The sequence below is a fragment of the Salmo salar genome, chromosome ssa01 (assembly GCF_905237065.1).
Source record: "Salmo salar chromosome ssa01, Ssal_v3.1, whole genome shotgun sequence".
NCBI classification, from domain to species: domain Eukaryota; kingdom Metazoa; phylum Chordata; class Actinopteri; order Salmoniformes; family Salmonidae; genus Salmo; species Salmo salar.
In genome coordinates, this window is record NC_059442.1 from 157,394,778 (window position 1) to 157,506,497 (window position 111,720).

The following is a 111,720-nucleotide window of genomic DNA, read 5'->3' on the forward strand; positions in this document are numbered from 1 at the left end:
ATTGCCTGCATTTATTTTTCATGAATGTGAAATATAAATGCAATATTTGTTGATTTTTGAAGAATATTAATGATAATTAACTTAGTTCTTTGAACTCAGTATACACGTGAAAAACTTGTTCATGTTTTGTCATTAAGCTTCTAAATCCTGTCTTTTAAAAGTAATCTTGGACGAAATGATTCATTTGTGCTTTCACACAACTATATTTTCTTGTCCTTTGTTTGAGAATACTGTACATTTGACCTTTTGGAATGACCAATGAGGAGTTTATAAACATCATACAAGAACATGGAATATACAATAACGGGGGGGCTTTCATTTACAGTATTTGGAAACTCCAAAAGTAGGGAACTAATTCTGCACAAGACAGGATTCAAAACACCATCAGTGTTAAGTAGCTTTAGAGAGAGGAAACAACACACATTCTGCACTACATTGGACTCAAAACACCATAAGTGTTATCAATCTTTTCCAGGTTAGTGCTCCCAGTCTCTGGCAAGGTGCTGCACAACTCCTGACTCTGTGGTGTTGCAACACACCATGTCGTGTTTCAGAACACCTCGGGATGAATTTTTTTAGTACATCTTAACTCTGTCTCAATACCCTCACAACCATGTTTCAATACTCTAGCAACATTAAGGTTTCCTCTGCTTTAGGCAGCTCAGTTGCCACTAGTTTTGTTACAAAGCACTTTATTTTAAGTATTATATGAACTGTTCTAAGATCAGTATTCACAATTTTAATATTTTCCACAACCTGACTGAAAACACTGATTTGGTGTCAGTTCCTGTGGTTCTTGCTGGCCAAGTCAAACCACTGGTATGGTTAAGTGACTTACAGTTCAGTTAGGGAGTGCATGCATTTTTTGTAAGTGTTTTTGATCCCTGCAGGAATTGAACCCATAACCTTGGCCTTGCTATCACCAAGCTCTTACCAACTGAGCCACACAGGACCATACAGACAGTGGTCAAGAAACAACTACTGGATTATGTTCATGGTGTTACTGTTGGCTTCATCATTCTTTATGAGAACAAAATGTTCCTATCCATGAAAGGAGAGTTGGTTTTCTTTTTTCTCTGGCTCTGAATCTCTAGCCTTGTTATTAGTAGTTTAACCAGGCTACAGGACAGAGTTATGTGCGTAGCTGCACAGCGTCTGTACACATCTTTGCCAAAATAGGGGCTGGTGTTGTATAATATACAACAGCTTTTCCCCTCACCCACATTAAGAGACCAACGTCAAGGCATTCCTAAGCAGTGTGTTCAGACTGACACACTGGAAGAGCCTTAAAAGAAAATCTTAGACAAGACTGTATAAACAAGCTATGGTAGTAAGTAAGCTGTAATAAGACACTGGCAGCATTTCAATGTTAGATTTATTGTAGACTGATTAGGGCCCAGAGTGTTTCACTTGAACTGACCTGGAAAAACTCCAGGTGCTAGTTATAGGCAGGGTTGGGAAGGTAACTTTGTAAATGTAATCCACCAGTTACCTGTCCAAATGTTCTGCTGGTAACGTAACTGATTACAGTTACAGTTCTTTAATCAGATTAGATGTAACTGATTACATGTTTCTCAACAACCCTGGTTATAGGCTATATTTTCCTGGTCAGGTCCATAGTCAGAAAAAACTCCTGGCTGTATTGACACGGTGAGTGTGAGTCTTGACAATAAGGCCACATCATTGTGGGATGTTTTGAGAGTTCTGAGAGGCTTTCTAATTCCCCCTATAGAAAAAATAATAATAATACAGATGAGAAATCATTAATACTGTAGAATGAATACAATGTTGATTAATAATGGACATTTGAAATCACTCACATACAGTACGGAGAAAAATGTATGAAATGTATGCATTCACTACTGTAAGTCGCTCTGGATAAGAGCGTCTGCTAAATGACTAAAATGTAAATGTACACAGAGGATTAGCCAACGTATTTATGTATTGTCCATTTTCTTTGCAGATTACACGTCTTTTGCTTTTAACCCAACCCCCCACATACATGCCTGAGGGGTTGGAAGCCAGGGTCAGTCACGGTGCAGTAACCATGGAGCAGATTTGGGGGTTAAGTGCCAACCGTCCGGTTTCTGGCCCGCCTCTCTAGGCTACCTGCTGCCCAAGTGTCAGTCATCCGTCTCTTGCCAGTCCATGGTGAAGGAGCTGCCGGTGGTGCTGTTGTGGCTGTTGTCATCGCTGTTGTGACTGTTGTCAGCGCCTTGGGTAGGGCAGTCTGTTCCATGGCCCTGCGGCTGGTTCTCCTTACCGACACGCTCCACATGTCAATCAACTGGGAACACATGGCACAGCCCATGGTGGCTTTATGGAGAGAGACAAACACACACGGTGGACTTGACACACAGTGGAGGTTAGATGCTGATATATACACACACACGTTATGTCAAGTGATGTCACTCATTCACAGACACACACAGGTAACCATTAGATACGTGATGTCACTCTCACTTAATCAGACAGACATGACAGAGTCACTGACACGCACACTTCTTGCACACTGGCATAGTCTGACTCAGGCCTCGAGAGAGCGAGCGTGGACTCAGGCCTCCAGTGAGAGAGCGAGCGTGGACTCAGGCCTCCAGTGAGAGAGCGAGCGTGGACTCAGGCCTCCAGTGAGAGAGCGAGAGAGCGAGCGAGCGTGGACTCAGGCCTCCAGTGAGTGAGCGAGAGAGCGAGCGAGCGTGGACTCAGGCCTCCAGTGAGTGAGCGAGAGAGCGAGCGAGCGTGGACTCAGGCCTCCAGTGAGAGAGCGAGAGAGCGAGCGAGCGTGGACTCAGGCCTCCAGTGAGAGAGAGAGCGAGAGCGAGCGTGGACTCAGGCCTCCAGTGAGAGAGCGAGCGAGCGTGGACTCAGGCCTCCAGTGAGAGAGCGAGCGAGCGTGGACTCAGGCCTCCAGTGAGAGAGCGAGCGAGCGTGGACTCAGGCCTCCAGTGAGAGAGCGAGCGAGCGTGGACTCAGGCCTCCAGTGAGAGAGCGAGCGAGCGTGGACTCAGGCCTCCAGTGAGTGAGCAGAGAGCGAGCGAGCGTGGACTCAGGCCTCCAGTGAGTGAGCGAGCGAGCGAGCGTGGACTCAGGCCTCCAGTGAGTGAGCGGAGAGAGCCGAGCGAGCGAGCGTGGACTCAGGCCTCCAGTGAGTGAGAGCGAGCGAGCGTGGACTCAGGCCTCCAGTGAGTGAGAGAGCGAGCGAGCGTGGACTCAGGCCTCCAGTGAGTGAGCGAGAGAGCGAGCGAGCGTGGACTCAGGCCTCCAGTGAGTGAGCGAGCGAGCGTGGACTCAAGCCTCAGTGAGAGAGCGAGCGAGCGTGGACTCAGGCCTCCAGTGAGTGAGCGAGGAGCGAGCGAAGCGTGGACTCAGGCCTCCAGTGAGTGAGCGAGAGAGCGGAGAGCGAGCGTGGACTCAGGCCTCCAGTGAGGAGCGAGAGCGAGCGAGCGTGGACTCAGGCCTCCAGTGAGTGAGCGAGAGAGCGAGCGAGCGAGCGTGGACTCAGGCCTCCGAGTGAGTGAGAGAGCGAGCGAGCGAGCGTGGACTCAGGCCTCCAGTGAGTGAGCGAGAGAGCGAGCGAGCGAGCGTGGACTCAGGCCTCCAGTGAGTGAGCGAGAGAAGCGAGCGTGGACTCAGGCCTCCAGTGAGTGAGCGAGAGAGCGAGCGTGGACTCAGGCCTCCAGTGAGTGAGCGAGAGAGCGAGCGAGCGAGCGTGGACTCAGGCCTCCAGTGAGTGAGCGAGAGAGCGAGCGTGGACTCAGGCCTCCAGTGAGTGAGCGAGAGAGCGAGCGTGGACTCAGGCCTCCAGTGAGTGAGTGAGCGAGAGCGAGCGTGGACTCAGGCCTCAGTCAGTGGAGTGAGCGAGCGTGGACTCAGGCCTCCAGTGAGTGAGCGAGAAGCGAGCGTGGACTCAGGCCTCCAGTCAGTGAGTGAGTGAGCGAGAGCGAGCGTGGACTCAGGCCTCCAGTGAGTGAGCGAGTGAGCGAGCGAGCGTGGACTCAGGCCTCCAGTGAGTGAGTGAGTGAGTGAGAGAGCGAGCGTGGACTCAGGCCTCCAGTAGTGAGTGAGGAGCGAGCGAGCGAGCGTGGACTCAGGCCTCCAGTCAGTGAGTGAGTGAGCGAGAGAGCGAGCGTGGACTCAGGCCTCCAGCAGTGAGTGAGTGAGCGAGAGAGCGAGCGTGGACTCAGGCCTCCAGTGAGTGAGTGAGTGAGCGAGAGAGCGAGCGTGGACTCAGGCCTCCAGTGAGTGAGTGAGCGAGAGAGCGAGCGTGGACTCAGGCCTCCAGTGAGTGAGCGAGTGAGCGAGAGCGAGCGTGGACTCAGGCCTCCAGTGAGTGAGTGAGTGAGCGAGAGAGCGAGCGTGGACTCAGGCCTCCAGTGAGTGAGTGAGCGAGAGCGAGCGAGCGTGGACTCAGGCCTCCAGAGTGAGTGAGGAGCGAGAGAGCGAGCGTGGACTCAGGCCTCCAGTGAGTGAGCGAGTGAGCGAGAGAGCGAGCGTGGACTCAGGCCTCCAGTGAGTGAGTGAGCGAGAGAGCGAGCGAGCGTGGACTCAGGCCTCCAGTGAGTGAGCGAGTGAGAGAGCGAGCGTGGACTCAGGCCTCCAGTGAGTGAGCGAGGAGCGAGCGAGCGAGCGTGGACTCAGGCCTCCAGTGAGTGAGCGAGCGAGAGAGCGAGCGTGGACTCAGGCCTCCAGTGAGTGAGTGAGTGAGAGAGCGAGCGTGGACTCAGGCCTCCAGTGAGTGAGTGAGTGAGCGAGAGCGAGCGTGGACTCAGGCCTCCAGTGAGTGAGTGAGCGAGCGAGCGAGCGTGGACTCAGGCCTCCAGTGAGTGAGCGAGAGAGCGAGCGAGCGAGCGTGGACTCAGGCCTCCAGTGAGTGAGTGAGCGAGCGAGCGAGCGAGCGTGGACTCAGGCCTCCAGTGAGTGAGCGAGAGAGCGAGCGAGCGAGCGTGGACTCAGGCCTCCAGTGAGTGAGCGAGAGAGCGAGCGAGCGAGCGTGGACTCAGGCCTCCAGTGAGTGAGTGAGTGAGCGAGCGAGCGAGCGTGGACTCAGGCCTCCAGTGAGTGGCGAAGAGGAGCGAGGAGCGAGCGAGCGTGGACTCAGGCCTCCAGTAGTGAGTGAGAGGAGCGAGCGAGAGCGAGCGAGCGTGGACTCAGGCCTCCAGTCAGTGAGTGAGTGAGCGAGCGAGCGTGGACTCAGGCCTCCAGTGAGTGAGCGAGAGAGCGAGAGCGAGCGAGCGTGGACTCAGGCCTCCAGTGAGTGAGTGAGCGAGAGAGCGAGCGAGCGAGCGTGGACTCAGGCCTCCAGTGAGTGGAGAGCGAGCGAGCGAGCGTGGACTCAGGCCTCCAGTGAGTGAGCGAGGAGCGAGCGAGCGAGCGTGGACTCAGGCCTCCAGTGAGTGAGTGAGCGAGCGAGCGAGCGTGGACTCAGGCCTCCAGTGAGTGAGCGAGAGAGCGAGCGAGCGTGGACTCAGGCCTCCAGTGAGTGAGTGAGCGAGCGAGCGAGCGTGGACTCAGGCCTCCAGTGAGTGAGTGAGCGAGAGAGCGAGCGTGGACTCAGGCCTCCAGTGAGTGAGTGAGCGAGAGAGCGAGCGTGGACTCAGGCCTCCAGTCAGTGAGTGAGCGAGCGAGCGAGCGTGGACTCAGGCCTCCAGTCAGTGAGTGAGCGAGCGAGCGAGCGTGGACTCAGGCCTCCAGTGAGTGAGCGAGAGAGCGAGCGAGCGTGGACTCAGGCCTCCAGTCAGTGAGTGAGCGAGAGAGCGAGCGTGGACTCAGGCCTCCAGTGAGTGAGTGAGAGAGCGAGCGTGGACTCAGGCCTCCAGTCAGTGAGCGAGCGAGCGAGCGTGGACTCAGGCCTCCAGTCAGTGAGTGAGAGAGCGAGCGAGCGTGGACTCAGGCCTCCAGTCAGTGAGTGAGTGAGCGAGCGAGCGTGGACTCAGGCCTCCAGTCAGTGAGTGAGCGAGCGAGCGAGCGTGGACTCAGGCCTCCAGTCAGTGAGTGAGGAGCGAGCGAGCGAGCGTGGACTCAGGCCTCCAGTCAGTGAGTGAGCGAGAGAGCGAGCGTGGACTCAGGCCTCCAGTCAGTGAGTGAGCGAGAGAGCGAGCGTGGACTCAGGCCTCCAGTCAGTGAGTGAGCGAGAGAGCGAGCGTGGACTCAGGCCTCCAGTCAGTGAGTGAGCGAGCGAGCGAGCGTGGACTCAGGCCTCCAGTCAGTGAGTGAGTGAGCGAGGAGCGAGCGTGGACTCAGGCCTCCAGTCAGTGAGTGAGCGAGCGAGGAGCGAGCGTGGACTCAGGCCTCCAGTCAGTGAGTGAGCGAGCGAGCGAGCGTGGACTCAGGCCTCCAGTGAGTGAGTGAGTGAGCGAGCGAGCGAGCGTGGACTCAGGCCTCCAGTCAGTGAGTGAGTGAGCGAGAGCGAGCGTGGGCTCAGGCCTCCAGTCAGTGAGTGAGTGAGCGAGAGAGCGAGCGTGGGCTCAGGCCTCCAGTCAGTGAGTGAGTGAGTGAGCGAGAGAGCGAGCGTGGGCTCAGGCCTCCAGTCAGTGAGTGAGTGAGCGAGAGAGCGAGCGTGGGCTCAGGCCTCCAGTCAGTGAGTGAGTGAGCGAGAGAGCGAGCGTGGACTCAGGCCTCCAGTCAGTGAGTGAGTGAGCGAGAGCGAGCGTGGACTCAGGCCTCCAGTCAGTGAGTGAGTGAGCGAGCGAGCGTGGACTCAGGCCTCCAGTCAGTGAGTGAGTGAGCGAGCGAGCGAGCGTGGACTCAGGCCTCCAGTCAGTGAGTGAGAGAGCGAGAGCGAGCGTGGACTCAGGCCTCCAGTCAGTGAGTGAGCGAGAGAGCGAGCGTGGACTCAGGCCTCCAGTGAGTGAGTGAGTGAGAGAGCGAGCGTGGACTCAGGCCTCCAGTGAGTGAGTGAGTGAGCGAGCGAGCGTGGACTCAGGCCTCCAGTCAAGTGAGTGAGCGAGAGAGCGAGCGTGGACTCAGGCCTCCAGTCAGTGAGTGAGAGAGTGAGAGAGCGAGCGTGGACTCAGGCCTCCAGTGAGTGAGCGAGAGAGCGAGCGTGGACTCAGGCCTCCAGTGAGTGAGCGAGAGCGAGCGTGGACTCAGGCCTCCAGTCAGTGAGTGAGCGAGAGAGCGAGCGTGGACTCAGGCCTCCAGTCAGTGAGTGAGTGAGAGAGCGAGCGTGGACTCAGGCCTCCAGTAGTGAGTGAGTGAGAGAGCGAGCGTGGACTCAGGCCTCCAGTGAGTGAGTGAGTGAGAGAGCGAGCGTGGACTCAGGCCTCCAGTGAGTGAGCGAGAGAGCGAGCGAGCGTGGACTCAGGCCTCCAGTGAGTGAGCGAGAGAGCGAGCGAGCGTGGACTCAGGCCTCCAGTGAGTGAGCGAGTGAGCGAGCGAGCGTGGACTCAGGCCTCCAGTGAGTGAGTGAGCGAGCGAGCGAGCGTGGACTCAGGCCTCCAGTGAGTGAGTGAGCGAGCGAGCGAGCGTGGACTCAGGCCTCCAGTCAGTGAGTGAGCGAGCGAGCGAGCGTGGACTCAGGCCTCCAGTCAGTGAGTGAGCGAGAGAGCGAGCGTGGACTCAGGCCTCCAGTGAGTGAGCGAGTGAGCGAGCGAGCGAGCGTGGACTCAGGCCTCCAGTCAGTAGAGTGAGCGAGCGAGCGAGCGTGGACTCAGGCCTCCAGTGAGTGAGTGAGAGAGCGAGCGAGCGTGGACTCAGGCCTCAGTAGTGAGTGAGCGAGAGAGCGAGCGTGGACTCAGGCCTCCAGTCAGTGAGTGAGTGAGCGAGCGAGCGTGGACTCAGGCCTCCAGTGAGTGAGTGAGCGAGCGAGCGTGGACTCAGGCCTCCAGTGAGTGAGTGAGCGAGAGAGCGAGCGTGGACTCAGGCCTCCAGTGAGTGAGTGAGCGAGCGAGCGAGCGTGGACTCAGGCCTCCAGTGAGTGAGTGAGCGAGAGAGCGAGCGTGGACTCAGGCCTCCAGTGAGTGAGTGAGCGAGCGAGCGAGCGTGGACTCAGGCCTCCAGTGAGTGAGTGAGCGAGAGAGCGAGCGTGGACTCAGGCCTCCAGTCAGTGAGTGAGCGAGAGAGCGAGCGTGGACTCAGGCCTCCAGTCAGTGAGTGAGCGAGAGAGCGAGCGTGGACTCAGGCCTCCAGTCAGTGAGTGAGCGAGAGAGCGAGCGTGGACTCAGGCCTCCAGTCAGTGAGTGAGCGAGAGAGCGAGCGTGGACTCAGGCCTCCAGTCAGTGAGTGAGTGAGAGAGCGAGCGTGGACTCAGGCCTCCAGTCAGTGAGTGAGAGAGCGAGCGTGGACTCAGGCCTCCAGTCAGTGAGTGAGTGAGCGAGCGAGCGTGGACTCAGGCCTCCAGTGAGTGAGTGAGAGCGAGCGTGGACTCAGGCCTCCAGTGAGTGAGTGAGCGAGAGTGGACTCAGGCCTCCAGTCAGTGAGTAGAGCGAGCGACGTGGACTCAGGCCTCCAGTCAGTGAGTGAGCGAGAGCGAGCGTGGACTCAGGCCTCCAGTCAGTGAGTGAGCGAGAGTGAAGTGAGTGAGCGAGCGTGGACTCAGGCCTCCAGTCAGTGAGTGAGCGAGAGTGGACTCAGGCCTCCAGTCAGTGAGTGAGCGAGAGTGGACTCAGGCCTCCAGTCAGTGAGTGAGCGAGAGTGGACTCAGGCCTCCAGTCAGTGAGTGAGCGAGAGTGGACTCAGGCCTCCAGTGAGTGAGTGAGCGAGCGAGTGGACTCAGGCCTCCAGTCAGTGAGAGTGAGCGAGAGTGACTCAGGCCTCCAGTCAGTGAGTGAGCGAGCGTGGACTCAGGCCTCCAGTCAGTGAGTGAGCGAGCGAGCGAGCGAGCGTGGACTCAGGCCTCCAGTCAGTGAGTGAGCGAGAGAGCGAGCGAGCGTGGACTCAGGCCTCCAGTCAGTGAGTGAGCGAGCGAGAGAGCGAGCGTGGACTCAGGCCTCCAGTCAGTGAGTGAGCGAGAGAGCGAGCGTGGACTCAGGCCTCCAGTCAGTGAGTGAGTGAGCGAGAGAGCGAGCGTGGACTCAGGCCTCCAGTCAGTGAGTGAGTGAGCGAGAGAGCGAGCGTGGACTCAGGCCTCCAGTCAGTGAGTGAGTGAGCGAGAGAGCGAGCGTGGACTCAGGCCTCCAGTGAGTGAGTGAGTGAGAGAGCGAGCGTGGACTCAGGCCTCCAGTCAGTGAGTGAGTGAGTGAGCGAGCGAGCGTGGACTCAGGCCTCCAGTCAGTGAGTGAGTGAGCGAGCGAGCGTGGACTCAGGCCTCCAGTGAGTGAGTGAGTGAGCGAGCGAGCGTGGACTCAGGCCTCCAGTCAGTGAGTGAGTGAGCGAGAGCGAGCGTGGACTCAGGCCTCCAGTCAGTGAGTGAGTGAGCGAGGAGCGAGCGTGGACTCAGGCCTCCAGTGAGTGAGTGAGTGAGCGAGCGAGCGTGGACTCAGGCCTCCAGTCAGTGAGTGAGTGAGAGAGCGAGCGTGGACTCAGGCCTCCAGTGAGTGAGTGAGAGAGCGAGCGTGGACTCAGGCCTCCAGTGAGTGAGTGAGAGAGCGAGCGTGGACTCAGGCCTCCAGTGAGTGAGTGAGAGAGCGAGCGTGGACTCAGGCCTCAGTCAGTGAGTGAGCGAGCGAGCGTGGACTCAGGCCTCCAGTGAGTGAGTGAGCGAGAGAGCGAGCGTGGACTCAGGCCTCCAGTCAGTGAGTGAGCGAGAGAGCGAGCGTGGACTCAGGCCTCCAGTCAGTGAGTGAGCGACAGAGCGAGCGTGGACTCAGGCCTCCAGTCAGTGAGTGAGCGAGAGAGCGAGCGTGGACTCAGGCCTCCAGTGAGTGAGCGAGCGAAGCGTGGACTCAGGCCTCCAGTCAGTGAGTGAGTGAGAGAGCGAGCGTGGACTCAGGCCTCCAGTGAGTGAGTGAGTGAGAGAGCGAGCGAGCGTGGACTCAGGCCTCCAGTGAGTGAGTGAGTGAGAGAGCGAGCGAGCGTGGACTCAGGCCTCCAGTGAGTGAGTGAGAGAGCGAGCGAGCGTGGACTCAGGCCTCCAGTGAGTGAGTGAGTGAGAGAGCGAGCGTGGACTCAGGCCTCCAGTGAGTGAGTGAGTGAGAGAGCGAGCGTGGACTCAGGCCTCCAGTGAGTGAGTGAGAGAGAGAGCGAGCGTGGACTCAGGCCTCCAGTGAGTGAGTGAGTGAGAGAGCGAGCGTGGACTCAGGCCTCCAGTGAGTGAGTGAGTGAGAGAGCGAGCGTGGACTCAGGCCTCCAGTGAGTGAGTGAGAGAGCGAGCGTGGACTCAGGCCTCCAGTGAGTGAGTGAGAGAGCGAGCGTGGACTCAGGCCTCCAGTGAGTGAGTGAGTGAGAGAGCGAGCGTGGACTCAGGCCTCCAGTGAGTGAGTGAGTGAGAGAGCGAGCGTGGACTCAGGCCTCCAGTGAGTGAGTGAGTGAGAGAGCGAGCGTGGACTCAGGCCTCCAGTGAGTGAGTGAGCGAGAGAGCGAGCGTGGACTCAGGCCTCCAGTGAGTGAGTGAGTGAGAGAGCGAGCGTGGACTCAGGCCTCCAGTGAGTGAGTGAGAGAGCGAGCGTGGACTCAGGCCTCCAGTGACTGAGTGAGAGAGCGAGCGTGGACTCAGGCCTCCAGTGAGTGAGTGAGAGAGCGAGCGTGGACTCAGGCCTCCAGTGAGTGAGTGAGAGAGCGAGCGTGGACTCAGGCCTCCAGTCAGTGAGTGAGTGAGAGAGCGAGCGTGGACTCAGGCCTCCAGTGAGTGAGTGAGTGAGCGTGGACTCAGGCCTCCAGTGAGTGAGTGAGTGAGAGAGCGAAGCGTGGACTCAGGCCTCCAGTGAGTGAGTGAGTGAGAGAGCGAGCGTGGACTCAGGCCTCCAGTGAGTGAGTGAGTGAGAGAGCGAGCGTGGACTCAGGCCTCCAGTGAGTGAGTGAGTGAGAGAGCGAGCGTGGACTCAGGCCTCCAGTGAGTGAGTGAGTGAGAGAGCGAGCGTGGACTCAGGCCTCCAGTCAGTGAGTGAGTGAGAGAGCGAGCGTGGACTCAGGCCTCCAGTCAGTGAGTGAGTGAGAGAGCGAGCGTGGACTCAGGCCTCCAGTCAGTGAGTGAGTGAGAGAGCGAGCGTGGACTCAGGCCTCCAGTCAGTGAGTGAGTGAGAGAGCGAGCGTGACTCAGGCCTCCAGTGAGTGAGTGAGTGAGAGAGCGAGCGTGGACTCAGGCCTCCAGTGAGTGAGTGAGTGAGAGAGCGAGCGTGGACTCAGGCCTCCAGTGAGTGAGTGAGTGAGAGAGCGAGCGTGGACTCAGGCCTCCAGTGAGTGAGTGAGTGAGAGAGCGAGCGTGGACTCAGGCCTCCAGTGAGTGAGTGAGTGAGAGAGCGAGCGTGGACTCAGGCCTCCAGTGAGTGAGTGAGTGAGAGAGCGAGCGTGGACTCAGGCCTCCAGTGAGTGAGTGAGTGAGAGAGCGAGCGTGGACTCAGGCCTCCAGTGAGTGAGTGAGAGAGCGAGCGTGGACTCAGGCCTCCAGTGAGTGAGTGAGTGAGAGAGCGAGCGAGGACTCAGGCCTCCAGTCAGTGAGTGAGTGAGAGAGCGAGCGTGGACTCAGGCCTCCAGTGAGTGAGTGAGTGAGAGAGCGAGCGTGGACTCAGGCCTCCAGTCAGTGAGTGAGTGAGAGAGCGAGCGAGGTCTCAGGCCTCCAGTCAGTGAGTGAGTGAGAGAGCGAGCGTGGACTCAGGCCTCCAGTGAGTGAGTGAGTGAGAGAGCGAGCGTGGACTCAGGCCTCCAGTGAGTGAGTGAGTGAGAGAGCGAGCGTGGACTCAGGCCTCCAGTGAGTGAGTGAGTGAGAGAGAGCGAGCGTGGACTCAGGCCTCCAGTGAGTGAGTGAGTGAGAGAGCGAGCGTGGACTCAGGCCTCCAGTCAGTGAGTGAGTGAGAGAGCGAGCGTGGACTCAGGCCTCCAGTGAGTGAGTGAGTGAGAGAGCGAGCGTGGACTCAGGCCTCCAGTCAGTGAGTGAGTGAGAGAGCGAGCGTGACTCAGGCCTCCAGTGAGTGAGTGAGTGAGAGAGCGAGCGTGGACTCAGGCCTCCAGTGAGTGAGTGAGTGAGAGAGCGAGCGTGGACTCAGGCCTCCAGTGAGTGAGTGAGTGAGAGAGCGAGCGTGGACTCAGGCCTCCAGTGAGTGAGTGAGTGAGAGAGCGAGCGTGGACTCAGGCCTCCAGTGAGTGAGTGAGTGAGAGAGCGAGCGTGGACTCAGGCCTCCAGTGAGTGAGTGAGTGAGAGAGCGAGCGTGGACTCAGGCCTCCAGTGAGTGAGTGAGTGAGAGAGCGAGCGTGGACTCAGGCCTCCAGTGAGTGAGTGAGTGAGAGAGCGAGCGTGGACTCAGGCCTCCAGTGAGTGAGTGAGTGAGTGAGAGAGCGAGCGTGGACTCAGGCCTCCAGTCAGTGGAGTGAGTGAGAGAGCGAGCGTGGACTCAGGCCTCCAGTCAGTGAGTGAGTGAGAGAGCGAGCGTGGACTCAGGCCTCCAGTGAGTGAGTGAGTGAGAGAGCGAGCGTGGACTCAGGCCTCCAGTCAGTGAGTGAGTGAGTGAGAGAGCGAGCGTGGACTCAGGCCTCCAGTCAGTGAGTGAGTGAGTGAGAGAGCGAGCGTGGACTCAGGCCTCCAGTCAGTGAGTGAGTGAGTGAGAGAGCGAGCGTGGACTCAGGCCTCCAGTGAGTGAGTGAGTGAGTGAGAGAGCGAGCGTGGACTCAGGCCTCCAGTCAGTGAGTGAGTGAGTGAGAGAGCGAGCGTGGACTCAGGCCTCCAGTCAGTGAGTGAGTGAGTGAGAGAGCGAGCGTGGACTCAGGCCTCCAGTGAGTGAGTGAGTGAGAGAGCGAGCGTGGACTCAGGCCTCCAGTGAGTGAGTGAGTGAGAGAGCGAGCGTGGACTCAGGCCTCCAGTGAGTGAGTGAGTGGAGAGAGCGAGCGTGGACTCAGGCCTCCAGTGAGTGAGTGAGTGAGAGAGCGAGCGTGGACTCAGGCCTCCAGTGAGTGAGTGAGAGAGCGAGCGTGGACTCAGGCCTCCAGTGAGTGAGTGAGTGAGAGAGCGAGCGTGGACTCAGGCCTCCAGTCAGTGAGTGAGTGAGAGAGCGAGCGTGGACTCAGGCCTCCAGTCAGTGAGTGAGTGAGAGAGCGAGCGTGGACTCAGGCCTCCAGTCAGTGAGTGGAGTGAGAGAGCGAGCGTGGACTCAGGCCTCCAGTCAGTGAGTGAGTGAGAGAGCGAGCGTGGACTCAGGCCTCCAGTCAGTGAGTGAGTGAGTGAGAGAGCGAGCGTGGACTCAGGCCTCCAGTCAGTGAGTGAGTGAGTGAGAGAGCGAGCGTGGACTCAGGCCTCCAGTCAGTGAGTGAGTGAGAGAGCGAGCGTGGACTCAGGCCTCCAGTCAGTGAGTGAGTGAGTGAGAGAGCGAGCGTGGACTCAGGCCTCCAGTCAGTGAGTGAGTGAGTGAGAGAGCGAGCGTGGACTCAGGCCTCCAGTGAGTGAGTGAGTGAGAGAGCGAGCGTGGACTCAGGCCTCCAGTCAGTGAGTGAGTGAGTGAGAGAGCGAGCGTGGACTCAGGCCTCCAGTCAGTGAGTGAGTGAGAGAGCGAGCGTGGACTCAGGCCTCCAGTGAGTGAGTGAGTGAGAGAGCGAGCGTGGACTCAGGCCTCCAGTGAGTGAGTGAGTGAGAGAGCGAGCGTGGACTCAGGCCTCCAGTGAGTGAGTGAGTGAGAGAGCGAGCGTGGACTCAGGCCTCCAGTGAGTGAGTGAGTGAGAGAGCGAGCGTGGACTCAGGCCTCCAGTGAGTGAGTGAGTGAGAGAGCGAGCGTGGACTCAGGCCTCCAGTGAGTGAGTGAGGAGTGAGAGAGCGAGCGTGGACTCAGGCCTCCAGTGAGTGAGTGAGTGAGAGAGCGAGCGTGGACTCAGGCCTCCAGTGAGTGAGTGAGTGAGAGAGCGAGCGTGGACTCAGGCCTCCAGTGAGTGAGTGAGTGAGAGAGCGAGCGTGGACTCAGGCCTCCAGTGAGTGAGTGAGTGAGAGAGCGAGCGTGGACTCAGGCCTCCAGTGAGTGAGTGAGTGAGAGAGCGAGCGTGGACTCAGGCCTCCAGTGAGTGAGTGAGTGAGAGAGCGAGCGTGGACTCAGGCCTCCAGTGAGTGAGTGAGTGAGAGAGCGAGCGTGGACTCAGGCCTCCAGTGAGTGAGTGAGTGAGAGAGCGAGCGTGGACTCAGGCCTCCAGTGAGTGAGTGAGTGAGAGAGCGAGCGTGACTCAGGCCTCCAGTGAGTGAGTGAGTGAGAGAGAGCGAGCGTGGACTCAGGCCTCCAGTGAGTGAGTGAGTGAGAGAGCGAGCGTGGACTCAGGCCTCCAGTGAGTGAGTGAGTGAGAGAGCGAGCGTGGACTCAGGCCTCCAGTCAGTGAGTGAGGAGTGAGAGAGCGAGCGTGGACTCAGGCCTCCAGTGAGTGAGTGAGTGAGAGAGCGAGCGTGGACTCAGGCCTCCAGTGAGTGAGTGAGTGAGAGAGCGAGCGTGGACTCAGGCCTCCAGTGAGTGAGTGAGTGAGAGAGCGAGCGTGGACTCAGGCCTCCAGTGAGTGAGTGAGTGAGAGAGCGAGCGTGGACTCAGGCCTCAGTGAGTGAGTGAGTGAGAGAGCGAGCGTGGACTCAGGCCTCCAGTCAGTGAGTGAGTGAGAGAGCGAGCGTGGACTCAGGCCTCCGTAGTGAGTGAGTGAGAGAGCGAGCGGGGACTCAGGCCTCCAGTGACTGAGTGAGAGAGCGAGCGTGGACTCAGGCCTCCAGTGAGTGAGTGAGAGAGCGAGCGTGGACTCAGGCCTCCAGTGAGTGAGTGAGTGAGAGAGCGAGCGTGGACTCAGGCCTCCAGTCAGTGAGTGAGTGAGTGAGAGAGCGAGCGTGGACTCAGGCCTCCAGTCAGTGAGTGAGTGAGTGAGAGAGCGAGCGTGGACTCAGGCCTCCAGTCAGTGAGTGAGTGAGTGAGAGAGCGAGCGTGGACTCAGGCCTCCAGTCAGTGAGTGAGTGAGTGAGAGAGCGAGCGTGGACTCAGGCCTCCAGTCAGTGAGTGAGTGAGTGAGAGAGCGAGCGTGACTCAGGCCTCCAGTCAGTGAGTGAGTGAGTGAGAGAGCGAGCGTGGACTCAGGCCTCCAGTCAGTGAGTGAGTGAGAGAGCGAGCGTGGACTCAGGCCTCCAGTGAGTGAGTGAGTGAGAGAGCGAGCGTGGACTCAGGCCTCCAGTCAGTGAGTGGAGTGAGAGAGCGAGCGTGGACTCAGGCCTCCAGTCAGTGAGTGAGTGAGAGCGAGCGAGCGTGGACTCAGGCCTCCAGTCAGTGAGTGAGTGAGTGAGAGAGCGAGCGTGGACTCAGGCCTCCAGTCAGTGAGTGAGTGAGTGAGAGAGCGAGCGTGGACTCAGGCCTCCAGTGAGTGAGTGAGTGAGAGAGCGAGCGTGGACTCAGGCCTCCAGTGAGTGAGTGAGTGAGAGAGCGAGCGTGGACTCAGGCCTCCAGTGAGTGAGTGAGTGAGAGAGCGAGCGTGGACTCAGGCCTCCAGTGAGTGAGTGAGTGAGAGAGCGAGCGTGGACTCAGGCCTCCAGTGAGTGAGTGAGTGAGAGAGCGAGCGTGGACTCAGGCCTCCAGTGAGTGAGTGAGTGAGTGAGAGAGCGAGCGTGGACTCAGGCCTCCAGCAGTGAGTGAGTGAGTGAGAGAGCGAGCGTGGACTCAGGCCTCCAGTGAGTGAGTGAGTGAGAGAGCGAGCGTGGACTCAGGCCTCCAGTGAGTGAGTGAGTGAGAGAGCGAGCGTGGACTCAGGCCTCCAGTGAGTGAGTGAGAGAGCGAGCGTGGACTCAGGCCTCCAGTGAGTGAGTGAGAGAGCGAGCGTGGACTCAGGCCTCCAGTCAGTGAGTGAGTGAGAGAGCGAGCGTGGACTCAGGCCTCCAGTCAGTGAGTGAGTGAGTGAGAGAGCGAGCGTGGACTCAGGCCTCCAGTCAGTGAGTGAGTGAGAGAGCGAGCGTGGACTCAGGCCTCCAGTCAGTGAGTGAGTGAGAGAGCGAGCGTGGACTCAGGCCTCCAGTCAGTGAGTGAGTGAGTGAGAGAGCGAGCGTGGACTCAGGCCTCCAGTCAGTGAGTGAGTGAGAGAGCGAGCGTGGACTCAGGCCTCCAGTCAGTGAGTGAGTGAGAGAGCGAGCGTGGACTCAGGCCTCCAGTCAGTGAGTGAGTGAGTGAGAGAGCGAGCGTGGACTCAGGCCTCCAGTCAGTGAGTGAGTGAGAGAGCGAGCGTGGACTCAGGCCTCCAGTCAGTGAGTGAGTGAGAGAGCGAGCGTGGACTCAGGCCTCCAGTCAGTGAGTGAGTGAGAGAGCGAGCGTGGACTCAGGCCTCCAGTCAGTGAGTGAGTGAGAGAGCGAGCGTGGACTCAGGCCTCCAGTCAGTGAGTGAGTGAGAGAGCGAGCGTGGACTCAGGCCTCCAGTGAGTGAGTGAGTGAGAGAGCGAGCGTGGACTCAGGCCTCCAGTCAGTGAGTGAGTGAGAGAGCGAGCGTGGACTCAGGCCTCCAGTCAGTGAGTGAGTGAGTGAGAGAGCGAGCGTGGACTCAGGCCTCCAGTCAGTGAGTGAGTGAGAGAGCGAGCGTGGACTCAGGCCTCCAGTCAGTGAGTGAGAGAGCGAGCGTGGACTCAGGCCTCCAGTGAGTGAGTGAGAGAGCGAGCGTGGACTCAGGCCTCCAGTCAGTGAGTGAGTGAGAGAGCGAGCGTGACTCAGGCCTCCAGTCAGTGAGTGAGTGAGAGAGCGAGCGTGGACTCAGGCCTCCAGTCAGTGAGTGAGTGAGAGAGCGAGCGTGGACTCAGGCCTCCAGTCAGTGAGGAGTGAGTGAGAGAGCGAGCGTGGACTCAGGCCTCCAGTCAGTGAGTGAGTGAGAGAGCGAGCGTGGACTCAGGCCTCCAGTCAGTGAGTGAGTGAGGAGAGCGAGCGTGGACTCAGGCCTCCAGTCGAGTGAGTGAGTGAGAGAGCGAGCGTGGACTCAGGCCTCCAGTCAGTGAGTGAGTGAGTGAGAGAGCGAGCGTGGACTCAGGCCTCCAGTCAGTGAGTGAGTGAGAGAGCGAGCGTGGACTCAGGCCTCCAGTCAGTGAGTGAGTGAGTGAGAGAGCGAGCGTGGACTCAGGCCTCCAGTCAGTGAGTGAGTGAGTGAGAGAGCGAGCGTGGACTCAGGCCTCCAGTCAGTGAGTGAGAGAGCGAGCGTGGACTCAGGCCTCCAGTCAGTGAGTGAGTGAGAGAGCGAGCGTGGACTCAGGCCTCCAGTCAGTGAGTGAGTGAGAGAGCGAGCGTGGACTCAGGCCTCCAGTCAGTGAGTGAGTGAGAGAGCGAGCGTGGACTCAGGCCTCCAGTCAGTGAGTGAGTGAGTGAGAGAGCGAGCGTGGACTCAGGCCTCCAGTCAGTGAGTGAGTGAGAGAGCGAGCGTGGACTCAGGCCTCCAGTGAGTGAGTGAGTGAGAGAGCGAGCGTGGACTCAGGCCTCCAGTCAGTGAGTGAGGAGTGAGAGAGCGAGCGTGGACTCAGGCCTCCAGTCAGTGGAGTGAGTGAGAGAGCGAGCGTGGACTCAGGCCTCCAGTCAGTGAGTGAGTGAGTGAGAGAGCGAGCGTGGACTCAGGCCTCCAGTCAGTGAGTGAGTGAGAGAGCGAGCGTGGACTCAGGCCTCCAGTCAGTGAGTGAGTGAGAGAGCGAGCGTGGACTCAGGCCTCCAGTCAGTGAGTGAGTGAGAGAGCGAGCGTGGACTCAGGCCTCCAGTCAGTGAGTGGAGTGAGAGAGCGAGCGTGGACTCAGGCCTCCAGTCAGTGAGTGAGTGAGAGAGCGAGCGTGGACTCAGGCCTCCAGTCAGTGAGTGAGTGAGTGAGAGAGCGAGCGTGGACTCAGGCCTCCAGTCAGTGAGTGAGTGAGAGAGAGAGAGTGGACTCAGGCCTCCAGTCAGTGAGTGAGTGAGGAGAGCGAGCGTGGACTCAGGCCTCCAGTCAGTGAGTGAGTGAGAGAGCGAGCGTGGACTCAGGCCTCCAGTCAGTGAGTGAGGGAGTGAGGAGCGAGCGAGCGTGGACTCAGGCCTCCAGTCAGTGAGTGGAGTGAGAGAGCGAGCGTGGACTCAGGCCTCCAGTCAGTGAGTGAGTGAGAGAGCGAGCGTGGACTCAGGCCTCCAGTCAGTGAGTGAGTGAGTGAGTGAGAGAGCGAGCGTGGACTCAGGCCTCCAGTCAGTGAGTGAGTGAGTGAGTGAGCGAGCGTGGACTCAGGCCTCCAGTCAGTGAGTGAGTGAGTGAGTGAGCGAGCGAGCGTGGACTCAGGCCTCCAGTCAGTGAGTGAGGGAGCGAGCGAGCGAGCGTGGACTCAGGCCTCCAGTCAGTGAGTGAGTGAGAGAGCGAGCGTGGACTCAGGCCTCCAGTCAGTGAGTGAGTGAGAGAGCGAGCGTGGACTCAGGCCTCCAGTCAGTGAGTGAGTGAGCGAGAGAGCGAGCGTGGACTCAGGCCTCCAGTCAGTGAGCGAGTGAGAGCGCAGCGAGCGTGGACTCAGGCCTCCAGTCAGTGAGGGAGTGAGCGAGCGAGCGAGCGTGGACTCAGGCCTCCAGTCAGTGAGTGAGCGAGTGAGAGAGCGAGCGTGGACTCAGGCCTCCAGTCAGTGAGTGAGCGAGCGAGCGAGCGTGGACTCAGGCCTCCAGTCAGTGAGTGAGTGAGCGAGAGAGCGAGCGTGGACTCAGGCCTCCAGTCAGTGAGTGAGAGTGAGCGAGCGAGCGTGGACTCAGGCCTCCAGTCAGTGAGGGAGTGAGCGAGAGAGCGAGCGTGGACTCAGGCCTCCAGTCAGTGAGTGAGTGAGCGAGCGAGAGCGAGCGTGGACTCAGGCCTCCAGTCAGTGAGTGAGTGAGCGGAGCGAGCGTGGACTCAGGCCTCCAGTCAGTGAGTGAGCGAGAGCGAGCGTGGACTCAGGCCTCCAGTCAGTGAGTGAGCGAGCGAGCGAGCGTGGACTCAGGCCTCCAGTCAGTGAGTGAGCGAGCGAGCGTGGACTCAGGCCTCCAGTCAGTGAGTGAGCGAGCGAGCGAGCGAGCGTGGACTCAGGCCTCCAGTCAGTGAGTGAGCGAGCGAGCGAGCGTGGACTCAGGCCTCCAGTCAGTGAGTGAGCGAGCGAGCGAGCGTGGACTCAGGCCTCCAGTCAGTGAGCGAGCGAGCGAGCGAGCGTGGACTCAGGCCTCCAGTCAGTGAGCGAGCGAGCGAGCGAGCGTGGACTCAGGCCTCCAGTCAGTGAGTGAGCGAGCGAGCGTGGACTCAGGCCTCCAGTCAGTGAGTAGCGAGCGAGCGTGGACTCAGGCCTCCAGTCAGTGAGCGAGCGAGCGTGGACTCAGGCCTCCAGTCAGTGAGCGAGCGAGCGTGGACTCAGGCCTCCAGTCAGTGAGCGAGCGAGCGTGGACTCAGGCCTCCAGTCAGTGAGCGAGCGAGCGTGGACTCAGGCCTCCAGTCAGTGAGTGAGTGAGCGAGCGAGCGTGGACTCAGGCCTCCAGTCAGTGAGTGAGCGAGAGAGCGAGCGTGGACTCAGGCCTCCAGTCAGTGAGTGAGCGAGCGAGCGAGCGTGGACTCAGGCCTCCAGTCAGTGAGTGAGCGAGCGAGCGAGCGTGGACTCAGGCCTCCAGTCAGTGAGTGAGCGAGCGAGCGAGCGTGGACTCAGGCCTCCAGTCAGTGAGTGAGTGAGGAGCGAGCGAGCGTGGACTCAGGCCTCCAGTCAGTGAGTGAGCGAGCGAGCGAGCGTGGACTCAGGCCTCCAGTCAGTGAGTGAGCGAGCGAGCGAGCGTGGACTCAGGCCTCCAGTCAGTGAGTGAGCGAGCGAGCGTGGACTCAGGCCTCCAGTCAGTGAGTGAGCGAGCGAGCGTGGACTCAGGCCTCCAGTCAGTGAGTGAGTGAGCGAGCGAGCGTGGACTCAGGCCTCCAGTCAGTGAGTGAGCGAGAGAGCGAGCGTGGACTCAGGCCTCCAGTCAGTGAGTGAGTGAGAGAGCGAGCGTGGACTCAGGCCTCCAGTCAGTGAGTGAGCGAGCGAGCGAGCGTGGACTCAGGCCTCCAGTCAGTGAGTGAGTGAGTGAGCGAGAGCGAGCGTGGGCTCAGGCCTCCAGTCAGTGAGTGAGTGAGTGAGCGAGCGAGCGTGGACTCAGGCCTCCAGTCAGTGAGTGAGTGAGCGAGCGTGGACTCAGGCCTCCAGTCAGTGAGTGAGTGAGCGAGCGTGGACTCAGGCCTCCAGTCAGTGAGTGAGTGAGCGAGAGCGAGCGTGGACTCAGGCCTCCAGTCAGTGAGTGAGTGAGTGAGCGAGCGAGCGTGGACTCAGGCCTCCAGTCAGTGAGTGAGCGGAGAGCGAGCGTGGACTCAGGCCTCCAGTCAGTGAGTGAGTGAGAGAGCGAGCGTGGACTCAGGCCTCCAGTCAGTGAGTGAGCGAGCGAGCGAGCGTGGACTCAGGCCTCCAGTCAGTGAGTGAGCGAGAGAGCGAGCGTGGACTCAGGCCTCCAGTCAGTGAGTGAGTGAGTGAGAGAGCGAGCGTGGACTCAGGCCTCCAGTCAGTGAGTGAGCGAGAGAGCGAGCGTGGACTCAGGCCTCCAGTCAGTGAGTGAGTGAGAGAGAGCGAGCGTGGACTCAGGCCTCCAGTCAGTGAGTGAGTGAGAGAGCGAGCGTGACTCAGGCCTCCAGTCAGTGAGTGAGCGAGAGAGCGAGCGTGGACTCAGGCCTCCAGTCAGTGAGTGAGCGAAGAGCGAGCGTGGACTCAGGCCTCCAGTCAGTGAGTGAGCGAGAGAGCGAGCGTGGACTCAGGCCTCCAGTGAGTGAGTGAGCGAGAGAGCGAGCGTGGACTCAGGCCTCCAGTCAGTGAGTGAGCGAGAGAGCGAGCGTGGACTCAGGCCTCCAGTCAGTGAGTGAGCGAGAGTGGACTCAGGCCTCCAGTCAGTGAGTGAGCGAGAGAGCGAGCGTGGACTCAGGCCTCCAGTCAGTGAGTGAGTGAGAGAGCGAGCGTGGACTCAGGCCTCCAGTCAGTGAGTGAGCGAGCGAGCGAGCGTGGACTCAGGCCTCCAGTCAGTGAGTGAGTGAGCGAGAGAGCGAGCGTGGACTCAGGCCTCCAGTCAGTGAGTGAGTGAGCGAGAGAGCGAGCGTGGACTCAGGCCTCCAGTCAGTGAGTGAGCGAGCGAGCGAGCGTGGACTCAGGCCTCCGAGTCAGTGAGTGAGCGAGCGTGGACTCAGGCCTCCAGTCAGTGAGTGAGCGAGAGAGCGAGCGTGGACTCAGGCCTCCAGTCAGTGAGTGAGCGAGAGCGAGCGTGGACTCAGGCCTCCAGTCAGTGAGTGAGCGAGCGAGCGTGGACTCAGGCCTCCAGTGAGTGAGTGAGCGAGAGAGCGAGCGTGGACTCAGGCCTCCAGTCAGTGAGTGAGCGAGAGAGCGAGCGTGGACTCAGGCCTCCAGTCAGTGAGTGAGCGAAGAGCGAGCGTGGACTCAGGCCTCCAGTCAGTGAGTGAGCGAGAGAGCGAGCGTGGACTCAGGCCTCCAGTGAGTGAGTGAGCGAGAGAGCGAGCGTGGACTCAGGCCTCCAGTCAGTGAGTGAGCGAGAGAGCGAGCGTGGACTCAGGCCTCCAGTCAGTGAGTGAGCGAGAGAGCGAGCGTGGACTCAGGCCTCCAGTCAGTGAGTGAGCGAGAGAGCGAGCGTGGACTCAGGCCTCCAGTCAGTGAGTGAGCGAGAGAGCGAGCGTGGACTCAGGCCTCCAGTGAGTGAGTGAGCGAGAGAGCGAGCGTGGACTCAGGCCTCCAGTCAGTGAGTGAGAGAGCGAGCGTGGACTCAGGCCTCCAGTCAGTGAGTGAGCGAGCGTGGACTCAGGCCTCCAGTCAGTGAGTGAGCGAGCGTGGACTCAGGCCTCCAGTCAGTGAGTAGGGAGCGAGCGTGGACTCAGGCCTCCAGTCAGTGAGTGAGCGAGCGAGAGCGTGGACTCAGGCCTCCAGTCAGTGAGTGAGCGAGCGAGCGTGGACTCAGGCCTCCAGTCAGTGAGTGAGCGAGGGAGAGCGAGCGTGGACTCAGGCCTCCAGTCAGTGAGTGAGTGAGCGAGAGCGAGCGTGGACTCAGGCCTCCAGTCAGTGAGTGAGCGAGAGAGCGAGCGTGGACTCAGGCCTCCAGTCAGTGAGTGAGGAGGAGAGAGCGAGCGTGGACTCAGGCCTCCAGTCAGTGAGTGAGTGAGAGAGAGCGAGCGTGGACTCAGGCCTCCAGTCAGTGAGTGAGCGAGCGAGCGAGCGTGGACTCAGGCCTCCAGTCAGTGAGTGAGCGAGAGCGAGCGTGGACTCAGGCCTCCAGTCAGTGAGTGAGTGAGCGAGAAGCGAGCGTGGACTCAGGCCTCCAGTCAGTGAGTGAGCGAGAGAGCGAGCGTGGACTCAGGCCTCCAGTCAGTGAGTGAGCGAGCGTGGACTCAGGCCTCCAGTCAGTGAGTGAGCGAGCGTGGACTCAGGCCTCCAGTCAGTGAGTGAGCGAGAGAGCGAGCGTGGACTCAGGCCTCCAGTGAGTGAGTGAGTGAGCGAGCGAGCGTGGACTCAGGCCTCCAGTCAGTGAGTGAGTGAGCGAGAGAGCGAGCGTGGACTCAGGCCTCCAGTCAGTGAGTGAGTGAGCGAAGAGAGCGAGCGTGGACTCAGGCCTCCAGTCAGTGAGTGAGCGAGAGAGCGAGCGTGGACTCAGGCCTCCAGTCAGTGAGTGAGTGAGCGAGAGAGCGAGCGTGGACTCAGGCCTCCAGTCAGTGAGTGAGTGAGTGAGCGAGAGAGCGAGCGTGGGCTCAGGCCTCCAGTCAGTGAGTGAGTGAGCGAGAGAGCGAGCGTGGACTCAGGCCTCCAGTCAGTGAGTGAGTGAGGGAGAGAGCGAGCGTGGACTCAGGCCTCCAGTCGGAGTGAGTGAGCGAGAGAGCGAGCGTGGACTCAGGCCTCCAGTCAGTGAGTGAGTGAGCGAGAGAGCGAGCGTGGACTCAGGCCTCCAGTCAGTGAGTGAGTGAGAGAGAGCGAGCGTGGACTCAGGCCTCCAGTCAGTGAGTGAGTGAGCGAGAGAGCGAGCGTGGACTCAGGCCTCCAGTCAGTGAGTGAGTGGAGAGAGCGAGCGTGGACTCAGGCCTCCAGTCAGTGAGTGAGTGGAGAGAGCGAGCGTGGACTCAGGCCTCCAGTCAGTGAGTGAGTGAGTGAGAGAGCGAGCGTGGACTCAGGCCTCCAGTCAGTGAGTGAGCGAGAGAGCGAGCGTGGACTCAGGCCTCCAGTGAGTGAGTGAGCGAGAGAGCGAGCGTGGACTCAGGCCTCCAGTCAGTGAGTGAGTGAGAGAGCGAGCGTGGACTCAGGCCTCACAGTGAGTGAGTGAGAGAGCGAGCGTGGACTCAGGCCTCCAGTCAGTGAGTGAGCGAGAGAGCGAGCGTGGACTCAGGCCTCCAGTCAGTGAGTGAGCGAGAGAGCGAGCGTGGACTCAGGCCTCCAGTCAGTGAGTGAGCGAGAGAGCGAGCGTGGACTCAGGCCTCCAGTCAGTGAGTGAGTGAGAGAGCGAGCGTGGACTCAGGCCTCCAGTCAGTGAGTGAGCGAGAGAGCGAGCGTGGACTCAGGCCTCCAGTCAGTGAGTGAGCGAGAGAGCGAGCGTGGACTCAGGCCTCCAGTCAGTGAGTGGAGTGAGAGAGCGAGCGTGGACTCAGGCCTCCAGTCAGTGAGTGAGCGAGAGAGCGAGCGTGGACTCAGGCCTCCAGTGAGTGAGTGAGCGAGAGAGCGAGCGTGGACTCAGGCCTCCAGTCAGTGAGTGAGCGAGAGAGCGAGCGTGGACTCAGGCCTCCAGTGAGTGAGTGAGCGAGAGAGCGAGCGTGGACTCAGGCCTCCAGTGAGTGAGTGAGCGAGAGAGCGAGCGTGGACTCAGGCCTCCAGTCAGTGAGTGAGCGAGCGAGTGGACTCAGGCCTCCAGTGAGTGAGTGAGCGAGAGTGGACTCAGGCCTCCAGTCGAGTGAGTGAGAGAGCGAGAGTGGACTCAGGCCTCCAGTGAGTGAGTGAGAGAGCGAGAGTGGACTCAGGCCTCCAGTCAGTGAGTGGAGAGCGAGCGTGGACTCAGGCCTCCAGTCAGTGAGTGAGTGAGAGAGCGAGAGTGGACTCAGGCCTCCAGTGAGTGAGTGAGCGAGAGTGGACTCAGGCCTCCAGTCAGTGAGTGAGAGAGCGAGCGTGGACTCAGGCCTCCAGTCAGTGAGTGAGCGAGAGGTGGACTCAGGCCTCCAGTCAGTGAGTGAGCGAGAGTGGACTCAGGCCTCCAGTCAGTGAGTGGAGCGAGCGTGGACTCAGGCCTCCAGTCAGTGAGTGGAGAGCGAGCGTGGACTCAGGCCTCCAGTCAGTGAGTGAGAGAGCGAGAGTGGACTCAGGCCTCCAGTCAGTGAGTGAGTGAGGAGAGAGCGAGCGTGGACTCAGGCCTCCAGTCAGTGAGTGAGTGGGAGCGAGCGTGGACTCAGGCCTCCAGTCAGTGAGTGAGCGAGAGAGCGAGCGTGGACTCAGGCCTCCAGTCAGTGAGTGAGCGAGAGTGGACTCAGGCCTCCAGTCAGTGAGTGAGGAGAGCGAGCGTGGACTCAGGCCTCCAGTCAGTGAGTGAGTGAGCGAGAGAGCGAGCGTGGACTCAGGCCTCCAGTCAGTGAGTGAGTGAGTGAGAGAGCGAGCGTGGACTCAGGCCTCCAGTCAGTGAGTGAGTGAGTGAGAGAGCGAGCGTGGACTCAGGCCTCCAGTCAGTGAGTGAGTGAGAGAGCGAGCGTGGACTCAGGCCTCCAGTCAGTGAGTGAGTGAGCGAGAGAGCGAGCGTGGACTCAGGCCTCCAGTCAGTGAGTGAGTGAGCGAGAGAGCGAGCGTGGACTCAGGCCTCCAGTCAGTGAGTGAGTGAGCGAGAGAGCGAGCGTGGACTCAGGCCTCCAGTCAGTGAGTGAGCGAGAGAGCGAGCGTGGACTCAGGCCTCCAGTCAGTGAGTGAGTGAGCGAGAGAGCGAGCGTGGACTCAGGCCTCCAGTCAGTGAGTGAGTGAGCGAGAGAGCGAGCGTGGGCTCAGGCCTCCAGTCAGTGAGTGAGTAGAGAGAGCGAGCGTGGACTCAGGCCTCCAGTCAGTGAGTGAGCGAGCGAGCGAGGAGCGTGGACTCAGGCCTCCAGTCAGTGAGTGAGCGAGAGAGCGAGCGTGGACTCAGGCCTCCAGTCAGTGAGTGAGTGAGCGAGAGAGCGAGCGTGGGCTCAGGCCTCCAGTCAGTGAGTGAGCGAGAGAGCGAGCGTGGGCTCAGGCCTCCAGTCAGTGAGTGAGTGAGCGAGCGTGGGCTCAGGCCTCCAGTCAGTGAGTGAGTGAGCGAGAGAGCGAGCGTGGGCTCAGGCCTCCAGTCAGTGAGTGAGTGAGTGAGCGAGCGTGGGCTCAGGCCTCCAGTCAGTGAGTGAGTGAGCGAGAGAGCGAGCGTGGACTCAGGCCTCCAGTCAGTGAGTGAGCGAGAGAGCGAGCGTGGACTCAGGCCTCCAGTCAGTGAGTGAGCGAGAGAGCGAGCGTGGACTCAGGCCTCCAGTCAGTGAGTGAGCGAGAGAGCGAGCGTGGACTCAGGCCTCCAGTCAGTGAGTGAGCGAGAGAGCGAGCGTGGACTCAGGCCTCCAGTCAGTGAGTGAGCGAGAGAGCGAGCGTGGACTCAGGCCTCCAGTCAGTGAGTGAGTGAGAGAGCGAGCGTGGACTCAGGCCTCCAGTCAGTGAGTGAGCGAGAGAGCGAGCGTGGACTCAGGCCTCCAGTCAGTGAGTGAGCGAGAGAGCGAGCGTGGACTCAGGCCTCCAGTCAGTGAGTGAGCGAGAGAGCGAGCGTGGACTCAGGCCTCCAGTCAGTGAGTGAGCGAGAGAGCGAGCGTGGACTCAGGCCTCCAGTCAGTGAGTGAGCGAGAGAGCGAGCGTGGACTCAGGCCTCCAGTCAGTGAGTGAGCGAGAGAGCGAGCGTGGACTCAGGCCTCCAGTCAGTGAGTGAGCGAGAGAGCGAGCGTGGACTCAGGCCTCCAGTCAGTGAGTGAGCGAGAGAGCGAGCGTGGACTCAGGCCTCCAGTCAGTGAGTGAGCGAGCGAGAGAGCGAGCGTGGACTCAGGCCTCCAGTCAGTGAGTGAGCGAGAGAGCGAGCGTGGACTCAGGCCTCCAGTCAGTGAGTGAGCGAGAGAGCGAGCGTGGACTCAGGCCTCCAGTCAGTGAGTGAGCGAGAGAGCGAGCGTGGACTCAGGCCTCCAGTCAGTGAGTGAGCGAGAGAGCGAGCGTGGACTCAGGCCTCCAGTCAGTGAGTGAGCGAGAGAGCGAGCGTGGACTCAGGCCTCCAGTCAGTGAGTGAGCGAGAGAGCGAGCGTGGACTCAGGCCTCCAGTCAGTGAGTGAGCGAGAGAGCGAGCGTGGACTCAGGCCTCCAGTCAGTGAGTGAGCGAGAGAGCGAGCGTGGACTCAGGCCTCCAGTCAGTGAGTGAGCGAGAGAGCGAGCGTGGACTCAGGCCTCCAGTCAGTGAGTGAGCGAGAGAGCGAGCGTGGACTCAGGCCTCCAGTCAGTGAGTGAGCGAGAGAGCGAGCGTGGACTCAGGCCTCCAGTCAGTGAGTGAGCGAGAGAGCGAGCGTGGACTCAGGCCTCCAGTCAGTGAGTGAGCGAGAGAGCGAGCGTGGACTCAGGCCTCCAGTCAGTGAGTGAGCGAGAGAGCGAGCGTGGACTCAGGCCTCCAGTCAGTGAGTGAGCGAGAGAGCGAGCGTGGACTCAGGCCTCCAGTCAGTGAGTGAGCGAGAGAGCGAGCGTGGACTCAGGCCTCCAGTCAGTGAGTGAGCGAGAGAGCGAGCGTGGACTCAGGCCTCCAGTCAGTGAGTGAGCGAGAGAGCGAGCGTGGACTCAGGCCTCCAGTCAGTGAGTGAGCGAGAGAGCGAGCGTGGACTCAGGCCTCCAGTCAGTGAGTGAGCGAGAGAGCGAGCGTGGACTCAGGCCTCCAGTCAGTGAGTGAGCGAGAGAGCGAGCGTGGACTCAGGCCTCCAGTCAGTGAGTGAGCGAGAGAGCGAGCGTGGACTCAGGCCTCCAGTCAGTGAGTGAGCGAGAGAGCGAGCGTGGACTCAGGCCTCCAGTCAGTGAGTGAGCGAGAGAGCGAGCGTGGACTCAGGCCTCCAGTCAGTGAGTGAGCGAGAGAGCGAGCGTGGACTCAGGCCTCCAGTCAGTGAGTGAGCGAGAGAGCGAGCGTGGACTCAGGCCTCCAGTCAGTGAGTGAGCGAGAGAGCGAGCGTGGACTCAGGCCTCCAGTCAGTGAGTGAGCGAGAGAGCGAGCGTGGACTCAGGCCTCCAGTCAGTGAGTGAGCGAGAGAGCGAGCGTGGACTCAGGCCTCCAGTCAGTGAGTGAGCGAGAGAGCGAGCGTGGACTCAGGCCTCCAGTCAGTGAGTGAGCGAGAGAGCGAGCGTGGACTCAGGCCTCCAGTCAGTAGTGAGCGAGCGAGAGAGCGAGCGTGGACTCAGGCCTCCAGTCAGTGAGTGAGCGAGAGAGCGAGCGTGGACTCAGGCCTCCAGTCAGTGAGTGAGCGAGCGAGAGAGCGAGCGTGGACTCAGGCCTCCAGTCAGTGAGTGAGCGAGAGAGCGAGCGTGGACTCAGGCCTCCAGTCAGTGAGTGAGCGAGAGAGCGAGGTGGACTCAGGCCTCCAGTCAGTGAGTGAGCGAGAGAGCGAGCGTGGACTCAGGCCTCCAGTCAGTGAGTGAGCGAGCGAGAGAGCGAGCGTGGACTCAGGCCTCCAGTCAGTGAGTGAGCGAGCGAGAGAGCGAGCGTGGACTCAGGCCTCCAGTCAGTGAGTGAGCGAGAGAGCGAGCGTGGACTCAGGCCTCCAGTCAGTGAGTGAGCGAGAGAGCGAGCGTGGACTCAGGCCTCCAGTCAGTGAGTGAGCGAGCGAGAGAGCGAGCGTGGACTCAGGCCTCCAGTCAGTGAGTGAGCGAGAGAGCGAGCGTGGACTCAGGCCTCCAGTCAGTGAGTGAGCGAGAGAGCGAGCGTGGACTCAGGCCTCCAGTCAGTGAGTGGCGAGCGAGAGAGCGAGCGTGGACTCAGGCCTCCAGTCAGTGAGTGAGCGAGAGAGCGAGCGTGGACTCAGGCCTCCAGTCAGTGAGTGAGCGAGAGAGCGAGCGTGGACTCAGGCCTCCAGTCAGTGAGTGAGCGAGCGAGAGAGCGAGCGTGGACTCAGGCCTCCAGTCAGTGAGTGAGCGAGAGAGCGAGCGTGGACTCAGGCCTCCAGTCAGTGAGTGAGCGAGAGAGCGAGCGTGGACTCAGGCCTCCAGTCAGTGAGTGAGCGAGAGAGCGAGCGTGGACTCAGGCCTCCAGTCAGTGAGTGAGCGAGAGAGCGAGCGTGGACTCAGGCCTCCAGTCAGTGAGTGAGCGAGAGAGCGAGCGTGGACTCAGGCCTCCAGTCAGTGAGTGAGCGAGAGAGCGAGCGTGGACTCAGGCCTCCAGTCAGTGAGTGAGCGAGAGAGCGAGCGTGGACTCAGGCCTCCAGTCAGTGAGTGAGCGAGAGAGCGAGCGTGGACTCAGGCCTCCAGTCAGTGAGTGAGCGAGAGAGCGAGCGTGGACTCAGGCCTCCAGTCAGTGAGTGAGCGAGAGAGCGAGCGTGGACTCAGGCCTCCAGTCAGTGAGTGAGCGAGAGAGCGAGCGTGGACTCAGGCCTCCAGTCAGTGAGTGAGCGAGAGAGCGAGCGTGGACTCAGGCCTCCAGTCAGTGAGTGAGCGAGAGAGCGAGCGTGGACTCAGGCCTCCAGTCAGTGAGTGAGCGAGAGAGCGAGCGTGGACTCAGGCCTCCAGTCAGTGAGTGAGCGAGAGAGCGAGCGTGGACTCAGGCCTCCAGTCAGTGAGTGAGCGAGAGAGCGAGCGTGGACTCAGGCCTCCAGTCAGTGAGTGAGCGAGAGAGCGAGCGTGGACTCAGGCCTCCAGTCAGTGAGTGAGCGAGAGAGCGAGCGTGGACTCAGGCCTCCAGTCAGTGAGTGAGCGAGAGAGCGAGCGTGGACTCAGGCCTCCAGTCAGTGAGTGAGCGAGAGAGCGAGCGTGGACTCAGGCCTCCAGTCAGTGAGTGAGCGAGAGAGCGAGCGTGGACTCAGGCCTCCAGTCAGTGAGTGAGAGAGCGAGCGTGGACTCAGGCCTCCAGTCAGTGAGTGAGTGAGAGAGCGAGCGTGGACTCAGGCCTCCAGTCAGTGAGTGAGTGAGAGAGCGAGCGTGGACTCAGGCCTCCAGTCAGTGAGTGAGAGAGCGAGCGTGGACTCAGGCCTCCAGTCAGTGAGTGAGAGAGCGAGCGTGTCTTCCCTCGGAATGTGTTTATGCCAGCACTCCTCCTATCTGAACCCTTTGACGAGAGAGAAAGACGTGTAGCTACAACAAGAGAACAGAGGGCATCAAAGAAGAGAAAGTTGGTTATATGTCGACTGCAGCGGACAGCTGCCTTACATCCAACTCTGCCCCTAGGGCAGCTCTGAGGTCACCGCCAGTTGAGTCAAAGGGTTATGGATGAGCTCCCAGAACTTTCTCTTCTCTCTATTTTAGTACAGATCAGATGAGGACAGGCAGCCACACATTGTCAATATTTCCATCAGCTCCACGATGGACAGTGATGAGAAGCCTAGCTCAGCCCCTAGACAGAGGACAATATATAGGGTAGCTTATGCTTCAGTGATCCTTAATTATGCACTAGAGATATCAGATATTAGTCTGTTCTAGAAAGTCCTTCTCTAGTGCCAGTAAGGAGGGGAAGTGTTGGACACTGCTGCTACTCGTTGTTTATTATCTATGCAGTCACTTCACCCCTACCTACATGTACAAATTACTTCAACTAACCTGTACCCCTGCACACTGACTCAGTGCCGGTACCCCCTGTATATAGACTTGTTATTGTTATTTTGTGTTACTTTTTACTTTAGCTTACTCGGTAAATATTTTCTTAACTCTTCTCGTACTGCACTGTTGATTAAGGGCGTGTAAGTAAGCATTTCACGGTAAGGTCTACACTTGTTGTATTCGGCGCATGTGACAAATAAAGTTTGATTTGATATTTGTCCCTCTCTCCTTCAAGTCAGTACATGGATTATCGGCAGTATGGTTTACTATGGCTCTGACAAGTGTTTTAATTACAAATGTGGTGCTGGTCAGTCTGGTCATGGAAGAGTTGCTGTCGATGTGGGATCCTCAGGTCAGTGAAAGCTGAAGCTCGGGATGTATTTGAGCCTGAGAAGAAAGAAAGAGAACGAGGGGTTAATGAGTCATCTCAGTCTCTCTCCCAATCTTTCCTTAAGTTACTCACTGATGCTACAAGGCTATCTAATACAGACTGTGCTGCGGTAGACACACAGGAGACGCAAACCAATAGTCTTTTTTTTATTCTCTGTTATCCGTCTAATAAATCTTCCCTATTTCCTCATTTATACAGTCTCAGACAGACATACCCACCCCTGAGGTCAAACTGATCCATGCCAGACATAATCAGAGAAGCCTACCCTTATTTTCACCATACATTATGAACATTACCCTGAAGCCATGAGTTGCAGGACATCCTATACATTTTCTTACATAAGAATTTGAAAATACATGATTTATATTTCCATGTCATCTACTAGAACTAATAATTTGACCAGATAAGAGCATTGTGCTGTACTGGCAGTAGACATGAACTTGTCTAGATGACATCATGAGCAGCTTTTGTGCATCGTGTAAAGACCAAAGATATCCAAATTAGCCAATGATGTCAGTCGCTGGGGCGAGGACGGGACAGCCCCACCCTGTCCCAGCACAACATCCCTGTCATTAGCTCCATGTTATTATTCAGTTATAGCACTGGCAAAGGCTTAAAGTTATGCACGTAATATAGCTATTTACCCATCATCAATCAGTTATTTAACGAGGCTTGGTTTCTCCGGAAAGATGAAGTCAATATCTGGAAAGCTGAGACTGCCTTTTACTGAGTGTAAGAAAATGAAGTAACATCTATTATAAACACACTGTACGAAATCTGCCTGTCTACAGTCAGATACACAGCACACCCAGATTGTGGTGGAAAAACACTGTCTGTACAGGAACATAGTCTTTAATTCTCAAATCAGACAGCTGCTGCTGAACAGTCACACATGCAGTAGTCAGAGGCACACATGACAATGTTTTGAAACAGTGGAGCGATCCAGCAGCAGCAGTCTTGTTTGGGTGGGTCAAAGAGAGGGGGGGATTGATAACACAGCTCCTTTAAAAACAGAGAGAGAAGGAGGGGGAGACAGAGAGGTACACATTACTTGTCTCACTCACCTTGTATGTTGTTTAACTGCTCCTGTCTGCAAAGGATGATCAGTGTGCTCCATCCTCTGTTCCTTTCTCTCTCCCCTTAGTCCTCACTCTGTCTGGGTTCGCTTGATACAGTCAGAGCAGAGCCAGGCGTAGGGGACAAAGACTATGACATCACAGTCTCTCACAGTGAGACGACACTGTTCTCTCTCCACTCACACACACAATACATGGGGTCACCAAAGCAAGAAGAGGGTGTGTCCAATTACATTAATTTACCCAGCATGCAGTAGGGGCTCAGTGGCCCCTAAACATCCCTAAAAGCTTAATCAATGGGAAGCGTCTGGTCTTCTAGATTACCTATTGATCTGGCCAACATTCAAAATGATATTTTAATACTGAGATTAAAAATCACAACTCTTCCCTTATAAGTGTTTGGAAAGATGGCACAGTCTGTGAGCAGAATCGTTATAACCAGATACTAAACCACTAATCAGTGTATCCTATGGGGTGTGGCAGTGGGATAGGTAAGTAGTCATCAATACATCAAAGTGAGACATATTGATCATATTGTTGTGTCATGGTTCAGAATGAGAATATTTGTTAAAAGGATGTCAGCAAGCAATAAACCAAACTTCTGGTTCTAATTCAACACTGTGTGCTGTGCCTTTGAGTGAAAACCAGTGTTCAAATATGATTACACACCAAGCACAAGATAGAGCAGGCTTTTAATCATATAACCATTTATAATTACATCTGTTTTCCAGACAATCCCAGACAATCATCTGAGTGTGGATCAACCACAGAAGTCAAATAGCATCAAAAGATCATCATCACTATGACTCTCTCTCTCGTCATTGAAAAACAGCAGTTGATTAACTCCTATTATTGTTTTGGGGAAAAGATATGAGGCGAGTTATTATCTATGCAATCAATCCCACCACAGCAACCTATGTTCAACCATTTACCAGTGAAAATGAAACTCTTACACGCAAGTGTGTGTACACAACCCAACGTAGACACACAAACCAGGAATTCAGAGGTGAATTAAGAAAATAATCACAGACCGCTGGAATGTACCACAGGGACCCTCACTGTATAGTCAACTGTCATAACTAAGTTACAACACTTCAGCAACCCATTGGCAGCCTATAATAATAATAAGAAACTCTAAGGTGTCTGAGCACAGAGAAAGGTTTTCATTGCACTTCTCCACAAAAACAAACCCCCTTCGGAGGTTTCACTTCTTTACAGAATTGCCAAAAACAAAGGAATACGGAATACCAAAACATATATATTTAAAAAAATGGGGGAAACATTTACTTCTCTTCGGACACCAACATACCAATTACCATCACAGAATCACTCAAACTTTCACATTTAGGTTCCAACACTGTCATTCAGCATCCATTACATAGCATTGCTACAGTAGACAGACACGCTTGAACGTATGTCAGTTAACCATTAAATGGCTAGTTGGCATACTGAAGGAATCAGAACTCAGGTGAAGCTCATAATGACATGCCCGCTTGGATTACATCATCTCCCTCTTATACATTGTTAGAAAAAAAGGTGCTATCTAGAACCCAAAAGGGTTCCTCAGCTGTCCCCATAGGATAACCCTTTTTGGTACCAGGAAGAACCCTTTTGGGTTCCATCTGGTTTCTACATGGAACCCAAAAGAGTTCTACCTGGAACCAAAAAGGGTTCTCCTATGGGGACAGCCTCAGAACCCTTTTGGAACCGTTTTTACTAAGAGGGTACACAACAACATCCTCCTGCCAACCAATACCAAAGGAAAGGAAAACAAGTTTGAACATCTGTGTTAGCGTGCAGTACTAACATGCACACTGCAGGTTAATGAACCTTTATGGTAAGAGGGATAAGGGTGAATATGATATTTCCCCAAGCAGAGAGACAAGTGCAGGCAGGTGCCGGCTAGTGACCTGGGGGAGTGTTGAATTCTGGGATATGGAGCTGGGGAGAAGTACGAGACGTGATAGAGATTTGACAAATATAGCCCTTCTCACTATTCCACACTGGTCACCTCTATCTCTATCCCTGCAGGGGGACTGGGGGTTGGACCCCCCTCTCTTTCCTCCCTACTAGCCTGATATCCTGACCTGGGGCTACTCTCCTGAGGGCCCCCTCCTCCCCTGTAGATCTTCTGCAGTTTCCCAATAGCCTGGTCCCAGAACAGTTTGTGCCATCTTGCCAACTAAACCATAGAGCGTTAGTAAGACGGCACAAACAGATCTGAGACAAGGCTCATCTCCTACACCTCAAAACCTTGTGAAATCACTCACTAAGGAACGGAGAGAGAGAATCCCCTCATCTGCTTGTTCATACTGTCTGTAAACATACACTATTAGGGGGTCTTGTTGGGATGAGCTTTAATCTGCAAGACTTAAATAAATAAATTATAACGTCAATTGACTATGCGATGAGACGGCACGAGTCACGCCAATCAGAAAACACTGTAGTCCTCCTCGGAAAGAAGCAGAACATACAACTCTGAACATCCTTTTAATGCTTTACATTTTGTTTTTTTTACATCAGTCCTTCTGTTGTCTCGTGAAAAGTAAAGAAAAATGAGTGGCCGACGTGTCGTCACTGAATGTCTTGTGTGGAGAAGAATGTACATGTTGACCCGAGTCGTCAAGCAGCAATTAACACTGACGATGTCACACTCCTCGGCATCATGGTCCCAAACACCATTACCTCCCTCCACTTCTCGTCTGAACACCTTTAACGATGACACACCTACTACACTAGTGCAGCAGCTCTTTTGATTTAGACTTAACCTGCCAACCAACCATAGCTGCTAACAGCTTCAGAGACATGGTGTCACGCAATGTTATTTTTCACTTAAAAATCTTATTAAGATTTCTTCAATAAATAAGACCTTTTCACTACGATAGGATGATAATTGACAACTATGTCTTTCTGCACAGGTAATAGAATGAGGCGCGTTGCTATGTTTTACAAAGTGCTCCTGACAAGGCTTCTCTTCACCCAGGTGTAGGAGTCAGACAGACGACCTAGGAGGGAAGGGAAAAAAATTGCTGATAAAAAAGGAAAATACACCAAGGGCATATGGAAATGGACTTGCAGGAATTCTGTGTATTCTGGTATGTAAAGTATTTTTTGTAGAATTTAGGGATGTGACAAATTAAAAAATGTCAACGTTTAAAATGCCCTTTTTGGGGTGGGGAGTTTCCTTTAAAACTATAAGAAAATGTCATAAAATTCCATGAGAAATCCTATTGCGTGGTATGACTGTTAGGGGGCAATGAAGTTCTACCGCAGTCATACAGTAGTGTTAGGGTTGAACTGGCTATTTGTTTGCATAACCTATATAATATACCAGGGAAGCTATGCTACAATATTAAGTGTATAAACTACGGATAAGTCAACTGCTGAAGACAAGAACTACAACCGGCGACAGGAAGTGCGTCACGAGGCTGGGACCAGCCTGCACGCCGACGATAGGAGGAGCGAGTTTAAACCACGCTCCTCCTCCCTCTGACAGGCCAGCATTGAGCGGGAACTATCTCTGTCAGAGTATATAAGAGAGAACAATAGGATGTGACGTTCTCTTCTCTGTCTGCCCTGCGTGGTGTCACAGCGAGACCGTATGACTTATTTACCATACACGTGTTTGCAATAATTAAAGAACAAAGAAAACTTTAGTTACATTTTGCCAAATAATTTGTTCTAATACCAGATTTGAATTGACGCGACTTTACAGTAGGCTTAAGGCTTCCGCGTGCTTCTGTTTGGCTGGCGCCTAGCTGAGCTCGGCTAGGCTAACCGAACGAGTGTGCTCGCATGCTTGTAAATCGGAAAGAAACGCGTCAATAGTTTGTCCATCTTGAGACGTCGTAGCCAGTATACAATTCCTCAAAATAGAATGAATAACTCAGAACGCTTTTCCTGAGGATATCTTAGTCTCGCAATTTTACATCTAACTAAGATGTTTGGTACAGTATTTCTCAATGCAAAAATGTGCATGAAAACAAGTCATCTGTCATTGAATGACAACAAAGACTTTTCTGAAGAATCCCTACTGTTGACAAATCACAGATGAATAGACTTCGGCTTGCTTCAAGAAAAACATTTGTGTGCCCGAACTGAAAAAAAACCCTTTACCCAATTCCAAAACTAACAAAAACGACAGATTAAATTGTCCCGAACACAACCGAGAATTCACATTCACTCAGTGTTCCTTCCATTTGTTTATGTGCATTAGCAACTCACAACAAAAAATAAACATAGCCAAGAAATCCCAGTTCTTCTCCCTACATTCTCTTTTCCCTTCGGTACGTGTCTCTCAATTTCGATCCGACCGCTCCCTCTACACACACTCTTGCTGACTCTACCGCATGACTGCAGCGGGTTTACTAACACGTTAGTTATAGTAGCTATGTTGACTACGACGTTAGCTAATATGGTGACAAAGATGTAGGCTGTGTGTAGCGGTATGATAATGTTTGGCTTGGAAAGTTGATGCGTTGTGGACTGATGTCCACAAGCGAAGGGAAAAGGTGAGAGGAGGGGAGAGAGCATATATGCTGTAATAGAAATAAGGCCACGCTCATTGAAATAGGCACCGACCGCCACTGGGTTACCTACCCCCCCTAAACATAGGCAGGTTCCAGACTGAAATATGAAACAAAAACAGGTAGGGGTGAAGTCAAACACAGGGCAAAAGAAAGCTGCATTTGGCGCGTTATCTACTGGTTAAAAAGGGACACATTTTTGCTTTCTAATGTAATTAACTGTATGTCTCAACTCCAAGTGATATGAGAAAGACACACTTGCAGTTCTTCATTTAGCAAATTACCTCGCAACTCAACTAGGCCATTGACAATGGCTGCATATCAACTGCAATCATTTCTGTTTTCCCCCCAACGGTTAACGACGAGGACGTGAGGAGCACTTTATATCCGTGGCAAATTATTTGAAAGATGCATATCCCCTCCTATTAACGTTACAGCATTGTTGTGTTCTGTAGGCATATCTGTAAAAAACAAAGTTCATTTTGATGATGATTAGGACCTGTTAGTGGTAGGGGCGAACATTTTCCGTCAGGGATTTTGTCATAGCGTTACCGATTGAATTTCCTTTAAATGTTTTAACGTTCACACCTATAGTAGAATTGCCTAGCTTTTGATGTTTTATTGTGCAAGACAAATTCCCCTTCAGGGCAATGATATCTATCGCTCTCTCTACCTAGTTACAGTATCTGGGATCTCAAACACAGTTGACCTGATTCACAAACTGTTTATATATTACATGAAGTACATTACCTACATAGAGATACACACAGAGACCCACAAAGAATGTACAGGTAACTTACAAAAAGGAAACACCGACATAAAGCTTAATAATTTGGTGTTTTGTTGGTGGTGAAAACCGCCGTCTCAGGCGCCACTCCAGAATCTCCCATAAGTTTTCAATTGGGTTGAGATCTGGTGCTCATCAAACCATTTAGTGACCACTTGTGCCCTGTGGATGGGGGCATTGTCATCCTATGAGGGTATAGCCATGCTAGTCAAAATAATGGCCTGCCCAGCATTTATATTCAAGACCCTAAGTGTTATGGGATGTTAATTGCTTAATTAACTCAGGAATCACTTGTGAGGAAGCACCTGCTTTCAATATACTTTGTATGCCTCATTTACTCAAGTGTTTCCTTCATTTTGTCAGTTACCTGTATGACGTCATGAAAATGACCTGAGCTACGTGAGAGAACAGAGTGAGTGGACTGTAGCGGTACCAGATAGTTACAGGAGAATGACCTGAGCTACGTGAGAGAACAGAGTGAGTGGACTGTAGCGGTACCAGACAGTTACAGGAGAATGACCTGAGCTACGTGAGAGAACAGAGTGAGTGGACTGTAGCGGTACCAGACAGTTACAGGAGAATGACCTGAGCTACGTGAGAGAACAGAGTGAGTGGACTGTAGCGGTACCAGACAGTTACAGGAGAATGACCTGAGCTACGTGAGAGAACAGAGTGAGTGGACTGTAGCGGTACCAGACAGTTACAGGAGAATGACCTGAGCTACGTGAGAGAACAGAGTGAGTGGACTGTAGCGGTACCAGACAGTTACAGGAGAATGACCTGAGCTACGTGAGAGAACAGAGTGAGTGGACTGTAGCGGTACCAGACAGTTACAGGAGCATGACCTGAGCTACGTGAGAGAACAGAGTGAGTGGACTGTAGCGGTACCAGACAGTTACAGGAGAATGACCTGAGCTACATGAGAGAAGAGTGAGTGGACTGTAGCGGTACCAGACAGTTACAGGAGAATGACTTGAGCTAGGTGAGAGAACAGAGTGAGTGGACTGTAGCGGTACCAGACAGTTACAGGAGAATGACCTGAGCTACGTGAGAGAACAGAGTGAGTGGACTGTAGCGGTACCAGACAGTTACAGGAGAATGACCTGAGCTACGTGAGAGAACAGAGTGAGTGGACTGTAGCGGTACCAGACAGTTACAGGAGAATGACTTGAGCTAGGTGAGAGAACAGAGTGAGTGGACTGTAGCGGTACCAGACAGTTACAGGAGAATGACCTGAGCTACGTGAGAGAACAGAGTGAGTGGACTGTAGCGGTACCAGACAGTTACAGGAGAATGACCTGAGCTACGTGAGAGAACAGAGTGAGTGGACTGTAGCGGTACCAGACAGTTACAGGAGAATGACCTGAGCTACGTGAGCGAACAGAGTGAGTGGACTGTAGCGGTACCAGACAGTTACAGGAGCATGACCTGAGCTACGTGAGAGAACAGAGTGAGTGGACTGTAGCGGTACCAGACAGTTACAGGAGAATGACCTGAGCTACGTGAGAGAACAGAGTGAGTGGACTGTAGCGGTACCAGACAGTTACAGGAGCCAAAAGGTCTAGTACTGAAGTGTTTAGTAGAGACAAGAATGTTTATGCTTCATCATCCTTAGACCTGAGGTGGGTGGGTGGTTGTGTGTGTGTTTGCCAGTGGGAACCTATGCTGATGTTTGGGTTCTTGTATATGGATGTGGGAAACCGTCAGTGAGCAGAGATGGGTGCGTGTGTATGTTTGCTTGCGTGTGTGTTTATAAAACAACACGCCTGTGTGTGTGTTTGGGTGTGTGTAAACACAACGTGTTTGAGTGTGTGTGTCTCACCATTGTGTGTGTTTCTCAAAGTGCCCTGGTCTCTGCCTCTATCTTCCTCTCTCTGTGCAGGCTGTCTGTGTCGAGGGCCAGGGCCGACACTGTCTGTCTCACTGCAGTCTCAGGCCCTCCACCGTAGATACTGAGAAGATACTGCCACGTCTCCTCTGAGATCTGACCATAGTCAGCCCCTAGGAACACACACATGTGCGCATTAACATGTACAAATGAACACAAACACGTGCGCGCATTAACACGTACAAATGAACACACACACAGGCACAGACCAATATACACAGGATCAAGCACCCAGACAGACCAACCAATCGACACATGTAACAGCATATACTGCTTACTTTGCTTTAGTTGTATGTGTCCCCCTTTCATCACACCAATCTTACTGTTGTCAATAGGACCAGGGGGTTCTGAGAAGACAATGACAAGCACCCCCAAGAACTTTAGTGTCGTTACTAAAGAACATTTCACACTGTATTTATTCCCTCTACATATCCGGGGCCAGTATTCATAAACCGAGTTGGAGTGCTGATCTAGGATCAGTTTAGTCTATTAGATCATAATTGATAAGATTATAGGCACAGGTGGGGTCCTGATAATAGATCAGCACTCCTACTCTAAAACACTGTGTGTATATGGGCCCTGGTCTGCACAGAGGATACAATGTGATAATTATAGTGTATTAAGTAATCCTGATCTTTAACTTCCATTGGTACTGGAATGCCTCTGATTATAAATCAACCATTCTCATAGAATCGTACCATTGTCTTTGCCCTTGACGAAGTTCTCCCACTCCCTGAACCACTGCATGCTGATACACAGGATGACTGTAGGAGCCTCCTCCGCCTGGAACTCTTTATTCAACTGGAGACAGACCGGAAGAACAGGTGAGGCCTTTGATACAGGACACACACACACTTACAGGCAAGCGCGCACACACACACAGTGACCCATCCCTCTTACCCTGATAAAGGTGTCTATTTCCACCTTTCTGCGTTTGACCAGAGCCTCTATCTCCACCTGGCAGATAGCACACACGTACAGGTGGTTCACTGCTGGGCCTCCTCCAAAACTAGGAGACAGAAAGACAGGTAGAGAGTCTGATGGACAGAGAGACAAGACAGTTCGATGGACAGAGAAATAGATTGACAGACAGAAGCTGTGTTCGAATACCCATACTAACATACTGTTTACTACATCATGAGTATATACTACATACGATTAGTTCATTTTAGTATACTGTAAACAAACAGTATCGTTTCAGTTGAGCGTACTAGCTCTTCGCCTGTCTATCGGAAGTTGATGCTATTGCTATGCAACCTCTCGCTAGCTAGTTAGCATAACACATGACGAGCTAGACATTTTACGACTTCGGGTGTGTTCTTAAATTCAAATCTGGAGAGCCAGTGCGCGCTCGTAAATTCAGAGCGTTATCAGATTGTCTGTTTGTAAATTCAGAGGAGTAGGGTTGATTTGAGCGTTCTGCCATTACAACGGCAGTCAAGCACCCAAGCTAACATTGGCTAGCTACTTCCTGACACAAATGAGACCGCTCTGACCATTTTACTCGCCCAAGCTGAGCAGGTTAGGCAGTTTTCATGTTTTCCAGAGCGCTAGTGACTGTAACTGTGCTGCTGGCAACAATTTACGACGTTTATTTTTACGACGTTTTATTTTTACTACACCGGCCATATTCAACGGGTGTTGAGCTCTAGTAAAATCATTATTCTGCGCTCTCGTACACTCTGACGAGAGTGCTATGAAATCGGAATAGATGGCCAGAGCGAATTTACGAAAGCACCCGTATATCCATTGAGAACGCACACCTACTATACCATTTAGCTAAGCATGACGGGAATAATCAAGTCAATAATCGTTGGGTAGTTAGTTAGATAGCCTATAGTTAATACACTGCTCAAAAAAATAAAGGGAACACTTAAACAACACATCCTAGATCTGAATGAAAGAAATAAGCTTATTAATTACTTTTTTCTTAACATAGTTGAATGTGCTGACAACAAAATCACACAAAAATAATCAATGGAAATCCAATTTATCAACCCATGGAGGTCTGGATTTGGAGTCACACTCAAAATTATAGTGGAAAACCACACTACAGGCTGATCCAACTTTGATGTAATGTCCTTAAAACAAGTCAAAATGAGGCTCAGTAGTGTGTGTGGCCTCCACGTGCCTGTATGACCTCCCTACAACGCCTGGGCATGCTCCTGATGAGGTGGCGGATGGTCTCCTGAGGGATCTCCTCCCAGACCTGGACTAAAGCATCCTGGACAGTCTGTGGTGCAACGTGGCGTTGGTGGATGGAGCGAGACATGATGTCCCAGATGTGCTCAATTGGATTCAGGTCTGGGGAACGGGCGGGCCAGTCCATAGCATCAATGCCTTCCTCTTGCAGGAACTGTCTTGCATTAGGAGGAACCCAGGGCCAACCGCACTAGCATATAGTCTTACAAGGGGTCTGAGGATCTCATCTCGGTACCTAATGGCAGTCAGGCTACCTCTGGCGAGCACATGGAGGGCTGTGCGGCCCCCCAAAGAAATGCCACCCCACACCATGACTGACCCGCCGCCAAACCGGTCATGCTGGAGGATGTTGCAGGCAGCAGAACGTTCTCCACGGCGTCTCCAGACTCTGTCACGTGCTCAGTGTGAACCTGCTTTCATCTGTGAAGAGCACAGGGCGCCAGTGGCGAATTTGCCAATCTTGGTGTTCTCTGGCAAATGCCAAACGTCCTGCACGGTGTTGGGCTATAAGCACAACCCCCACCTGTGGACGTCGGGCCCTCATACCACCCTCATGGAGTCTGTTTCTGACCGTTTGAGCAGACACATGCACATTTGTGGCCTGCTGGAGGTCCTTTTGCAGGGCTCTGGCAGTGCTCCTCCTGCTCCTCCTTGCACAAAGGCGGAGGTAGCGGTCCTGCTGCTGGATTGTTGCCCTCCTACGGCCTCCTCCACGTCTCCTGATGTACTGGCCTGTCTCCTGGTAGCGCCTCCATGCTCTGGACACTACGCTGACAGACACAGCAAACCTTGCCACAGCTCGCATTGATATGCCACCCTGGATGAGCTGCACTACCCGAGCCACTTGTGTGGGTTGTAGACTCCGTCTCATGCTACCACTAGAGTGAAAGCACCGCCAGCATTCAAAAGTGACCAAAACATCAGCCAGGAAGCATAGGAACTGAGAAGTGGTCTGTGGTTACCACCTGCAGAACCACTCCTTTATTGGGGGTGTCTTGCTAATTGCCTATAATTTCCACCTGTTGTCTATTCCATTTGCACAACAGCATGTGAAATGTATTGTCAATCAGTGTTGCTTCCAAAGTGGACAGTTTGATTTCACAGAAGTGTGATTGACTTGGAGTTACATTGTGTTGTTTAAGTGTTCCCTTTATTTTTTGGAGCAGTATATATTGGCAAGTTTGATGTATAAGTAGCCAACGAACGTTAGGTAGCTAGCTAACAACATACCGGTACATACTGCTGTAATGATATGCTATGTGGTTCGTAAGGACAGCGTAGCTAACAAATTGTCAGCCAACATGACTTACTTGAAAAGTCATTACTTTTTTACATTGCACAACATTTTAACATTTGTCATAATTAGTTAAAGCAATGAATTTGTATCCGCTCTCGTACTTCAGCAGCATATTTTCCGCCATTTTCTTCAAATCTGAAAACGATCTGAAGCCACGCCCATTTTCTGAAGAATTGCATTATGGGCCTTAAGTACAGAAATGGTGTCCTCTGCGTGTATACTTCATATTTTGGCGAATTTAGTATGACATCCGGGAACTTTTGGAATACTAACTATATCCATACTATGACCAATAAGCACACTATTTACTCAATTCATGTCACAAATAGTATGGTTAGTGCGGTTGGTATGGGTATTCGAACACAGACAGAGACACAGGTGGACAGTCAGACAGATGGACAGTCAGTTAGACAGATGGACAGTCAGTTAGACAGATGGACAGTCAGACAGAGAGACGGTCGGACAGTCAGACAGTCGGACAGAGAGACAGAGAGACAGTCAGAGAGACAGACGGACAGTCAGACAGAAGGACAGTCAGACAGACGGACAGTCAGACAGACGGACAGTCAGACAGACAGTCAGTTAGACAGGTGGACAGTCAGTTAGACAGAGTGGACAGAGAGACAGGTGGACAGTCGGACAGGTGGACAGTCGGACAGGTGGACAGTCAGACAGAGAGACAGGTGGACAGTCAGACAGAGAGACAGGTGGACAGTCAGACAGAGAGACAGGTGGACAGTCAGACAGAGACAGGTGGACAGTCAGACAGAGAGACAGGTGGACAGTCAGACAGAGAGACAGGTGGACAGTCAGACAGAGAGACAGGTGGACAGTCAGACAGAGAGACAGGTGGACAGTCAGACAGAGAGACAGGCGGACAGTCAGACAGAGAGACAGGCGGACAGTCAGACAGAGAGACAGGCGGACAGTCAGACAGAGAGACAGACGGACAGTCAGACAGAGAGACAGACGGACAGTCAGACAGAGAGACAGACGGACAGTCAGACAGAGAGACAGACGGACAGAGAGACAGACGGACAGAGACACAGACGGACAGAGACACAGACGGACAGTCAGTTAGACAGATGGACAGTCAGTTAGACAGATGGACAGTCAGTTAGACAGATGGACAGTCAGTTAGACAGAGAGACGGTCGGACAGTCGGACAGAGGGACAGTCGGACAGAGAGACAGTCGGACAGAGAGACAGTCGGACAGAGAGACAGTCGGACAGAGAGACAGATGGACAATCAGACAGAGAGACAGATGGACAATCAGACAGAGAGACAGATGGACAATCAGACAGAGAGACAGATGGACAATCAGACAGAGAGACAGATGGACAATCAGACAGAGAGACAATCAGACAGAGAGACAGATGGACAGTCAGACAGAGAGACAGATAGACAGAGAGACAGATGGACAGTCAGACAGATGGACAGTCAGTTAGACAGATGGACAGTCAGTTAGACAGTCAGTTAGACAGATGGACAGTCAGTTAGACAGATGGACAGTCAGTTAGACAGACGGACAGTCAGACAGACGGAAAGTCAGTTAGACAGACCGTCTGATGGACAGAGACAGATGGACAGTCAATTAGACAGACAAGTGGGTAGGAAGACTGACAGTCGGACAGACAGTCTCATCTTACCTGTTGTACAGGTACTCCCATACATTCTGCGGCAGGATCACCACCAGGTCGTCTATATAGTGGTACTTGTTGGGTGGGATCCCTGGACAAAACATGTGAAGAAGATTATTTCAATGAGGTTGTGCTGGGGGCTGAGAGTGGCTGTGCTGGGGGCTGAGAGTGGCTGTGCTGGGGGCTGAGAGTGGCTGTGCTGGGGGCTGAGAGTGGCTGTGCTGGGGGCCGGAGAGTGGCTGTGCTGGGGGCGAGAGTGGCTGTGCTGGGGGGCCGAGAGTGGCTGTGCTGGGGGCCGAGAGTGGCTGTGCTGGGGGCCGAGAGTGGCTGTGCTGGGGGCCGAGAGTGGCTGTGCTGGGGGCTGAGAGTGGCTGTGCTGGGGGCTGAGAGTGGCTGTGCTGGGGGCCGAGAGTGGTTGTGCTGGGGGCTGAGAGTGGTTGTGCTGGGGGCTGAGAGTGGTTGTGCTGGGGGCTGAGAGTGGTTGTGCTGGGGGCCGAGAGTGGTTGTGCTGGGGGCCGAGAGTGGTTGTGCTGGGGGCTGAGAGTGGTTGTGCTGGGGGCTGAGAGTGGTTGTGCTGGGGGCCGAGAGTGGTTGTGCTGGGGGCTGAGAGTGGTTGTGCTGGGTGGAGTTTGTACTTTTGGGACTACTCTATTGGTTCCAATGTGCCAGGAAGCTCAATCAAGCACATCTTAGAAAACAAGTACTACTTGAAGTGAGCCCGGGTCTTCTATAGATTGAGTCTGGTTGATGTTCAGGATGGGTTCTGGTGGTAGGTCCAGTACAGTACTGACCTCCGTGCTGGCAGAGAAAGGTGTGGTTGCTGATGGGCCCTGGCTCAGTGAAGGTGTTGAACTTGTTGAGCCACTCTCTGGAGATGTAGAACTGCAGCAGGCTGGGCTCCTTCATGTTGGCTAGAGCCACAACCTTCTGCCTCTCCCTCACTGACTCCTCACTGCTCTTCCTGTGGGGACACACACACACACGCTGGCACACATATACACACACATACATAACTAGTTCAGCAAAACAGAAATACATTGATATTATCATTGTAATGTGGTATGAGTCTTGCCTGTAGAAGAGCACATAGGCCTCAGCATTCTGCACCACCGTCTCATGGACCTCTGTTACATACTGGTCATCAAACTCATACCACTGACCGTTGATCACGTTCTGACAGTACGCTATGTAGTGACCACCTGGGGGGTGAAAGAGAGAGAGAGAGAGAGAGCGAGAGAGAGTATGTAGATAAAGAGGATGTAGATAAAGGTATGCTGTGAAATCAACAGTATGCGGCTATCTATTTCTGAAGTCAGTCAACTGTCACTCGTTACTCACTGCCTGCGGTGCCATGGTGACAGATGACAGACAGCAGGTCGTAAGTGGTGATCTGGGAGAGGCTGTCCTTTGCCAGGAAAGGTCGGAGGTCGAGTCCCTCCAATGGGAAGGCCACGTGACTGTTGATCTTGAAGGAGTACATCACCTCATGACGAAAACGCTTCAGGTGAATGCACAGAATCTGTACACACAAAATGTTTCATGTAGATTTCCTGAAACAAATGCATTATCTTCACGATGAAAACCAACAACATAACAACTTCGGTATCTTTAGTCGCTTTGATAAAGCTTGTTTTATCTTCTATGCAGAATGCCAAAGTATGAGATAACAGAAGGGGACAAAGATAAGAGTGTTACCTCAGGTAGCTGAAGTACTTTGCAATACTTAACACCATTTCTCAATCTGCAAGATAAGTGAAAGAGTATTAAAATGTGATCTGTATTACCAACTAGGCAGATTAATCTTCTAATGCTAACTGTAACTTCAAATTCTCCAAAATACTTACTTTATACACTTTTCACAGCTGTACATGTTGTCCCCTGCAAAACAATTAATTAAGAAATGACAAATTATTTCACGCCGGGATTCGGTTTCATTTTTTTTTTATTATTCATTTAAGCAGGAAAATCCTATTGAAACCAATGTCTTTTTGGCAAGGGAGCCCTGCATCACAAGAGTGCACTGTGATAAACAGTATCTAACGGTTTTAACGCAGTGGCAGCTGTATTCATTACATTTACATTTTAGTCATTTAGCAGACGCTCTTATCCAGAGCGACTTACGGTAGTGAATGCATACATTATATACTTTTTTCCCCTCTTTTTTTTTCGTACTGGTCCCCCGTGGGAATCGAACCCACAACCCTGGCATTGCAAACACCATGCTCTACCAACTGAGCCACACGGGACCACAATTCATATAGATAATGTCACCGTAATCCAGGGCCGACAGGAACGTTTGATTTAATGATCTGTTTTCTACTATTAAGCGAGAGGCACCATCTAGTTCTAATGAAGAAATCCAGTTTTATTCTCAGCTTCTTAGTTAACTAATCTATATGCGTTTTAAAAGACAACTTATCACCCATCCAAATGCATTGGTATTTATAAGAGGGATAACGCTCAATTTGCAGACATGTCAATCTGTGGAGTCAATGTTGTGGGCTTCCTAATTCAGTACCAGTTTAAAGTTAACAAGAGCTTTATGTATGACATTAAAAGCAGCCAGTAGATCAGGGATGTTGAGGCATTTTATTGGACAACTGTATATTTTTGAGTTTACCTTTGAGCTCATCAGCAGCAAAGAAGGCAGCGAGACAGTCCTCCAGCGTTACCATGGGGCCCCAAAACCAGCTGGGGATACAGGACACCACAAACCTGCAGAGGGGGGAGTGGGGGGTATACAGGAATAAATAGCAAGTAGTACGTAGCTGTTACATGTGGTTTAATACTTGTTACAAGGTCGTTACATAATAAGTAAGGTTATTCCCTTGGAATGAATCATGGCAATGGTAAGTCTTACATTGCACAACTGGCTGTTGCAGATAGAAATGTAATAAATAGAGCTGACACCATTCCTTGTTCTAGATGACAGTGAATCATATCTGTTCTACACAATACATTTCTATCTGAAGGTTCTGTAATGTTGCACCCTCTTGAACGGGCCCCAATGCTAGCCCCATCCATTGACCCCTACCCCATCCCCAGCTCTCTACCCCCATCCCCAGCTCTCTACCGCCATCCCCAGCCCTCTACCCCCATCCCCAGCTCTCTACCCCCATCCCCAGCTCTCTACCCCCAGCCCTCTACCCCCATCCCCAGCTCTCTACCCCCATCCCCAGCCCTCTACCCCCATCCCCAGCCCCCTACCCCATCCCCAGCTCTCTACCCCCATCCCCAGCTCTCTACCGCCATCCCCAGCTCTCTACCCGCCATCCCCAGCCCTCTACCGCCATCCCCAGCCCTCTACCGCCATCCCCAGCCCTCTACCGCCATCCCCAGCTCTTTACCCCCAGCCCTCTACCCCCATCCCCAGCTCTCTACCCCAGCCCTCTACCCCCATCCCCAGCTCTCTACCCCAGCCCTCTACCCCATCCCCAGCTCTCTACCCCAGCTCTCTACCCCCATCCCCAGCTCTCTACCCCAGCCCTCTACCCCATCCCCAGCTCTCTACCCCCAGCCCTCTACCCCCATCCCCAGCTCTCTACCCCAGCCCTCTACCCCATCCCCAGCTCTCTACCCCCATCCCCAGCTTTCTACCCCAGCCCTCTATCCCCATCCCCAGCTCTCTACCCCAGCCCTCTACCCCCATCCCCAGCTCTCTACCCTAGCCCTCTATCCCCATCCCCAGCTCTCTACCCCCAGCCCTCTACCCCCATCCCCAGCTCTCTACCCCAGCCCTCTATCCCCATCCCCAGCTCTCTACCCCCAGCCCTCTACCCCCATCCCCAGCTCTCTACCCCAGCCCTCTCTCCCCAGCCCCCCAGCCCTATACCCCCAGCCCTCTACCCCCATCCCCAGCTCTCTACCCCAGCCCTCTCTCCCCAGCCCCCCAGCCCTATACCCCCAGCCCTCTACCCCCATCCCCAGCTCTCTACCTCAGCCCTCTCTCCCCATTCCCAACCCTCTACCCCAGCCCTATACCCCCAGCCCTATACCCCCATCCCCAGCTCTCTACTCCCATCCCCAGTTCTCTACCCCCATCCCCAGCCCTCTACCCCCATCCCCAGCTCTCTCTCCCAGCCCTATACCCCCAGCCCTCTACCCCCATCCCCAGCTCTCTACCCCAGCCCTCTCCCCATCCCCAACCTTCTACCCCCGTCCCCAGCCCTCAACCCCCAGCCCTCTACCCCAGCCCTCTACTCCCAGCCCCAGCCCTCTACTCCCAGCCCCAGCCCTCTACTCCCAGCCCCAGCCCTCTACTCCCAGCCCCAGCCCTCTACTCCCAGCCCCAGCCCTCTACTCCCAGCCCCAGCCCTCTACTCCCAGCCCCAGCCCTCTACCCCCAGCCCCAGCCCTCTACCCCCAGCCCCAGCCCTCTACCCCAGCCCCAGCCCTCTACTCCCAGCCCCAGCCCTCTACTCCCAGCCCCAGCTCCTACAGCTGCCTTCCCCTGACCTGCGTATGGAGTCCATGATGTAGGTGATCCAGCCCTGGGAGCCGTAGACGTCCAGAGAGACCCCGGTCTTGGCTGGGAGGTTCTGGTGGATGGAGGAGTGTAGCTTGGCAAGGTCCTCCTTACCTGGGATGGGCAGAGACAGGTCCTGGAAGGTCTCCACAGTGGTCGAAACCTAAAGGGGGGAAGGGAGAGGAGAAGAGAAGAGAGAGAGGGGGCGATGAGAGGAAATGGACCAAAACTTCTGTTAAAAGGTCTACAAATTAAAAGAGGTCAACATTCAATATTCATGTGACTGAGGTTTCAACAGAGGTAGTAAAGTAGAGTTCCTATGGGAGTGTCGCCCCCTGGTGGTGGTCCACACACACACAGCACAGCTCACCCTGTCACAGGTCAGACACTGGACCAGGCTGAGGATGGAGCCGTCAAATATGTCTGAGATGACACTGCGGTAGAGAGACTGTTTCTTCTTCTTGGCACCCAGGATCAGCTGGGCTAAGAGGTAGATTATGGGAAATGGAGTGAAATAGTTTGTGTGTGTGAGAGGGGGTAAGGTGTGTCTCTGTGTTTGTGTGGGAGAGTGTGTGCACACGTGACAGTGTGTGTGTGTGTGTGTGTCAGTGGTGTGCGTGTCTGTGTATGGACGAGGACACCCCCCATACCTTTCTTGAAGGAGTATGTGGGCCCTGCAGAGCGGAGGGTGCTAGAGCGAGGGGGGCTGGAGGAGAGTTTTGGTTGCAGCTCCTGGACCGTATGGACAGGGCTGCAAGGGCGAGACTGGGGGCGCTGCTGCATTGATGCCTCGTTGTCTGGCTCTGGGTAGAGGAGGGTAGGAGAGGAAAGAGGAAGAGGGGGCTCTAAAAATCTCTAATCTAATCAAAATCAAGCTTAATTTATATAGTAAATCTCAGACATGGATGCAACAAAATGCGATTCACAGAAAAAAAACGAAGAAAATAAAAACAGAAATATTTACTACACAACAAACAAGATGACAAAGTAAAGAATAACAAAATTAACGACTAAAAAGCACCCTAAGGAAAAGCAAAGCTAAAAAGGTGTGTTTTAAGATCTCTTTTAAATATGTCCACAGTTTCAGCCCCCCTCAGGTTCTCTGGTAGGCTATTCCAGAGGCTGGGGGCATCGTAACTAAAGGCTGTCTCTCCATGCCTCTTGGTCCTAGGCTTTGGGATAGTTAAAAGGCCAGTGACCTACTGGGCACATAACTTAAAAGCATGTCTGGCATGTTTTGGGGTGCACAATTGTGGATTGATTTAAAAACCAATAAAATAATCTTAAAATTAATTCTAAAACTCAGGCAGCCTGTGCAGAGAACTTAAAACCGGTGCATAATGTGTGCTCTCCGTCTGGTCCTGGTCAGTACCTGTGCTGCAGTATTCTGTATGTTTTGCAGTTGACCAATGGCTTTCTTGGGTAGACCAGAGAGGAGAGCATTACAGTAGTCAAGCCTGCTTGTAATAAAAGCATGGATGAGTCTCTCTGTATCAGCCTGAGAGAGAAACGGACGCACCTTGGCAATGTTTCTTAGGTGGGAAAAAAAACTATTTTGGTCACATTCCTAAGGTTTGATTCGAAATTGGGTTCAGAATCTAAAATGACACTTGTTTAATCTTTATTGCCTGTGAATTAAAATATGCGTCCAGATTCTCTTTCTGTGCTTTGGCTCCAACAATAACAAAGCCCATACCTGGAGTGTTGCTGCTCTGCATCTGCCCCTGTGTTTGACTCTGACTGGGGCTCTGTGGTCTAGGGGGGGGTCCCCTCCTCCTCTGCCCCCCTCTCTAGAGCCCCCTTCTCAGCCGCCGCCGTATCCACATCTGCGTCCTCGTCCATCTCCTGGGAGCCTCCGTGGAGGGGCGAGCCCAACACCCTCTTCTCCTTCAGCCTCTCTTTCTCCGAGATGGGCCCTCCTGTCCCTGATCGCCCCCCTGTGCCTGTCCCCCCTCCTCCCACCCTCGGCAACACCCCGCACTCGTCCTGGATGAGCAGCCCCGCCTCCCCCCAGCCCTCCTCCTTCTCCCCGGTCGCTGCTGGCGCCTGAGTCGCAGGAGAGGAACTCGTCCTCGGCGGGGGAGCGGTCGCTTCCTTCCCTCTGCTCGTCCCCCTCACCCCCCTCCCCTCCCCTGCCGTACTCTGCCAGTGGCTCCTTGAGCTCCTCGTGGAGCTGGTCCATCAGACAGCGCAGAAACTCCTGGGTGTCCTATGTAGTAGTATACAGGGCGAGAGGGAGAGTGTGTGGAACTGTCTTATACACTCAGATCACACACACACACACACACACAAAGAGGTAGAAGAGGGGAGAATGCTGCTCTATCAAGTAGAAAGAGAGAGGGGATATTGGTGTGGGAGGACTACGAAGCAGAGAAATGGTGTGTGTGTGTGTGTGTGTGTGTGTGTGTGTGTGTGTGTGTGTGTGTGTGTGTGTACAGTTCTTTGGAAGTTTGTTCCCTGCAGCGCTTAGGCACAGAAAGCCATTGAGTGTGTGTGTGATGGTGAAAGAAGGTGAAGCATTAAGAGAAACAGAGAGAAAGCATGCTGATCACACAGGCTCAACACAACACTATTTTCACAGCAGTTGTCATTGTATTTTTCAACAGCAATCAAAACCAAAAGTCACATACACACAATCCCATTCCAATCAACCAAACACCCATTAAGCCAAGCAGTAACATCAAAATGTCCTCTAGTTACTGTGTGTTAGTTACAGCATGTTAGCGTCCCAAATGGCACCCTATTCCCTATATAGGGCACTACTTTTGACCAGATCCATTGCGCTATGGTGAAAAGTAGTGCACTACACAGAGAATAGGGTGCCATTTGGGAAGATCTCAATTGCATACTCCTCACGTCCTCTCTCCTCGTCTCCTGACTTTCTCCTTCAATGGGTTTTGAGAAGGAGACGAGGAGAAAGGACGCGAGGAGTGTGCAATTGAGATCTTCCCCATTTCACTGTCTTGGCACCCTACTTCCAGGTATCACTGACAGGGTTAGCCAATCAGCAACACAACAATCAACCTATGAAACTTCACTGTCCCTGGAGGTCCATTTGATTTGTGGCAACAGTGGTTATTTTGGGGGTATGGGACACAGGGAGAGGTGGGTTAGGTCAGGGGTTAAAGAGAGGGGTCAGAGGGGAGTAGGGATAGGGGTCAGGTCATCATTTTGTTTCCTACCTGCTGGGAGCTTGCCCCTACCTGCTGGGCGTAGCCACGGAACATGGGGTTGACCAGCTTGATTCCCTGGGACAAACTGGTGGGGACCACGTAACTGGGCCTGGAGGAAAAAGAGAGTGGTAGAGGAGAGAGATACAGATAGAGAAAGAAAGTGAGAGCGAGGGGATGAAGAAGAGAAAGCAGAATGTGTAGCAGACCATGACTAAGCAAGTAGACTCATTAAACATACGTTAAGTCCTACGTTTTCTGGGATAGTCCTCCTTGTGAAAGTGTCCTGGGGTAAGATGTATTTTCTTCTATTACATAGGTCAGACAGTATCATTTAAAAACAGAATTTTGCAGCATTCTTGTGAATATCTAGTCCAAAAATGTGCATGTTGAATGGTACATACAGTCTAACATTCAACATATTAGCATGTCCATTGGTACACTACCGTTTCTTGTGCCAGAGCTCAGATATTAGTTTCTGGTAGCTCTTGCACAGTGCAGGTTTCTTGTCTGTCCGCACCAGTCCACTGCAGTCCAGGAAGAACTGAGTGAGAGGAGGACTGGAGAGGGATTAGAGGGGTTAGGGGAGGGACGGAGAAGAAAGAAACAAAAGAACTGGTTAGTTGGAGATCCAATCTATGAAAACTAACACACTGGCTTCTGCTGAGAAGAGCAGTCCCTACAGGATTCCACTGAAATTTTTCTGCAGGCTAAAATGATTGATTTTTCCTCAGCAATGATGACATTTTGCATTGCAATATGCAATGATTTTGTCCAATTTGTTTGCAATAAATGTGCAGTGATTGGTTGAAATTGCGAGCCCTCTTTTTGTACTGCAGTGATGGGTCAGTCTTACGTGATAACATTGCGATGATTTTACTGTTTTATGCAGGCGATTGGTCAAATATGCAAGCCCTAACACTTTCCTAATTTTGAGTTGCGCACCCCCCCCCTCAGAAAAGCCTCGATTTGTCGGGCATGGACTCTAAGGTGTGGAAAGTGTTCCACAGGGATGCTGGCCCTTGTTGATTCCAATGCTTCCCAGTTTTGTCAAGTTGGCTGGATGACCTTCAGGTGGTGGACCATTCTTTATACACACGGGAAACTGTTCAGCGTGAAAACCCCAGCAGCGTTGCAGTTCTTGACACAAACCGGTGCGTGACAATTGAGACATGGATTATGTATGCGTGCCATGCAGGGGGTGAATGGGAAAGACAAAAATATTAAAGTGTCTTTGAAAAGGGTATAGTAGTAGGTGCCAGGCACACTGGTTTGAGTGTGTTCCCTGTGGAATGCTTTGGACACCTTGTAGAGTCCATGTACCGACGAATTGAGGCTGTTCTGAGGGCAGAAGGGGGTGTAACTTAATATTAGGAAGGTGTTTCTAATGTTTTGTACACTCAAGAGTATGTTAGAGAAAGACCCCACTGAACGATTCAGTATGTTAGAGAAAGACCCCACTGAACGATTCAGAACTTGTCATCATCAAAGCACGTTTTCACCCACTCTGTGCAGAGTGGGTGGACACCCTATAATATGCAGGGAATTGTTGATTTTGCAACAAATTCTGCTATTGCAGAATCGTGGAAGAACTGGAAGACGAATACACATATGCTCACACACTTTCAGCTTTAAATGACGAAACGAGACAGGAAGTGACCTCACCAGTTGGACAGGGCTTGAAGAGCTGCGTTCATGTAGCAGGAGTTACCGATATTCTTCATCCCTGTCAGACCTTTGAGAAAGATGTAGGTAAAAAAAGAAGAAGCTAATAACGTCATACAGGTATTTTTATAATATTATATGGTAGGGCAATGACACAAGCCACTCCACTGTTTACACCTAACATTTGGAGAACAGGCCTACATACAGTATGGGGATCTTTATTTGACCAGTTTCTCACAGGAGTAAAATATTCCTGGATGATTCGATTACTCTAAGTGATGATTTATTATGGGAAATTAGCTTTGCTAGGCTACAGTAGGCTATAGTTTAGGTGTGTGATCTCGTTAGAAAGAACTGCAGGCTTTCAGTGAATTTATGTAAACCACAAGGCTCATTTTAATTTCTTGCAGCACATGAAAAATTATCTACAACAACTGACTGATCAAATTAAGATACTACATATTTTAGTGAAAATGCATGACGGACCCTGTCAGTTAATATTGACCGTCAGTCTATTACCATTCTCTGGTACTTACTCTTAGGCCCCAAAGCAATTATATTTCTCCTAACCCAGAGCTTGTCTCATCAGGCTCTCAGATAATGTGGGAGGTCCCTGACAAAATCAGCTTGGCATAATTCACTAAGGAATAGAGCTGCTAAGCGTGTCATCTAGAGAAAAGGATGAACAAAACGATTGTACAGAGCTCTATATCTGATCGTATGTTACATTTGTAACATTATGTTACATTTAAAATGCAGACCATATCTGATGGCTATGGTTGTCACCCATAAAGAGAAACCTTTCAGTTGAATGCATTCAGCTGTGCAACTGACTAGGTATCCCCCTGTACAGGCTAAGGGTATCAGTTGAACTGTGTATATGTTGGACAATATACAGTGCATTCGGAAAGTATTCAGACTCCTTCACTTTTCCCACATTTTGTTACAGACTTATTCTAAAATTGATTAAAATGTTTTATTTTTCCTCAATCAATCATGACAAAGCAAAAACAGTTTTAGAAATGTTTACACATTTATTACAAATAAAAACTTAAATATTACATTTACATAAGTATTCAGACCCTTTGCTCAGTACTTTCTTGAAGCACCTTTGGCAGCGATTACAGCCTTGAGTCTTCTTGGGTATGATGCTACAAGCTTGGCACACCTGTATTTGGGGAATTTCTCCCATTCTTCTCTGCAGATCCTCTTAAGCGCTGTGAGGTTGGATGGGGAGCGTTGCTGCACAGCTATTTTCAGGTCTCTCCAGAGATGTTTGATTGGGTTCAAGTCCAGGCCACTCAAGGACATTCAGAGACTTGTCCCGAAGCCACTCCTGCGTTGTCTTGGCTGTGTGCTTAGGGTTTTTGTCCTGTTGGAAAGTGAACCTTCGCCCCAGTCTAAGGTCCTGAGCACTCTGGAACAGGTTTTCATCAAGGATCTCTCTGCACGTTGCTTCGTTCATCTTTCCCTCGATTCTGACTAGTCTCCCAGTCCCTGAAAAACATCCCCACAGCATGATGCTGCTGCTACCACCATACTTCACCATAGGGATGGTATTGGCCAGGTGATGAGCGGTGCCTGGTTTCCTCCAGACGCTTGGCATTCTGGCCAAATACTTCAATCTTGGTTTCATCAGACCAGAGAATCTTGTTTCTCATGGTCAGAGTCCTTTAGGCAAATTCCAGGCAGGCTGTCATGTGCCTTTTACTGAGGAGTGGCTTCAGTCTGGCCACTCTACCATAAAGGCCTTATTGGTGGAGTGCTACAGAGATGGTTGTCCTTCTGAAAGGTTCTCCCATCTCAACAGAGGAAATCTGTCAGAGTGACCATCGGGTTCTTGGTCACCTCCCTGACCGCTCAGTTTGTCTGGGCGGCTAGCTTTAGGAAGAGTCTTGGTGGTTCCAAACTTCTTCCATTTAAGAATGATGGGAGGCCACTGTGTTCTTTTGGACCTTCCATGCTGCAGAGGTTTTTTGGTACCCTTCCCCAGATCTGTGCCTCGACACAATCCTGTCTCAGGGCTCTACGGACAATTCCTTCGACCTCATGGCTTGCACTGTCAACTGTGGGACCTTATATAGACAAGTGTGTGCCTTTCCAAATCATGTCCAATCAATTGAATTTACCACAGGTGGTTGTAAAAACAATCAAGTTGTAGAAACATCTCAAGCATGATCAATGGAAACAGGATGCACCTGAGCTGGAAAAAGTGAAGGGGTCTGAATACTTTCCAAATGCACTGTATTCTTGACTGTTATTGAATGGTTGCCATGATAACAAGAGGGGGGGGTCAGAGGTTACCTCTGGGTTTGAGGTCATCCTCCTCCGACTCTGACCCCTCTTCTTCTGCCACCGCGATGGGCACCGCCTTCAACGGGCGGTGGTGACTCACTGGTTGATGAACTGCATCCTGGGAAAATTATTTGTCGTCATTAAAAAAACGAATAAGAACATAAGTCTGTGTGCCTGTGGGAAGCCAATTAAAATATATAAACACAGAATCGGCTGCATTTCAGCTCACAAGTGTCAATGTGAACTGATCAAAATTAAACATAGTTGAGTAAAACTTTATAATAAATAAATTATTTATACACAGTACATAATGTAGTCCTTCTGAATAGTTTATGAACGCTTTCTAAATTAAAATATATTATGATGTTAGCCATAGTTGATATAGGGCCAATCCCAAATGGCTCCCTATTCCCTATATAGATCACTAATTTAGACCAGTGCCCAAATGGCACGTAAACATAGTATAGTTGAATATAGCTGAGCTGACCTTTGTGCGATGGCGTACCTGGTTGTCCATAGCTTTACAGTGGTGGGGAGTGTGTGTGGCAGACATAGCAGATACCACTGCAGGCCTCTGCTCTAGAAACACCTCCCTCTCACACACATAGCACCAGATCCTGAATGTTGTCAGGTTTACTGTCAGGTTGTGTTTCTTAGTCTAGAGGGGGGGAGATACACAGAGACACACACCCACACACAAAATAAGCTTTGAAAAAAATTTTTGTTGCATGAAATGCTAGGGTGGCAGGTAGCCTAGCAGTTAGGGAGGCGAGCCAGCAACCGAAGGGCTGCAAGTTCAAATCCCGGGTCCGATGGGAAAAATCTGGCAGGAAGTGAGCTGGCAACCACATGGTTGGTGGTATTAAATCCTAAATGCTGTTGCATATGTGTCTCTCTGAGGAGGTGGAAGTCAAATTTCGGTTGAGCCAATAAAGTGATCTTGAAATGGCATCTCTCGCAACCCAAAGAAGAAAAGCTCTGAGCAGAATTCACCTGAGCGTGTAGGGTGCTGTGATCTGAAAAGGATTCTCCACAGCCAACATATGGACACTCGCTCTGAACAAAATAAAACAACTATTACATTAGTCTACTGGTAAAAAAATATATATCATGGTCCACAGAATATCTGAAACAGTGAAGAAAAGCAGACTGTTGTTTACCTGAAGACAGGCCCAGAGGTTGGGACCTCCTGCTACACATAATTGGCAGGTTCCCTTCAGAACAAAACACAAAACAATTATACAGCACCATCTCCTATGTGATTTTGTCAGACCACCAGAATGTATTGTACATTTTGTTTGACATTTTGTGGGACTTAGGGCCTTTTAGACCAGAAAAATATGTTAAGGCAAATCTAGATGACTCAAGAGTAAAAGACATGACTTTGGTCACATTGCACCCATTCCATACATATTATAGATGCTTGACACTGCGAGAGCTTGTGGATATAAGGCTATATCTGCAAAAAAGATGATTCTGAGATAATTGTCTTTAAAGTTCCGAAACCTCATTGGTTTTAATGGTGTCAGCATTTTTCATATTGTATTCTTTTGAACTTTAACAATATGAATTTGGGTATTTACAGTACAATTTCGACCAAAATGAAAATAGAACCTCATATTCCCAAGCTCGACTGGGCAAATCTCTTTAGAAATCATCATTTTCTCTCACCTTGGATTTCTGCAGAAGGTCCTCCTTGGTGACCTCCCCTATGGATTCCAGGTGGGGACAAATGTCCCCCAGGTCACTCATGTTTATTCAACTTCTTATAAAGATCTAGCTAATAATACAAACAAATATGAATCTATGACATTTTGTTTGGGCAGATAAAACAATACATTGAAGCAAGCTGACATCAGTCAGTGGCTACAACAAGTAGACACACTTCAATCAAGGGGTGTGTCTGACTGCAAGAGTAGACTATAACAAAACGTATGTCGAATTAGTCGTACTGTAGCAGGGAATGTAGCCGACAATAATGCTCGTTGGTTTAGCTAGCAAGCTAACGTTACTCTACTCACTCAACGCTTTGAAATTACTGCATTTACTAGTAACTAACTGCCTGACAACCCATCGACATTCTAGAAATGGATAATCAATTAATTCAAGATCTAACTATCGCACATCAGCCAACACAGGTACACTTTTTTTATTTTATTAAATCAATTCCTGCACTATGGTTTAGCTAGAGAGACACCGAAATCTGACAACTCTGCTGCAAACTGAAGGCCCTGTTTTTCCACGCCTAACTAGCATCAGAAATCGATGATGACATCGACGACAAATACATGAATCTCAACGAATGCTATTTACCAACACCAGGCGATGTCACAACAATATTCAGATAAGTTCATTTAAGGGGAAACGTGCGTTAAAAATAGGTAAACACCTAGCTAGCGATGGTATCCTGGCTAGCTACTGTGTCTGTTGTACGGAATAGAGATACCCCATCCCACTTGCTCCCCCGCCCAACTCACACACTGGTTTAACGTCAGTGTTGTTATGCTCCACGTCAGCAAGAACTAGCAGCTTGTTGCTTTATTTCGACTCCTTATGACACAGTTTACTGGAATACATTTGTCAATAATATCTGTTGGAAAAAGGTATCGTTATTACCACACAAATACCTGTTTGTTAACAAGGTCAAATAGGTCTGTTTCAGAATGATCCATAAGTATTACCCTGCGAATCATTACCTGAAGAAATTCAAAGACATTAACTGTCCTTTTTGTGTTGAGCGTCCAGAAACAGCTTTGCATTTCTTTTGGCACTGTCTACACGTAAAGATATTATGGCAAGACATTTGTAGTTTTATATTCTTGAAGACCTGTTTACATTTTAGTCTTATCCAGAGCAATTTACAGTAGCGAGTGCAAACATTTTACGTACTGGTCCCCCGTGTGAATCAAACCCACAACCCTGGCTTTGCAAGCGCCATACCCTACCAACTCAGCTAAGGATACACCGTAGAATGATGCAAATGTGATGCCAATTTCCGTAACTATATAAACGGATAAAGATATATATTTTTCTTAACCTCAAATGTAATTGTGCTAATGGCAAAATGTAATATTCATAAATGTAAATTCACTAATAGAAAAACACTCTTCCTTGTTTTCTATTAAGAGTTTGAGCAATTCGGCCTACACCGGCCAGACTTGGAAGATGCTCTGCCAACTGTGCGCCGCACTATGGGACTCCCAATCACGGCCGGTTGTGATAGAGCCTGGAGCCGAACCAGGGTGTCTGTAGTGAAGTTTCAAGCACTGAGATGGAGTGCCTTAGACTGCTGCGCCACTCGGGAGACAAACGTTTTAAAATTGTACAAACATATACGGAAGTGGAATTATACATTCAAAATGCATATTAAGCAAAGTGCATAACCAAGCACACAGGTTTAACCCTCCTGCTGTGTTCCGAACGATCTGGACCGATGTACAAGTTTTCTCTCTGAAAAATGTAGTTCATTTAATCTGATTGTCATAAGGTTCCATGACTTTGTTCACACAGGGCATCTGAACACACAAAATACATTTTGATTTTCATTACATTTTGGGTGTATTATTTAACTTTTGTACACCTGTGGTGTTCCCGGTCAAAAATGACCTGTTATTAGAAATGAATGGGTGAGACTACAATTAGTGTATAAAATTGAGTTCGGGCACATGCCCATTCATCAGCTGGACACACTTTCTCTCCAAGACCCCCACATGCATGTGTGTTTGTGCACACACCACACACCTCCCCTTCTTGGCTTCCATGGCAATCCCAATAGAATCTTTCCCCCACGGGAACCACACCTGTTGGCATTCTCACAAACAATCGCAACATTGTTTCAATAATATATAGAACTTTTCTCGCAGCTCTTGTACAGTATATAAAGCTTTTTTGAGGCCTTGCTCACAATTCATTCTGTGGCAGCACAATGACCAAACGATATACTGTATGTGAGGCTCTTGATCATATCTTTGATCATGACACTGGTGAGGAGGAGAGAGTCCTTGTTAAACTTTGACTCAAAGTAGTCTGTGATAAATAGCACAATATGTTTCATCTGAGTATTTGTTACAGTCAAAATAATCCATACATTATACTTTTTTTTACTCAAAAACGAGTTGTATGAGCTCAGGTCAATGAGGCCTACAGGCCATAAATAGCAAATAGAAGTTCAAAACGTGTAATGTTCACAATAACTTAAGTTGATAAAAAGATCTAACGCAACATTAGGCGATAATATATGTATTATAAAATATTTATAATCAGCTATAATGGGGCGGTCATTTTGGACCGGGAACACACAATTAATTAACATTTAACGAACACAACAGGAGGGAAATAAAAAATATATATTCATGTTTTTTTTGCAATCGTCACAATACACGTAAAGTATAACGTCACGTCCGGTTTTCGGGGAAGTGGAACATAGGTCCGTCGGCGAAATGTGTCCCCTGTGTTATTATTGTTGCCAAAAGAGCAGCTGCGTACACTGTAAAGTCGTGTACACAAAGTTTGCTACCATCCTTTCGAAAACTCTACAATAATGCCGTCGGGAAAAAACTTTAGAAGGAGAAGAGAAAGCTCTTCGGATGAAGAGGAAGACGAGATAACAGCTGAAGTTAGGTAACGTTTTCAATATACCTTACATTAGTTAGCAAGCCAGCCACGACGTGTATGATGGCTAGCTTCTAACTGGCTAATGACTATTCGATTGCCAGATAGCAGTTCTTCCTGTTCTTGATATTGACATTAGTCAAATATTTTTTTTCTACTCAGATCGAAACTGGACGAAGCTAAAGAACTTCAGAGTTTACGGAAAAGACAGACTGGAGTTAGGTAGGTAAAGTTTACAGTTAAACAGCATGTTTCTGTTGTGTACCTTAGCTAATTGCACTTAGCTAGACGTGTATATCACAGCTAGCTATGCAATAATATTTTATTATCAACATTTATTTTTTTAAAGACTGAATTGGGTTTTCAGCCAAATTACAGGCTCATAACTTGGTTTGCTGCTATAAAGCCGAGGGATGCGGCTGGATAAATTGAATCATTATCTCAGTCCATGAGACATAATAGCTTTAATCATAGTTTGTTTACAGACTCAAATGAGCAAATTTATTGTGTTAAGATGGAGTAAGACAGTTACTTGCGCCTACTGAGGCATGTAAAATTTAGCATATATTCTAAAAAAGTAAACAGGCATATTATAAAATGACTTTAATAGTTGAGAAATTGTACCTTAACGAAACTGAAAAGTTATGATTAACGTTCTGTTATGTTGTACTATTCAGCGTGGCCGCATTGTTGGAGGGGGAAAAACTTCGCTTGGACGAAGGGGGTGATGTAAGTTTTTTTCCCCCCCTTGTTTACATAGTGTTATTGTTCAGTAGTTGATACAATGAATGTGTTTCTGCTTCAAACATCTTATACTAACTACATTCTTCTCAACTTTCATTGCTCAACAGAATGACCCTTTTAAATTGAAGACCGGGGGTGTTGTTGACATGAAAAAAGTAAAAGACCGGGCCAGAGACATGTAAGCTTTTATTGCTACCAGTTTGAGGCTTTTAAAGTGTGTAAGACCGTTTTTTTGTCAGTATTTATGATGTGTATGTCTCTTCTCCACCTTCAGGACCGATGACGACACAGGGGACCTTAATCTGGGCACCTCTTTCTCTGCCGAGACCAACAGACGAGATGAGGATGCCGACATGTATGTTATCAACAAACCTCTGCAAACCAAACATTTAATTCGAATTTATTAGGATCCCCATTAGCTGACGCCATATGAAAAATACATTAAACCAAAAAAAAACTCAGCAAAAAAAGAAACGTCCTCTCACTGTCAACTGCGTTTATTTTCAGCAAACTTGTGTAAATATTTGTATGAACATAAGATTCAACAACTGAGACACAAACTGAACAAGTACCACAGACATGTGACTAACATAAATGGAATAATGTGTCTCTGAACAAATGGGGGGGGGGGTCAAAATCCAAAGTAACAGTCGGTATCTGGTGTGGCCACCAGCTGCATTAAGTACTGCAGTGTATCTCCTTGCTTGCAGGAAGGGTACCACATGAGGGAGGAGGATGTCTTCCCTGTAACGCACAGCGTTGAGATTGCCTGCAATGACAACAAGCTCAGTCCGATGATGCTGTGACACACCGCCCCAGACCATGACAGACCCTCCAAATCTATCCCGCTCCAGAGTACAGGCCTCGGTGTAAATCTCATTCCTTCAATGATAAATTTGAATCCGACCATCACCCCTGGTGAGACAAAACCGCAACTCGTCAGTGAAGAGCACTTTTTGCCAGTCCTGTCTGGTCCAGCGACGGTGGGTTTATGCCCATAGGCGACGTTGTTGCCGGTGATGTCTGGTGAGGACCTGCCTTACAACAGGCCTACAAGCCCAGCCTCTCTCAGCCTACTGCGGTCAGTCTGAGCACTGATGGAGGGATTGTGCATTCCTGGTGTAACTCGGGCGGTTGTTGTTGCCCGAGTTACTTGCAATTTATTGCCCTGGCCACATCTGCAGTTCTCATGCCTCCTTGCAGCATGACTAAGGCATATTCACGCAGATGAGCGTCTTTCTTTTGGTGTTTTTCAGAGTCAGTAGAAAGGCATCTTTAGTGTCCTAAGTTTTCATAACTGTGACCTTAATTGCCTACCGTCTGTAAGCTGTTAGTGTCTTAACGACCGTTCCACAGGTGTATGTTCATTAATTGTTTATGGTTCATTGAACACGCATGGGGAAACAGTGTTTAACATTTTAGTCATTTAGCAGACGCTCTTATCCAGAGTGACTTACGGTAGTGAATGCATACATTATATACTTTTTTCCCCTCTTTTTTTTTCGTACTGGTCCCCCGTGGGAATCGAACCCACAACCCTGGCGTTGCAAACACCATGCTCTACCAACTGAGCCACACAGGCTTTACAATGAAGATCTGTGGATTTTTACTAATTTATATTTGGAAGATAGGGTTCTGAAAAAGGGACATTTCATTTTTTTTGCTGAGTTTACATTATCTTAGAGAGCACAACTATTGTCTGAGATCTCACTGATGCCTCAGTTCACAATTTTGAAGTTCTATATTTTGCTGTATATTTTTAAATGTTCTCCCCCCGGCTAGGATGAAGTACATTGAGACAGAGCTGAAGAAGAAGAAGGGCTTGGTGGAAGCGGAGGAGCAGAAGGTAAAAGTGAAGAACGCTGAGGACCTCCTGTACGAGCTGCCAGAGAACATCCGAGTCAACTCGGCCAAGAAGACTGAAGAGATGTTGTCCAATCAGATGTTGAGTGGGATCCCCGAGGTTGACCTTGGCATTGAGTGAGTGGCCAGGGTATCAATGTTTCTGCAGCTGAAAAAACTCCTAGGGGAAACACTCTTAGTGTACTTAGTTTTTTTGCTCTTGTTAAATCTGTATTCATCTCTGTAGCAACTATAGCAATGTCTTGTAATCTTACCCCAACAAGTTCAGTGACTGAAAACCTTGCACAACAGGTGTGTTTGTTTAGCATATCTTGAAGCTTAGATGAAGAGCATTATTTCAGGTTTTTGTTTTTCAGTGCTAAGATAAAGAACATCATCTTCACGGAGGAGGCCAAGGCCAAGCTGCTGCAGGATCAGAGGAACAAGAAGAAGGACAACGGCACCTCCTTCGTCCCCACCAACATCGCTGTCAACTATGTCCAGCACAACCGCTGTGAGTTATGTTCATGTCATCTATGACTGATACCTGCTTCACACTACGGGGCAGACCCAACCCGCACTTTGCTGGCTTTATTTTTATTTATTTTTTATCTCCCATCGTTTCTGGAAAGAACAGTGGTGGATGCGTAACCAGACCAGTACAGCTAGGCTTGACTCAGTAGCATGACATCAAATCACGTCCACCTGTTTTACACATGCTGATCTGTCAGCCTTTAACTGTGTGAATGTCTTTTGTTCCAGTCTACCGTGAAGACGTGAACGCCCCACAGAGACACCACAACAGACACAAACCAAAGGAGCCAGAGGCCAGGCCTCTCCGTGTGGGTGACACAGAGAAACCAGGACCAGAGGGTAAGAGAAGAATCCACACAACTGCATCAACCACTACATCGCATTTAGACCACAGTACATATACAAACATATTGCTAGAGAGAAGCCACAGCTAATACTGATAGCATAACACAGTATCTCTGAGATGAAAACATTTGTATATATTTTGCTGAAATATTAGAGAATACACCTATTAGAGACGTTAACTGTCAATCTGCTCTCATGTCTCTTCCAGCTGTGGAACCAGCCAACCATCGCAAGAGGCCTAACAACGAGAAGGCCACGGATGACTACCACTACGAGAAGTTCAAAAAGATGAACCGTAGATACTGAGGATAGATTTGCCCTTTGACTGGAATTTGGATAATCTCCATTGAACATGCTTTTTAGTCTAGGGGTAGGCGTAGTTTTTTCTTTAGAAAAAAAAAAATCTATGCCCATTTGTATAAATAGCCCCTTCTGCTTTTTGTTTCCAGCTTTGTTGTTTTGTCTGGGACTCGATTGGTGTAGTGTATTCTATCAATAGCATGTGAAATGTCATACATCTGAATTATTTGATGTCATTCCATCCCTGGTTTCTACAATAAATGTTCCATGTTCTCTGACATTTTCTGTCAGAACAAAACTAGTAGTAATAGCTGACTTTTTGGATTGTTCCAGAAATCTTTTTTTGTTGTTGTTAAGATTAGAGACAGGCTTGAGTCTATAATGGTGTTTTATTCACTTGTCTAATTCTTCATGCAATTAAAAGCTTACTAACTGAAATTGCAATATTACAAAAACAATGCTACAAAAGAAATCTAAGAACATAACATCCATATACTTGCATGACATGCAGTCTTATGGTCATACATTTAGAACATTTTCAACCAAAAGAAAGAACTTGGCATCAGTAATGCGCCATGTTTCTGCCACTGGGGTAACTCAAATGTCTTTCAAACTAAATCTCAAGTGTATGTAATGGGGATATTAGACAGACAGGGCAAAAACAAATCTTGGTTACATTTTCGGGAGACACAGTTTTAAAGTTGTTTGGGCCAGCTAATAGTCTTTACACTAGTTGCATTAGGCATTATTTCTAATCTTGTCAAAACAAAAAAACATACTCTATCCATTTGGTCGGATACCTTGCTACAGGGCTTACAGCATTTATAAACTATCGGAGAAGCAACCTGAGATGGATTACCATTATTGATTGAATAAAGTATGAGTGATATTGGTGCAGTTGGAGTGTAACGTTAGCTTATCAACAATGTTCATCATACTATCAATGCTTCATACTGTTCCCTAGTAATCTTAAAGTATACAGAGGAATACCATTGAGAAACATTAAAGGTCTTCGGTTCAGTTTTGCTTGCCCCCCATTTCCACCAGACACACTGACAGTGGAAGACTTGTCATACTGTACATGGATAGACTATGATACATTAACACTAATCTACGTACCACTGTAATAATCTGAGTGACACAGTGTTGGAGGGAGAGGTCCATTCTACATCCATATGTGGTCTGCTCCAGTGCTTTAGGGCTTGTCTGCCGCGGCGGTGGTCCCGTGTCCGTTGAGGTGGTGTTTGGGGGTGGTCTCCTGGGAGGCAGGTCCGTCTGTGTCCTCCTCGACCCCCTGGGCTGACCCGGAGGTGGCGCCCCCGTCCGGGGACGCCCAACTGTCCCAACGCCAGTAGGCCTCACACAGGGGCAGGTCGGTACTGTCCCACTGACCGTAGCTTTACCAGAACAAAAACCATAGAGGGGCATAGAATCAGCAAAGCACAGAGAAGAGAGGTGTGTGTCTGACATCTGGTAGAGTACAGACACACACCTGCATTAAAGAGACAGACACAGGAATGATGCACACGAAATGCAGGAAACAGCAGTATGAAGTACAAGCTTAAGCTCTAAAAGGATTCCAGAGGAATGTTAGCTAGGTCTAGTGTCTGGTGCTGTGATCATTTCCCTAAATAAATGTGTCTGTAGTCTTTCATTCCTCTCCGTCTTCGCTATTAACAGCTGCAATGCAGTCTTAAAGACGGTAAACTGGACACATTCATTGCTTGTTTTGTTTCCATTTCCAAATGCATCACAATCAATGAAACATGACCTGGAGCAAAGGGTCAATGAGTAGGTGAAAAATCTGTCGATGTGCCCTTGAGCAAGGCATGTAACCCTAATTGCGTCTGCTAAATGCCTCAAATGTAAACGTAGAGCTGGGTCATCTGTAACTGACTGTTAGATACACTAGTTGTTGTTATTAGAGTTGTTGCGATACAAGTAATATGATACTCCGAGGTATCGTGGGAAGGAATCAAAATGAAACATGAGGCGTACTGAATTTCCTGAGGAAAACAGTCCTAATGTCAGAAACCAGCAGCCTGATGTCACCCAGAATCCCATGTTTCTTTTCCAAGCTATAGCACACCATATGTTACATACAGTAGGTTTTTAAAGGACCAAGGAGTTTAGTCTGCTTTGTGTTTTCCTTTTTGCCAAGGAAAATCAAGTATCGTAGTACTTGTGACAACCCTAGTTTGTATCACCTAGCTGTGTAATCTTACTCTCAGAAGTGCATTAGGTCCTGATGCAGGGCAAAGAACAGGAAATGCACAGGCAGAGAAAAGAGGGAATACAACACCTTGCAGCCGAAAAGCAGCATCTAGAGACAGCTAGATTTCTCACAGTTAAATAAATTAGACAGAGATTTACATTGTTTTGTCTCTAGTTTATTTTTCAGTGTTTATAAAGATAAAAGACTGGGTCTATGCCAATGATTATATATATATATATATATATATATATATATATATATATATACACACACACACACACACACACACACACACACACACACAATATGACCAATAGAGGGCGTTGTGTTGAAGCCACCGTGCCTCCATCTTGATACTGCCCCCACCAGTGTTAAAAATGGAATAGAAATGCATTTATTAATGTCTACATTCGTTTTTGCCTCATTTATTCTATTACAGATACCTTAATGCATACTTTTACATTATATTATGTGAGCTATTTTTTCCTTACAAAGTATAATTTTGGGAGATTACTAATGTTACTGTCGCCACTACAACAACAAAAACACGTAAATACATGTAATTTTGTCCTTGAAACATTTAATTTAAATACTTTAGAATTCCATGAATTCCTATGGAGGACTGCTCCTATTGGGGAGTGCCAACATGGCCGACCAGTGGCTTCAAAGCCTCTCAATGGTCAATAGATTGCATCAGCAATCCAGGGTTTCTATACATCATTGGTCTATGCAGGTGACTGACACAGACTAAATACATATTGCCATAGTTGATATGTGTGCAACAGTGCAATTTTTGTGAACACAGTTTGCACGGTTACTGGCTTGGTCAATTGTCTGGGAACGGAATCATACAGATACAACACTGGATTCTGTTCAATGCGAAGTTTCTGGAACCCTCATAGAGATTAGATTTGTCTAGCACTTTCCAGTCTAAAACCATTCTATAGAAAATAAACAACACAAATGCCTGGTGTGTTGGTTAATGGACCTATACAGCCACCATTTATAATTAGGGTTATAAAGACATAATACTTTTGCTTGTAGAAATGATCTTCCAGTGATTTTGTGATTGTAGCATAGTTTTTGTTTTTCATTAGATTCCAAGTATTTTGCAATGAAAGCATTTTTAACATGTTTTTTCTTACATTTCCCTTCCTGAGCAGGTTGCTCTGAGTTAACACAAATCTTTAAATTCCATGACTGAATAGTTTACTAAAGGATCTTATCCACATTTCAGCACACAACTACATCCACTCACCAGTCCACAAATACTGACTGTAAAGCTTTACAATGTGTTACCTAGATACCTATAAACGGTATACAGTTGAAGTCGGAAGTTTACATACAGCTTAGCCAAATACATTTCAACTCAGTTTTTCACAATTCCTGACATTTAATCCTAGTAAAAATTCCCTGTCTTAGGTCAGTTAGGATCACCACTTTATTTTAAGAATGTGAAATGTCAGAATAATAGTAGAGAGAATGATTTATTTCAGCTTTTTTTTTCTTTCATTATATTCCCAGTGGGTCAGAAGTTTACATACACTCAATTAGTATTTGGTTGCATTGCCTTTAAATTGCTTAACTTGGGTGAACGTTTCAGGTAGCCTTCCACAAGCTTCCCACAATAAGTTGGGTGAATTGTGGGCCATTCCTCCTGACTGAGCTGGTGGTCTTCCCTGTGGCTCAGTTGGTAGAGCATGGTCTTTGCAACACCAGCATGGTGTATGCAACGCCAGGGTTGTGGGTTCGATTCCCACGGGGGGCCAGTACAACAACAAAAAATGCATGAAATGTATGCATTCACTACTGTAAGTTGCTCTGGATAAGAGCGTCTGCTAAATTACTAAAATGTAAATGTAACTGAGTCAGGTTTGTAGGCCTCCTTGCTTTTTCAGTTCTACCCACAAATTTTCTATAGGATTGTTGTCAGGGCTTTGTGATGGCCACTCCAATACCTTGACTTTGTTGTCCTTAAGCCATTTTTCCACAACTTCGGAAGTATGCTTGGGGTCATTGTCCATTTGGAAGACCCATTTGCAACCAAGCTTTAACCCATTTGCAACCAAGCTTCAATATAGCCACATAATTTTCCTACCTCTGTGAAGTGCACCAGTCCTTCCTGCAGCAAAGCACCCCCACAACATGATGCTGCCACCCTCGTGCTTCACGGTTGGGATGGTGTTCTTCGGCTTGCAAGCATCCCCCTTTATCCTCCAAACATAACGATGGTCATTATGGCCAAACAGTTCTATTTTTGTTTCATCAGACCAGAGGACATTTCTCCAAAAAGTACGATCTTTGTCCCCATGTGCAGTTGCAAACCGTAGTCTGGCTTTTTTATGGCGGTTTTGGAGCAGTGGCTTCTTCTTTGCTGAGCGGCCTTTCAGGTTATGTCGATATAGGACTCGTTTTACTGTGGATATAGATACTTTTGTACCTGTTTCCTCTAGCATCTTCACAAGGTCCTTTGCTGTTGTTCTGGGATTGATTTGCACATTTCGCACCAAAGTACGTTCATCTCTAGGAGACAGAACGCGTCTTGAGCGGTGTGACGGCTGCGTGGTCCCATGGTGTTTATGGTACCTTCAGGCGTTTGGAAATTGCTCCCAAGGATGAACCAGACTTGTGGAGGTCTACAATTGTTTTTCTGAGGTCTTGGCTGATTTCTTTTGATTTTCCCATGATGTCAAGCAAAGAGTCACTGAGTTTGAAGGTAGGCCTTGAAATACATCCACAGGTACACCTCCAATTGACTCAAACGATGTCAATTGGCCTATCAGAAGCTTCTAAAGCCATGACCATTTTCTGGAATTTTCCAAGCTGTTTCAAGGCACAGTCATAGTGTATGTACACTTCTGACCCACTGGAATTGTGATACAGTGAATTATAAGTGAAATAATCTGTCTGTAAACAATTGTTGGAAAAATTACTTGTGTCATGCACAACGTAGATGTCCTAACCCACTTGTCAAAACTATAGTTTGTTAACAAGAAATGTGTGGAGTGGTTGAAAAACGAGTTTTAATGACTCCAACCTAAGTGTATGTAAACTTCCGACTTCAACTGTATGTTCTCTCAGTCATCAGCCTATTACAAACAACTGAGGAAGACTATAGCAACTAGATACACTACATGACCAACAGCATGTGGACACCTGCTCGTTGAACATCTCATTCCAAAATCATGGGCATTAATATGGAGTTGGTCCCCCTTTGCTGCTATAACAGCTTCCACTCTGCTGGGAGGCTTTCCACTAGATGTTGGAACATTGCTGCGGGGACTTGCTTCCATTCAGCCACAAGAGCATTACTGAACTCGGGCACTGATGTTGGGTGATTAGGCTTGGCTTGCAGTCAGCATTTCAATTAATCCCAAAGGGGTTTGATTGGGTTGAGGTCAGGGCTTTGTGCAGGCCAGTCAAGTTCTTCCACACCAATCTCAACAAACCATTTCTGTAAGGACCTCGCTTTGTGCACGGGTGCTTTGAGATGCTGAAACAGGAAAGGGCCTTCCCCAAACTGTTGCCACAAAATTGGAATCATAGAATTGTCTAGAATGTCATTATATGCTGTAGCATTAACCTGTTAGGGCTAACCTGTTATTTATAACAGGTTAACCTGTTATTTCCCTCCACTGGAACTAAGGGGCCTACCCCGAACCATGAAAAACAGCCCCAGACCATTATTCCTCCTCAACCAAACTTTACAGTTGGCACTATGCATTTGGGCATGTAGCGTTCTCCTGTCATCCACCAAACCCAGATTAATTCGTCGGACTGCCAAATGGTGAAGCATGATTCATCACTCCAGAGAACGCATTCCCAATGCTCCAGACTCCAATGGCGGCAAACTTTACAGCACTCCTGCCGACGCTTGGCATTGCGCATGGTGATCTAAGGCTTGTGTGCGGTTGCTCGGCCATGGAAACCTATTTCATGAAGCTCCCGACAAAGATTTATTGTGCTGATGTTGCTTCCAGAGGCAGTTTGGAACTCGGTAGTGAGTGTTGCAAACGAGGACAGACGCGCTACGCACTTCATCATTCTGCAGTCCCGTTCTGTGAGCTTGTGTGGCTACCACTTCGCGGCTGAGCCGTTGTTGATCCTAGACGTTTCCACTTCACAATAACAGCACGTACAGTTGACTGGTGCAGCTCTAGCAGGGCAGAAATTTAACAAACTAACATGTTGGAAAGTTGGAATCCTATGGCGGTGCCACGTTGGAAGTCACTGAGCTCGAGTAAAGCCATTCTACTGTCAATGTTTGTCTATGGAGATTGCATGGCGGTGTGCTCGATGTTATAAACCTGTCAGCAACAGGTGAGTCTGAAATAGCAGAATCCACAAATTTGAAGGGGTGTCCACATACTTTTGTATATATAGTGTACACTAGAACCACACTTATGATTGGGTATAACATTTACCATGTTGAGACCTACAATCTACCAACATGAGGATATCAAAAAAAACTTCCAGAGGCATTACAAACAAGGCACTTCATTTAATTTTCAACCAAATGAGATTAGATTTCTCATGGTGAATGTACTGCAAAATAACTTTGCCCATAGATCAACCATCTATTTTGCTTATAAAACCAGCATTTGGATATTCTATTGAAGTTGACGCAATATACAGAGACACTAAAGGACTAATGGCGATGACTGAGGTGGTGGGGTAAGATCAACCCTTCATAAGGCACGATGGTGAGGGGGAATAGGGGCTATAAGTCATGATAGAGTGGACCAACCGAACCTTGACTGTGCAGTATGAGCCTACTTGTACCTGGAGGAGTAATATTCTTCCTCTAGCTCGTACAGGTCGATGGCGATCTCGTCACGGAGCGAGGTGAGCTTCTTGTCACATTCCTCCTGCAGCGAGCGCAGCTGCTGGTTCTGCAGGCTGATGGCCTCGTTTACTGATGGGAAGTCGTTGAGGATCAGGAACTGTTTCAGGTCCGACACGAGCTTCATCAGGGACTCGCCCGCACGCACCTTCAGACACAACAACAAACCACTGGGATTATCATTGGTGCTTTGCCTTGTAACATGTACTCAATTCAGGGTCATGTTCATTATGCACCAAATGGGGAAGAAACAGACTGAAACAGGGTGGGACTGCCTGAAACTGTTCAATAAGAAACAGTTTTCTGTTCCAAAATGTTTTCCATTGCAGGCCCAAATGAACATGACCCAGGTTGAATTCCAACTCAACCATTTACTTCCCTAAGCAAGGGGTTTAAAGTTGAAGGAAAGCTCTACTAGTCTCGAGGGAGTCTGGCTGGCATGTACTTACAATGTTGGCTGCTCTGACGTGCATCTCATAGTGGTCCTGCTCAGCCTGTGTAGCCCGAGAGACTTGCGTCTCGTCCTCTACCTGGAGCAAAACAACACAACACATTTTGGTTGAACAGTAGAGATAGAATTACTTTATGGGTTAAACTGTCATTCTTTCAGTAAAAAAAAACCATTAGGAAAAAACTCCTTTGTCTGTTTCTCTCTCTCACACAGAGAAACACACACTGTCAAACACTCGAACACACACACACACACACACACACACACACACACACACACACACACACACACACACACACACACACACACACACACACACACACACACACACACACACACACACACACACACACACACAAAATACCGTAATGTTACAGCTACCTTTGCGGTTTTTATGATTTCCGTGAGGTTATCTAGAATGGACCTGATATCATCCTTCAGTCTTTTGTTGTAGTTCTGAAGAAGACTCTCCTTGCTTTGAGGGAGCGCTCTTTGATTGGCCATCGTATTCAGGATTGTAAACCAACCCCTAAAAGCAAATAAAAGGAGATACACAACATTCAAAATACGCCCACGTTATACTGTAGTTAGCCAGCAAAATAAAACGGCATTGCATTGCTAGAGCGCATCATCAAATGCAATGTCTTGACTTCTTCATCTTCTTTGGGATTGGGTTGGCGGATCACATTCCAACTTTTAGGTGCATACACTGCTACCTATTGTACCGGAGTGTGAGGATAGTCACAACCTGCCTACATTAAATTACGGCAATACAAAATTGGGGGGAATTAAAATGAACCTGCCAACTATTAGCCCCCACAAAAAAAACACTACCTAATTCCACTATTTAACCCTATCTAACCCTTCTCCAGACCAATGGTCTGGGAGGACAGAACACTACCACTCAATATCCCCTGCAACTCTTCTGCAGTAAAACCTTGCAATCAAATCAAATTGTATTGGTCACATACACAGATTTAGCAGAAGTTATTGCGGGTGTAGCGAAATGCCTGTGTTCCTAGATCCAACAGTCCCAAGTACTTCTCTGCAGCTGTTTTTTTGTGGCTTAAGTTCCATTTCTGCAGTACAGTTGACAACCATGGCTATGACTACTAAAAAACCCACCTTACTGAAGCACATATTATTCCCATACCTCTCTATTGGTCTCTGACTACTCACAGGAATCCTCTCAGAATCCCTCACCCTGTACCCATCTTCCTCTACCACTCTCTTCATTGCTTCAGCATACAACACTTTCTGTACTACTCTAAACCTGGCAACCTCAACATGCCTTTCTCTCACAGGACACCTCCAATCTCCAGCGCCATAGGCCAATGTCTTTTTCCGCTTGACAGTGGAGTGGCATTCATGGATGCCAAGAGAAGCCAGGCTTCCCCCAAAAAATACAAAGAAAAAAAATACAATTATTTGTCTTTTGTCTCTGTGTTTCATAATTTCCCTTCAATTCGCAAGAGGCTGAATGTACTGTATCTCACCAGAGAAAACAAAACAGTGCCCCTGTCTGGCCAGTAGCATTCAATGCAAGGGAAGCCAGCGAGCGTTTGGCCTCCCTTAATTAAAAAAAGACAAAATAATAGCCAATCAGCATTGACCTAAACTGAGTATAGTCCTGGTGCACCCAAAATAAAGGGTCAAGGGAAGCCCATTTGGATTCCACGTCACTGCTATCAATTCGCGTCTACCAGTAGTGTTTTTGTCTTCCAGTGGCTAGCTAGCTAAAATGGTCCCTTTCCTATAATTAGGCATGGACGGAGATAGGGATTTGATTCTGATCCAACCATTAATTCATACATTGTTGTGCCCCTAGCCTGTGAGGATAGAAGGCGAATGTTAACGTTTCACATGAACGTAAGTCAGGCAAGCGAGCTAGCATTTTAGCCAGGTAACCTAAGACAACCAAAAATAAATGCCTGTACTGTATGACAGCGTGATAGACAGTTAAGTCAACATGAAAGAGCGGAGGATGACATAAGCTTTCTCTACAAGTAGTGTGAGTCAACATTTTTTTCTACTTGCACGAATGCGTTTGTAACATGCAATATGCTTTGTGGACTTCACCGGACAGAGGTTGCGCTCCGGTTTTGTGATAAAGGTGTAGTTGAATTTACTCTGCCACTGTGTGTTCTTATTGTCTCGGCCTTTAGGCCTGTATATCACGGGTGCAAGGCATATTAACTAACAGGATTTTTAGAGCAAACAACGCAATTATCACAACGCTTAGTTGGTAATAAGGTTTTTTTCTGGCTCCGCCAGTGATTTTACCCACGCACCCACTGCTACTTGCAGAAATGAAGAGAAATCGATTAACTCAACCACAAATCGTTAATACTGAGGTCTTATATTTGTGCATGGTATATACAGTTCTATATCAATTATAAAACATCACGTACCTCCTAATACATTGTTGAAAAGTATTATTTATGAAAATAGAAAGGTGCACATCCCGTTCAAAATCACCACTGCCGTCGATTGTTTCTGACGTCACATGAAGGTCTCGCGGTACTTAAATTACCCACAATCCATGGATCTTCCTTTCTGTCTGATCCAACATGGTGAGTGTACTGGTATTTTATTTCGGGGGAAAATCTAGATGTTTTCATCCCTCATCATCTTCTTTCTAAAGCTGTGATATCTGCTAAAAGTTCTAGTAATATGGTATACATAACACAAGCACCAATTTTAGCTTTGTATGGTGTGGTATTATTTAGCTGTTTTATCGGGTAACTCATGAATTGGCAGTGATATTGCCGGTGAAGTTATCCACACGGGACCTCCTAGTAAAGCATTTTAATGTATTTAGAGTCCGACTGTGTGCGGCTGAAATGTAGTGTATGCACGTATAAATCCCTTCACACTTGTGGCGGGTAGTGTACATGGTAAAAGACTAGATGGACAACCAAGTAGGCCTAACCTCGCTTCAGCCTGTTTTACTAACTACGGTGCCCTCTGCCTGCGCAGTCAATTCGCACAGACAAGGGGATACTGGCCTTGTCTGTAGATGTGTAACGTTACATAAAATTGTCAAATGCCTTTTTAGATAGTTAACGAGTGATGTAGTTAGTTGGCTAACTTGGCTGGCTAGGTAGCCATAACTAACCTTACCTCGCAGTAAAATGTGTGTTGGTTAACCAACTTACATGTCACGATGTGTAGCTTCTATTTAACTTTTCGTTATAACCACGGAAGTCTTTATTTCTGGCTTTTGCTGATACTTTGAATTTCTTCAACTGAATCATCTATGTGGATTAAAAACAAACCTCAACCCTGAACTAAAGCCACATTATTGTTTAAATGTCTTTGAACAAACTCATGTATGTTGACCAGTCTACTTTTTCCAACAGCCTAAAGGCAAGAAGTCTAAGGGGAAGAAGGTGGCACCAGCCCCTTCTGTGGCCAAAAAGCATGAGGCCAAGAAAGTGGTCAACCCCCTGTTTGAGAAGAGGCCAAAGAACTATGGCATTGGTGAGTAAAGTGAACCTTCTGGGATTTGATTTCTAGTAATGTCCTGTCTTGCCTGTGCAGATGATGTAAATAATATTTGCTATCTTAACAACAATGCAGACAACCCACCAAGATCGCTGATGCACTTGTTCCATGACTGTAGTGGCTTTTGACTTTTCTGATTACGCGGTACTGATTGGATGCACTAATGCCCATGTTTGTTCATAGGTCAGGACATCCAGCCAAAGCGTGATTTGACACGCTTTGTGAAATGGCCCCGCTACATCCGCCTGCAGAGGCAGCGCTCCATCCTGTACAAGCGTCTGAAGGTCCCCCCAGCGATCAACCAGTTCACCCAGGCACTAGACCGCCAGACTGGTAATTCTCAGTGCATGCGTTTATCAGTTCTGCTGTGTTTATTCGTGTATTGTTTGTGTGGGTAATTTTTTTTCTGGGTCTTGAATATGAATTATTTTGTGGGGTATTTTGCAGATGTGAATTATATTTGCTATCTGAACAGCAATCTAACTTTAGACATTTTGAGTTGCAGGTCATGTTTTGTGCTATGTCCCAGAGTCAGTTAATGTACTGGTTTTCTATTTCCCTCACAGCCACACAGCTGTTCAAGCTGGCCCACAAGTACAGGCCGGAGACCAAGCAGGAGAAGAAGCAGAGGCTGCTGGCTCGTGCTGAACAGAAGGCCGCTGGAAAGGGAGACACCCCAACAAAGAGGCCACCTGTTCTCCGTGCAGGTGAGGCAGGCATTGAGGTCTTTTTTTGAAGAAAATAAATTATACATACTTTGGCGTTGATGCAATGATGTTTGAATTTCTTAACCTGAAACAATCATGTAGTTTTATTGAGCTTTTTAACCCTGAGCATAGGCCATGAATTGTTTGACTATTTCAACAACTCAAGGTTGAATGTGGGTTAGATATCAATGTTGAATTCTCCCATAGGTGTGAACACCGTCACCACTCTGGTGGAAAGCAAGAAGGCCCAGCTGGTGGTCATTGCCCACGATGTGGACCCTATTGAGGTAAGACAACTCAACTTTGTGGGCTTGTTTCTTGCTGTATGGGTTAGCTTTCGCAGGCTGTTAATACTCGTGGGCATATGTGGTCATTTGCAATGATGCTTGAATTTCTTCACCTGAATCCTCTATGTGGATCAAAACATACGAGCTTTTTAATTCTGAGCTAAGACCGCTGCCCTGTATTGTAGTTGAGAAGAGAAGGCACAGCCAGAAATGTGTTGTCCATAGATATTGATACACTTTTCTTGTCTCCTCTGTAGCTGGTGGTCTTCCTGCCTGCTCTGTGTCGCAAGATGGGTGTCCCTTACTGCATTGTCAAGGGCAAGGCCAGGCTGGGAAGACTGGTGCACAGAAAGACCTGTACCTCAGTTGCCTTCACACAGACAAACCCGTGAGTAACAAGTGGCAAAGCCAAACACATGCACTGAGGTCTACCTCTAGTAAGTTGAGCTTGTGCTCTTTTTAAATCTGAAATCCTTTTGGCGATGATGTATGAATTTCTTCAACTGAACAACCGTGTGGCTTTATGAGCTTTTTAACCCTGAGCCAAAGGTTTACGTGCAGTTCACCTGGATGTCAATTGTACTTTGGCAATGCACTGATGACATGTTCCTACTTTTTCAGTGAAGACAAAGGTTCCCTTGCCAAGCTGGTGGAAGCCATCAAGACTAACTACAATGACCGATATGAGGAGGTGAGTGGCCAGTCTGATCAGCTACTGTTTTGTCAATATTGACTAGTAGTCAAGCCAAAGTTTCTGGGTCCTGAAGATGGCTGGATTATCTTGTGGGTTCATTTTTGGCTTTTGCAGATGGGAATGAATATTTGCTGTCTTAACAGGAACGCTGACACCCGCCAAGAAAACTGATGCAATTTGCTTAAAATACCCTTTACCCCTACACTTACCATGTATTTAACTTGAGGGGGATCTAGCTTAAAGCACATGAGTCACCACATTGCCTCTGTCTTTCACTTTGTCTCCCTGAACTGACTTAATTAAACCTAGCCCACCCCACTGAATTAACTCATGACAATATGCTTCCTCTTCTAGATCCGTCGTCACTGGGGAGGTGGTATCATGGGTCCAAAGTCCACAGCCCGTATTGCCAAGCTGGAGAAGGCTAAGGCCAAGGAACTGGCCACCAAGCTCGGATAAACTGTTTGATATCAAAATAAATAACTGTCAAGAAATATGCTCTTGTCTTTTGTCCAATGAGAGAACCCTTAAATGTTATGCATGTTAACCTTAAATGGATATTGTGCTGATCATATCAGTTTCAAATATCAATGCCAGTCAAAGGTAGTGGCACATTTTGTATGTGTATTGAATCTATAAAATAAAAGATTTCATACACCATTGGTGCCAATCGTGTTTAACATATTGGTATGATTTCTGACACTGGGAGAATTACAGGACAAAAAGTGAAACTGACTACTGGTGCTCCTCGGTGTATTACACTTGCTGACCTAAGGCCACTGTTGGAGGTGCAACAGGTGGCATTACCCAGCAGAAACATTGTAGTGTGCTTTACCTGAAATGGCACAGCTCAGGCCTGAACTTATTTAAACTGCCCAATCATGACAACTGGCTACATTTGGCTATTTTATTACAATACTTCAAAAGCACAACAATCCTACTTACAAAAGAAATGCAATTTCATTGATTTGAGTAAGAGAATCAGTCAACAAATTCATTAGGCCCATTATGGATTTCACATGACTAGGAATGCAGATAGTCTTACACAAATTTTGTGAAAAATGGGCCTCAAGGTATTTTTGTGCATTCAAATTGCCATCTAATGTACTTCATTGTCATGCCCATACCATGGCCATTGTGGGGTACTGTTCACATCTAAACCGCTCGCCTACAAGTGGGCTCCAGTTGAGTCAGGTTGGACATAATCCCAAATTCTCAATGGTAGAGAAATTAACATGTATCTGGCAACAGCTCTGGTGGACATTCCTGCAGTCACCATGCCAATTACACACAACTTGAGGCCTCCAAGGCAGTGACTACATTTTAGAATGGCCTTTTTGTCCCCAGCACAAGGTGCACCTGTGTAATGATCATGCTGTTTAATCAGCTTCTTGATATGCCACACCTGTCATGTGGATGGATTATCTTGGCAAAGGAGAAATGCTCATTAACAGGGATGTAAACAAAGTTTTGCACATTTGAGAGAAATTGTTTATTTTGAAAATTTCTGGGATCTTTTATTTCAGCTCATGAAACCAACAACTTTACATGTTGCATTTATGTTTGTGTACATTTGTCAAATAAAACCAAGACATCTAAGTACCTATAGCAACTTCTATACTGCCATGATCTGGCAATGTGGAATATTCATGATGTAAACGTATTCATTTACACTACTCAAGCCATTGCGGGGTGTTTTACACAATCCTTTTGATGAACTTGGCATACCACATGTAAGAGGTTGCTGCACAGAGGCCATACCTACAGAGAGGAAGAGAAGCACTCATTGGATATGCATACAGCTCAAGTGATCCTAGTTCTACTTTTAGTTATGCAATCCAAGCCATAGAGGCTCACTGTGAAGAAAAAAATAAATGACAGTAATTGATATGAAAAATTACAACTTACCACGTCATAATGTACTGCATATGTTCATTCCTGAGGGTGACTCGGGTCTGTCCTCCTATAGGTCCACCCGGAATTGTGCTGGCTGAGAATATTAACAAACAAACCTTAGATTTACATTCATTCTCAATGAAACACACACTACCAACTCACTTCGGATAAAAAACAGATTTACCGTTATTCCAAACCTCAGCTACAGGGAATGTTAAATCACCATTCAGTCTTTCACATACCTTATTTTCTGATATACCATGCAATTAAATCAAAGTGTATTGTCTAAATAGGGTAATACTGAGAGCTGTACCCAGGTCAGCATCGATGAAGATCTGCTCGGCCCCTGTGACTCTAGCCATTGTCTCCAGGTCGCGGTAGTGCCAGCGGTTGTGCTCCACGTCGTTTTGTGGCACAAAGGGTTTGCGGATCTCTGTCAGCCTCACCACACCTACCAGGTCAACCTCGTCATCCACCTACAGAGCAGCATGACAAAATCATCACCCATGACAACTTTGAGTCTTGAATTAGACAATGAATATGGGGGGGGGGGGGGGTTACCTGTCCCTTCATCCTGGTTTCTGGTTTGATCTTCTTCCTAGGAACATATCCTCTGTTTACAAGGATCGTGATCCTGTGAAATATATACAAGAATGTCAACAGTGTAAGGAGACAATAATGTCTTAACATTTTGGAGCTCTCACATACTGGTAGCAGCAATTGCGATGCGTGTGTCTCTTACCCTAGGTCACTGCAGTAGAACGGGGTGACGACATTGGCTCCAGTATCTCCACTGGATGACAGCTGGCCTGCCTCCCTTGCCTCTTTCTCTGGGTCGACAGGCGAGCGTGGTAAGATGTACATCTCCTGGGAGTGGTCATAGTGCCCACGCACCTTTACTCTCCTGTACTCCAGATTGTTCAACTCCAGAGGACTAGGAAGCAAAGACATACATAACAAGAACATCACAAACACTTCCAGTCTGAACTTAAAAAAATCAAGACAACATAATGATGTGTAATTATCTGTCTGATAACTTCTGTGTGCATGTGTTCCTCACTCAATGGGAAGAGGGATGGGTTCCACGGAGGTAAGACTTCTCAGTTCTGCAATCAACTTCATTTTCCATTCCCGACGTTTCACCTGAGTAGGACAGTGGCTTAGGTCAGTATAATTTGTCATATCCATTTTAGAAGTACTGCCATTTGAACTACTGTTTAATGGAGCCATACCTGCCATGTCCCAAGACCAAATGTGGTGACAGGAATCAGAAGCAAGAGCCATTTGAGGAAGGAGTCCTCTCCCTTCGCTGCCCTGGCAGCTGTGGAGCTTGACAGTCGACCAAAGTTGATACACTTGCCTGGAGTGATTGGAAAGGTGTCAGAGCTATAACCGTTACGAATTAACGTTAACGTTATGAAATGGTAAGCGTCTGTCATTGAATCACATGGCTAGTTTGTTGCTATGAATATGTCTGAAACATTACCTTCTGATTGTTTGAAGAGAGGCTGTCGTGGCAATAAGAGAGTCCTCTTGAAATAAATTGCATGTGACTGAAAAGAGAAATGCATAAATGCATTCAACTTCATCATTACATCAGCAGTCTAACTGTAGGTCACTGGAATTTATGCAACAGCAAGCTAGCTAACGCTAGTTAACGTTAGTTCTTAAGATATTAATAGTTGTTGCCATGTACTGTAGCTAGATCAACTTACGTTCTTTTTTATCATCTTCAAGGTCTTAGCAGAGCACGCGAACATAAATGTTAAACTGCCCATAGTTACTGAAAATATGGTAAACACACAGGGATAGTCAATTTGACAAGGCAACTGGCTACATAACTTACATGTCCTGTGTGCAGGAGGGATTGTGTTGGATGTAACTACATCCGGTCCAACCTGACTTCAATGTGACGCCCATTTCAGTCTGTACACGTGCATTTGTAGCTAGCTAGTACTTTTTATGTTGTTATTTTAACAGCAAATGTTGCAATTTTATTTTGATCATCATAAGTAAAGTTATTTATTCACCATTGGTTAAAGTATCAGAAAGATGACCTGCAACATCTCGCTCGTACTTTCTGTTTGAAGAGGGAGTTTACATTAGCTAGGGGCTATTTATTGTTAGCAGATTCGTGGTTTTCGAATTTTTTGTTTGTTCGAGAAATGGCAAGTCTTGCTTCAAAGGACTCATACCTTCAGAAATTGGCGAGTAAAGTATGTGCTCAACAGCAAGAACCAAGGAATAGGCCATTTGGTAAATTTTTTCAGGTTCTATCTATTAGCTAGGTGCACGTTTTAATTTGTATGATAATTGTTTTTGAATACATTTTAGATGGTTGCTGATGTTAATCAACTGACTTAGCAATAAACACCCCTCCAATGTATAGGCATTTTCATCAGTACTTGTACAACCTAACATGCTGTCTCTCTTCATGAATGAAGTCCCTTTTCAAGGTGGACGTGTGCCTGGCCCTCCAAAGAAGAGGAACAAAACCAATCACAAACAGATAAGTGTAAACAGCAACGTAGGGAAACACCAGAAGTTACCTTTGAAGCCTAACAAGAAGCTTGTCATCACCCCAGCACAGAGAGCACCTGGTGTAGCAGAACAGAAGGTCTCAAAAGCTACAGTTCCAAATGGGGTGGTGGTTGAGACTAAACAGAAGCCCAAAGGTAAAGTTATATATTGATGTCCAGTCCTCAAATGATGCTCAACTTCCTAACATCTTCTGGTGATACTTGCCTTTCCTCTTTGTTTTTTGACTAGTTGCAATATATAAATGGTGTAATAGCCATGTCAGAGACATTATTGTACTCTTCACTGACTTTTGTTCTCACCCTGAAGGTGGAAAGCCAGGTACTAATTTCTCCACGGTAGATATTCTACGGCAGAGACTTCATGAGAAGATTGAGGAGTCTCGTGGGCAGGTATGTGTTCGGTTATCTAAGGGGTTGTTCAGTGGCTACATGCGGTAAAATGTCTCATTACCGATCCACAGTTGACTGTCATGACTTGGCAATGCACATGTCTGTTGATATAGCCTACAACTAACCTTACATCCCCTTTTCTTCCTGTAGGGAACCCCTAAGGACCCATCCTCTGAGGAGGTGCAGAAGAAGCGAGAGAAGAGAAAGCAGGAGAGGGAGCGCAAGAAGAGGAAGCGTAAAGAGTTCCTCATTAAGAAGCTCGCTGAGAAAGCTGGCTTAGAGTATGAGCCTGAAATCAAAAGGGAAGAGGCCCCTCCTCCTCCCACCGCACCAGCTGCGGGCAAGCGGGATGAGACCGCCATCGTCTTCAACAAGGTGGAGCTGGGCGATGGTGGGTTCTTGGACAAAGAGCAGAAGAAGAAGGAGAAGAAGAACCGGATAAAAGGCGGTCTGACACCGCTGGTGGGCAAGAACTACAAGCAGTTGCTGGGGCGCGTGGAGGTTCGCAAGGCTAAGCTGGAGGAGCTGCGGGAGAAGGATGAGGGAAAGGCCAAGGTGCAGGAGGAGAAGATGAAGTGGACCAATGTGCTGTACAAGGCAGAGGGTCTGAAAATCAAGGATGATGAGGACCTGCTGAGGGCCTCACTCAAGAGGAAAGAGAAGATGCGCTCGCAGCGGAAGAAGAAGTGGACGGAGCGCAGCGAGACGGTGGTGGAGAAGATGCAAAGGCGACAGGACAAGAGACGCAGGAACATCCAGAAGAACAACAAGGGCAAAGTGGAGAAGAAAAAGGACCGGGCCAGGAAGAGGGGCCGCGTACTGCCTGAAGACCTGAAGAAGGCTCAGGTGTAGAGGGATGGGGAGGAGGGTCAAGCTGAGGGTTGTGGAAAATGGACTGATTAATTGATGAACATGTCTTTTTGATTGAGCTCTACTGCTTTTTTGTGGCATGGTGCTTTGTCCAGTGTCCACATAATATTCATAATGCTTTGGACTTATGTTAAAAGCCACTGGACAGGGCAAAGACCCAATACAGGGTTCCTCAAGGTTTGAATACCGGGGCGCTCTGTTAAATCAATGCTTGCTTTATTACTTTTTATTCTGTTCGTCGCAATGGTTGACACATGCCATGGATGTACTGTATTGAAAGTGTAAACTTCAGTTTAAAATACCCAACTTCATGTGATTTCTCTATATTGAATGTCAATGTTTTGCTAAACGTAATTGAACTTAAGAAATATGCCCATATTAACTACCCTGTATTCATTTGTTTGAAAGTGCCACACAAATAGCATTGGAAACACGTTATTGCCATATGTGGTGCACACTGACTCTTATAGATTGATTCATAGGCCTATTTAAATAAGCAAATGAAACACTAAGGTAGCAACTGATGGTGAATTATTTATTCAATTATTTCATTAGCGCGTGCAGTATTCATCGACCAGTGTAGAACCGATTAAATAAACCAACCTGAAACGGCAGGCGCAAGCGACAATTTATATATTAAGACCCGCCTATACCGGAAGTTACAATCAAAACGGGTGGGGGGGGGGTCAAGGTTCGGGGGCAGTAACGTGACGTCTTCCCCGAACTGAAGGAGTTATTTATTTTTAATCCCAGTTGAAGGAGTGCAGTCGGCACACTAGCACAACGTCTAGCTTGAATTTGCAAACGTTGACTCAGTTACAAGGTCAGGTCATATTTTTGTTTTACTAGAATTTAGATAACCTTTATAAGATAAATTGATAACGCATAGCCTCCAGCTGAAAATGTCAAACTGAACTTGTCAAAAGTGATTTTGTGTAAACCAGTTTTATTATGGCTAATCATTAATTGAATGCGTAGCCTGAGTTGTGTGGGTTGTTCATTACACTAATGGTTGATAACTGATTCAAGGTAGTCTGCACTCCTCACTGACATGCTAAGAAGAGTAGCGGCAAATGTGGCTGTGAATAGTTGGAAAGGAAACATTTTTGAACTTGATCATAAGGTATGGGAATCTACCAATATGAACAAGTAACCATTTTTACATGTTCTCTTTGTGCTTTCAAGACAACAGGGAACTCTGAAAAAACGTCAAATCATGGCGTCAGTGATCTTCAGATTGGCGCTCTAAAACAGTGGTTCCCAACCAGGGTTACTTGGTTCCTATCCACAGGGGTTATTTGAGATGAGAACATAGGCCACCTGGTAAAATGCACATGACGGTGTACTCCGGGCAGAGCAAAATTCAGTTGGTGGTACAGTAAATGAAAAGGGTTGGGAACCACTCTGGAAAGAGGCCTGAGTTCCCAACATGGAATTCAGAGCTGGATGACTGACCATTCAATTGATTTTCCCCAGTCAGCATTTTTTCCCCCTCCAAAGTTCCCAGTTGTCTTGAAAGCAGCAAGCAATATAGCTTCAAAATGTTGGCATGTCAGACTGTCAATCATTGCAGCCATAGATATGTCAATGAATTTGAGGGGTTTCCCCAGCCCCATGCCTCAGGTGACTGAACAAAGTGTCCAGGGTCAGGCTATTGAAATGGCAGCTTGTGGCGATTTTAAATAATATTTTATAATAAGGAGTTGTATGCTCTAAAGAGCGACGTGAAATCATCTTTATATTTCAATTGACTGTTTAACAATGTAAATGAACATTTATTTCATTTCAGTTAATCATGGCACGCCAGCTACATGCTCGCAGAATCGAGGGAATTGACAAAAATATATGGTAATTTTACAGAAGTAGCTCATATGTGCGTACGACATTTTATATCATACATTGTTGTTTATCCATTGTTCTGTATTGACAGGGTTGATTTTACGCAGCTGGCTGCTGACTACAAGGTGGTGAATCTAGGCCAGGGCTTTCCTGACTTCTCCCCACCAAGCTACATCCAAGAGGACTTCTGCAAAGCAGTCAACGGAGGATGTTCAATGCATCAGTACACACACGCTTTCGTGAGAAAAACACAATAGTGTCTGTGTGTGCCACACACTTGATTACCTCAGCACATTTATTGTGGTTGTTTTGGTATAATACCTTTTTTCAAGACACTTTAATTTATTTTTTATTTCACCTTTATTTAACCAGGTAGGCTAGTTGAGAACAAGTTCTCATTTACAACTGCGACCTGGTCAAGTTAAAGCAAAGAAAAGCAGTGCGACAGAAACAACAGAGTTACACATGGAATAAACAAGTGTACAGTCAATAACACAATAGAAAAATCTATATACAGTGTGTGCAAATGGCATGAGGAGGTAAGGCAATAAATGGGCCATAGTAGCAAAGTAATTACAATTTAGCAGATTAACACTGGCGTGATAGATGAGCAGATGATGGTGTGTAAGTAGTGATAATGGTGTGGAAGAGAGCAGCAAAGTAAATAAAAACAATATGGGGTTACAGGTGGACTATGTACAGCTGCAGCGATCGGTTAGCTGCTCAGATAGCTGATGTTTAAAGTTAGTGAGGGAAATGTAAGTCTCCAGCTTCAGTGATTTTTGCAATTCGGAAAGGCGGCCAAAGGAGGTGTTGGCTTTGGGATGACCAGTGAGATATACCTGCTGGAACGCGTGCTACGGGTGGGTGTTATCGTGACCATTGAGCCGAGATAAGGCGGAGCTTTACCTAGCATAGACTTATAGATGACCTGGAGCCAGTGAGTCTGGCGACAAATATGTAGGGAGGGCCAGCCGACTAGAGCATTCAGGTTGCAGTGGTGGGTGGTACAAGGGGCTTTGGTAACAAAACAGATGGCACTGTGATAGACTACATCCAATTTGCTGAGTAGAGTATTGGAAGCTATTTTGTAGATGACATCGCCAAAGTCGAGGATCGGTAGGATAGTACGTTTTATTAGGGTAAGTTTGGCGGCGTGAGTGAAGGAGGCTTTCTTGCGAAATAGGAAGCTGATTCTACATTTGATTTTGGATTGGAGATGTTTCATATGAGTCTGGAAGGAGAGTTTAGTCTAGCCAGACACCTAGGTATGTGTAGTTGTCCACGTGTTCTAGGTCAGAACCGTCCAGAATAGTGATGCTAGTCGGGCGGGCGGGCAGCGATCGGTTGAAAAGCATGCATTTGGTTTTACTAGCGTTTAAGAGCAGTTGGAGGCCACGGAAGGAGTGTTGTATGGCATTGAAGCTCGTTTGGGGGTTAGTTAACACAGTGTCCAAAGAAGGGCCAGATGTATACAGAATGGTGTCGTCTGCGTAGAGGTGGATCAGGGAATCGCCCGCAGCAAGAGCGACATCATTGATATATACAGAGAAAAGAGTCGGCCCGAGAATTGAACCCTGTGGCACCCCCATAGAGACTGCCAGAGGTCCGGACAACAGGCCCTCAGATTTGACACACTGAACTCTATCAGAGAAGTAGTTGGTGAACCAGGCGAGGCAGTCATTTGAGAAACCAAGGCTGTTGAGTCTGCCGATAAGAATACGGTGATTGACAGAGTCGAAAGCCTTGGCCAGGTCGATGACGACGGCTGCACAGTACTGTTTTTTTATCGATGGCGGTTATGATATCGTTTAGGACCTTGAGCGTGTCTGAGGTGCACCCGTGACCAGCTCGGAAACCGGACTGCACAGCGGAGAAGGTACAGTGGGATTCGAAATGGTCAGTGATCTGTTTATTAACTTTGCTTTCGAAGACTTTAGAAAGGCAGGGCAGGATGGATATAGGTCTGTAACAGTTTGGGTCGAGTGTCACCCCCTTAGAAGAGGGGGATGACCGCGGCAACTTTCCTATCTTTAGGGATCTCGGACGATACGAAAGAATGGTTGAACAGACTGCTAATAGGGGTTGCAACAATGGCGGCGGATAATTTTAGGAAGAAGTTCCAGATTGTCTAGCCCGGCTCATTTGTACGGGTCCAGGTTTTGCAGCTCTTTCAGAACATCTGCTATCGGGATTTGGGTGAAGGGGAGGCTCGGAAAAGTAGCTGCGGGGGATGCGGAGCTGTTGGCCGGGGTTGGGGTAGCCAGGAGGAAAGCATGGCCAGCCGTAGATATGCTTATTGAAATTTTCAGTTATCATGGATTTATCGGTGGTGACCGTGTTACCTAGCCTCAGTGCAGTTGGCAGCTGGGAGGAGGTGCTCTTGTTCTCCATGGACTTTACAGTGTCCCAAAACTTTTTGCAGTTAGAGCTACAGGATGCAAATTTCTGTTAGAAAAAACTAGCATTTGCTTTCCTGACTGACTGTGTGTATTGGTTCCTGACTTCCCTTGACAGTTGCATATCGCGGGGACTATTCGATGCTATTGCAGTCCGCCACAGGAAGTTTTTGTGCTGGTGAAGGGCAGTCAGGTCTGGAGTGAACCAAGGGCTATATCCTTGTTTTGAAAGAAAAGCACAAATATTCTCATTTAAAATAACATAGAATTGATCAGAAATACAGTGTTGACAATGTTGTAAATGACTATTGTAGCTTGAAATGGCTTTTTTTTTTTTAAATGGAATATGTACATAGGCGTACAGAGGCCAATTATCAGCAACCATCACTTTTCTGTTCCAACAGCACGTTGTGTTAGCAAATCATTTACATTTTAGTCATTTAGCAGACGCTCTTATCCAGAGTGACTTACAGTAGTGAATGCATACATTTCATACATTTATTTTCCCCGTACTGGTCCTCCGTGGGAATTGAACCCACAACCCTGGCGTTGCAAACACCATGCTCTACCAACTGAGCCACACGGGACCTAATCCAAGTTGATCATTTTAAATGGCTAATTGATCATTAGAAAACCCTTTTGCAATTATATTAGCACAGCTGAAAACTTGTCCTGATTAAAGAAGCAATAAAACTGGCCTTCTTTAGACTAGTTGAGTATCTGGAGCATCAGCATTTGTGGGTTCGATTACAGGCTCAAAATGGCCAGAAACAAAGAACTTTCTTCTGAAACTCGTCAGTCAATTCTTGTTCTGATAAATTAAGGCTATTCCATGCGAGAAATTGCCACGATCTCGTACAATGCTGTGTACTACTCCCTTCACAGAACAGCAGAACTGTCTCTAACTAGAATAGAAAGAGCGGGAGGCCCCGGTGCACAACTGAGCAAGAGGATAAGTACATTAGTATGTAGTTTGAGAAACTGACGCTGGAATAGCCTTCATTTCTCATAACAAGAATAGACTGACGAGTGTCAGAAGAAAGTTATTTGTTTCTGTCCATTTTGAGCCTGTAATCAAACCCACAAATGCTGATGCTCCAGAATTAGCTAACACAACGTGCTGTTGGAACAGAAGAGTGATGGTTACTGATCATGGGCCTCTGTACGCCTATGTAGATATTCCATAAAACAATCTGTCATTTCCAGCTACAATAGTCATTTACAACATTGTCTACACTATTTCTGATCAATTTTGTGTTATTTTAATGGACAAAAACAAGGAAATTTCTAAGTGACCACAAACGTGTGTGTGTGTGTGTGTGTGTGTGTGTGTGTGTCACACACATTGTTGATCTTTGGGGCAGTAACTCCCAGCACCACAAATGAGAAGCTTGGTAATGTGTGTGTTAATTCTTCTAAAGTGTGTGTGGTTTATTTTGTTCTTCCCTAGGGCCATCCCCCTCTTGTGTCAATCCTGGCTAAGTTCTTTGGTCGAGTCGTGGGACATGAGATTGACGCTTTTGAGGACATCCTGGTCACTGTCGGAGCCTACCAGGCTCTCTTCTGCACCTTTCAAGCCCTGGTCGATGAAGACGATGAGGTAACAGTAACTATGTCAACAACAACACCTAGACAAAGGGTGCAACTCAATACTGAGATGCACAGTTTTTACTGTGCATCTCATATCAGTCACTTCTGTCTTCTAGGTCATCATTATTGAGCCTTTTTTCGACTGCTATCAGCCAATGGTGAAGATGGCAGGAGGAAAAGGTGTCTATGTGCCACTGAGGCCAGTGAGTAGTGTGTTTTTAGATTGTTTTTACATGCCTTTCATGGCCCATTTTCCTATGGTGTGACTGTAAGTGCTAGCCTAAAGCTCATTGAGAATGTTTACATGCACAGTAATAATTCAATATTAAACTGATTATGGCAGTAGGCAGATTATATAATAGTCCTGTAAACACCTGACTCTGCTTATGTTAATCGGCGTACTGTCAAAATTGAAGTAAGCATATGCCCATTAAAACACCTGGTTTTCTGAGCAATCTTTCAAATTATTAAGACATGTAAACACCATAATCGGCATTCCAGCAGTGTATTTGATCTGCGCATGTGGTAGCACCAGCCGAGCGAGCCTTTCACATACAAACTTTATACACTGGAACAAAGGGGCCTAGCCTGAACCATGAAAAACAGCCCCAGACCATTATTCCTCCACCACCAAACTTTAAAGTAAGGCCATTCTACTGTCAGTGTTTGTCTATGGAGATTGCATGGCTGTGTGCTCGATAAAAAAATAAAAAAATATATACATTTTTTTTTATGTATACGCCTGTCAGCAACGGGTGTGGCTGAAATAGCCGAACCCACTAATTTGAAGGGGTGTCCATACTTTTGTATGTCCAAACTCATAATCAACTATGCTTCTCAAATAACATGGTCGCTGTGGTAGAACGTTTATTTTGATTGCCGATATTCTGCATTTATCAAAGTTCTATCAGGTAACCTGATTTCAGATGGGGTCCATGTAAACATAATTATTAGGGAAATCGTTCTCCTTGCAAAGCATGTAAACGTTTTAATCAGACTTTTATATTAATCTGAACAATACACAATAATTGTATCAAATAAAATATGTCACATGCGCCAAATACAAACGGTGTAGACATTACTGTGAAATGCTTACTTACAAGCCCTTAACCAACAATGCAGTTCAAGAAAGACTTAATTTAGTAAGTATTTTAACTAAAGTAAAACATGTAATTTTAAAGGAATATAATAAAATAATAACTAGGCTATATACAGGGGGTACCGGTACCTAGTCGATGTGCGGGGATACAGATTAGTCAAGGTAATTTTATTATTGTGTGCATGTAACTGTAGTCACTGATTTGGAGAAAAGTCCAGAAAACATAAAGCTGAGGTTGTTGTTCTAGAGAGTGGAGGGGGGCAAGGCCCTGACTAGTGCAGACTGGGTCCTATCTTCTGAGGAGTTGGCCAGTAAATTCAACCCACGCACCAAAGCCATCGTCATCAACACTCCCAACAATCCATTAGGCAAGGTGAGACCCCCACTGTATGGTGAGACTTGTTTCAATGTTATCCTTGCACTATATATCCATTTCATATTACGGGTGACATTCTTGTAGTGCAAACGATCTGTGCAAAAACACAGTAAACCACGTGCAATTGAATTAGAAACACCTTATTCACTGACTTTTCTCACCTACCACATCTCATCTTTGTCACATAGGTGTATAAGAGGGAGGAGCTCCAAGTGATTGCAGACCTGTGTATAAAGCACGATGTGGTGTGTATCAGTGACGAGGTGTACGAGTGGCTGACTTATGACGGTGCCAAGCACGTGAAGATAGGTGAGAGACAGTGGATTCAATAGAGACAAGCAGCACAGTTTCTATAGCATGATGTAATAGCCATGGTCAACGGTTATATCAGTATGGTAATAATGCCCTGATGCAGCTAAATCTTATTTTGACTGTTTTCATTCAAGCCAGTCTTCCTGGGATGTGGGAGCGGACTGTCACGATAGGAAGCGGAGGAAAGAGCTTCAGTGCTACAGGGTGGAAGGTAGGTAACCCACTGAAATACTATGATCAAGTTGAGGCACAGTGCCATATGCAATCTATATGGTGTGTATTGAATTGACTAAGACATCTGATCAATATTGTGTGTATTGCAATGATGCTTGTTTGAGGTTGGCTGGGCTATTGGAGCAGGGCCCATTGTAAAGCACCTGAAGACCGTCCATCAGAACTCTGTGTACCACTGTGCCACTGCCGCTCAGGTTTGACTGATTTCTAAACCACTACTGTTGGTGTATAAAGACATATGACCTCACCCTTACGCTAACTTCTTGACTTATTTACTTTAACTTACTTGCCTATTGCATGAGGAAGGTGAGCATACTGTATGTCTTGCCCACAACTTTTAAATTGACTGAGGTTGTCTTTAAATTCAGTCTGCATCTTATCTGAAATTGAATCATTAACTTTCAAAGGTAAGACATCCTCCAGCTCATGCTTTGGGTGGGTCGTTCACACTCTTGCACCCTCTCAGGAGGCGGTGGCCCAAGGTTTCCGGAGAGAGTACGAGCTCTTTGGGACGCCAGAGAGTTACTTCCTGCAGCTGCCTGAGATGCTGAATCACAAGAGGAAGAAGCTGGCCACCTGTCTGGAGAGTGTTGGCCTGCAGCCCATTCTGCCCGAGGGAGGCTACTTCATGATAGCAGACATCTCCTCCCTCAGTGAGTATTAATGTACCAGTACAGTGTGTTTGCTTTTATCTGGTTGTGTTACAATGTCATTTATCTGTTTGAGAGTGTTGCAATGTGTGTTTTTCATGGATCCGCTTGTGTGAGTGTAACAATGTTTCAGCTTCATCAAATTTGACTTGGTTAATATGGGCATATGAAGTAATGGTTCAATGTCGCTTAATATTTCATAACTGTTTTTGTCTGGATGTTGTGTTTTTTTCCAAAGAGGTTGACTTGAATGATCCAAGCACTCAGGGTGAACCTCATGACTACAGATTTGTCAAGTGGCTCATTAAAGAGAAGGTAATAAGAGGGGAGAGATTTAGGTTGAACTAAATATTGAAGAAACGTTGACATGGTATGGATGATGCATAATGTAATCCTGACCTTCTATATGTTCTTCATAATGCAGGGTTTGGCCACTATCCCTGTCTCTGCTTTCTACAGCCCTGAGCACCGCAAGGACTTCCAAAACTACATTCGCTTCTGTTTCGTCAAGGAGGACTCGACATTGAACGCTGCCGAGGATATCCTCAGAAAGTGGAGTGACAGAAAATGAAGAAAGCACACAGACAACCCTTCCTGTTTTGCCTTTATCCACCCTAGCTCAACTTAGGTCTGCTCAGTTGAACCAAGCCATATTCAACACCTCTGGACTTGTTTACACTATGTAGTACTGTAGGAATAGGCCTCCATAGGAGCAAGTTATAAGGGATGTTTTCCTTTGCCAACGTACACTGAGTGGACTGAGCATCTTCCTAATATTGAGTCGCACACCTTTTTTGCCCTCAGAACAGCCTCAATTTGTTGTGGCATGGACTCTTAGCCAAAGCATTCCACAGGGATGCTGGCCCATGTTGACTCCAATGCTTCCCACATTTGTCAATTAGGCTGGATGGCCGTCAGGTGGTGGACCATTCTTGATACATACGGGAAACGGTTGAGCATGAAAAACCTAGGAGCGTCACAGTTCTTGACACAAACCGGTTCGCCTGGCACCTACTTCCATATCCCATTCAGAGGCACTTAAATATTTTGTCTTGCCCATTAACCCTCTGAATGGCACACATACACAATCCATGTCTCAGGTTAAAGAAGGATTTTTAAGCCTTGTCTCCTCCACTTCATCTACACTGATTTTGAAGTGGATGGCCATAGCTTTCACCTGGATTCATCTGGTCAGTCTGTCATGGAAAGATCACATGCTCCTTAATGTTTTGGACACTGTGTATATCTACAATGTTGTGAAGGCATATGTCAGCGTAGTCAGTCACACTCCCAGTTCTAGTTGGCTGTTGTACTTGTATTTTTTTTTAATCTGTCCTGATACGGTAGTAATCAACCACTTACAGTAATCAAATCCGTCCTGCATGGATGTGATCACCATCCAGAGTGCACTATAATGTTCACATTACTGTTGATTTTGAATATTTTTGTTTAACTGCTCTGAATGACATTAATGCACATTTAAAAATGAGACCAAGGGAAGCTGCGCCTTGAATTTGCTGTCTTTGGTAGACATCACTGTATTTGATGCTGTAAGGTTCTAATTCTCAGAGTAAAAAACTACGTACACTTATGAAACCTTAACCAAGTTTATTCTGCCCCAAAAAACATTTTCACACACACTGATATTTAACCGTTCCTCATAAGCTGAGTCTCCTCCTACCCATCTGTACAAACATCGTTCTTTACTGTTAGGCAGGACACTAGTGATATGGGCCATGACCTCAAACCCCCCCCCTCACTAATTCATGACTCTCTCCCCTTATCAATGCCTGCCACATGTAATCGCTTCCCTGCACTCAACACATTTCAAGCTTAGTTGCACACACTATATACTTTCCTCCTATAACCATTAACTTCTGGTGTAGACCCTCTAAACATCAGTACTCTCTCAGTAATATGAATAAGTATATTTCATATTCTGAGAACCCAACAATGTCCTTAAATCTTTTAGTGATTTTTGTATTATCAACTGGTGGTCTACTCCTCAAAGAGAAATTGTCCCAAAGTGTGCTTATTTGCATAATGCTGTATGCTGATTTTTCTTGTAAAAATAAAGAACTTTGAAGCGGCTAACTTTGAATGAGTCCTGCTTTATATGAAATCATCTACTTTTACCAGGTTTGTGTAAATGACATGTTTAGAGAAATCATGTTAGATAAAGGCTGGTAGATTAGATATTGTCCTAACCAACTTGCCCTCTAAATACACCTCTGCTGTTTTTAACCAAGATCTCAGCGATCATTGCCTGCATCTGTAATGGGTCAGCGGTCAAACGACCTCCACTCATCACTGTCAAACGCTCTCTGAAACAGTTCAGCGAGCAGGCCTTTCTAATCGACCTGGCCCGGGTATCCTGGAAGGATATTGAAAGAGATATCTATATAGAGGTAAATGAATCAATAAACCATGATGAATTATTAGTCATACAGCATGGTTAATGAATAATCAATGTAATGATCAATGTAGTGATCGATTGTTCTGATTGGTTCCAGAAAGTCCAGGAACCACTGGAGGGAAAGAAATGTGTGTATGCAATTAGTATATAGAGCATTGGACAGATGGTAAAGGGAGTAAGGCTTCAAAGGGTTCCTAACCTTTAGGGAAAGGAACAGGCTGAGCTAGGTAGTGATAAAGTGTGGGAATGGGGGACGCAGGTCACCAACAGTTTGTGTGTAAATGCATGTGCGTAAGTAAGCAAGAACTATATAATGACTGTTTTGTTATCCTGACCTCAGAACGTTCTCTGAATAAAACTACAGAAACCTTTTGCAGAAAGCTGAGTCCTTGCCTAATTATTTAACCCATTGTCTTACAAACCTTCGGCATTAGTCAAGGTGAATTGATTATTATCATCAAGATATAAAATTCCTTTAACAGGTTATTTTTTTTAAATGCCTTTCTCACCATCTTAAATAAGCAAGCCCCATTCAAGAAATGTAGAACCAGGAACAGATATAGCCCTTGGTTCTCTCCAGACCTGACTGCCCTTAACCAACACAAAAACATCCTGTGGCGTTCTGCATTAGCATCGAACAGCCCCCGTGATATGCAACTTTTCAGGGAAGTTAGAAACCAATATACACAGGCAGTTACAAAAGCCAAGGCTAGCTTTTTCAAGCAGAAATTTGCTTCCTGTAACACAAACTCAAAAAGTTCTGGGACACTAAAGTCCTTGGAGAATAAGAGCACCTCCTCCCAGCTGCCCACTGCACTGAGGATAGGAAACTCTGTCACCACCGATAAATCCACTATAATTGAGAATTTCAATAAGCATTTTTCTACGGCTGGCCATGCTTTCCACCTGGCTACCCCTACCCCGGTCAACAGCACTGCACCCCCCACAGCAACTCGCCCAAGCCTTCCCCATTTCTCCTTCTCCCAAATCCAGTCAGCTGATGTTCTGAAAGAGCTGCAAAATCTGGACCCCTACAAATCAGCCGGGTTAGACAATCTGGACCCTTTCTTTCTAAAATTATCTGCCGAAATTGTTGCAAACCCTATCACTAGCCTGTTCAACCTCTCTTTTGTGTCGTCTGAGATTCCCAAAGATTGGAAAGCAGCTGCGGTCATCCCCCTCTTCAAAGGGGGGGACACTCTTGACCCAAACTGCTACAGACCTATATCTATCCTACCCTGCCTCTCTAAAGTCTTCGAAAGCCAAGTCAACAAACAGATTGCCAACCATTTCGAATCCCACCGCACCTTCTCCACTATGCAATCTGGTTTCAGAGCTGGTCATGGGTGCACCTCAGCCACGCTCAAGGTCCTAAACGATATCTTAACAGCCATCGATAAGAAACAATACTGTGCAGCCGTATTCATTGACCTGGCCAAGGCTTTCGACTCTGTCAATCACCACATCCTCATCGGCAGACTCAACAGCCTTGGTTTCTCAAATGATTGCCTCGCCTGGTTCACCAACGACTTCTCTGATAGAGTTCAGTGTGTCAAATCGGAGGGCCTGTTGTCCGGGCCTCTGGCAGTCTCTATGGGGGTGCCACAGGGTTCAATTCTTGGGCCGACTCTTTTCTCTGTATACATCAATGATGTCGCTCTTGCTGCTGGTGAGTCTCTGATCCACCTCTACGCAGACAACACCATTCTGTATACTTCTGGCCCTTCTTTGGACACTGTGTTAACTACCCTCCAGACGAGCTTCAATGCCATACAACTCTCCTTCCGTGGCCTCCAACTGCTCTTAAATACAAGTAAAACTAAATGCATGCTCTTCAACCGATTGCTGCCTGCACCTGCCCGCCCGTCCAGCATCACTACTCTGGACGGTTCTGACTTAGAATATGTGGACAACTACAAATACCTAGGTGTCTGGTTAGACTGTAAACTCCTTCCAGACTCACATCAAACATCTCCAATCCAAAGTTAAATCTAGAATTGGCTTCCTATTTCGCAACAAAGCATCTTTCACTCATGCTGCCAAACATACCCTCGTAAAACTGACCATCCTACCGATCCTCGACTTCGGCGATGTCATTTACAAAATAGCCTCCAATATCCTACTCAATAAATTGGATGCAGTCTCTCCTTCCAGTTCTCTGCTGCCAATGACTGGAACAAACTACAAAAATCTCTAAAACTGGAAACACTTATCTCCCTCACTAGCTTTACGCACCAGCTGTCAGAGCAGCTCACAGATTACTGCACCTGTACATAGCCCATCTATAATTTAGCCCAAACAACTACCTCTTCCTCTACTGTATTTATTTATTTATTTTGCTCCTTTGCACCCCATTATTTCTATTTCTACTCTACACTTTCTTCCACTGCAAATCTACCATTCCAGTGTTTTACTTGCTATATTATTTACTTCGCCACCATGCCTTTTTTTGCCTTTACCTCCCTTATCTCACCTCATTTTCTCACTTTGTATATAGACTTATTTTTCTTCTATATTATTGACTGTATGTTTGTTTTACTCCATGTGTAACTCTGTGTTGTTGTATGTGTCAAACTGCTTTGCTTTATCTTGGCCAGGTCGCAATTGTAAATGAGAACTTGTTCTCAACTTGCCTACCTGGTTAAATAAAGGTGAAATAAAATAAAAAATAAAAGATTACTTTTATTTTGAAAATGTATTATGCGAACCGGAAGTGTGTCAGTTTCTGTTTTCACGTGTTGGTTGAAGGGAAAGATGACGGACTGCGTTGCATCGAAAAAGCCTAAGTTATCCTCTTCTCAGGTATTTTAAATTGGGACGTCATACGTTGTCTTCTGATGTGTAAAAGAGGCAATTCGTGTCAGACACATCTTGACATTTTAGGGATTTTTACGATAAACAACCATAATTTTACATCGGTTCGCCAGCTAGCATAATGCTAACTAACATGGTGTGTATATGTTATTGTTTTACAGGGCGAGGAGAGAGTAGATTGGAAGAAATGGAAAGCGGAACGTAAGTAACCTTCATCCTACTTTTTCTTTTCTTGTGGAAAACTTGCCAAACTAATCGCTATGGTTGATGATTATCGGGGCATGTGCACTTTTACAGACAACGTGTTATCTGACCACAGTTGGGATTGAGTTCAATATTGTACTAAATCAGAAATCACAACCGTGTTTATAAGCAGACTCTCATGACATGAAATGGGAATTATTGCCATGTGCCTATGTAGATACTAAGTTTACACTACTTAGTATTTTAGCCTAACGGTAACCGAAAGGTCGCTGGTTCGAATCCCCGAGCTGGCAAGGTGGAAAAATCTGCCGTTGGGGCGCCGATGACGTGAATGTCGATTAAGGCAGCTCCCGCACCTCTCAGATTCAGAGGTTGGGTTAAATGCGGAATACACATTTCGGTTGAATGTTTTCAGTTGTGCAACTGACAAGGTAACCACCATGACTTCCTTAAATACTACTTGTTGATTTGTGAATCCAGCTCATGTTTTTTCTGAATAATAGGAAAAGAGATCAAGAAGCAAGTCAAAGAATCCAAGCTGATTCAACAACTTGACAAGCAGAAGCAAGAGGTGGAGGAGAAGACTGAGGCAGCACTGCAGCAGAGTCAGAGGGAAAGCCGATCAGGTAATATTGACTAGGTTTTCACCCCACTGGTTATTCCACTATGATCCCTCTATCTTAAAAAAATGCATTAGAATAAAAATAATGTATGATTTTGACTCCAGTATCTGTAACCCTAGGACGGTTGTACACAGTGAGCGTGGCCTTGCCTGGTTCTGTCCTGGACAATGCCCAGTCTACAGAACTCCGCACGTACCTGGCTGGACAGATAGCCAGAGCCTGCGTCGTGTTCTGTGTCGACGAGATCATCGTATTTGACGAACAAGATGAGGATGTCAAGTAAGACCTCTGTTTCTGTGCATCTTATTTTAGGCTCATGTCTTTAGTAGTTTGATGCTGTTTTAGATATTAGGTCTTGACAGATCCACAATGTTTTATTTCACAGGACTGTTGAGGGAGAATTCAATGGTGTCGGCAAGAAGGGTCAAGCCTGCATTCAACTGGCTAGAATCCTCCAGTTCTTGGAATGCCCACAGTAAGTACTGCATTGACTTATAACAGACTAAGTCAAACGCAGTTGCTGTCTTTGACTAAGGTTTGAATCCTCTTCCTTTTTGTATTATTTTCCAAGGTACCTGCGCAAATCATTCTTCCCAATGCATAAAGATTTACAGTATGCCGGTGAGTGAGTCGCTGTATAACTCCACCTCCATTCCAGATTTTCCCAACCATTTAATGATCACATGTCATGGTGTAAACATTCTAATGAATGTTCTAGTACAGCCCTAACCATGTGTTGGTCCTTTCCCCTCAGGCTTGCTCAACCCTCTGGACAGCCCTCACCACATGAGGAAGGATGATGAGTGTGAGTACCGGGAGGGAGTGGTCCTCGATCGGCCTAGCAAACCAGGAAAAGGCTCCTTGGTCAACTGTGGGATGTGGAAGGTGAGTAGATGTCTCGATATGATGATAAAGTACGGTAATATGCCATAAGAAGAACCATAGGTCAACGGACCGAGAAAGCTGTGTGCTGATATTGAAACCCAACAGGAGCAGGATGTAGTAGAGGACTGATGTCTTTCTGCTACTTTTAGGAGGTGCAGATAGATAAGCAGCTACAGTCTGGTCTCAGAGTCACTGTCCACATGAACAAGATCCAGAATAAAGGTAGGTCCATATCTGTACATCCAACTCGGCTGATCTTTGATTCCATGAATAGGAGCTTCTGAGAAGTACATTTCAGTTATTCACATGCAAATATGATGCTGCACTCATAGTTGCTCAGTATTTTGTGTGTTTACACAGATGGTAGACTACACAAAGGGGTGGTGGTGGCGCCTCACAAGCCGCGAACAGAGGGAGGTCTGTACTGGGGCTACAGTGTTCGCCTGGCCTCAAGTCTAAGTAGGTGTATGATTTACATATCTTCCACAACTGGAGCCATTCTTTTCAATTTCGTGAGGTTGAGAGTTTCATTCACTTTACCAAGTGTTGATTTGGATTGCAGGTAATGTGTTCACTGAGTGTCCACATAAAGAGGGCTATGATCTGACCATTGGAACATCTGAGAAAGGCGTAGATGTTGACACAACTTCTCTTTCTCCATTCAAGTAAGTTCAGAGTATGAGGGCAAGAACTACAAAATGCAAGAAGGTCTGGTGGATGACCTGTTTACATATATTACATAACTTTGTTGTATATGACTGAATCTCTCGTGGACAGATCTACGTCAACAACTGGTACCGTAGAATCTGTGGGGAATGCGTGGGATAATGAGCAGAAGTTCTGGTGTTTGGGTTCTTCATCACTGGTTATTTGGACATATCACAATGTCGCAGGTGTTAGTATCTTTAGAATTTCAGAAGAGGAGGGGACATAGACTTGTACGTAACTTGCAAAGACAGAGGGTGGAGCTCCTTGTTATAGCATCTCTTAATCCCTTCTCTTAACATGTAAGGACCCAGAACTTAATCGAGCAACTGACCAATAATGCAAGACTTTAATTCTGGGTTAGCCGAGATTATATATGGCCTAAAACTTTGTTCTGTGTTCACTCTCCAGGCACATGTTGGTTGTGTTTGGTGGTCTGCAGGGCTTGGAGGCCAGTGTGGACGCTGATCAGAACCTGGAGGTGACGGACCCCGGTGTCCTGTTTGACCTGTACCTCAACACCTGCCCCAACCAGGGCAGCAGGACCATCCGCACAGAGGTGAGTGTGGAGCAGAGGTGAGTGTGGAGCAGAGGTGAGTGTGGAGCAGAGGGGAGTGTGGAGCAGAGGGGAGTGTGGAGCAGAGGGGAGTGTGGAGCAGAGGGGAGTGTGGAGCAGAGGGGAGTGTGGAGCAGAGGGGAGTGTGGAGCAGAGGGGAGTGTGGAGCAGAGGGGAGTGTGGAGCAGAGGGGAGTGTGGAGCAGAGGGGAGTGTGGAGCAGAGGGGAGTGTGGAGCAGACTGTCGTTCACATGTCTGCTGTAGGTCACAGTTATTCCCTGACCAGGAAAGACACTGACAATGGAACATGGTTTCCCTACATCAGGGATGTCAAACCCATTCCACAGAGGGTTTTTGTTTTTTCATTTAATTTAAGCCTTAGACAATCAGGTGAGCCGAGTTCCTTACTAATTAGTGACCTTAATTCATCAATCAAGTACAAGGGTGCAGCGAAAACCCCTAGACACTCGGCCCTCCGTTTAATGAGTTTGACAGGTGCCCTACTTGGTAAAGGAAAAACTTGGGGCCCTTAATCTGTCATATTGGCTGGGAGTTCAATCTGACCAGTCTATATTCTGTTGCTGTGATCATGTTTTCCACAGGAGGCCATCCTGATCTCCATGTCCAGCCTGAGGCAGAAAATCACAGCCGCATTTCCAGACAAGTCGAACGTTTCATAACAGGAAGTGGCTACTGACAAACCATCACTGAGAGGAAGTCTAAAGGATCTAAAAAATAATTCACTTTTTTGGGGAACTGGGTGAAGCTAACTGACCCAGGAGTCGATGGTTTAATATTTAAATACTTCTGGGATCGAATGAATGGACATTGCTGGGATTATTCTGTGCTGTTTTTTTATTTATTCAAGGGTAAGAGATCACAGCATAAGTGAAGAAGAACCCAGTGTCTTAGCCATGAGACCTCATTCTTGGTGTTTCCTTATCTACATCCTCTCTCTTTGGTAGCTTTTTGCTAGTTAATGCTAATGCTAGCTTTGCTTTGTTTCTACTATCCCCTCTGTATAGGATTCCAGGTGAATTAAGTCATTTATATGCATCAGTTTATGTAATTTGTTCTCAAGACGCATTACAGAACATACATGAAGAATAAGTTGCTGAACACAATGCTAACAATAAATAATGCAATACATTCTGTTCAGTAATGCTAATGAATACCGCAATACATTATTTTTAATTATTCAAACTCAAACAGCTGCCTCAGGAAGTCAGAGGTAAAGGGTCAAACATGACGACGAGGCAACGTTTGTCCGTGTCGTGGTTAGACAGGATAAAACTACTAGCTATCTAATAGAGCACATTTGTGTGAATGCCTTACAGAAGCTCACACACCCCTACATTCAACAGGCATGGTGTGAATCCATTGGCTTGGCACGAGCCAACCTACAGCGCTATAAATGTAAGCTTGTGTTCTGATGTTGGTATATTAACACTGAGCCATAAAAGGTTTGATTGGATACGGTAATGCTACAAATATGTCACTTAACTTTAGCCATACTGTCTGTAAGCATATAAAGGTCTCAAATGAATTCCTTTAAAGCGTTGAAACAAGTGTTCTCCCCTCCACTGTTTCGCTAAGGGATGGAGAAATGTAACCACTCATTCATAGAGCTATGGATGCAAGGACTGAACACAATATAAAAATGATAGTTTGTGCTTTGAGGGTATACAGTGTTTGTTTACGTTTAGGTTGTTTACCAACATTGGAGTAAAACCAGTTTATATTTTCAGTTCTGATGGGGTAAGAAAGTTGAACTAAGCTCATGAGCCATTTAAGTTATATTCTTCAAGTTTAAAAATGGATGTAACTACTGCAGATTGTATTATTCAAGAAGTTTTAAAGCAATCTTCCCTCAATTGTTATGCGAGTGCTTTTGAGGACATTTAACAAAAGCATTATAAACATGTAAAAATATCTTTAAATATCAATTAATTTGTTTATTTACAATAAATATTTTGGCAGTTGCCCTCTTCAAACTTCCTTGCCAAACACAGGAAATACCTTATTTACAAAATCCCATAAAATGTTGATTTTGCACTGTCAAAAAAATAAACAAAAATAATTCAGAATGTATTAATAATTACAAACCAAGCTCGGGTTCATCACAGAGCTACAGAAATGGCTGTCATTTGGAGAAGGGGACACAGAAACGTGTAGTTCTATAAGAATAATAAAGTATATTCAACTTAATATTGTCCGATTGACATAATAGGGCCGACCTGAACCATACACGTGCTGGCTCTATTTTCTTTTCACGTTGTCCTTTACATCACAGTTCCAGCAACTACTGTATGGTGGATGGCCAACCAGGCCGATACAGCTAGGCTCAGCTCGGTCCGGTAGTGTGAAAAGGGTATTCGTGCACTGTCCAGGACCCTGGTCCAGATGTGTGCATCACCTCTCATACCTTGGGCTAACTTTGTTGAAGGAACCAGTCATCTCACCATGTGGGGTGAGTGAAGGTGATGTTATACTGCTTGGCCCAGCGTGCAAACACCTGTTTCTCTGTGATGAAGCGATGGTGGGGGCCCTTCCGACCCCTCTCATTTTGCAGGTAGGTCACACACTCATCTGTGCCTCTGGGTTTATAGTAGTGGTAGGGCATCTTCTTGGGCTGGGGCTTTTTTCTGGAAGAAGAGGCATTACAAATGATTACATTGACAACCAGAAAACGTTGGGTAGCAATAACTCTACGGCTCCTTCATAGACAAATTCTCCCCCTGCTGTTTTAAAGTGCAACATTCCGACCCAAAGGTCTTCGCCCGGCTTCTTTCAAAGACAACCATAATATACAATGTTCTGTTTATAGGAAAGCAATCCTGTCAGTTGGACACAATGGTTCCATAATAATCAGTATAGATGATTAACTAATTGCTCACTACTAATTTATGATTACACAATGTAATAGCCAGGTAGATTTAAGTGCTTGATAGATCACTATCATTGACTCATCCTCTTATGTGTAACATTATTCATTAGTTCATACTCACCCACAGTGACTGGGCGGAACCATCCCGTACACTTTAATATTGTCACACTTCTCTATCGCAATCACCATTGTGAACCAGCCGGTGCTCAACCAGGACTGAGACTTTGCTCTGTGAAAGGAAACCGTAGAATAAAACGTTAACAAAAATAGCATTTAGCGGTTGATAGAAATGTCTATCATTAGATGCCAGGAAAATCCCCACATTGTGCTCATCATTATCGATTGATAGTGCCAAAATAGATTGGTAATTATATATTGAATTTGTACAGATTTTTGCATTATCCCCATTGTTCTTTCACCATAACAGCTTTCCTTCATTCTACCCACCTGTCTCGCCCGGTCTCCTTCTGAAACAGTGTATCAAACTTGTGCATCTTGCTAGGCGTGATGGTAAAGCTGGATAGGTTACTGTAGGTCATGCTGACTCTCTGGATCAGACGGTACAGTGTTCCTTTAGCCTCTCTACCAATCTTGGTGGGTGGTCCCCAGAATATGACTGCCGAATTTGCCTGGTGGTCTGTTAGATTGAGAAACTCAGCTGGCCGTCGAACCACCCTGAACACGCTCGAGTGAGCCACCACCCTGAGGGTGGTCCGGCTCCCCACGTCACGTTCGAACCCCGACAGGGGGGCGTCATTCATGCGGATCACACACTGGGCGCGGTCGATGTCCGGTCCGGCCCCGCTGTCCAGCACGTGGCTGGAGCTGGTCACCAGGGCACAGTGGTGGCAGTGCAGGGTCAGACTCTGGAGAGGGAATGCAGAAACAACAACTGAGAAAATATATACAGTATATAACATACAGTGAGCTCAAAGTATTGGGACAGTGACATGTTTTTTTGTTTTGGCTTTGTACTCAAGCATTGAAATACATCCACAGGTACACCTCCAATTGACTCAAATGATTTCAATTAGCCTATCAGAAGCTTCTAAAGCCATGACATCATTTTCTGGAATTTTCCAAGCTGTTTAACGGCACAGTCAACTTAGTGTATGTAAACTTCTGACCCACTGGAATTGTGTTACAGTGAATTATAAGTGAAATAATCTGTCTGTAAACATTTGTTGGAAAAAAATGGACAAAGTAGATGTCCTAACCGACTTGCCAAAACTATAGTTTGTTAACAAGAAATGTGTGGAGTGGTTGAAAAACGAGTTTTAATGACTCCAATCTAAGTGTATGTAAACTTCCGACTTCAACTGTAGGTGCACCACAGGAGTCCCCTCGAAGCCTGCCACTGACCCAGCTTGCGACAGAGCTGCAGGAGTTGTGACCCGCTTTTGTTGGTTGTTTTGTCATAGTTGTGTCTATGGGGGCATATTGGGGAGGGGATGCTGTCACCTCAAGGTAGGTGTTCGTCTCCCTGTGTTCTCTTTCTCTCTGAAACTTCAGTGGAAGTTAAATAGTAGTCCAAAACTAAAGCTCACCACAGTCATACAGAAAACAGCTATATGAACACAGCTGTATGAACTGTGCAACAGTTTTTTTACTCAATTTGGACTTGAGTTGTTCCTAAAATGCATTTGTGTCTGTTTTTGGGCTATGCATTATTGTTTCTATGGATCATGTGGTGGAGACTATAATCCACCCACTACATTTAGCCAGTGCTAAGCATTTTTGGCACCACTTCAACTTAACCTCGCAAGTGTGAGAAGAACAGGGTTCAAATTAACCCATGACTTTAATGTTCTGCTTTTATACAAGATGTAGCCTTCTTGACCACGTCTCCTGCATTAAATAGAGGTTCCATAGATTTTCTCTGTAATTCAAACCCTGCGTGTAAATTACCTTGTTTCCATAGACAGCCACATAGCCCTCCTTCCCTGCCCATTTCTTGAGGTCAGTGACCTTGATGGGGTGATGAGGCGAGGACACCCGGAAGGGACTGTAGAAGGGACTGATGTCGTTGCCGCTGTTGGAGCTAAAGAGGATGAGGAGGGTCATCAGGAGGAAGATGGCTCCGAAGATCACCATCTTCTGGCTCTGAGGCCCTTGCTGCCAAAGATAGGGGGAACCAGTGATATAATATACATCAATGTTCGTGGTGTGTTGTCTGTCAATGTTAGTCTCTTGTGACAGACTGTTACATACATGTATTGAGTAGCTGACCAGCATGAACACTGTATTTGGTTCTGGTTGCCGAGATCAATGTTAGTGCTTTGTTGTCTATCTGGCTTATATAATGAAAAACAACCTCTAAAAGGCAGTTCAAATAACAGTTGCCATTCTGAGAGGAACTCGCTTGTTTCAAGTTCAGGTTTATTTACCATCTTTCCACATAATGTGACCAAATGCTTTTACAAAACATACAGATAGGCCTATTATGCACAATGCATCAGTAATGATATTTGATGGCTAATTTGACCACAAAAAAGTAAACATTTTAAGTGAGAGTATATCAATGCTCAGAATGATTTTACCTTTTCAACAAGCCTCAGCCCCATGCTTCCAAGTGAGGCTGAGCTACATTGCATGTTCTGTGCTTTTCTGGTCACCACCCCTGTCAAGAGGCAGATGTTCCATAGTGAATACACGCTCAAATCTTTCAGGCTGCTATCTTGTATACTTATAGTCAATAGGTAGTTTAACAAAACGTCACAATAAGTTGTTTTTCGTTCGATTTGCCTGCTCCGCTAAAACCATTGACAACTGCTTGCCGTTGTTAAATAAATGTTAACTATTTGGTTGTAATATCATCCCCTCTTGAAGAGCATTGTCAGACCTACACGTTTCCAATTATTCCATGCAAAACAAATGCGCACATTTAGCTCTACCAGAGTTATACAGCAAGTTACTGCATACTTTTCATGATTGGTAAACATCAATTGATTATGTAATTTCAGATACGTGAGGGTAGCTTCACGATCTCTCTCAATATTGACCACCATTATTTTGATATTTGATTGATATAAAATAAAAGTGAACTATACCTGACAAGTATGCATGGTTTAGGTTTATTTTAAATATTTTTTGGGCTCTGCCTGTCAAGCAGCAGAAGGAAGCATTTGCCATGGGACGGTTAGCTGATGTTTACTTTGCAAGCTACCGCAGGTAGAAACGTTGTAGTTGGCTAAACATGTAGCTAGTGTGGTAGGTAGACCTAATGTACTTTTTCCCCCAACCATTGTAGGCCTACCAAGCGAAGATCGCTAACATATTCCCCTTTTCAACGGTTTTTAAGAGTGTTAGATTGTGATTGCTGCTGACAGACATGATATACCGATATAGGCTATATTTATTGATGGACCATGCCACATTGGTTAGCTAAAAACAGATCAGGTCAATATGGCTGGCTAGCTAGCTAGTTAACAAGCGAACTTTTGGGGTGAAACTAGATGAGTATATCCAAATATTGTTTGATTTGCTTGCCATCTATATGATGACTGACAACTTTACCAGGAGGATGATGAGTTACCGATATCAAGTTATTTCTCAAAACCTAATCTCTGACCGAGGAAAATACAGATTCAGGTTGGATATTCGCCTGTAGTCTTCCTTACATCCACCAACAGCAGTTAGGGACCGTCAATATAGTGACAAATAATAGTTTTCAAATTTCAATAGCTCTTTAACCATTACTCCTAAAACGTTCAAAACTGGTTCTAGCTAACCTGATGGCATAGATACACATTGCACACACTTTATTTTTTGTAGATTTACATCTCGCACTATTTTAAATTATTTATTTACATGTTTTAATTTCAATAGCTCCTTGGTCATGTGACTGACTTCAAACAATGTCCAGAATGTACACTCAGTTGGCCTACACATTGCACACCCTTTAGTTTGTCCATTTTCATCTCACACAGTTTTACATGAATTTTCAATGTTTTTCAGTGTTTCTAATTTCGATAGCTCCTTTGTCATGTGCCCTACTGACCTCAAACAAGGTTCAGAATGTCCACTGACTACCCTTGTATATTGCACACCCTTTAGTTTGTCCATTTTCATCTCACATGATTTTACATTAATTTTCCAAACCTTAGAATTTCAATAGCTCCTTGGTCATGTGACCTACTGACCTCAAACAAGGTTCAGAATGTATACTCAGTGGGCCTACACATTCCACAACCTTTAGTTTGTCCATTTTCATCTCACTCAATTTTACATTAATTTTCAATGTTTCTAATTTCAATAGATCCTTACATTAATTTTCTGAACTTTATAATTTCAATAGCTCCTTGGTAATGTGACCTACTGACCTCAAACTACTTTCAGAATGTCCATGTACTGACGGAGACGGGCGCCGCGAGGCATCCAGTCCGGTAATGCGACCGATCCCGGAGAAGCTGGCGGGTGCCCCGGGGAGAGTTCTCTTATCTTTGTGAAGGGCAGGGCACCCTGAAATGGTTTCACCCCAAGAGAGGGCCCCAAGCCCTGGAAAGCATCGCGGTTTCGGCGGCGTCTGGTGAGCTCTCCCGGGCCCTTGAAAAACCGGGGGAGAGGGTGTAAATCTCACGCCGGGCCGTACCCATATCCGCAGCAGGTCTCCTAGGTGAACAGCCTCTGGCATGTTATAACAATGTAGGTAAGGGAAGTTGGCAAAAAAGATCCGTAACTTCAGGATAAGGATTGGCTCTAAAATGAATGTAAAAACGTGTGAGATAAAAAATGGACAAACTAAAGGGTGTGCAATGTGTAAGCCCACTGAGTGTACATTCTGAACCTTGTTTGAAGTCAGTAGGTCACATGACCAAGGAGCTATTGACGTTTAAATGTAAAAAAAAAAAAGGTTTTACTTTGTTTACGCTCCCTAACTAATTCAACTAGGAATACAAAATTCTGGTCACATTTCCACATGTTTATTAGCTTTGCAAAGCGAATTAATGGCCAAAACTTGAAAATAAGACCTGTGCAATGTTGTGCGCAATTTTTCCAACATCATGACAATAGCTTTCAAGTGGTTTGAAAGCGCGAATATCCGTTGAATATCCAACCTGAAACTTTTTTTTACCTCGGTTAATCACTGATGAAGCAAGCTAAATGATGTTGTTCGCTTAGCTAGGATGCCAAACTTTTATTTAAAGTGGAACTATGGTTGCAAACATTCTAATAGTTTGCCTATTTTCATTCAACTGATGTCATACATCTTGGCCCTATCCGTTTGACAGTAGTTCATGAAAATCAACACCTCCGGTTTAAATAAAAAGGAATATCTATTGCACATATTTAATTTGAGCGCACTGACACAACTGTAATTATAAGCCTATCAAAACCTAAATATAACAATTCTATAGAATAAGCTATTGGGGGACATGACAATATTCTGGCGCAGACCTAAACCCGTTGTCTCACTGCTAACGTAGGCTATCGGACATGAGTCGTGTTGACACCATAAATAAGGCATAATAGCGGGAAATGGCTGTAATTCAACAATTTCTGTAGAATAATGACTAAATGAAATGAATACGAGGTTTGCTTACCAATTCGTTTTTTTTTTATCCATATGAGATCTGTGCATCGTTGACGTTTGAGCTGTCGGCGCGTCCCCCATCCTCCTAAACCATCGTAGGAGGGGACTCGCTTGCGTCATCCAAATTTCAGCGCCGCAGTGAAAATTATTATTAGGAACTTAATAAATAATTTAGAGAAGACACAAAGGCTAGTATTTGAAAACGTACATAGTTTATTTCAGTTTTGGGAAAACCAGACAACTTCAGAATAAACAAGATAAACACCACAATACTGTAAACATTTATAATACATTTCTTTGGAATCAGACAACATAATTTAGTAATTTAAAAAGGCAGGTAAAGAGCATTTCATATTTCCAAAAGAGAGGACTATAGGGATTTTCCATTGAACATGATTGTAGCATTGTCAAGCTTTGTAAATATCATTAAGACCATCAGAATATAAGTCATATCAGACCTTACTTAAAAGTAACATTAAACCATTTACATTGTCAAACAACAACATGTTTTGTTTAAAGTCAACATGTGTAAAATGTCAGACAAAAATAGGAAGTTAAAGAAAAAGGCACACTTTTTGGGGATGAGTCTCTACTCATAACAGGTCAAATTGTTCCATTGGCCTCTGCAAAAACCAATCAAATCAGCAAGAGTTTCTCTTTGCTATCAGTCACTTTCTCTGATAGTAAATGACCAGCACATTATTACGTTTCAGTGACACTAAATTCATGATTCTTGTTACATTTGGACCATGAAATAATAAATATATGTAAAAGTTTGAAATGTTAAGACTAAACTCTGATAGGAAAGCCCAACAATGTTTAATTACATTGAAATGCATGGGCGTACAGCAGTGAACAGGAAAAAACATAATATGTTGCTGAACATTCAGTCAGTGCATCATAAAAGCTACATTAAATGACAAAACATTGGATCTTAAGAGTGCAGAAATGAAAAGGCATAATTATGACAAACAAACAACGAAGGCATCAAGTTTGTTCAAACACTAAAAATCTTATTTGATTTGGCATCACTAGACCTACCAATAGCAGTTTTAATTTAATAGTGGTTAGAATACTGTACTTTAACCATAGGCTAAAGGTCTAAGATTAGAAATATGAGCACTTTGACCAATGTAAAAAAGTTGGCAGTTTGATGCTTGACTATTGAATACAATGTTTTGAATACCATTTAGGCTGTCAGAAATATTATAATTAATACTGTAGCCCCATGAAGGAGTAAGATCATTTGACTCTCATACTGCACAGAATTCCCCCTCGACGGGGTCATACGGGGGTCAGAGGTCAACAAAGATTAAAAAAAAGTCAACCAGGCACAACACTCAGGGGTCATGTTTCCTCTCCTGCAGGTTCCAGGAAGGGTGTTTGAACTCCACCCTGTGGTGCAAGGCCCACCGGGCATAGATGGCCTTCTCGGTGATGAAGCGATGGCCGCCACGACTTGCGTGCTCGTGCATCCGGTACATGCGGCACTCGTCCATCCGGCTTCCCTCGTAGTAGTGGTAGGGAGCAACACTGTGATCGGCACGGCTTCAGAGAAGCATGAAATAGGTGTGGTTAATTGGCATATACAGCCAATCAATCCCAATAGCTTTCAGTACAATGTGGTGTAACACAAAACAGTGTAATATAAGGCAAGTTGACAGCTAGTTCAGGGTTCCTGTTTATTTTATTCAAATGTAATTAATCTCAAAACAGAATAAATGTGCTATTACACCAGAATACATGTGCTATTAGACAGGTAGTTGCTTCCACATCTTTTTCAAATAACTCACCTGCAGAAGTTATCGTCGATCATCCCATAGACGTGAATACTGTCACACATGTCCATGGCCAGGATCATGGTGAAGAAACCAGTGCTGAGAAAAGCACCTGAATTCATTCTGAAACAGAGAAAACTTATAATAATAAGAATAGCAGCATAGCAATCTTGGTCGTGTTCATTTCGGCACCAAACAGAAGAAAACGGACTGAAAAAGTAATAGTCTACCTGGACTTGACCCTTGTACCCTAATTAACATGACCCCTGAGTGCTTGGCGAGGCCATTATTTACCTGTTTTTCCCTGTCTCGTTCTGAAAAACACTGTCACAGTACTGGATCTTCTCCCGAGTCACCATGTACATTTTGACCTGCGGGTACTTCGTGGCCATCTTCATCAAGGCATTAAAAACACGCCCTTTCCCATCCTGCCTCATGTTCCGCTCAGGACCCCAGAACACGTAGGTGGTGTCCGCAGAGTGCCTGAAGTAATAGCTCTCGTTTTTAATCAGCAGGGGAACACTGGTGTGCGATACGACCCTCAGACTGGTTCTGCTCCCTACGTCCCTCTCATAGCCCAGCGTGGGGGCGTTGTTCATGCGGATCACACACCCCATTTGGTCAATCTCCTCTCTGAGACCTGCCCCCTGCATCTGGCCCGAGCTGGAGACCAAGGCACACTGGCGGCAGTGCATCTTCAGAAACTGGAGGGAGAGAATAGGGCATAAAATCACATGAGGTGAAAATGTATTAATGTGTTTACATCAACATATAGTTTGTGTTTCTTTCTGGCTGAAGGTGTTGGCAAGTGGAACAAGGCATGGGTTGTGTTCATTAGGCACCAAAAAAAAAGAAAATGAAACAGGGAGGGACTACCTGGGCTTGACCAATAGAAATGCCCATTTTAATTCTCTGTTGAAAAACATAAAGCAGACCTCTCAAAATCAACAGCTCACCTGATCCCTCCTGCCAGGGGTGATCCTGAGGTATCCTTGGAGACCAATGTCGATTATGCTGTTGGACCCATCTGATCTGGTCATATGGACGTACCATAACAACACTGACAGTGTTACAATAACTAGACAAATCCAGTGGAACCTCTGTGGACATCAGATGAACAGTCTAAAAAACTGTAGTCAGTGTGCATAGGAAGTAAATGTTACTGTAATAATGATGAGGAGTAGGAAACAAGATGTCATGTTTACCTGAGACTTCATATCCATTAGAGACCTCTGGCCCCGCCCCTAATGGATTTCATCACAATTGGTGGGAGATAAGTTGGGTATCTCACCTGTTGAATAAAAACGTCTACTGTTAATTTGACAACTGATGTTTAATCAATAGCACATTTAAAACCAGTGTAGGGGGTTAACTTCAGTGCGCATCGGTCGAAATGACTGACATGATAACTAATCGAACCGCGTTAGCTAGCTCGTTAACGTTAACTATCATGACCAATATTTTGCCATAACATGGTGGCAGCTAATTCAGTGCCAAAAATGACATCAATTAACAGAAACGTTGACCAAACGAAAAACCGACTGTCTGTAATTATTATAATACGTTAACATGGAATAAGAAGATACATGTTAAGCTAACTAACCTAGTATTTTCCTTATTGTGAGTGATGGTGTTACTCATATTATGTTCCGTCAGTGAACAGAACCTGGATAGCTTAGTTCCTGATGGTGTACGTCATATTGGACACATTTTATTACTGGAAAGATATTTCAGTGAATGAAAGATGTAACGAATACAATGCAATAATATAATGATTTAAAAGCATATATCCCCCTCTAAAAGTTAATATTATGGAAAACCTAATTATTTCTATCCTTTATTAGAGTTGACTTGCAGAATTATATATAAAAAGGCAAAAAAACGCATTTTTATAAGCACAGACGTGGTACAATCATTGACTTGAACGAGTTATAATTAAGAGGCATTACAGTGTTAGGGGCATACTCTTCAAGACATCCCTTTCATCATACTCCCGAGTGACGCAGCGGTATAAAGCACTGCATCTCAGTGCAAGAGGCGACACTACAGTCCCTGGTTCGAATCCAGGCTGTATTACATCCGGCCGTGATTGGGAGGCCCATAGAGCGGCGCCCAGCTGCGTCCAGGGTAGGTCATCATTGTAAATATGAATTTGTTCTTAACTGACTTTCCTAATTAAATAAATGAGCAGCAGCCACATTATCTTTCTTGGTTGCAGCATAAGCATCACTAACATTTTTAGCATTTTAACCAACGCTAACCTTAACCTAATTATCCTAACCTACTACGTTAATTCTCCTAACCTGCGGAGTAAGTTTTCCTAACCTGCTCCGAAATGTCAATAGCACTCGCCAGCATGCAACTTCCTAAAAAAACGGAAATTAGTTACTTCAGCCATTCCTATGGGGAAAATGAATGCGAAAAGAATAGGGGTTGGGGATAAACGCCGAAAATAAGGTTAACGCAGGCTTAGGATATCTCATACGTTTTGTTTTTGAGATAATATCAGTCAGTTAGCATGATCTTTATGAATTATGAAGCCTTTCATGTGCTTTAAACAAAACTACATAAATGCTTCAAAATTCACAAAAAGCAACGTTAGCTGATGAATATGTCATTACTATTGCTCTCTATTCTGGTTAATTCTGACATAAATCTAGTCAAAACCCACCACCAATACGAACACCAGCACTGGGAACAGTTTATTTATGTCCGTCCATACACTACACTTAAGACAGGAGTAGATACTTATCTCACAAGACCTAAAACAAAAATTGCTTTTTATGCAAAGATCCAATTCTGACAACACAATTGTGTGCACAAAAATAAATAAAAAATCCGTTACCTATG

The 111,720-nt window shown here is 47.8% G+C and overlaps 10 protein-coding genes and 4 non-coding genes across 28 annotated transcripts; 9 read left to right on the top strand and 5 right to left on the bottom strand.

Moving 5' to 3' along the window:
* Positions 1 to 1,358: 1,358 nt before the first annotated feature.
* usp20 (ubiquitin specific peptidase 20) lies at positions 1,359 to 57,668 on the bottom strand. Its single transcript, XM_045693032.1, has 28 exons — positions 57,508 to 57,668; positions 56,866 to 56,974; positions 56,355 to 56,408; positions 56,188 to 56,250; positions 55,682 to 55,852; positions 55,204 to 55,312; positions 52,900 to 52,969; positions 51,681 to 51,794; positions 51,268 to 51,346; positions 50,027 to 50,273; positions 49,847 to 49,989; positions 48,715 to 48,907; positions 48,435 to 48,547; positions 48,055 to 48,227; positions 46,220 to 46,314; positions 45,444 to 45,477; positions 45,295 to 45,340; positions 44,938 to 45,118; positions 44,672 to 44,798; positions 44,391 to 44,560; positions 43,609 to 43,690; positions 39,360 to 39,468; positions 39,158 to 39,260; positions 38,738 to 38,806; positions 38,394 to 38,572; positions 31,247 to 34,263; positions 30,086 to 30,178; positions 1,359 to 2,316 (listed from the first exon to the last, which is right to left on the bottom strand). Exons 2-25 carry the CDS (start codon positions 56,944 to 56,946, stop codon positions 38,409 to 38,411), a joined length of 2,790 nt encoding a protein of 929 aa, XP_045548988.1. The 5' UTR covers positions 56,947 to 56,974; positions 57,508 to 57,668; the 3' UTR covers positions 1,359 to 2,316; positions 30,086 to 30,178; positions 31,247 to 34,263; positions 38,394 to 38,408.
* A 1,976-nt stretch (positions 57,669 to 59,644) lies between these two features.
* Positions 59,645 to 64,005, top strand: cssa01h9orf78 (chromosome ssa01 C9orf78 homolog). Its single transcript, NM_001146500.2, is given in 9 exon segments — positions 59,645 to 59,814; positions 59,968 to 60,027; positions 60,483 to 60,534; positions 60,657 to 60,727; positions 60,824 to 60,904; positions 62,332 to 62,529; positions 62,769 to 62,905; positions 63,154 to 63,264; positions 63,479 to 64,005. Coding segments are annotated over 9 exon segments (888 nt in total). The 5' UTR covers positions 59,645 to 59,734; the 3' UTR covers positions 63,577 to 64,005.
* On the bottom strand, positions 63,941 to 73,618 carry med22 (mediator complex subunit 22). 2 transcript variants are annotated; one of them, XM_014141591.2, is made up of 5 exons: positions 73,491 to 73,618; positions 71,461 to 71,608; positions 71,078 to 71,158; positions 70,568 to 70,776; positions 63,941 to 64,967 (listed from the first exon to the last, which is right to left on the bottom strand). In XM_014141591.2, the coding sequence occupies exons 2-5, from the start codon at positions 71,581 to 71,583 to the stop codon at positions 64,766 to 64,768; spliced, it is 615 nt and encodes a 204-aa protein (XP_013997066.1). In that variant the 5' UTR covers positions 71,584 to 71,608; positions 73,491 to 73,618; the 3' UTR covers positions 63,941 to 64,765. The 2 variants fall into 2 exon arrangements, with proteins under 2 accessions (XP_013997066.1, XP_013997075.1); XM_014141600.2 differs by lacking the exon at positions 63,941 to 64,967 and having other exon boundaries at positions 70,272 to 70,776.
* Positions 73,619 to 73,641: 23 nt separating this feature from the next.
* Positions 73,642 to 76,934, top strand: rpl7a (ribosomal protein L7a). 2 transcript variants are annotated; one of them, NM_001140756.1, is made up of 8 exons: positions 73,642 to 73,652; positions 74,442 to 74,562; positions 74,770 to 74,919; positions 75,153 to 75,293; positions 75,501 to 75,580; positions 75,838 to 75,968; positions 76,202 to 76,271; positions 76,629 to 76,933. In NM_001140756.1, the coding sequence occupies exons 1-8, from the start codon at positions 73,650 to 73,652 to the stop codon at positions 76,731 to 76,733; spliced, it is 801 nt and encodes a 266-aa protein (NP_001134228.1). In that variant the 5' UTR covers positions 73,642 to 73,649; the 3' UTR covers positions 76,734 to 76,933. The 2 variants fall into 2 exon arrangements, with proteins under 2 accessions (NP_001134228.1, XP_045572416.1); XM_045716460.1 differs by lacking the exon at positions 73,642 to 73,652 and adding an exon at positions 73,737 to 73,755 and having other exon boundaries at positions 76,629 to 76,934.
* LOC123726806 (small nucleolar RNA SNORD24) lies at positions 74,618 to 74,686 on the top strand. Its single transcript, XR_006758957.1, has one exon. It is a non-coding gene; the product is annotated as a small nucleolar RNA SNORD24 (small nucleolar RNA).
* Positions 75,353 to 75,424, top strand: LOC123726795 (small nucleolar RNA SNORD36). Its single transcript, XR_006758942.1, has one exon. It is a non-coding gene; the product is annotated as a small nucleolar RNA SNORD36 (small nucleolar RNA).
* Positions 75,668 to 75,744, top strand: LOC123726793 (small nucleolar RNA SNORD36). The gene has a single exon (XR_006758938.1). It is a non-coding gene; the product is annotated as a small nucleolar RNA SNORD36 (small nucleolar RNA).
* On the top strand, positions 76,058 to 76,127 carry LOC123726796 (small nucleolar RNA SNORD36). The gene has a single exon (XR_006758943.1). It is a non-coding gene; the product is annotated as a small nucleolar RNA SNORD36 (small nucleolar RNA).
* Positions 76,935 to 77,746: 812 nt separating the features above from the next.
* Positions 77,747 to 80,014, bottom strand: surf1 (SURF1 cytochrome c oxidase assembly factor). Its single transcript, NM_001141597.1, is given in 9 exon segments — positions 77,747 to 78,035; positions 78,183 to 78,264; positions 78,484 to 78,646; positions 78,732 to 78,804; positions 78,913 to 79,104; positions 79,231 to 79,313; positions 79,403 to 79,530; positions 79,657 to 79,723; positions 79,886 to 80,014. Coding segments are annotated over 9 exon segments (915 nt in total). The 5' UTR covers positions 79,949 to 80,014; the 3' UTR covers positions 77,747 to 77,971.
* A 44-nt stretch (positions 80,015 to 80,058) lies between these two features.
* On the top strand, positions 80,059 to 82,352 carry surf6 (surfeit 6). The gene is made up of 4 exons (XM_014141522.2): positions 80,059 to 80,426; positions 80,615 to 80,845; positions 81,018 to 81,100; positions 81,251 to 82,352. Exons 1-4 carry the CDS (start codon positions 80,336 to 80,338, stop codon positions 81,950 to 81,952), a joined length of 1,107 nt encoding a protein of 368 aa, XP_013996997.1. The 5' UTR covers positions 80,059 to 80,335; the 3' UTR covers positions 81,953 to 82,352.
* A 282-nt stretch (positions 82,353 to 82,634) lies between these two features.
* kyat1 (kynurenine aminotransferase 1) lies at positions 82,635 to 92,560 on the top strand. Of its 7 annotated transcripts, none has more exons than XM_014141496.2 (13): positions 82,635 to 82,793; positions 83,004 to 83,093; positions 83,760 to 83,818; positions 83,901 to 84,048; positions 87,659 to 87,808; positions 87,915 to 88,001; positions 89,145 to 89,270; positions 89,462 to 89,582; positions 89,720 to 89,796; positions 89,924 to 90,013; positions 90,286 to 90,472; positions 90,708 to 90,784; positions 90,894 to 92,560. In XM_014141496.2, the coding sequence occupies exons 2-13, from the start codon at positions 83,022 to 83,024 to the stop codon at positions 91,038 to 91,040; spliced, it is 1,341 nt and encodes a 446-aa protein (XP_013996971.2). In that variant the 5' UTR covers positions 82,635 to 82,793; positions 83,004 to 83,021; the 3' UTR covers positions 91,041 to 92,560. The 7 variants fall into 7 exon arrangements, with proteins under 7 accessions (XP_013996971.2, XP_013996984.2, XP_013996980.2 ...); XM_014141509.2 differs by having other exon boundaries at positions 83,901 to 83,934; XM_045693019.1 differs by having other exon boundaries at positions 82,639 to 82,793; positions 83,000 to 83,093; positions 83,901 to 83,934.
* Positions 92,561 to 95,632: 3,072 nt separating this feature from the next.
* On the top strand, positions 95,633 to 99,774 carry spout1 (SPOUT domain containing methyltransferase 1). Its single transcript, NM_001165286.2, has 12 exons — positions 95,633 to 95,687; positions 95,861 to 95,900; positions 96,407 to 96,529; positions 96,646 to 96,805; positions 96,912 to 97,001; positions 97,098 to 97,147; positions 97,281 to 97,411; positions 97,561 to 97,633; positions 97,772 to 97,870; positions 97,974 to 98,076; positions 98,528 to 98,675; positions 99,275 to 99,774. The coding sequence occupies exons 1-12, from the start codon at positions 95,640 to 95,642 to the stop codon at positions 99,350 to 99,352; spliced, it is 1,143 nt and encodes a 380-aa protein (NP_001158758.1). The 5' UTR covers positions 95,633 to 95,639; the 3' UTR covers positions 99,353 to 99,774.
* On the bottom strand, positions 99,719 to 107,185 carry st6galnac6 (ST6 (alpha-N-acetyl-neuraminyl-2,3-beta-galactosyl-1,3)-N-acetylgalactosaminide alpha-2,6-sialyltransferase 6). 6 transcript variants are annotated; one of them, NM_001140238.1, is given in 7 exon segments: positions 99,719 to 101,317; positions 101,681 to 101,788; positions 102,007 to 102,425; positions 103,468 to 103,674; positions 104,100 to 104,179; positions 107,103 to 107,109; positions 107,111 to 107,136. In NM_001140238.1, coding segments are annotated over 7 exon segments (1,023 nt in total). In that variant the 5' UTR covers positions 107,126 to 107,136; the 3' UTR covers positions 99,719 to 101,130.
* A 97-nt stretch (positions 107,186 to 107,282) lies between these two features.
* st6galnac4 (ST6 (alpha-N-acetyl-neuraminyl-2,3-beta-galactosyl-1,3)-N-acetylgalactosaminide alpha-2,6-sialyltransferase 4) lies at positions 107,283 to 110,503 on the bottom strand. Of its 2 annotated transcripts, NM_001141751.1 has the most exon segments (6): positions 107,288 to 108,640; positions 108,886 to 108,993; positions 109,165 to 109,574; positions 109,827 to 109,970; positions 110,076 to 110,161; positions 110,474 to 110,503. In NM_001141751.1, coding segments are annotated over 5 exon segments (888 nt in total). In that variant the 5' UTR covers positions 110,094 to 110,161; positions 110,474 to 110,503; the 3' UTR covers positions 107,288 to 108,432.
* Positions 110,504 to 111,720: the final 1,217 nt, after the last annotated feature.

Coding starts and splice junctions, on each gene's coding strand:
- usp20 (XM_045693032.1), bottom strand. CDS start 56,946: ATGAGTGACCTGGGGGACATTTGTCCCCACCTGGAATCCATAGGGGAG. Junction 45,119..45,294: donor AAGTACTTCAGCTACCTGAG/GTAACACTCTTA, acceptor TTGTGTGTACAG/ATTCTGTGCATTCACCTGAA. Junction 44,561..44,671: donor GCCTATGTGCTCTTCTACAG/GCAAGACTCATA, acceptor GTGTCCCCACAG/GAAGAGCAGTGAGGAGTCAG.
- med22 (XM_014141591.2), bottom strand. CDS start 71,583: ATGGCCAATCAAAGAGCGCTCCCTCAAAGCAAGGAGAGTCTTCTTCAG. Junction 71,159..71,460: donor AAATCATAAAAACCGCAAAG/GTAGCTGTAACA, acceptor GTTTTGCTCCAG/GTAGAGGACGAGACGCAAGT. Junction 64,968..70,567: donor GAAGAATATTACTCCTCCAG/GTACAAGTAGGC, acceptor GTTCTGGTAAAG/CTACGGTCAGTGGGACAGTA.
- rpl7a (NM_001140756.1), top strand. Junction 74,563..74,769: donor GCCAAAGAACTATGGCATTG/GTGAGTAAAGTG, acceptor GTTTGTTCATAG/GTCAGGACATCCAGCCAAAG. Junction 75,294..75,500: donor GCCACCTGTTCTCCGTGCAG/GTGAGGCAGGCA, acceptor ATTCTCCCATAG/GTGTGAACACCGTCACCACT.
- surf6 (XM_014141522.2), top strand. CDS start 80,336: ATGGCAAGTCTTGCTTCAAAGGACTCATACCTTCAGAAATTGGCGAGT. Junction 80,427..80,614: donor ACCAAGGAATAGGCCATTTG/GTAAATTTTTTC, acceptor TCATGAATGAAG/TCCCTTTTCAAGGTGGACGT. Junction 81,101..81,250: donor TTGAGGAGTCTCGTGGGCAG/GTATGTGTTCGG, acceptor TTCTTCCTGTAG/GGAACCCCTAAGGACCCATC.
- kyat1 (XM_014141496.2), top strand. CDS start 83,022: ATGCTAAGAAGAGTAGCGGCAAATGTGGCTGTGAATAGTTGGAAAGGA. Junction 83,094..83,759: donor TTTTTGAACTTGATCATAAG/GTATGGGAATCT, acceptor ATTTCATTTCAG/TTAATCATGGCACGCCAGCT. Junction 90,014..90,285: donor ACTGTGCCACTGCCGCTCAG/GTTTGACTGATT, acceptor GCACCCTCTCAG/GAGGCGGTGGCCCAAGGTTT.
- spout1 (NM_001165286.2), top strand. CDS start 95,640: ATGACGGACTGCGTTGCATCGAAAAAGCCTAAGTTATCCTCTTCTCAG. Junction 97,871..97,973: donor TCGCCTGGCCTCAAGTCTAA/GTAGGTGTATGA, acceptor TTTGGATTGCAG/GTAATGTGTTCACTGAGTGT. Junction 98,676..99,274: donor GCAGGACCATCCGCACAGAG/GTGAGTGTGGAG, acceptor TGTTTTCCACAG/GAGGCCATCCTGATCTCCAT.
- st6galnac6 (XM_014141317.2), bottom strand. CDS start 104,691: ATGGCAAATGCTTCCTTCTGCTGCTTGACAGGCAGAGCCCAAAAAATA. Junction 104,180..104,609: donor AAACCATGCATACTTGTCAG/GTATAGTTCACT, acceptor GCCTCTTGACAG/GGGTGGTGACCAGAAAAGCA. Junction 102,426..103,467: donor TGGCTGTCTATGGAAACAAG/GTAATTTACACG, acceptor TTCCCTCTCCAG/AGTCTGACCCTGCACTGCCA.
- st6galnac4 (XM_014141398.2), bottom strand. CDS start 109,565: ATGCACTGCCGCCAGTGTGCCTTGGTCTCCAGCTCGGGCCAGATGCAG. Junction 108,994..109,164: donor AACGAGACAGGGAAAAACAG/GTAAATAATGGC, acceptor TCTCTGTTTCAG/AATGAATTCAGGTGCTTTTC. Junction 108,641..108,885: donor ATCGACGATAACTTCTGCAG/GTGAGTTATTTG, acceptor GCTTCTCTGAAG/CCGTGCCGATCACAGTGTTG.